General features: G+C 43.7%; 7 protein-coding genes and 2 long non-coding RNA genes across 21 annotated transcripts; 2 read left to right on the plus strand and 7 right to left on the minus strand.

Moving 5' to 3' along the window:
* Positions 1–1,232: 1,232 nt before the first annotated feature.
* LOC124479760 (protein SMG9-like) lies at positions 1,233–9,935 on the minus strand. 6 transcript variants are annotated; one of them, XM_047038660.1, is made up of 5 exons: positions 9,822–9,935; positions 7,772–7,884; positions 7,599–7,675; positions 7,168–7,413; positions 1,233–2,567 (listed from the first exon to the last, which is right to left on the minus strand). In XM_047038660.1, the coding sequence occupies exons 1-4, from the start codon at positions 9,911–9,913 to the stop codon at positions 7,207–7,209; spliced, it is 489 nt and encodes a 162-aa protein (XP_046894616.1). In that variant the 5' UTR covers positions 9,914–9,935; the 3' UTR covers positions 1,233–2,567; positions 7,168–7,206. The 6 variants fall into 6 exon arrangements, 3 of the variants coding, with proteins under 3 accessions (XP_046894616.1, XP_046894625.1, XP_046894607.1); XR_006957461.1 differs by lacking the exon at positions 7,168–7,413 and having other exon boundaries at positions 7,777–7,884; XM_047038669.1 differs by lacking the exon at positions 7,168–7,413.
* Positions 9,936–19,560: 9,625 nt separating this feature from the next.
* LOC124479733 lies at positions 19,561–21,609 on the minus strand. Its single transcript, XM_047038610.1, has 5 exons — positions 21,501–21,609; positions 21,155–21,271; positions 20,858–21,000; positions 20,412–20,528; positions 19,561–20,238 (listed from the first exon to the last, which is right to left on the minus strand). Exons 1-5 carry the CDS (start codon positions 21,518–21,520, stop codon positions 20,015–20,017), a joined length of 621 nt encoding a protein of 206 aa, XP_046894566.1. The 5' UTR covers positions 21,521–21,609; the 3' UTR covers positions 19,561–20,014.
* Positions 21,610–22,481: 872 nt separating this feature from the next.
* On the minus strand, positions 22,482–33,694 carry smg9 (SMG9 nonsense mediated mRNA decay factor). Its single transcript, XM_047038286.1, has 14 exons — positions 33,563–33,694; positions 33,235–33,375; positions 33,073–33,147; positions 32,726–32,966; positions 32,370–32,467; positions 31,283–31,395; positions 30,973–31,084; positions 30,787–30,882; positions 30,516–30,601; positions 27,655–27,761; positions 27,468–27,575; positions 24,078–24,203; positions 23,196–23,340; positions 22,482–22,960 (listed from the first exon to the last, which is right to left on the minus strand). The coding sequence occupies exons 2-14, from the start codon at positions 33,373–33,375 to the stop codon at positions 22,882–22,884; spliced, it is 1,527 nt and encodes a 508-aa protein (XP_046894242.1). The 5' UTR covers positions 33,563–33,694; the 3' UTR covers positions 22,482–22,881.
* A 5,122-nt stretch (positions 33,695–38,816) lies between these two features.
* kcnn4 (potassium intermediate/small conductance calcium-activated channel, subfamily N, member 4) lies at positions 38,817–55,826 on the minus strand. The gene is made up of 9 exons (XM_047038277.1): positions 54,805–55,826; positions 51,523–51,618; positions 48,753–49,222; positions 47,771–47,906; positions 44,871–44,981; positions 43,006–43,127; positions 41,675–41,744; positions 41,011–41,171; positions 38,817–40,293 (listed from the first exon to the last, which is right to left on the minus strand). Exons 1-9 carry the CDS (start codon positions 55,204–55,206, stop codon positions 40,290–40,292), a joined length of 1,572 nt encoding a protein of 523 aa, XP_046894233.1. The 5' UTR covers positions 55,207–55,826; the 3' UTR covers positions 38,817–40,289.
* A 6,241-nt stretch (positions 55,827–62,067) lies between these two features.
* LOC124479835 lies at positions 62,068–64,716 on the minus strand. Of its 4 annotated transcripts, none has more exons than XR_006957476.1 (5): positions 64,320–64,716; positions 63,950–64,073; positions 63,658–63,804; positions 63,229–63,339; positions 62,068–63,103 (listed from the first exon to the last, which is right to left on the minus strand). It is a non-coding gene; the product is annotated as an uncharacterized LOC124479835 (long non-coding RNA). The 4 variants fall into 4 exon arrangements; XR_006957475.1 differs by having other exon boundaries at positions 62,068–63,108; XR_006957474.1 differs by having other exon boundaries at positions 62,068–63,339.
* Positions 64,717–66,918: 2,202 nt separating this feature from the next.
* On the plus strand, positions 66,919–68,514 carry LOC124479855. The gene is made up of 3 exons (XR_006957483.1): positions 66,919–67,384; positions 67,490–67,617; positions 67,920–68,514. It is a non-coding gene; the product is annotated as an uncharacterized LOC124479855 (long non-coding RNA).
* Positions 68,515–80,028: 11,514 nt separating this feature from the next.
* Positions 80,029–86,388, minus strand: si:dkey-79d12.5 (maternal B9.15 protein). Of its 2 annotated transcripts, XM_047038523.1 has the most exons (6): positions 86,219–86,388; positions 83,795–83,962; positions 82,707–82,884; positions 82,230–82,370; positions 81,631–81,973; positions 80,029–81,406 (listed from the first exon to the last, which is right to left on the minus strand). In XM_047038523.1, exons 3-6 carry the CDS (start codon positions 82,877–82,879, stop codon positions 81,206–81,208), a joined length of 858 nt encoding a protein of 285 aa, XP_046894479.1. In that variant the 5' UTR covers positions 82,880–82,884; positions 83,795–83,962; positions 86,219–86,388; the 3' UTR covers positions 80,029–81,205. The 2 variants fall into 2 exon arrangements, with proteins under 2 accessions (XP_046894479.1, XP_046894471.1); XM_047038515.1 differs by lacking the exon at positions 83,795–83,962 and having other exon boundaries at positions 80,030–81,406.
* Positions 86,389–91,148: 4,760 nt separating this feature from the next.
* spaca6 (sperm acrosome associated 6) lies at positions 91,149–118,065 on the plus strand. Of its 4 annotated transcripts, XM_047038735.1 has the most exons (10): positions 111,007–111,497; positions 111,715–111,801; positions 112,360–112,431; positions 113,058–113,081; positions 113,313–113,390; positions 114,111–114,214; positions 114,464–114,620; positions 115,960–116,143; positions 116,576–116,653; positions 117,677–118,065. In XM_047038735.1, exons 1-10 carry the CDS (start codon positions 111,284–111,286, stop codon positions 117,774–117,776), a joined length of 1,098 nt encoding a protein of 365 aa, XP_046894691.1. In that variant the 5' UTR covers positions 111,007–111,283; the 3' UTR covers positions 117,777–118,065. The 4 variants fall into 4 exon arrangements, 1 of the variants encoding a protein (XP_046894691.1); XR_006957472.1 differs by lacking the exons at positions 111,007–111,497; positions 111,715–111,801; positions 113,313–113,390; ... (3 more) ...; positions 116,576–116,653; positions 117,677–118,065 and adding exons at positions 91,230–91,751; positions 95,063–95,109; positions 99,441–99,506; positions 107,882–107,984; positions 108,099–108,218 and having other exon boundaries at positions 113,058–113,302; XR_006957471.1 differs by lacking the exons at positions 111,007–111,497; positions 111,715–111,801; positions 113,313–113,390; ... (3 more) ...; positions 116,576–116,653; positions 117,677–118,065 and adding exons at positions 91,149–91,751; positions 99,441–99,506; positions 107,882–107,984; positions 108,099–108,218 and having other exon boundaries at positions 113,058–113,302.
* Positions 118,066–137,305: 19,240 nt separating this feature from the next.
* Positions 137,306–141,112, minus strand: LOC124475721 (hyaluronan synthase 1-like; the record flags this gene model as incomplete). Its single annotated transcript, XM_047032526.1, is given in 6 exon segments — positions 137,306–139,091; positions 139,334–139,466; positions 139,693–139,918; positions 140,092–140,212; positions 140,214–140,550; positions 141,028–141,112. Coding segments are annotated over 6 exon segments (1,578 nt in total), but the record flags the coding sequence as incomplete, so codon positions are not given.
* Positions 141,113–142,473: the final 1,361 nt, after the last annotated feature.

Consider the following 142,473-nt stretch of genomic DNA (forward strand, 5'->3'; position numbering starts at 1 on the left):
ACATACGATGAGTTCCTCTTCCATCTTGAAATTGTCAAACCTAGAAATGTTTACCATGACCAACAGTTGCTACGTTACAAGAAACAACAAACCAGCCCGATTGGCCATCGCTGGCGTTTTCACGCTCCTCATTACATAAAGCTGAGAAAATCCAACTTTCGCCGCCCCGCTCGCCTTCCCACAATGCCCTACGCGAGCGTCGACGCCACGACGCCCCGCCCCCGCTCCCCTTCCCACAATGCCCTACACGGGCGTCAAAGCCTGGTTTCATTGAAAATGAATTGGAAGCCGACGCCCCGCTCTGCCCGCCCTGCTGCAGTGTGAACGCACCGTTATGTTCTTCAATAGGCATCGATCTTTGTCCTCTCCTCCGCAGAGCTGGTGTCAAATCGCGGCTTTTCAAAACACAGAGACAATTGAAACATTGAAGTTGGGGCCTTTGAAAGCTCGAAACGTTTAGCCAGCAGTGACATCTGCTGGCAGCTACGAGCAGGGTCGGACTGGGATCGAAAAACAGCCCGGGACTTTGAAACAGAGACCGCCCCCCCCCCCCCCCCCCCCCCCCCCCCCCCCCCCCTTCACTTTCTCCCTCACTTTATTTTTCCATACTTGTCTCTGTTTCTGCATCTGCTATTTGATGTTGCAAAAGAACAATAATCAGTTAACTATATTCAATAATGACAATCAATTCAACAAACAAATGTCCATATAATAACCTTGTTAACAGACTGACTCTATATTGTGTACAGTTGCAGTGCTGCACCTGACGTCTCTCCACTGGACCCTGTCACCACAGCAGCCTCCATCTCTTGCCCTGTGTCACCTGTGGCTGCTTTATTACACAGAACAGAAAATCAAGACAATCACATTTGAGCCACATTGCACATTTATTATTGAAAGTCAAAAAACATGTTGTGCATATTTAGATGAGTGCCTTTTTCTGTTGGCCATTTCTTTTACTTCATTTAAAATGTATAGCCTATATATTGGCTAACAGTAGTACCAAATGTATAATGTTTTTAGAAAAATTAAAACAATATGGTTTGTATTAATGTTTGAATTTTCTAAATTTCTGCAAACTCTCCCCCGTCTTTTGACGGCCTAAACATTTATTCTATACTTCTACATTGTGCAGCATTTGCTTGCAGTGCCCGTTGTGTTTTTTTTATCTCAAGCTTTTTCAGCGCCACCTTTTTCTCCTTTTCTTTTCCTTTCCATTTCCTTTCCATTTCTTTGCTAAAGAACCAACGATGTTAGCTAAAATAGCTCCAACAAATTGGCTGTACCCGGAAAACGATAGATTTTTGAACAATCGTGATCTGTAACAAGTATGGCATAATAATAATTCCACATCCTGATCTTAAGGATCCTTGTGGTTGAACAGAATTATTGACGTCCTGCAATGCAGATAGCGTGGTATCGTATACGGTAGCGATGGTTTTCATCTAACAATAGGCTACAAACAAGCCATATGATTTTCGAACTGTTTGAGACGATAAACTCAGAGTAAAGTTGTTACATATTCATTTATATATATATATATATACATATCTATATATATAGGCTATATATTTTTTGTATACACACAACAGCACATAAACAGACAAATCAACAAACAGGATAGTAACTTTCTCTAATGTTCTCTAACTGTCTCAAACTCTCACAAACTCTCACAAATCTCACTTGTCTATATTTGATTGGCTTAGAGATGGTTTTGGGAGCGGTGATCCCGCCTCCTTCTACAGAGACACAAAACCTTTTTAGCAAGTACACAAATCATTTGCTACAGAGACACGAATCATTTTCTACAGAGACACAAATCTTTTTTCTAGTTACAAATCTTTTCTACAAGTACACAAATCTTTTTTACAGAGCTCCCAGTCCTGGCACTAATTTCACGCCATAGTCTCACGCATTCAAAACCTTTGTGGCTTTGCAGCCTCATTTTATACCCCGACACGTCTCAGAGTCTTTTGGCAAGTACCAGACAGGTTTCGTTCAAGATCACGTCACAAAACGGCTCTAAACACTTTGACACGTGACCAGAAGTGTTTTTAAAAACAGTCTCGAAAAGTTGTTCTGATGCAGTGAGTGTTGATGTAAGGTTGAAAAGACTGTTTACTTACCTGGGGGAATCGGGATTATGTTTTTGTTTAGTTTATTTGAACATATAAACAAACATATAACAAAAATATATATACATATGTACATACATGCATACATATATAACATTTTAATGACAGCTTAATAAGGTCATGTATTTCTCAAAATAATCTTCCAAAATAATTGTAAGTAATTCAAATTAGAAATTCCCATGTTCAGAAAGGAGTAGGAAGAAGTTCATAACAAGTTCAAACTTTTCAAGTCCTACCCCCTTTTTCTATTATCCTTTAGTTAAATACGAAACAATTTGATGCTTCTCCTATACAGACATCTTTACATACACCGTGAATCTACCTACCTACTGTTGACATAAACCCATGCATTCACATACAGAAGCAAACATGCATACACATTCATATTTTTTTCTTCTTTCTTTTCCATCTATCTTCTTCATTTCCGTCCATCTATAGCAAATCAAATAATAACACCTCCATATTAGACTTAATATGTACCCCAAAGAACCTGTATACAATACTATCACCTCGAGTCCTTTTCGTATCCATTTAATATATTCAGTTTAAATAGTCATTTAAAATTACTCATTGTTGTACATGATTTCATCTCTTCACTGCAGCTTTTCCATACATTAACTCCTTTGGTTGTGATGCAGTGATATTTAGAATTTGTTCTCATACGTTTCTTTTTAAATACAAATGTTCCTCTTAAGTGATGTTTGCTCTCTCTCATTTGAAACAATCCTTGCATACTGTTCGATAGCTGTTGATTAGTTATTTTGTACATAATTTGTGCAGTTTTGAAGTAAACAATATATCTGAATTTCAGTGCTTTAAATTTAATAAACAGTGGAGTAGTTGGTGCTCTACAAGTGGTTTTATTTACAATTTTTATGAAGGATGAATATAGGTTCAGCGTTGGTTTTGTAAGTGTTTCCCCATACTTCCAAACAGTAAGTAATGTATGGCAGTATGAAGGAACAATACAACATGTACAATGATTTTTTATTTAATAATTTTTATTTAGTAATTGGTTGTACAGATAGCAATAGATTTTGATATTTTGGCCTTGTGTATATGTGGCTTCCAACATGATTTTTCATCGATTATCTCTCCCAGAAATGTAAGTTATTTTACTCTTTCTATTTCAATATAATTTACCATAAGTATTTTATTGAAAGTTGTGGCACGATTTCCAAAAATTATAAATTTAGTTTTACTTAAGTTCAATGTTAGTTTATTTGCATCAAACCAGCTCTTCATCTTTTTTTATTCATTTCCCACTGTATCCAAGAGTTGTTCCAGATTTTCCCCAGAACAAATTAAATTAGTATCAGCAAATAAAATCAACACTGACCCCTGGGGGACCCCACAGGTAATTTTCTTTAACTTTGAATTATGGTTTTGCAATTCAACATAATGTTGACGATTATATAAGTAGCTATTTAACCAAGAAAATGCAGTCCGCCAAGAAGAGGCATTGTTTAAGTTTTTTCTGTTGAAGACCAACCTGAGCCTTAGTTACCCTTTTTTGTGTTTGGAAAACTGTTTATGTTAATTCCGAAGAACTTTAATAAAACCTTTGTTTATGTTTGAGCTTAGTGTCCTAGCACTACTTAAGCTGTCCCGCTGAGGGCTGTGTAGCCACTCGTGACTTCACACCAGAAAGGCAAGGCCTGGTAGGTATCCTTTTTCCTTGGCGCACTCCAGTTCCAGGAGGATATCACCGAGCTCTCTGAGTTTGGCGTTGTCTTTGTTATCTAGCTTTGGGAAATCTTCTATCTTTTTAAGCAGTGCATCTTCTACGGCTTCTGGTGTCCCATAGCATTGGCTTGCCTCAGTTGCACTCAAACAGTAGTTTGACGACGACTCTTCCCTTGCGCTACATCAGTGCTTGGCCCGGCATCTTCCGCATTAGCTAACGGATGCTTTGCGTTTAGGTGGTATTTGAGACTGGAAGAACTCATAAAGTAAACTAATTCCCCCTCCTCCTGAGCGACGCTCCGCTCTACACATTGTATAGACTGGCGGAGTGTCGGTGTTTTGGGGATTTAACTTGTTGCTTCCTGCCTTCTGTGATGCATGCTGCAGTGAAGGCAGGGAACACCTCCCCATGTACATCCATTCCGCCAATGTTTAACCATTTGTCATTTGTATGAATAAATGGTGAAATCAATCACGTGAGTGTCTTGACTGAACTAGCCACTAGGCTAACTTGCAGAGGAGCATGTGTGAACAGAAGAGAACTGGTCCAAAGTTACTTTAGCGATAAGAGCAAGTTTCTTTATTTGGGTAAAGTGGGAAACATTATGTATGGTGTCAAACTGGGGTAAAACTAAGCCCATGGTGCGTTAGTTCAGTGAAAGGTGGAGGCGGAAGTGTCATGGTTTGGGGGGATGTTTTCTGCAGCAGGAGTTGGCTCTCATACACATGGCAGGGTGAATGCAAATGTTTATCAGAACAGCCTTTGATAACAATCTGTTCCCTGTGAGCATTTCCCTATCAGGCAACAAATAAACAAATGTGACGTGTGGGTACATTTGGATCAACACACTTCAACATTATGTTCGGCGTCAAAATGGGGAAATGAAGAAGTCAATGAAAGGTAAAAGAGGAAGTGTCGTGGTTTAGCGGGTGTTTTCTGCAGAAGGAGTTGGATATCTTATACAGCTACAAAACAAGGTGAATGCCAATTTTACTAAAGTTGATCAGAACCTCCTTTGTCAACATGCGTTTCCTTCCCTGTGAGAATTTGAATCACCAAAACATGCAAAACAATGTCCCTTGTGACTATGAAAAACAGGTAAAGCAGTTCCTTCAAGCTAAGAACATTTAAATAATGAAAATGTCAGCCCAGTCCTGATCTTAACACTATTGAAAACTCTGGAAAATGTCATCAAAGTTATGGTTAAGAAACCCACTACAGTTACTGAACTGTGGAAGACACTGGAAGGAGAGGATCAAGATCACACCAGAGCGGTGTGAGAAACTAGTGATGGTGCTGGGGCTGCACATGTGCACTTCCTACACATTTCCTACAAGCAAGGGCGTAGGTTTGGTCTCAGCTTTGGTAGGGACACTGCTGATTCAGCAAATATACCAACCAGGTGCTAATGATCATAAATTCAACATGTAGGTTGAAATATAATCATTAACGGGAAAAGAAACAGCTGTGTAGGAATAATAAAATTGGGTGAGGAACAGCCAAATGTGGCTAACAAGGTGTGGTTGCTGAACACAGTTTACAGTGAAGTCATACACCATGGCAGGCCTGAGCACAGCAACAAGACACAAGGTAGTCGTATTGCATCAGCAAGGTCTCTCTCAGGCAGACATTTCAAGACAGAAAGCGGCTTCCAGATGTGCTGTCCAAGCTCTTTCAGGGCTAAATTCACAGAACATCCATGGCTAGTTCTCCAGGATGTTTGGGAAAATATTTGTTAGATTTTCTTGTTTGTTCACTTTTATTTAGGTCATCAATCAGCAATATTTCACTATTGTACTTCACTTGTCTTAGGTTAGTATAGGTTTATAAGGTTAGGATAAGGTTAGTATAGGTTATTATGTGTATTTAGAGGTTTAGTATACTGTATTGAATATTGTATATTATGAGGTTTACTATATTTCTGTTTATCATAGAGGGGCGAGCTCTCCCTCACGGCCCACATTGCTGCGGTCTCCCGGTCGTGTAGATTCACCCTCTACATCCGGAAGATCAGGAGATACCTGTCTGAGCACTCCACCCAGCTGCTTGTCCAAGCACTTGTCCTCTCCAAGTTGGACTACTGCAACTCGCTGCTCGCCGGTCTCCCAGCATGCGCAACCCGCCCTCTTCAGAGGATTCAGGACGCAGCGGCCTGGCTGGTCTACAATCTACCCAGACGCTCCCATGTTACCCCGCTCCTCATCTCCCTCCACTGGCTACCCGTCACGGCCCGCATCAGATTCAAGACCCTGGTACTGACCTTCCTAGCAGTGAACGGGACTGCACCCGACTACATCAAGTCTCTCCTGCACCCCCATCCGCCACCTACGGTCTTCTTCAGACAACCGCCTGGTGGTCCCACCGCTCAAGACCGCCCGGTCCCAACACAAGCTCTTCTCCTGTCTGGCCCCCCAGTGGTGGAATCAACTCCCCACCTCCATCAGAGACAGTGACTATCCCTCCACCTTCAAGAGAAGGCTCAAGAGGCGCTTGTTCCGGGAGTACAACGGTACTTAGGAATGGTTTGCTGAACCCAATGCTAGTTTCCTTAAGGATCACAATGACTCTTGCTTAGAGACTTGTTGCTCTTGTTGGTTAGTGGTAACTTGTTTTTCTACAGGTACACTTGCACTTAGAGATTCATGTTGTTTAATTGTAACTTGCTTAACTACATGCTCTTATGGTTCTTCCCTTTGGCACTTACTTTTTGGTTGTTCACAATGTGTGCTTCTTGTTTTGGCTATCCGCAATGCTTTGGGGCTATCTTGTTGTTATTATCAGTGACCTATGCACTTCGTTAAGCTCTCTCTTGGAAGTCGCTTTGGATAAAAGCGTCTGCTAAATGAATAAATGTAATGTAAATGTAATGTTACGCCATGTTAATTTGCATTGTCTTGTCCTAAGAATTTCAGTGCCCACTCTGACCCTGTGTTGTTCTGTAAATCTGACAATAAAAGAGGAACTTGAACTAATAAATATATATTAACATGTCTTTCTTGTTCTTCAACAAGGCCAAGGACACACACTGACTTTAACACTATCAGTACAATGACACCTTGCCATATTTGCACTGTTGCCCTATTTGTATATCATAGCGATTTCATTTTATTCAAAATTATGTATGTACTTTAGCCCCTTACTATTAGTTAGACTAGTACATTTTTAACAATTTACGTTTCCTATATGTTGGACGTATGCACCTTCCTGTCAAAGAAAATTCCGTGTCTGTGTAAACTTTGATTGCGAATAAAACCCTTTCTGACTCTGATTCTGAAAGATTTCTTACTTTACAGCATGGTCAGTAGGAGCACATTTTGTTGGTGTTATAAAATTCACTCTCCCTACCTGGCCTTGAATCCCTTCTTCTTATGACCATTAGTCACCTCAATTATTTAAAATATGGAAAGAATTAAAAAGCCCCACAATGTTCCAGACAATAGCCACGAATGGTGTGAGCACACATTTCATTTCCTTTGGCAGGCTATTGCTCATCTGCAGTTCCCTGTAAAGGTTGCTGTCAGTAAACCAGTCTTGAACAACAACAACAACCACATGGCAGATGGTGAACAGGAAGGCAGTGATCTGAAGAGACTGTCAGAGAAAAGAGGTTGGAAAATGAGTTGGACGTGCCACACGTGTATAAAAACACTTTTTGTCAGGATCAAGGACTCATCATCTCAGAAATGGAATGTCACATTTTGTTACACGTTCCTGCCCACGGTTTAAGTCGAGAAGATGTCTTGATGCTAACTGCCTCCTGCTGACCAACTCCTTACCTGCATATCAACGTATGTGTGAAGGAGGTTGTACTCTGGAGGCAACTTGCAATCGTTGTTGATCAGATGATCCAGGGCTGAAGGTTACAAAAGCAAGTGAAGCTCACTTAAAACCATAGCTAACATGTAAAAGGATAAATACAGTCCATTCATCAGTAATATCCAAAGCTGACCTGACCTGTCCAGGAAAATGACTCTCTCCTGGGTTATGAAGAAGTCAATCCCAGTGGTCTGGTTCCCTCCTCTCTCTTTGATTTCCTGAGATTGGGCTCTGAACACATATCCTCTACACACAACACACACTCACAATGAGCTGCAGGTGGCACAAACTCACTAGACTAACACACAACAGTCCAGCTCTGCAACAGAGAACCTTTATATCTATTTATCCTGTCTTATATTATTCATATATGATACGCGGGTCATATATGATACGCGGGTTTTCTATACGTGTGAGGTTGTCTCTTGCTGTGGTCAAGAGGTCACGCAGCAGGTCTCGGACAATACACATATAGATAGGAAAATGTGCACTTTAACCTTTGGAAAGAGCAACATGCAGAAAATAGTATAAACAATGAATGATGACTGAACCACCTGTGTGTTGTTCTTCCTATGCCTTAAGTTGTGGAATGTATACCGTTTAAGGACATGTTTTGGTGGTTACTATATTTGTATGGTCCAGCTCATGCAAATAATGTCCATCTGAGAGACATGTTTGTCAGTCATGCCAACCACTTTGTACGCTGGCCCTGAAGTGCAAACCACACCCCCTAATATGAGTACATCCCCCAAATGAAAATACTCCCCCCCCAATACGAGTCAACTCCCCCCAAATCGGATGACTTGTTCACCTTCCCCCAATACAAAAACGCGCTCCCCCAAATGGAAAACGACATTACATTAACTCAAAAACACATTACATTAACTCTGAACGGAAAGGGTAGGTAGGATACTACACTTTAGCGCTGATTGGATGCAGTAGGCTAACTAACAAGAAATAAGAAATTGATTGACAGAAGTACACAATGCAATAGCCTGGCAGAGTTAAGTGCACCAGAACATTTGTTTGGCTATCGAAGAATGTAGCAAATAGTAGGCTACTTAGGCAAAAGTATTTCGTGTTAAATGTATAAATCGATAGCCAAACAACTATCCTGGTCCACGTTACTCTGTCATTGTGGCATTTCATTCTTCTGTAGTGGACTAGTCTCTTCTGAAAAGTCCTGCTTCCTTCAACTGCGTTTTTAGCGTGCGCATAGGCTACTTGTATTGTGAAACGTTAACAGCAGATCTAGGATTATTTAATAGGAATGACCCTGATTAAAATAAAGAGTAGGCTAGGATAATGACTCTGAATTGTCAACATTAATGTTTCCTATTTCCTTCCAATCAAAACGATTAATTTCATGCTAATGACAGAGTTACGTGGACTAGTTGTTTGGCTATCGATGTTTACGTTTAACACTGCAATTTATGCTTTTGCATACGTAGCCTATATGCTACATGCTTCGATACCCAAATAAATGTCCTGGTGCACGTAACTCTATCAGGCTATTGCATTTTGTACTTCTGTCAATCAATTTCTTATTTCTTGTCAGTTAGCCTACTGCATCCAATCAGCGCTAAAGTGTAGTACCTACCCTTTCCGTTCAGAGTTAATGTAATGTGTTTTTGAGTTAATGTAATGTCGTTTTCCATTTGGGGGAGCGCTTTTTTTGTATTGGGGGGAGGTGAACAAGTCATCTGATTTGGGGGGAGTTGACTCGTATTGGGGGGGGAGCGCGTTTTTGTATTTTGAGTTAATGTAATGTCGTTTTCCATTTGGGGGAGCGCGTTTTTGTATTGGGGGAGGTGAACAAGTCATCCGATTTGGGGGGAGTTGACTCGTATTGGGGGGGGAGCGCGTTTTTGTATTGGGGGGAGGTGAACAAGTCATCCGATTTGGGGGGAGTTGACTCGTATTGGGGGGGAGTATTTTCATTTGGGGGATGTACTCATATTAAGGGGTGTCATTTGCACTTCAGGGCCACCGTAACTTTGCCTGTCGTGGTGACCTGATCCGAGCAGCTCCATTAATAAACAAAGTCAACTCTTTTTCATCGTGGTGCGTTCCTTGGCCCATCCTCCTATAGAAAATCATCTAACATGTTATGTTTTTATTTATCATCTGATTCACATGGTCTTATAGAGCACAGCAAAAGATACTGTTCATGTTCAACAGACCTTTGGTCTTCCTCAGGTGTGTTGGCTGACAGGAGAGACATGATGGTGGATTTTCCTGTTCCCTGCAAGCCAATGACTCCCACTACCAGCATATCTGTCTGGTCCCTAAGATACTGTAACACAACAGTGAACATTATCTCTAAACATAGTGGAATATGTGAAACATCTGTCACTTAGACTAAACATATTTATTAAATGTATTAAATGTAAACATGCACAAAGTACATTTGACATTAAATACACCTTAACATGTAATAAATGTAGAAAATACATGTACTTATTCTCCCAATAATCCAATATTTATTCCGATCCAGTGACACATGAGAACCCCTCGGTCTATCAGTGCAGATATGCCACTTAATCTGATGACTCACTCACCTCACATGATTATCATTTTTAATTGCTGAAGGGCACAGCATTTGTTCATCTAGAACAGGCCTGGCCAACCCGCGGCTCCCGAGCCGCATGCGGCTCTTTGCCTTGTGTTTGTGTTTTTTTTTTAATGTGTGTTCAATGTTCATGTTGAGTTCAATATTTTCATCCCAAGCAAATGCACGTCTAACGTGAATCTTACGTGAATGTCTGTATACATTAAATTTGTATCTAAAATAGACACGAGAAACGTGTTTGGTGTGGACCAACATAAAACTCCACGCTGAGCTTAGAGGGAGGGAAAACCTTGTTGTTGAGTAAACAATTGGTGTCAAGTTTGCTCTGAAAATGGCAGGGGGGAAATGCTCAGCAAAACGCAAATATGAAGATTAACACGTTTTTAACAGATTGTGAGTTTATATTTTTTGTTGAACGTAATGGCCATTCTGCCTTATGCCAGGCGTCATTAGCGCATTTCAAGGCTTCAAATCTTCAGCGCCACTTCAGCTCACTCCATGCTAACATTGACCAGGAATTTCCAAAAGGGACTTAATTTCGCAAGAACAAGGTAATCACTTTGAAAAGTCAGGCTGAAAAGCAGATACAGTTGTACAGTTGTTTGTTGTCACGTTAGTCTTATCTTCTCTTAAAGTAGGCTACACACTTTCCGCATTCTGACACCTCAGCCTCTGCATGGGTTGTACCATGTGAGGGAGTTCTCCCCTCCAAAATACAGTTGGTTGGGTCCATAGCCCGTCTTTTCCAAAAACTTATCTCAGATAGGCTACCGATAGCGGGGCGGGGGGCCCCTACCGTAACGATACGCGTCAGCGAGGATGGATGGGAGCAGGGCCGGAGTGATGGCATCCTAGACAAGGTTTTACCAATTGAAAAACGTCTATGTTTATTTTACATTTAGGTCAAAAAACTGTTTTGCGCTCAAATAATGGCCAAAAATGTTTGCTCGCGCGCTGTGCACGTTCGCATTAAGTGTGGAATTCCCCATCTTGCTTCACATCAAACCCATACGTCCTATGGGGCTAAGCCCAGAATGTGTACAACGTCTGGCTCCGCCTGATTAACACTGATCGTTAAGCAGTCTAAAAAATTGTATCAATATAAAAAATAATACGATCCCTTTCTGTAATCATGATACCCCCCAGAAAAGTTCACTGCACCCCCAGTCAAAGCAGACTGCATCCGGCTCTGTTTGGTATACAAAAAATGTGGGCCAGTCTTGGGCCTTAATCTCCTGGGCTGAAAAGTGGCCCCACTCCGGCCCTGGTGACATGTACAGTAAATCTGTCTGAGCAGAGGTCTGTGTCTCTCTGTCTGTCTCTGTGTGTGGTATGTGAGTGTGTGTGTGTGTGTGTGTGTGTGAGAGAGAGAGAGAGAGTGAGGAAGGGATGGGGCGATGTTCACGTGCGCCCGTGTGTAGGATATGGCTCTTTGCAGTAACAAGGTTAAAAAAATGGCTCTTAGTCTCTGACTGGTTGGCCACCCCTGATCTAGAAAGATTAATCATTACAAATCTGGAGGTTCTTAAAAACAATGGAAGGTGTAGGAGCCAAATTATAGCAAAATAATTTGGTTAAGAATTTATTCTGAACGAATATCGGATTAGTGATGTAAAGTCTGTAATTAATGTTAAATTGCTATTGGATAATGTAGATCCTGTGCTGCACATGTGACGTAAGTGATTAGAGAGACGTGTGTAGCTGTGGAAGCATACGGCTTTTGACCATCATCCGTCAACGAATATTGAAGTTTTGCAATTATTATTTTAGTTTGACATTGTATATATTTACAACTACTTCGCAAGCGTGAAGATTCTGTTCTTTGATGAAGAAGAAGACAATAAAATACATCAAAAGTCAGTCATCTGGGTCTTGTGAGTAGGAACTGTGGATCAAGAGCCACTATAGAAATTGCAAGCTAGCCACGGATATGAGTCAGAACAACCTTTCATCCTGCACACATGAATAAGTGTCAAAATTAACAACTAAAATGTAAACCCAAAATGTTGTCACTACAGAAGGGTTGAACACTTGAGACCCACTTGAGAACCACCGGTGTAGAACCTCCCCTGGCTGGCACTTCAGGCAATGTAACTTGATCTGTGACACACTCAATCCCTCTCATCCCTTACACACTCACTCCCTCTCCATCCCCTACACACTCCCCTCGCATCCCCTACACACTTACTCCCTCTCATCTGTTACACACTCCCCTCTCTGTACCCTACACACACATTGTCCCCTAAATGCATTTCCTTCACTTTCCTTGTCATCTTCATTGGTTTTGGTAGACTGGTCTAAATACTTGCTCTGTGCTGCCCTCTTCTGGTGAGGGAGGCGAATTTACCTTGAATAAAGTGTGTTAAGGTAGTAAAACAAACCCTGCCTCTCAATACCCAAATTACATACTATTTGGTATGCCACCACATAGAAAATATTTTTCTAGCATACCAAATAGTATGTCCCAATACATATAATTTCAAATGCTGTATGCCAAAAATACCAGGATGTCCTGCTGCATCCCTGGTTTCATGCTGGTTTGCAGTATGCAAGCCAGCCTGCTTTTCAAAGAGAACTGCTCTGTGTCTCAATACACATACTCCTGTAGCGAGGTGTGTGAAGAAGGCTGATTGTGGTTGTTCATGTATTCGGTGCTACATCATCACCCCCATCACCCCCACCACCCCCATCACCCCCACCACCCCCATCACCCCCACCACCCCCATCCCAGTGCTCCCTCCTCAGGCCCCTCTAAACCGGAACTCTCTCCTCAGGCCCCTGAAGCCGGAACTCTCTCCTCAGGCCCCTTTTTTCATGTGTATCCGAGGTATTAGCGCCACCGCTGGTCGGAGGATATTGTAGGCTATTTATATTAATAGGCTAACTTACATTGAACTTCTGTTTTAGCATAAGTCAATAGTGTTTAACATAGCGGAAATTATCATTGCGGCTAGCGTTACGTACAGGGTACTAAATTAACACCCGCCAACCCGCCAAATGCGGGCTAAATTTCATTTTCATAATAAAAACTCGTTAGCCAGTTTGGCCGGTGATACATGAGGCATTTCATGAACGATACATAAGGCTATGTTCTCGGCATGGTTATTGTTAATTTATCCCCCTGCAGTAGCCTAAGTTTCCCATGAACACTGTGCCGTAATCCTTCATTATTGGAATATGGAATATATGTTTAGTACTATTATTACACATCTTGATTGAGGTGGTAATTGATGAAGCAACATTTAACATAAATACAAGGATAGATATTGATTTCAGATTAAGAGAGTAGTGTTGTTTTTATTATCAACGTAAAAAAATTCATTATTTCAGAGCCGGCTCTTGTTGCCCTGGAAACAATAAACCATAACACGAGCCAGCTGTTGCTGCTGCAAATGACCAACGGAAAAATGTTGATATTATATAATGACCACTAGATGGCACTAAACTGCCAAACCTATTTTCTATACTTGACAGAGGCAGAACAGTGATCATGTTCGAAATGTTAGCAACACGTAATGCTAGCCGCAATGCTAATTTCTATGGAAGCAAATCGTGACCAAAATTCAAATGAAAATGCATTTCCAGAAATGCATTTTCATTTTAAGAATGTGGCTGCATTATTTGACTCATAAATGAAATTAGTAATCAATCATCCTATTTGCATTTTAATTTTCTTCCTTAAGACTGCTCATTCTTTCTAGATATCGTCGTTCTATACTATCTATTCTACTGACGTCACTCTACTGCGCCGCTCAGAATGCATTTTCGTTTTCGAATTATGGGCAGTTCTTTGCGGGCAGAACATGAAAATGAAAATGCAATGTCCGCTCAGTACTAATCAGTACTAATTTGATTTATAAGTCAAATAATGCAGCCACATTCTTAAAATGAAAATGCATTTCTGGAAATACATTTGAATTTGAATTGTGGTCACGATTTTGCAGCCACGTTCTTAAAATGAAAATGCATTTCTGGAAATGCATTTGAATTTGAATTGTGGTCACGATTTTGCAGCCACGTTCTTGAAAATGAAAATGCAATTCTGGAAATGCATTTGAATTTGAATTGTGGTCACGATTTTGCAGCCACGTTCTTAAAATGAAAATGCATTTCTGGAAATGCATTTTCAAATTTTACATTTCAAATTGAATTTTGGTATCTATTTGCTGGGGCATATTTTGAAAATTAAATTTCAAATGTCTTTTTCGTTTTCATTTTAATTAAGGGAAAGAATGAGCAGTCTTAAAGAAGAAAATGAAAATGCAAATAGGATGATTGAATACTAATTTGATTTATGAGTCAAATAATGCAGCCACATTCTTAAAATGAAAATGCATTTCTGGAAATGCATTTTCATTTGAATTTTGGTCACGATTTGCTTCCATACGCCTGCAGCCGGCTGCGGCGCCGCATGAAGTCGGGTCATGTCGAATGCACCTATTCTCTGCACGAACTCTCTTAATTCGAGTACGTCATTTCCTGATTTTCTATCCGGTGGTGTCCCAAGCATAGATGGTATCCACAGAGCCTGTTCCTGCCGGACCATTCAAATATGTACATTAAAATGCCCATGGTTCCCGCCTTAATAACTTTGCCATCCAATCACCGATTTTATTTTTGAAAACTGCCAGATACTCATGACAACTTAAGCTCAAAGCACATATCATTGGTTAAGGGGTTAGTGGGAGGGGGAAATAAATCTATCGTCTGCGACGGCAGCAATTGTTTTCCGAGGCGGAGCCAGAGCGGAGACCATGGGAGATTGCCTACAGTGTTAGATTTACAGCTTCGAATTGAAATCGGAGACGATATTATGAGTAAAGACAAGTTCCTTAATATGTGTTGTCAATATTGTCAATTAAAAGTCTCAACTTTTTACTTACGAAGAATTTGTTTGTGGGAGTGACGCAAGTTATTTCAGGAAAGAATGACGTGTCCGGCTTGGCCGTTTGTGACAGGCAGCTATGACGGTAGTAGCACTGTTTAGCTTCGATTTGAGCAGATTTCTAAAAAAACTTTGAAAAACAACATTAACTAGCTTGATTATGTATACTCTAAGCTAAATGCCTTGTTTGGCCAATTCGGTCGATTGTGGAAGAATCTCGAACGTTTTTTTGTTATCGAGAGGAGTATCCAGCCATAGTGCTAGCTACTTTTGGGACAGGATAATTCCGGTTTCCCCTATGTCTCCACTAGTCACTAGAATGGTCATAACTTTTAATCAAAATATGGTATTTCTAATCTGTCTTCTGTTCTACATTGCCCACAGACTTGTGGATATTCCACCCACTCAAAGTATTTCTCTATATTGTAATTAAAGTGGTTAAAAATTCAGTTGTCTGATGAGGAATGGTGGATGGAGAAGTTTTTGTAAAAGATGGCTGCCTGAAACCACTTTGATAAAATATGATTTGCCTGAAGTAATCATATATTTATTGACATGATAAAAATCCCCTAGTTCTCCTCTTCAAGATGGTATAAACAGTTGAGGTGTATGATTAAAAATGAAAATTCATAAAATATTAATATGAATATCATATTTCAACAGCATATGGAATGTTCGGGATTTTGGCCCAGGCAGTAAAGGGTTAAGGAGAGCTTTGCCACTCCCTATTGAACCCCATCCTACCGAATTTGGCAGAGTTCCACTAGGGGTGATCGCGAGCAAGTGCATGTTGAATAGAGTCTATGGAGCTAAACGGCTAAATTTGTCTCTTTTGCCTGATTGTCGTTATGAAATTTCCGATTTGATTGTAGTTTTTGCATGTTCAACATAGATTATAGGTCGAAAGTTGAATAAACGAGAACCTATGTCCTTTTGATTTCTTACAGGGTGAGTCGTTGTTGCCCATAACACGCTAGCATTCTGCTAATGAATGCTGATTGGTTAGTGAAGGACTGATACGACCAGAGCTTCCGCTTGATGGCATCCGAAGCGGAATCAGAATGTCAGAGCATTAGCAACATTAGCAACAACATTGGCAGGGAGAGCCTAACCTGTCAGCTGTGTAGTCGATGCCTTGAGAGAAAAAAGTAAGTGACCAGAGCTTGCCGTAAAGTAGTAGCTCTGGGCGTACGATGTGTATGACGTCAATGACATTTTCAAAGGCTTTTTAGAACAGAAAGGCGACTTTAAAACAATCTAACAGCCAGCAGTGTGTATTTTTTTTGCCTCCCCTTTCGAGTTCGGAATTCAAATTACTAGACAAAAAATTATATCCTGAGAAAAGTGGATTTTCAGCGGTATAGCTCCATAGACCTCCATTCATTCTGCACTCGCTCTTTAGCGCCCTCACATGGAACTGCTACCAGTTCAGAATCCGGAAGTTTCCCGAGAGTGGCAGTTCTCTCTATATTAGACATTCTCAGACATTCTCTGGTATCCACAAGTTTCCTGGGGTGGTTGCTGGGTAAACGTTTGTGGGAGATACTTCTGGTGGAGTACTTCCGGTGGAGGCTAATCACATCGCTGCTGTTGCTAACAAATTACTTATATTTCTTCTATACTCTTTGTTTCTAGTTAATATTATGTCTTTAAAAAGCTCGGGAACAACGTGTGCCGTTCGCGGGTGTACTTACAACCGGACAAAACTCAACACTTGGTTGAAATTGGAGTGTTTCGACCACAAGCCAAAGAATAAAAAGAGTGTTCATGCCCGAAATGGTACAGCTTCCATCCACTGCCTAGTGACGACGACGAGGCTAAAAGAAATTGGCTGAAACACCTAAACTTAAAATGTTACTCTCGTTAGCACTTTCATTACCAACCGTCCACAGTAAACCTGCTGCATGACTACAGGAGCGTCCTAGCCAGGGCCGGCCCAAGCCTTTATGGGGCCTTTAGCAGAATTTATTTGGGGGCCCCTCAGCGTTGCCAACTACTACCTAAGCTACTGTACAGCCTGTAAACTAGTTTAGCTTGCTAACGCAAGAGCTGCTGCTTCTTCTTTCAATTAATAATCTAGACAGGCATTAGCAATAGGCTAGACTGCTATTCGTTTTTTGGCTATTTTTCGTAAGCTTCCCTTCTAATGCAGCCTAACAGCTAGCCTCTAGCTAGCTAGAGTAATTTGCTACGTAAGGTATGTTGATGCAATATTAGAAACGTTTTTAATCAACAGTGGACCCCTAGTGCAAAAAAAGAGAATGTTCATTAATGACAGGACGCGGCCATCTTTCCACTTCCGTGTCTTCCGGTCTAGCTTTAAACAGTGGCTCTTTTTTCCCTCGCTCCGAGACCTCGTGCACGCTTGCAACTAGCTGTACACGTCATACTTTGCGACAACCAGTCGCGAGCATAGATTTATATGGTTACGAGCGTGTGAGCTAAGGCATTGCAGTGCAGAATCTATGGGCAGAATGGGGTACAAGTCCGATAAGAATCAGACACATGATGCCAACTTAACGGAAATGTATTCTGTCACTGTATAGTATTCCTTTCACTTGTTTTTTAGAAATAGGCTATAGGGCTAAATAGAGGGCTATTCTAGATGGAACTCGTCACATATGTTGCTTTTTTTCTTTGTGATATGAGTATGATTTCCAACGCATTGTATCGGATGAAATAAACTGTTAACATGAACAGCTTCTTCGTTGTTCTCGCCAAGCAAAGAAAGCTTAATAGTTATTTTGGTAACCGAAATCTTCCATAATGCAGACTTACCATAGCTTACTGTCAACTTTATATTCAAACGAAATGCCACGAAATTCACACTGCCTTCAATTTCACATCAGTGTCGAAATGTTCAACCAAGAAAACCAAACGTCTATTAATGGATATAACGTGATCTAACAAGAAGTGTTAATAATGTAATAAATAAAAGCTTGAGAAGTGTGTCTAAAATATACTTTATTGAACATTTGCCATTGAAAGGGGCTTATTCATAGAACCATATAGGCTACAAGGCGTTTCCATCAGATGTAAGTGGGGGTGAAACATATCACTAAGGACCTTCGTTGTCCCACAAAAGCAGTGATGACACGATCAAAAAAAGAATAATGGGTGTGTTTAACAAAAGCTTCTAAAGGCAAGACTAATAGTATTTAAACATATATTCCTATTGTGGTTAACAGTTAAAGTATTAATCTTCGTCTTTGCTCCAGATAGACATGTCAACAATCTATGCTCGTGCTTAACATAATATATTTGCCATCTTGTCATGAACGTTTTTACGAAAAATCTAATCTGTTTTAAAATAACGGGAATAAACTATATTGACAACATTTCATGTATGTGTGACAACGATTTGCTAAACTAGCTACAACAAGGCAGGCAACTCAAGCCATTTCTCCCTGTGCTCATTCAATATAAGTCTATGGCTCATTCAGCTCAATGTAAATCGGCTATCGGCCAATGTGAACTTTTGTGCTCGTGCCCTGTTAGTAGCCGCGAGCACATTTGCAAGCAACTTTTATTGACGTAGGCAAATAAATGGGGTGCTAGTTTACCCATTTCGGATTGGTTTCAAACTTAGCAAAAATCAAGAAAAATTATTCTATGAAAAAGCTAGTAGTATGAGCCAGGTTCGAGAATCCAACCAAAATTATTGGGGGAGATAGTTTTGTAAATGTTGACTGGAGTTAATAGAATAAAAACGACCTGAAGACACGGGAACCTAACCGTACATGCAATACCACCTACATCCACCGGGGCCGTTGCTTCAAGCCGAGGGGCGAGGGGTGGGGGCTTGGTGCAAATACTGGTAAGTTTCAGAGGTTTTTAGGTTCATCATTGACTGACCATCGCAAGACACAGACTCAAGAAAGTACGCAAAAATGCGGCTGTATGTTATCCTAGGCCATTTTTTTTTTCGTCCTCCCATCCAGTTACTGCGGAGGGCAAAGGTATATTTATATGACAGACGGCAATTGTTTACGTCGGTCTCGTAGCAACAGGAAGTGAAGCCCACAATTCGCGCAAAGCACTATGGGGCGCTGGAAACTTGTGGATAAAGGCCCAAGAACCGGGACCACATTATTCCTCAATATGCCTCCTATTCTTAAATGTTATTATATGTATGAATACTGCAAAAAAACAAAATTGCAATACAGTTGGGCTTCTATGTTTTGTTGCAAAAACAGGAATTATGGCTAGTAACTTCATCAAAACGTAGACAAACACATGAAAAATCGAGCAGGTTGTTTATGCTACTTACCAGGAAAGGGATAGGTCGCACTGAAAGTTAAAATAGCGTGGTAGATAGTAGCCATGGCAACCAGCCAGGTCGCGTTCCATTATGAATGACATTGACAGCTTCTATATTTCCTCGGATATTGCTTAAGTCCTTTCTTGGTTATAAATAGGAAGATTGGTTGAATACGGGTGGTAAAAGATACGTAAAAGCACGGATCAGTGGTTAAGTAGTAGGCTTTAATAGGTTAGGGTATTATTCGGATAAATATTTACAGTACATACTTAAACACAATTATAGTTAAGTATAGCTTATTAAGTCAACTTAAAACCTAACAGAATTGATGTGCTGTGTCCTGAATACAGTTTGTGTTAATTAGGTTTACGCACAAGTTTATTTCAAGCCCAGTATTTATCTAGAGAATATAGCCCTGTTTCTACAGCATACAGATACAACTGACAGAGCTGATCAAATATGTTAACTAAGGACTGGTGTTTAAGCTTACAATGTTAGCAGTACTAAAAATGATATAGGGTTTTTATGACTCTTCTGAATATTATTTGTAGTTTTACTATGTTACTGAATTGGTTATCCAATAGCTTTGTCGAGATTTCTGCCTTTTGCACAATTTGCAAGGACTTTTTGTTCTGACAAAACTGTCAATTTTGTCACACTATAACTCCTGTTTTTTTCTCATTGGCTTGTTTTCTTTAGAGGACAACAGAAATTTGCTGCTGGCCTGAGTGTCGAGGCTCCGTGCGTTGTTGCACAGGTTGCCTTCACAGCAGTCCAGCGTGAAGCTCATGCCTGGCAGCTGAATGAGCTGAGCTGAAATGGACCCACACATACTCTTGCTGGCACATCCCTTTAAGAAACTCTTCTGGCCTGAGATGTCAGCTACAAGCACAAGAAGAAGCACTGTTATTCTCTTGGTTTACCGTCCAATGTGCTGTGCACAGACAAAGATGCATTTTTCTGAACATCATTTGATATATAGAACAACAAGCACTGTCATGAGTGGAATTGGAAATATTTGGGAATAATAGAGAACCAATCATGTGAAACATTACCTATCATGGAGACACAGCTATTCTCGTCCCCCAGGCAGTTTATAGGGTTGAGGCAATCCTGGCCTTTGCATATGAAGCACTGTTTCCCATTTGAGGTAGAGTTACTATTGTTGGATTCTGTGGAGCAGAAAAAAAAGAAACACTGAAGTTACAATAGGCTATAGACATTTTATAACCAGTGGAAGTTCTCCCATTGCACGTTCACATTACAATATTTCCCCCTTGACTTGAATTTGTCAATAGAATGTCAGATTCCAATTTAGATGAAGACTGTTTATCATATAGGCGGTGCAATATAACAATCATAATATTGGTATACATGATAATAATCATAAAATATATAATACAAATACAATGAGTATTTATAGTAAATACTGTTATTATAAAAAATACATAATATAGATTTAACGTAATAACAATAATACTGGTTTACATGAAAGACTAACCTGGGACAGTCTGAGAGTTGCAGAGGTCCGTGGTGCAGAAGTTGCCATTTAGAAATGTCCTAAAGATTCCGAAGTTAAGTGACCCAGTCAGGCTCTCAGCAGCTCCACAGTCCTTCACGGTGACGTCAAATATTTTTAACCCTCCTTGATAGTTATTGAGAACAATTACAGTAATTCAAAACAGGATTTCATTACGTCTGTAATAAAAACAATTCTGCCAATAACCTGTATCATGATAAAGCCAATATAGGCTACATTATAATAAAATGAAATGAGTTTTACATTAAAGTATCTGACCCCCGTAAATTGTGACCCTCTGTGCTGCACATTGAGTGGAACTTGGACATGTCTTCTGGGTGTCCACGCATGAAAGATCTGCCCCGGGTGTGCACTCGTAACAGGTGAGTGTGAATGCTAAAATATGGGTGTATCAAAAAAGGTTATTTCGATCATTAGAAACTGCCAAGAAATTGACAATAGACCTGTTATAACGAAAATACAAAACAGTTGTATTAAGCTACTTTTATTTGGGAATCACATTACCAAAACCTTAGGCAATTAATCTGCAGACAAGCAGCCTAATATTTTTTAGCTGAAACTATGCAACCAGTCTAAGATAGGCTATAGTGTATTTGAGATTTACCTGTGGAAAACAGCACACATCCAACGAAAAGTATGACAAAATGCATTTTGATGCAAATTGATTAATCTATGAAAGTCTGACTGAGTCTGGGCAGGTTGAGTTGAAGTATTTAAAAGTGTTTTCTGGGAGTGGTTTATTGCGAGGTGAAAATAAAATTAAACAGGGAAAAGAAACTTAACTCATTGCCCACCGGGCATTTGCCCTGTATGCCAAATTACCAGTCCAGGCCTGGATGTGGGGTGTATGTTGGCTCGTTGCTGTTGTGTTTTGGGTGAAGATAGTGACGTTTACTGGGTTAATTGGAGGGAGATGATGATGTTGTGGATTTATGTTTAGCGATAGTGAAGATCATGTAATGTAGGGCTCCCGAGAGCACCCTGCAGTTAGTAGTACCCAGAAGAGCCCACTATAAAAGGCCTGCTCTTGGGTCAGATAAAGGAGACTGATCATGGTAGTAGGACGTTACTGCTGGGCTAAACAAATGTCTATGGACGTTATCAATAAATCCCCAGACTAACGGTTTGCTTTAACTAATGTCTCTGCCTGCTCACTGCTGTTCATGACCGCTACAAGGGTCAGGTTGACACAGTGTGTCACCACCAACATCATCGCAGGCACTTTGCCATATCTATAATTCCAGGAATCTGTGTGTGCCAGTAGTCTTATCACAGGCACTTTGCACCATCTGTAGTTCAAGTAATCTGTATTTGTGTGTTTCACTGGCATCTTAATCAATGACTGCATCATGGGCACTGTGCACTCGGAACCTTAATAATGATTCATCTTTTTCCTCCACCAAAAATACTATTCCAAATCCACCATTAGAATTAATTGAATAACCTGTAGCTAACTTCTGCACTGTGCAACACTATTTCGAGCTCCCTCTGAAGCTGTTCGTTCTTGAAAGGACCATTCTTGAAAATAATTAGAAAAGAGCCACTCACTTTTCCTAATGAGAACTTAATAACTCACAGCATTGTGAAAGCAATTCAGTTTTATTGTGAGAGGGGGAAAAAACTAGGAACTGCATTTCCACTATGCAGAGTCAATAAATGTATAAATCACTTATTTTATTCAATCTCCAAGTCAAGTTACTATTACAAACATGTCTGCCTCCGGCACAGCTGTGAAGCCAGACTTTCTCCTTACGTTGACACATATCATCCAATCTTGTACTGGATTTTTGTAACCAGATCTGCATTTTGTGTCTATTTCCAGACGACTGGGCACTCACAACACAAGGACTGAAGGAAAGCACTAACATCATTAGTCCCAAGGATAGAAACGTCACAAAAGTTTTTAGACACATGGACTTTGTGAGAAGGCTACTTCTCCTCTCGTGGCCCCTCGTTGCTTCCAGCCTAGTGCAGATGCAGTGGTGCTAGGAGAGCAGGCGGCTGTACTCTGACAGAGCAGATGACTTCTTCACCCCATCCCAGATACGAGCAGCATAGTGAAACCTGCAACCACAACAGCATTACTTCCACACGTTCCAAAGACACGTAATTTCATTGGATAGATTATCTTAATATCTTTTGTAAATGTACAGACTAGTAGTCAAATTACAACTTGTCTTTTTTGAGAAGTGCCGATCTTAAGGGATTCAAATCTTGCACTTATTGTACTTGCACATATATTGTAATTATTTTAGTAAATGCAGTGGAAACACATTGTACCACCCCTGCCTGACCTTACCAATTCTTCTCAGTGAGAATGGTGTGTGAGAGCTGAGAGCGAGACATGGCAAGTATTTGGCTGCGGAGCTTGGAGACCAGTGAGGAGAAGGCAGGGTGTCCTCGATAACCCGGGAGTAGGGAGAAGAGGGGGGGAGCACCGGATCCTAAAACAAACACACAGATCAGCAGGCAGGCAAGGAACATGACAACATTGTAGGGTGGATGCTAGCCCAACTGTAAACCTTTAACTTTATAATTATACTATATCACATTTATCCAATAGTTATAGTTATCCCAAATATAATGTGGACGGCCCTTCAGCCATGACTATGGGGGCTGTCGGTTCCTCTAAACCAGGGGTGCACAGTTGGCGGAGTGAAGGTTCTATCTGGACCGAGATACGTTTCTCATAAATCATTGTTGCATTAAATACTGATGAAGTAACCGTTATTTTCAATGTACAAATACTGGGCTGGCTTAGTGCAGCTGGGAAAGTCCAAGAGAGCGCTCCATACTACGACATGTTGTCCAATCACGTGCGTTATTTAAATCACTTCCCGAAACTCAGACAATCAAAGCGAAAGCTTATAATGCATGTTAGGAGAGGCAGCAAAAGAAGCAACAGCAGAAGCGAGAGGGGAAGTAGTTGAATGGCGTGAGCAAAAGTCAGGAACGTAGACACAGAAAATCCAGCTTTCAAAGAGGAGTGGACAGACAAATATGTCTTTATCCTTCCCGCAGCTTGTGTCAGTACTTTGCTTAATAGCTGTAGGGCCTACATATACAATAATTACACCACAAATCATCAAGAATGATAGACATTTTAATGGTTTGGACATTTTGGGGGGAGCTGTTGGTCAATGGACCTCTTTGAATTCAAATGATGCACCCCTGCTCTAACCTGTTTTCGTCAGGGAATCATCCCCCTCGTTCTCTTGCAGGGGGAGCAGGAACAGGTTGACCTCCGTCTCCAGGTAATTCCTCCCCAGGCCAGGAAAGATGTTACAGTCCAGCATGGACAATGTGCCTGCAACCAAACAAACCTAGATTGACCCACTGAACACTAAGCCCTCCAATGGAAAACTGTGAACTCTTTATTGCTGTGTGTGTGTCTCAGACTGAGAGTATAGAGTTATTTATATAGTATAGAGCGGCTGCTGCCTATAATGGCGGCCATAACCTTTATAATTAATTGGACAACTCTGGCAACCATGGTATTTGTGTGTATTATGTTGTGTGTATTGTGTGTATTATGTTTTTCTATTTAATATTTAGTTTGTGTTATATTAGAATAATTTGCAACCCCAATTCCAGAAAAGTTGGGACGTTGTGTAAAATTAAATAACAACAGAAAACAATGATTTACATATCTCTATTTACATAAGCCCATTATGTTATTCAGAATAGAACATATACAACATGTCAAATGTTTAAACTGATGAAATTTAAAATTTTAAGGAAAACATATGGTAATTGTTAAATTTGATGGCAGCAACACGCTTTAAAGTTGGGTGGGGGGCAATAAAAGGCTGTAAAAGTAAGTTTTACAAAAAATAACACAGCAGAACGAACATTTTGCAACTAACTAGGTAAATTGCAAACAGGTCAGTAACATGATTGGGTATAAAAAGAGTATCTTACTGCATCTACGTATTGTAGAACCATTTCAGAATAATGTTCCTCAACGTAAATTTGCAAAAAATTTGAACATATCATCATCTACAGTACATAATATAATACAATTATTCTGAGAATCTGGAGAAATCTCTGTGTGTAAGGGACAAGGGGAAAAATAAATTCGGCATGCATGTGATCTTCAGGCACCCAGACAGCACTTTATAAAAACAGGCATGATTCTGTAATGGAAATCATTGCATGGGCTCAGAAACACCTCCAGAACTCATTGTCTGTGAACATAAATTTGCGGTGCCATCCACATACGCAGGTTAAAGCTCTATCATGCAAAGAAGAAGCCACACGTGAACATGATCCAGAAACACTGCCACCTTCTCTGGGCTAAAGCTAATTTGAAATGGAGGCAAAGTGGGAAAACTGTAGCCTGGCTGCCAGCCCAACTTCTCCCCGCCCACAAAAAAATTTGGTCGGGAAGTTGGGTCTGGAGGGTCTCGTATTGGGGACAACTACAGAAAACCAGGATCTGGGTGGACCAATGAAATTGCCAGGGAGGGCTTTATACGATGATGGACAGATGATCAACAGTAACGTAATCAACAACGTCACCAAAGAACGCTTGGGTTGAATTCGTTTTCAACAAATAACATATTCCTTTGCTCTGATTGGTTGCAGGTCTATCCAATTGAGCGAAGAGGCATTTGTTTTACGAGCTTGGTTGACACACGCCCCATAGTCACAGCCCAACGGAGAGTTTTCAGACTCATATTCTGACTAGAATTATGAGTATGACGACGTCAGGCTAGGAAAACTGTTCTGTGGTCAAACAAATTGAAATCTTAAATTATTTTTTAAAACCTCGGACACTGCGTCCTCGGGACTAAAGAGGAGAGGGACCAAACCGCTTGTTATCAGCGCTCAGTTCAAAAGAATGCATTTCTGATGGTATGGGGGTGCATTACTGCTTATAGAATGGTCCGATTGCACATCTGGAGAGGCAATATCAATGCTGAAAGGTATAAACAGGTTTTAGAGCAACATTTGCTTGCATCCAGGCAACATTTTTTTCAGGGAAGACCTTGCATATTTTAGGAAGACAATGTTAAACCACATCCTGCTTCTGTTATAACGGCATGGCTTCATAATAGAAGAGTCCGGGTGCTGAACTGGCCTGCCTGCAGTCCAGACATTTCACCAGTTAAAAACATTTGGAGGATCATGAAACGAAAAATATGACAAAGAAGACCCAGGACCGTCGAGCAGCAAGAATCCTGTATCAGACACAAAAAGGACAACATTCCTCTCCCACAACTCCAGCAACTGGTCTCCTCAGTTCCCAGACAGATACAGACTGTTGTTAAAAGAAGAGGGGATGCTACACAGTGGTGAACATGGCCTTGTCCTAACTTTTTTGAGACGTGCTGCTGTCATCAAATTAAAAATTACCTTATTTTTTCCATAAAATGGTACATTTGATCAGTTTAAACATTTGACATTTTATATGTTCTATTGTAAATAACATAATGGGTGTATGACATTTGTAAATATTGTATTCTGTTTTTTATTTTACACAACGTCCCAACTTTTCTGGAATTGGGGTTGTACACTAGCCTGGCTCTGCCCTTCTATGTACTTCCGCTCAATTTTCATTTTGCTTCTGTACTCCGTCTGGGCTTTCAGTATATTAGTTAGTCCACCTCCCCACGGGGTTCGCGAAAAGTTAGATTTTCCAGCTAGCTCCGTTAGTGGTGAAGGAGTTGGCTAAAGCGAACGCTAGCTAATTGATTATGGCATATCCAGAGTGGCTCTTGGCAGACCCAATAGTTTTAAACTTCAACAGAGTACCCGCCTTCAAGGAAGTTAACGCTTGTCAATGGTGCAAGCCCAGACTCTCTGTACAAATCAAATGTATGAGAGTCTGGTTAGGACTCATGCTAGTTGTAGACTGCGTTTAGAATTATTTAGACTGTTGTACATTTTCTACTTTTTCCTACATTTTTATTGTATGAACCTTCCTGCCACAGTAAATTTCTTGTTTGTGTAAAACTCACATGTCGAATAAAGCTTATTCTGTTTCTGACATGGAATCCTCCCCCCCATTATGTTAGAGTCATATACAAATAAAATACCCCCCTGTGGAAACCAAATGCCCCTCCATTTGATTGGTTCTGGATCTGAGCGTGGTTAGGTGTCTAACCTTTGTATTTGAGGTGGGAGTGGGCGTGGTTAGGTGTCTAACCTTTGTATTTGAGGTGGGAGTGGGCGTGGTTAGGTGTCTAACCTTTGTATTTGAGGTGGGAGTGGGCGTGGTTAGGTGTCTAACCTTTGTATTTGAGGTGAAAGTGGGCGTGGTTAGGCGTCTAACCTTTGTATTTGAGGTGGGAGTGGGCGTGGTTAGGTGTCTAACCTTTGTATTTGAGGTGGGAGTGGGCGTGGTTTGGTGTCTAACCTTTGTATTTGAGGTGGGAGTGGGCGTGGTTAGGTGTCTAATCTTTGTATTTGAGGTGGGAGTGGGCGTGGTTAGGTGTCTAACCTTTGTATTTGAGGTGGGAGTGGGCGTGGTTAGGTGTCTAACCTTTGTATTTGAGGTGGGAGTGGGCGTGGTTAGGTGTCTAACCTTTGTATTTGAGGTGGGAGTGGGCGTGGTTAGGTGTCTAACCTTTGTATTTGAGGTGGGAGTGGGCCATCAGCTTGTCCACCGTCATGTGCATCTTCTTCAGGTTCAGGGGACAGAACTCGTCTCGTCGAGATTTATTCTGCAGGAAAACTACAAAGCGAATGGGTAAAACACAAGTATTCCGTGCGGTCTTTCCTGCATTGTGTGTGTGTGTACATGTGTGTGTCACCTATGTGGGGGTAGTATTCAGATCCTTCGTCATTTCCGGAAGCACTTGTGCTGTCGTGGTTGGCTGATGGTGTGGAAGGTTTTAACATCTCTGCAGTCTGAAGGAACCTGCTCAGAGCAGCACACAAAACAACATGATTACAACACAACAGCGCACACACAGCTCATTGAGTAACCTGACATTAATATATATATGATATTAGTGCATATACAGTGAGGGAAATTTATTTTTGATCCCTTGCTGATTTTGTACATTTGCCCACTGACAAAGAAATTCAGTCTATAATGTTAATGGTAGGTTCATTTGAACAGTGAGGGACAGAATAATAACTACAAATCTAGAAAAACGCATGTCAAAATTGTTATAAATTTAATTTTAATGAGTGAAATAAGTATTAACCCTAACCCTAGAAGATCTGCAGAGGAGTGGGACAAAATCCCTCCTGAGATGTGTGCAAACCTGGTGGCCTACTACTAGAAACGTCTGACCTCTGTGGTTGCCAACAAGGGTTTTGCAACCCAGTACTAAGTCATGTTTGCAGGGGTCAAATACATATTTCACTCATTAATATGTAAATCACTTTCAAACTATTTTGACATGCATTTTTCTGGATTTTTGTTTTGTTATTCTGTCTCTCACTGTTCAAATAAACCTACCATTAAAATTATAGACAGATCATTTCTTTGTCAGTGGGCAAATGTACAAAATCAGCAGTGGATCACAGAATGTTATTAGTGTGTATATATTATATTAGTGTATATATATTATATAAGTGTATATGAATATTATATTGGTTAACATATATATTATATCAGCCGCTCTAAAGTGACTGAATCGGTGCAACCGCAGGTTGTCCAGATGAAGGCCAGAGGGACGACCCTTAAAGTCATTGCAACATCAGTTGGTCGTTCCAAATCTGATTCTACAATATTGCAGCTCATTCATTCAAGTCCCCCCAAAAGGCTGGTTGTTTACATAAGACCAATGCACGAGAGCACAGGATAATGTGGAAAGCCTCAATGAGGAATCTGTTCAGCACTGCAGCTGGAATTGCTCGCCAGATGACTGCTGAACAGGTTAAGGATCTGTCTCAGCATACAGTGTCTCCCCGTTTAAGAGAATTCTGACTGAAAGCCCACTCTGCAGTGACAACGCCTATCATCAGCAGCAAGAATTAAAAGGCTAAAGTCTAGCCGCTATACTAACTTGCAGAGGAGCACGTTGTGTGAACAGAACTGGTCCAAAGTTGAACCTCCTTTGTCAACATGCGTTTCCTTCCCTGGAGCATTTCAATCAGCACACAATTTTCATTCAAAACAATGTCCCTTGTGACATTGCAAAAGGGGTAAAGCAGTTCCTTCAAGCTAAGAACATTGAAATAATGAAATGGCCAGCTCAGAGTCCTGATTTAAACCCTATTGAAAAATCTCTGGAAAATGTCATCAAAGTTATGGTTAAGAAACCCACTACAGTTACTGAACTGTGGAAGACACTGGAAGGAGAGGATCAAGATCACACCAGAGCGGTGTGAGAAACTAGTGATGGTGCTGGGGCTGCACATGTGCACTTCCTACACATTTCCTACAAGACAGCTGTAACCCTCAAACCTCTAGCTTTCGTGCCACAATGGATGTAGTTCTCTAATTTTGATCACTGTTTTTCCACAAAATAAAGGTTTTTGTTGAAATGCCTTGTTTATTCTGTAAAACATGCTAATAAAACAGTAGTACACCCACAGCTAATTTTCCTTCAAATTTTGAGTGATGAAGGTTAACAATATTTCAGAAGAAATCTGGTGTATAAATTGTTCTCTAATGTAATCTTGAGTGTGTGTGCATGAATAGTCATTTGAAAAAGAAAGTATCCCCTCCAGTCTTTCCTCCTTGGCATTGTGTTGGCTCACACCTGTAAGGCTGGGTGTCCCCCTGCCCCCACTTCTCATAAGCTAAAGTCAGGAGTTTCTGGACTCTTTACTTGATGGCTCTCACACCCCATTGTGTAAATATTTGGTCTGATTGGTTGGTCTTGAGTATAAAGGAAATTGTGTGTGCGTGAATAGTTATTTGAAAAATAAAGTACACCCTCCAGTCTTTCCTCCTTGGCATTGTGTTAGCACACACCTTCATGCTATAAAACTGTCTTTAAAAGAAGTAGTCACACTTGTTGATGATCAATTAATCAAGAGCATTTGATTAGAAGCACTGGCAACTACTCATCCTCTTTAATTCCTATGGAAGCAGTAAGGGTGTGCTTTGTTTGTCCACATATGGCTTCTCCATGTTGGTTTCATTTTTGTGAAATCAATCATGACTAATATGCCATGACTAATATGTCATGTGTTATTGTTAATCTGAGGTTTTATTTACCTCATTTTAAGATGATTTTGCATTATGTTTTGATACATTAAACCATACAATTAAAGGAGGGTGTACTATCTTTTTAACATGACTGTATATATGCAAAGGTTTTAGGCAGGTGTGAGAACATGCTGTAAAGTAAGAATGCTTTCAAAAACAGACATATTAATACATTGTATTTATCAAATAACTAAATAAAAAGTGAATGAACAAAAGAAAAATCTACATCAAATCAATATTTAGTGTGGCCAGTCTTTGCCTTCAAAACAGCATCAACTATTCTAGGTACTTCTGCACAAAGTCAGGGATTTTATTTATCAAATAACTAAATAAAAAGTGAATGAACAAAAGAAAAATCTACATCAAATCAATATTTAGTGTGGCCAGTCTTTGCCTTCAAAACAGCATCAACTATTCTAGGTCCTTCTGCACAAAGTCAGGGATTTTATAGGCATATAAACTGGTGTAATAATTTCACTTTGGATATTGCTCATCTGCAGTTACCTGTAAAGGTTGATGTCAGTAAACCAGTCTTGAACAACAACGACCACATGGCAGATGGTGAACAGGAAGGCAGTGATCTGAAGAGACTGTCAGAGAAAAGAGGGTGTAAAATCAGTTTGACATACCACACGTGTACAAAGACAGTTTTTGTCAGGATCAAGGATTAAACATCTCAGAAATGGAATGTTACATTTTGTTACACGTTCCTGCCCACGGTCTAAGTCAAGAAGATTTCTTGATGCTTACTGCCCCCTGCTGACCAACTCCTTACCTGCATCTCAACGTATGTGTGAGGGAGGTTGTACTCTGGAGGCAACTTGCGATCATTGTTGATCAGATGATCCAGGATAGAAGGACTGAGGATGGGCTGAAGGTTACAAAAGCAAGTGAAGCTCATTTAAACCCATGGCTAACATGTAAAAGGATAGATACTGTCCATTCTTCAGTAATCCCTAACCTGTGTGTCCAGGAAGATGACTCTCTCCTGGGTTATGAAGAAGTCAATCCCAGTGCTCTGGTTCCCTCCTCTCTCTTTGATTTCCTGAGATTGGGCTCTGAACACATATCCTCTACACACAACACACACTCACAATGAGCTGCAGGTGGCACAAACTCACTAGACTAACACACAAAAGTCCAGCTCTTCAGCAGAAAACCTTTAAATCTATTTATCCTGTCTTATATTATTCATGTTATGTTTTGATTTATCATCTGATTCACATGTTCTTATAGAGCACAGCAAAAGATACTGTTCATGTTCAACAGACCTTTGGTCTTCCTCAGGTGTGTTGGCTGACAGGAGAGACATGATGGTGGATTTTCCTGTTCCCTGCAAGCCAATGACTCCCACTACCAGCATATCTGTCTGGTCCCTAAGATACTGTAACACAACAGTGAACATTATCTCTGAACATAGTGGAAATGTGAAACATCTGTCACTTGGACTAAATATATTTATTAAATGTATACATAAACAAAGTACATTTTACATTAAATACACCTCAACATGTAATAAATAAAGAGAATACATCTGCTTATTCTCCCAATAATCCAAGATTCATTCCGATCCAGTGGCACATGAACACCCCTCGGCCCATCAGTGCAGATATGCCACTTCTCCATGATCTCCATGGCAACTAGACGCGGGGCGCTCCTATGTTTGAGCGACTCGTGATTGAAGGCTATAAATAATATATTGAATTATATTATACATCATTTACCGACACTACCAACAATGTCAATGGGTGTAGGAGATTTGGACAATTGCAAATCTGTGATGGCAGACGCTAAAACCCAATTTGCATCAAGTTATGAGAGTTTTGAAGGGACCATCTCAATCGAAAAATCACCGAGACGCATCTATGCCAGAGCGGACCTTCTGAAGCTACAAGCTCGCCAGTCAACAACAACAGGCCAACTGGATCGTATACCGAAATTCCTGTTGAGGAAAGGATACAGTGGAAACAAGGGTCGAGAGGAGGAATTAGGAACAGAAGACGAGGAAGCCCTGACAACAAACTTGCATCGGAGCGCATTTCAGAATACTACAACAATGCCGTCTCCAGGGCATCTGACCAGCCCATCTTTAGAAAGAAAATCCAACTACCTCGTCCAGGATGCCTCCCACCCCCTCCACCAAACCTTTGAGCTATTACCATCAGGAAGAAGGTTCAGAGTGCCTGTACCTAAAAAGTCATTATACAACAAATCCTTCCATCCCAATGCAATACATTTACAAAACTCATGCTTCTGACTCATCACACACACTCTGCCTTCAATCCAAAGAAACATTTCTAACATGCCAACATATTAGACAATAAAGCTTTTTGAATCTTAATCTGATATCTCACTCACCTCCATAGCACTGTCACACCAGTTCATCTGATCGTCTACCAGCTTAATGCTGTGTTTCATCTTTTCCGGAGGAAGGAGTTTGGTCTGGCCAATCACCGCTGTAAAGTTATAAGCTGCATATAACTGTTTGTGATCAACGATCAGGGCTCAAATGGATCAATGTTCTATGTTGCATGATTATAATTTTTTTATGCTGAAGGGCCCAGCTGTGCATATGTTCACCTAGAAAGATTAATCATTACAAATCTGGAGGTTCCTAAAAAACAATGGAAGGGTTTAACGCATCTTAGTTTCGAATAGTTAGTGAATGCACCTGAAGCCCTAGACCTTTGGGATACTGGGTTTGGTTGACTCACGGTCCACAGTGCTGCTTGATGCAGCAGCTGCAGCTGCCATGCCTCTGTTTTGGATCTGGTACACAGGCTGGGTTGGCCGCTGTCCCTCCCTCTCAAGCTTGGAGGGCCCTGAGCTGGATGCTAGTGGGGTCACCTCAGGAGGAGTACCCGGCTTCCCTCCGTCGTCTCTGGCCTTGAAGAGCACTATCGGTTTCTCCATGGCTGGCACCCCACTGATAGGGACACTCTGAGTTGGTTTAGACTGGGGGTGGGGGAGGAGGATAACCTGATCATAAGGCAGGCCTAATTATTACCAATAGCCATATGTATTAGCACAGTGACTGGGCTGTCCTGAATGACTGGCATACCCTTTCTCCAGGAGGTTTTGCCAGAATGATGGGGGTCTTCTGCAGGTGTGGTCCTGGAGCCTCCTCACTACCATCCTTCAGTAATTAACAGATAATACTGTTGCCTTTAGTAAACAATGAGTGTACCGCAATGCATAATTTAAAAAGATACGTCAGCCCTACCCTGCGTTCTCTTGGGACATATTCTCTGTCGCGACTGGGTCCGGATAGGTTTTGTCCTGGGGGTCCATCCCTGTCCCGACGTCGCCTTCTTCTCCTTCCTTGTCCATACATACCAGGTTGACTGTGACCAGATTCTGACATCTTGACCCAGACATCAAACAAAAGAAAATATTACATGTCGTTGACGTTGGTTTGTAGTGACTGTTTGGAATTTCGTTTTACAACACACATATAGTGTCTCCAAACAAACGTTTTCACCAGATACAAAGCTTGCAAACGTTTGAAACCTAGAACGCCATTTAGCTAGCTGACTGTCTAGCATACTTACTTTAATTTATGCCAAGATAGATTAATACACAAACGAGTTTAGTTTGAGTTGAGTCTCTGAAAAATATGCGTTTCTGTAGCTAGGTAGAACATACAAATGTACAAACAAACATTGGTGTGGCTGAAATAAACTCGTGCGGGAACAAAGCGAGTGACATAGGTTCCGGGCTAAAATATTACAGCAGATATTGTAGTAAGCTATCCAGTAGTTGAACTAAAATATGACAGCAGATAGTTTGAACCAGTCAATTCTCCCTTCTTTTGTAGGTGTTCTATTCCAATTTCAGATATCATTGTATCAGTGTATGTCCACCACTTTAAAAGAAATAGATTGACTGAGATTTAATAGGCTACATCCCAAAACTTTCACCGATATTTGAAATGTGAAATGTGAGTCTGAAGAATGCAATCAACTGAATGATCATATAGGAAGACGGGCTTTTAATTCAATACATTAATTTAACAATAGAATAACCACATTTACTTACATTATCATGGATTGTGTATAATTATGCTTGTAATAAATGTCCTGAAGCCCAATTCTAAGTAATATTTCCACAATTACTTAAATCAGGAAATCTATTAAACAACCTTAACATGGAAGAAAAAGGAAAGAATTTGGGGAATTGTATGATTGTAGTAGCAGGAACCTATGACACATACTTGACAAAAATGGCCTCTGTTGCATTCTGGGATCTTTAGCTCAAGCCTCCCCCCCCAGTGACGCATGTTCCTGTCATAACAGGATATTGAGGAAAATAATGGAAGCAATTGCAAGTAAACGGTTTTGAAAAGAACACAATTTTAATACAAAGAAGTTAGATAGCTACGAATATTAGCTAAGACAGTTCCGTCTAGACTAAACCAATTTAAGTGCGCACTTGAGGTATTTGACTTTAGAATTTACGTTTCGTGTGTTACCTGTTCCATCATCCTCATTACAGCAAGATCAACACAAAATTGTTGTGAGCGTGTTGGAGTGGCGAGCAAGTTACGCTATAGTATAGTCATTACAAACGATGTTACCCTGTTATTCAGCAAGTGAGCGTTCACTTTTAATTATATCACATTTTTGGGCTTTTGACCATTGGAGATGCATGTAGAATTCAAACGAACGTTCAAGTTAACAAACATGTAACATTTTTGCGTTAAGCTGCACTAGCCTACTTAACTTTCTCATTGAGATGTCTGCTGAAGACGGAATGCTGAAGACAGTCGTGGCAGACATGGAGCAAGAAAATATTGTCAGTTTGAGCCTGCATGAGAAGTGCGCAGCGGTGAGTTAGCTAAGTTTACAGTTAAACGTGGTCCCAATACTATGAGTTAGTGACACCGCCTAGCCTATTGCGTGATCATAATATTCTAACGCCTCCGTTGGTCTATCTATTTATTTACGGCGTGCCAATTCGTACTCCACTGAAATAACACCAGTTATGCCACCGAGTTTGCATGCCATCGTTTTGTAAAATTATTGTCTAAAGTATAATTGTGTATAATGCGTCCACGTTAACATTGTCAACTTTCAAGGTACCATTCTATTAAACTATTAATACGTTATTTAATATAATTGTCATGTGATTTGCAGGTCAATTCCATCAATTCTTTGTCCAACCTTACCTACTTGACCGATGATTCCAGTGATGAGGACTGGGGCGTTCCAGGAGCCAAGGCCTCAAATCTCTGTGTGTCACCGTCCCCTCTCCAGTGCTTGGAGTGCAACAAGAAATTCCTCTCCAGCAAGAGGCTAATCGAACACTCCAAGTTCCATGATGGCGAGGCCACCTGTAACATCTGCCAGGTGATCTTCAGTCGAGCAATTTCACTGTCCATCCATCTGCAGAATGCACACCATCCCTCTCTTCTCAGTTGCCAGACCTGCAAATTGACTTTTAGCAACTTGTGGCAGTTGAACAAACACATAGGAATACATAGGACCACAAGGATATCCCCCCAAAACCCAGACAACAACTTGAAAAATGGTTTTGATAGACTTGAAAAGGCCTTGCTGAATAAGCCTGACATTGTTGACATTAAAAAAGATCATGCATACAGTCGTTTGATTATTAGTGAGGACAAGATGGACCACTCGTACAACCGAAAGTATCCAAGCAACGGCAAACTTGACAGCGCTGCTTTGAACCCTGCAGTGAATGGCAAGCTCAAATGGGTGCGAGAAGAGTCGGATGTTACCGACTGGGATAAAGAACCAGGTTGTTTTGCGTCCAAATTAAAGACTCAAAGTACAGGGGAGACGGACAGTAGCATAACTAAGGTCACAGGGAAGCCCAGTCTGACCTCAAGCACAAGTGACAGCAGCTTGACTTCTGGCACAGAAGACTGTATTTTGAATTGCAGCACTTCAATTACTTCAAGTACTGGTAAGACAGAAACCACTGTGACCACGGAGACCGCGTCGGAGACTGAGAGCTGTCTAATGAAGAGCCCAAGGGAGAGAGAGAGGGGTAGACGCAAAAGATCTTGCCGAGTTTCCGACATCGTTGGGGAGGGCGAAGAGGAGGAGGAGGATCAGGATTATAACAACCAAGAAGAACAAAATGGAGATTCATCAGATTCAGACTTCAAACCAGATGACATTTCAAATTCTGAATCCGAGTCCAGCAGTGGTAGTACTTTTGGCAGGTCTCTCCTCTCCTCTATATGCACACAAAGCAAGAGCAACCAGTCCACCCCGGACAAACCTTCTGGCATTACTGATGCTAGGTTAAACCGATGTGTCCACTGTAATGGAGGCCCATTCATGGATATGGAATGTAATTTGGAGAGATGTACAAAAATGATGCATTTTCAATGCACTTTTTGTGTAGCCTATTTCCCTTCCCAGGAAGCCTTGATGCAGCATTCTGTTCAGTCACACCAAAAACGTATTCCACTCAGTGAGGACTGTGGCAATGTTTTGCCTACAAATGGCACCATGAGTGAACATTGCTGCCTCCAAAATCAATTTAGACAAACCCTGGTTCCAACAGTTCCAGCCCCAGTCATGCCCCCAGCATTGGCCCCTGCCCCAGCAAAGACCCCTCCCCAGCCTCTTTTCTTGACCCTAGTCCAGAAGCCAGCCCTGACCCCTCCCCCAGCCCTGCCCTTAGTCCAGAAGCCAGCCCTGACCCCTCCCCCAGCCCTGCCCTTAGTCCAGAAGCCAGCCCTGACCCCTCCCCCAGCCCTGCCCCTAGTCCAGAAGCCAGCCCTGACCCCTCCCCCAGCCCTGCCCCTAGTCCAGAAGCCAGCCCTGACCCCTCCCCCAGCCCTGCCCCTAGTCCAGAAGCCAGCCCTGACCCCTCCCCCAGCCCTGCCCCTAGTCCAGAAGCCAGCCCTGACCCCTCCCCCAGCCCTGACCCTAGTCCAGAAGCCAGCCCTCACCCCTCCCCCAGCCCTGACCCTAGTCCAGAAGCCAGCCCTCACCCCTCCCCCAGCCCTGACCCTAGTCCAGAAGCCAGCCCTCACCCCTCCCCCAGCCCTGACCCTAGTCCAGAAGCCAGCCCTCACCCCTCCCCCAGCCCTGACCCTAGTCCAGAAGCCAGCCCTGCTCCCTGCCGTGTCCCTAGTCCCAGCCCTGACCCCAGCCTTGCCCCAAGTCCAGAAGCCAGCCCTGCCCCCAGACCTGCCCCTAGTCCCAGCCCTGACCCCAGCCCTGCCCCAAGTCCAGAAGCCAGCCCTGCCCCCAGACCTGCCCCTAGTCCCAGCCCTGACCCTAGTCCCAGCCCAGAAGGTCAATAACTTAGGTACTCCTTTACAGTCCAATAAATGCCCCTACTGTGGTAACGGCCCGTTTTTCAGTATGGAACATCACATGCAGAATTGTGAAAAACGGATATCCTTCCAATGTTTCTTGTGCAAAGCTCTCTTTTCTACAAACACTTCCATTGTGGAACACTTAGTCAAAACTCACAATGCCAAGGTGGTTTCTGCAGGTGGCTCCTCTGACACCCTGCAGAACCCTGGCAACCAGGCCTCCACGTTGGTCTGTAAGAGTACTGCGGCTGTCCAGACCTCCATTTCTTCTTCCCAGGCCTCCACCAAGCCAGAACCTGTTTCAGCAATGGTCTCTGTGGTCCACAGCCACCCCAGTGGAGGGCAGATGACCATGGGCAAGAATGTTCTCCAAGGTGGTCAAGCAAAGGTGCAGCCAACCACCACTCAGGTGGCCACACCATCCAAACTCTCCCCCACCCAGGTGACACCTCCCGCCCTAACCGACACGTCAAGCGCGCCTGTGCTGCACACTGTGGGTAACCTCATCCAAGGCATCCTCCAGGTACGTCCATTAGGCCGAACCAACACCCAGGCCCCAGTCTATGCCCCAGCCTCTGCTACACCGCTCCCTCCCTCCTCAGACCCAGCGGCCAAGACAAGGAAACAATACAGCTTCTCAGGACCAGCCATTGCTCCAGCTCCAGCCACGGCCAAGCCGTCTGCTCCCAGCCCTGCCCCTCTGAAGATCTTAACCATGTTCAAGAATGAGAGCAGGGAGCTGGCTCTGTTGAAACGTATGAAGATGAGCTGGCGCTCGAAACGCGTCCACCGTTGCCGGCAGTGCGGCGTGGTCTCCCGGCAGCCCTCGCTGATCGTGCGTCACCGCTACCTTCACCGGGGCCCGCGGCCTCACCGATGCCACTGTGGCCGAGCCTTCCACTGCCAGCTCTACCTCCTGCGTCACTGCATCCAGCATGCCGAGGCCACCAGCTACATTTGTGTCACGTGCGGAGAGACGTTCGTTGGAGCGCGGGTTTTCGCTCGCCACAGGGCGGGTACCTTGAGGAAAGCTAGGGTTATGGGCGGGCGCAGACGCTGGAGGCCAAAGAAGAAGTGTCATGTGCCTTTCTCTTGTCACTGTGGAAAGACGTTTAAAAGGCCGTCCTCTTATCTCTGGCACCAACTCCGAAATCGACCCATGGCAAAACTTGGCTAAGTGGTTTGATATTGTGTGTGCGTGTATGTATGATTGAAACGGTGTTGAAAAGATTGAAGGTGCCATGTACTGTCTTCAAAAGGAAAGGGTTACCCTGTACCTCAGACCAAAAAGACAATTAAAAGGATATATTTTGTGTTAAATGGATCCATGTCTTTGCACCTTCCATTACTTGCTTTGCCATTATCATTGAAATGATTAGTGACGGTCGTGTTTGAGATGTGTAAATTGTAGTAGCAATTTTTTTTCTCACAAATCTTTACTTACCAATAACTTAAAATAAGTAAGCTCTGAAGTTTATTAAACAATACAATTCTTGGGATTTATTTTGTGCAAATGTGCTGTAAACGTCAATCTGAAATTCCATTTTAAATCTGATTTCACAATGTGACCTGTATCACTTAATTGACCAACTGCAGATATTTTCTAAAACTAACAGTTTAAATTATACATGGAAGGAACAGAAATCCAGTTTTAATGCAACTTTGGACATTTTCCTTTCACAAGATGCTCAGTTAAGGAATACTGTTAACATAGTTGCAGCACAACCATTGTGTCTGCTTAAAAGGGAATTGTGGGGGACCAATGAGAAGTGTATGTAGCGCAATTGGTATAACACAAGTAAAAATTGCTTTTCATTTAGGAGTATGGAAATGACTCAGCTAAAATGACCTTTTTACAATATAAAAATGAAAATCCAAAATCTGAACTTGGAGAGGCCAACTCACAATCAAAAGCAGTATACCTCAAAGTTTAAATAGACACCTACATTGGATTGCAAGAGAACTTTAATCTATTTCTATACATGGCAATGGAACTCATAACACCTCAATGACGTGACCAAACTTTATAAGTGATTCCATTTAATGTCCAGGAGGGGGTGCTGTTTTCTCTATAACAGAGTCCAAGGCAACTTACTGCATTCCTAGTGAATAAAGAGTCACAATGCAGACAACAATTATTTTCTTGAATCTTAGATAACAAAATATTGGATTTGAGGCAAAAGCCAAACACTGATAAAAACAATATAAAAACATGTCCAAGAGACCTTCATATGTAGCGGTAGACTGACGGCCATCTGAAGACCACTTATCGAGGACAACCTAATAACCCACTGAGGAATTAAAATGAGTAAAAGTGCTCATATAAAGGATGTGTGTGAATTCAACATGGATTGAAATAAGCAGTTCTTCAGTCATAAACCCACGGTAGGCCTATACGAGTCTCGGGGTTACACTTCCTGTTGATACTAAGCAGTTAGCGGTTAACAACCGTTGAGAGTGAAAGCCACTTTTGGAGAGGGTGCCTGACAATACTACGAGGGCATCAAACCTCACTTCGTAATGCCTCTGGTTCCACAGGAATAAGGCACAGGGGGGGGGGGGGGGGGGGGGGGGGTTCTCAGAGCCAGAAGAGAATGTGGATGAAGAGAAGCAGCATCTCCAAATCTCTTCCACAGACCACGGGGGGAATCGTGGTCCTCTACTGAGATTGTTATAGACTGTTATTAAGGCAGTGCTTTGTGCATATTAATCACTGTAACTGATACAAACACCTCCACTGTAATGAAAGCGAGTGTTTTCTAGTCTTGATACAAGTCAGTGTGCAGTCCATTCAACACTGGGTCAGACTGTCTCATGGTTGTGGCAGCCGTCCAAATGGTACAGCAGCAGCCAAATGTTAAGTGCAGCTTAGGAAGATGAGGCCTCCTCTCCAATGTCCCATGGACATGACAGACCACGACTGTAATATAATAATATCATATCCATCTCCAGTCTTAAGGAAACCAGACAGCCACATGTCACCTGAAGAAGAAAAGACAAGGGGACAGGAACGTAACGTTAGAGAAACACTGGTGGCTGAGGGAATAGTGTACGATGACCTTAGATGACATGCAGTTCTTCGTTGTAGCGGCACATCCAGGCAACTGTTTCTGGCATTTACGTTGATGCATCGAACAGATGCTTGTAGCTACATACATAGAGTGGATATATACACGCATAGTAAGTAGCAGATCATCCAGGACTAGGAGAGCAAAGGTCTAACAGTAGTACTTTAAAAACTGTAGTTTACAAGTAATGGTGCATCTATAGACTTATTTCCACTACACTATTGCATTAATTTAGCAGATAAGATAATGACTTGGCTCCAGAGATTTAGACTGTTGGGTTATATGTTTGAGTTACCTGTTCTCTGGGGGGAAGGGGGAGCGTTCAATTTATGACCCCTTGATTTTATGCTCTACCGTTAAGCTATCCCTATCCCCTATTGTTACTTCAGGGTGATTGATTGTGTCAGCTGTTTGCTCGGTGGTGCAAGGCTTGTGTTGCCTGTTCTGTGGGTGGTGCAAGGCTTGTGTTACCTGTTGTCTGGGTGGTGCACGGCTTGTGTTACCTGTTCTGTGGGTGGTGCAAGACTTATGTTACCTGTTCTGTGGGTGTTGCAAGGCTTGTGTTACCTGTTCTGTGGGTGGTGCAAGGCTTGTGTTACCTGTTCTGTGGGTGGTGCAAGGCTTGTGTTACCTGTTCTGTTGGTGGCGCAAGACTTGTGCCAGAAGCTCGGAGGTCTGTTGGAAGCAGCGCGTGAGCTCGTCCAGCTTCTGTTCCATGGAGATGATTCGCTGCTCCAGCTCGCGGTACGAGTTGTTCCAGTTGGCACTGAGGTCGCACATGATCATCTGCATCTGTTGACAATCAATCACATGATGTTAATAATGTAAATATACAGTTGATATTTATCAACCTACTATGCAGAATCCACACCAACCCTGGCATGGCATCAATGATCATTGCTAACCTTTATTAAAAAAAATTGTGTGCTCTTTTGCTAAGACTGCTAAGCAAGTATACACAGATTTGTTTTGTTGGAACAAATACATAATGTATGCACTGTACAGATGTACACTGTCACATTTGAGCCCTCTTCATAAGCCACCGAGGTCACGTACTATGAAATGAGATCCAACCTAAGCGCTGTGCTACACCTCACATTCAGTCTTTTTTTATGTGTCAATTACAGACGTTCTAAGTGTGGTCATCATCCTTGTCATGTGTCTGTGGCACCTTGTCATGATGCACTATAAGGTCTGTGTAAGTTGTGAGTGGGTTCATTGAGTTCATATGGTGTAAACCTGCTTTGTTACAGCCACTGAAATAGAGCAATAAAGGTGGATGTGGCTGTAGTTACCTTGGGGAGGTCAACCATCTCACTGGCGTAGTCTCTCAATTTTCTCTGCTTGAGACGCAAATGCCGAAATCTATATTACAGGAGGGAAAAAGATTTTAGGCAGGTTATGTCAATAACATGATTTCTACGGTGTATCAGAGTACTGTGTATAATCCTCTGAGAATGGCAGGGTACCAGGTAGCTTATTTGACACCATGCACAGAAGCAAGCATGAAATTATTGTGTTGAATAAAACGCCCTTACAATAACACCGCAAGCCCCCCCTTTTCATAAAGGCCTAGGAACACACAAGTTTTCCACCGGCAGAAAAATGATGGTCATTGCTGACATGATGGACTACATACAGTAGCTTGAGTTTACCTCTTGGCTTGTCAAGAACTCAACATACAAGAGCCATACTGTGTATTTTGAATGAGTAGTTTCAAGAAATATCCACTGCTGTAAAGTTCTTGACATTTATGGTTGGAAAAACCCCTAAATTTAGATTATAATTTGGGATGAAACCATAACTGCCCCGAGAAAGAAAAAACTAAAACCAATATTGCCAGAAACTTCCATTAAGAAGCCATGGGCACTGAGGTATACAGTCTTTAGGGCCTAACAAGGGTGCCAGAAAACTCCAAACTGATGCATAAAATGTGAAGTAAAAGTAAAAATGGTCTCCGAACTGTTTCACTATTCAGAGGATTCTGGAAGTGCTTTGTAATGCTGACTTTCCACAATGTATTTATAGTAAGTCTGCTAACTGTAACACAGGAAGCTAATTCCCTCCACCCTTACAAGTGTTATGTTTCTTAAAAAACAAAACAAAAAGGGATTTAAGGTCGGTTCTAAAGCCCCAGACTGCACCCTCCAGGTGTCCACTGATGGTTAGCCATGGTTACTTGTAAGGTGACTTATAAACTGGCACTGTGTTTTTGGATTAGTTTGTTTTCACCAATATATGTTTTTTTTTCTTTTTCTGAGACACAAACCATGGGTGATGTGATGGTAAATAGAATCCGGGCGCTCAGTCTGGTAGCTAAAGATGTTCTTTAACTACCAAACACTTCCGACTGATGACTAACATCTTTGACAAATTGAGTTAAGATGGGAGAGGAGTGCCCCAGTGGGAACACAGCAAATATGCTATGAGGGCTCCTCCTGATCCTAAAACGTTAACAAACTGTTTCTCACAGCAAACTGTTATTCACCTTATTGATAAAGACTGACTGACTCATAGAACCAGTACTAAATGTTAACGTCACACCCACCCACCCACTCACAAACACACACACACCCACCCACTCACACGCACACACAGCGTCTACAGGGTAGCGGTGATGACTCACGCTCTGATGGCCTCCAGCAGACACCTCTGGTGTCTCCGGTGCTCTCCGGTGCCGCCCTTGGCCAGGTTTGTGCGATGCAGCAGCCAGCACTCCCTCAGCACGTTGGCCGCAGCGTGGCGTATCTGGGACAGAAACGCCAGCTTTAAAACACGATCTATCAAGCTCCCTGACGCCAGCTTTCAGGCCTGGTCACCAACTGAGACGCCCTCAGGATCTCATCCACCCTCTCCACCCTCTCCACCCTCTTCTTCCTCAGCGTGTACTATTCCACTAAAGGCAGAGGTGAATTAAGGGTGCATAAGGTGAATAATACATGCCTACCATAGTCCTATAGGGTTTCCGTATTTACAGTAAATGTGAGATGAATGACATTGATCAAAACCATTATGTTGAAAAAGGAAGATGGTGAAAAACCACATTACTTTTACTTCAGCTGATCAAATAAGAGTGATATTGATGAGCTTCCTGTTCTGAACCTCAATGAATAAACTCAGCAATTTTAGATTATACAGAGCAGGGTCAGAGAGTAGGTTTGCCTAGTAGAGTTTACTGCATGGAGTCTAAAAACAGAAGCGGATGGCTGCGTAATCATCACACTGGGAATAACATTTGAGGATGAGAATAGTCATCAGTTGCCCATATGTGACTTACGGACATTCCATTTTTTATTTTTTTTTTCATCACCCATTTCTCTTTTCTCTTTGATTCTATTAATGTCTGTTGGCCTTCCTGTCCAGCACACCGTTGCTGGCTGGCTCCCTGGCTGTGATGATGTCACCACGGCCTGTTTTGAGGGGGTTATTATTAGGGTCTGTCAGGGGTTGTATCCAGATGTCTTCCCCTCTTTCCGTCAGTGTAAATCTGAACAGCGACAGACAACGAGCAGACACACACACTTAACAAAACAACCATAAGCAGAAGTAAGGATGCACCCATCCACAGGATGCGGCCGCAAGCAGAAAGGAAGTGGTTGTATCCTTTGCCAGTCCGACCTCCAGCCTCACCGTGACAACAGTGGAGATGCTGTGATGGCGCAACACAAGCAGCGTTGTAGCTTGTACACCAAACATACCGGTACTGTGGATGTAAGTGACTGCATTTTGAAATGCAGTATTACAGCGTAGTCACATCCAACTTTTTTTTTCTTCTTCTTAACCATAACAGAGATTTTTTGTTCAAGTATGTAACCATACCTACAAACACACACACACCGACCCACATAAGCACACACGGACACAGGACATAAACACCCACAGGACACACACGTTAGCACTTCCAGTTTCCTGTCGGTCCAAACGCCGTCCTGGACTGACACAAGTCTTTTTCCTGACAGGGACACGATTGTTTCCTCCTTTTGACGCCTTGTGGAGGCTATTAAGAGAAAGGCAAGCCCTGTCTCTCTGACTTTTTCCCACACTATTCTGCCCTCCTCTGTGCCCTATTTAGGGAAAAGATAATATTATATAAAGACTCAAAAACCATAATACGCGTGCAACATGGAAAATATCACTACTTCCACCCAAAAGGCCTCATCCGTTCAATATGAGTTCTTCTTGTGAAACCGCGAAAACCTCTGATGGTTGGAGTCGATAGTTGTTTTTTACGATAGTTGATACTGAACAACACTGGCAAAGAGAATGATATAGGATCCACTTTAGGGATCAAATTTTTTTGTTTTGTTTACGGAAATAGTGTACAAGATAACTTATTTTTTCCCTTTACCTATTCCAAAGGCAGCAGGAATCTAACCTGTGGATAAAGAACGCTTCGACAATGCCAACATTTATTTTCTCAACTTCAGATTGTTGATTCAAATCCTTTTTCACAAGCCTGGCGGTTTGAAACGGGTGAACTAAAGTCCTCACCCGTTTGGAGATCTGAATGTCCATCATGAAGAAGTGCACGTGCTTCTCTCCTTTGTTTAGAGCCAGTTTCTTGGTCATGACAGCCACTAGCATGGCGGTGCAGGCCACTCCCTGAAAACAAACACACACAGCCGTAGCCAAGGTTACCACATTGTCCTTGGGTCTTCCCCGGGGGGGGGGGGGGGGGGGGGGGATTGGGGGAATGGGGAGGGGGGTCACAACAGTACTATGTAAACACACAAGATGGATATCCTACTTGTTCAAGAACTTCATTTTAACAGTTCATGGTGTGGGTGAATTGTGGTCGGGCAATGAGAATGATGTGAGACCTTCTTATGTACAGTGCTATACCCCAAGGTTATGTTTTGAGAGTGAAATGGTTAAATGCAAGCCACAGTGGAACTGCTTGAATAAAGTGGGTTTCCTCTGAGAATAACTTTGAGCTATTACTGGACAGGGAACTACGGCATGCTGACTGAATTCAGATTCAGGCGAGCCACAGAGTGAATCAGAGAAACTCACACACTCACGGGAAACTTTCAGACATGGGAACAGTTCAAATAGATGTGAGAGACTTGAGATGACAGTAATTTACGACGAATGGTTTTCAAAGCAGATGCCTCTACTTTACCTTTTATTTCCTTTTTGGGATTGCATCAGTCAAATGGAAAAAGAAAGTGAGTGTGAGTCTTATCACGGTCTAGTAAACAAGAACACGTTCTTTAGGAACACAGCCTCATGTTTACATCGAAAAAATACAAGCAACTCATCAGAACACACGCATGATGTCGATGAATTCCTGGAACAGGATTCCATGTGGATCTGCCCCCATTCAATCTGGAAACAGGCACAACATCCTTCCCAGAATCTATCCACACCCACAGATGTGAGCTTCACCTCCCCAATCCAGCTGGAGGGGGAGTGAAAATGTGAGCAGGTTGGAGCGACAGGTCGTCACGGAGGGGCTCCTGCCCACGCTACAGGTGTGAGCACCGCTTCCCTCATTCGCTCAGCGAGCTGCACTGTTGGGAGTAGGAAACTCATTTTTTTTTCCATGTCACGGGCACAGGTTGGCACTCCCTCCTGTTCCAGTGGTGCCAAGGGCTATAAACCACCTAAAAATGGAAATGGTGGAAAGTTTTCCCTTAAAAAAAGGGGAGAGCTTATAAAAATAAGGGGCGCGAGGGAGCGAGAGGAGTGAAGGATTATTTTCCACTGTGTCAGGGAGGTGTCTCGGCATGGCTTCGCCGCTCTGGTGACTCGCAGCCGCTCTTATCTGCTCGGATCGGAAACCGACCGACTGGAGGTGAGGCGGGGAGCCAAGTCCTCCCAGTCCGGCACGTTGCCCCTGGCAACGCTCGACCACCGCACTCTGACTCCTTCTTCCTCTCGCCCGGACTCTTCTTCCCCTCGCTCCTCCTCTCTGCGCTTACTGTATATCACTTTTCCCACTCAGCCTTCTCCATGTCTCACTCAATCTGACTGTTGACCTTCCTCCGAACACACACCTCGCTATCACCCTTCCTCCAGACGCTAGTTGGAGATTTATTCCACTTTGACCTTTCACGTCAACAGTATTGATTTTCATATAAGCTAGAGCACTTGGGGGGAAAAAACATCAAAAGATACCATGCTGGGGGGGGGGGGGGGGGGGGGGGGGGGGGGGGGGGGGGGGGGGGTTGGCTTCTCTCTTTGCAATGGGCGTACAAAGTTGCTGTTAGTCTTGTAACACAACAAGGCGCTACGCACCTACAGACTGCACTTGGTCTAGGGCAAGCAAGCGTACCAATCAGCACTTTTCATATCCCCAGGAACTCTCCTTCCTGGGCCAGTAACATTACAACCAGTGGCCACACAGCAACCCTCCACATCTCCACCTGGGTTAAGTGGAAGGAAGCCATGGATTATGAAGAGGAAACCCCAGCCCTCTGCTCCACCTACAACTTGTGTTCACAGTGTGCCTTTGTATGAGAGATTCACAGTAGGCTCCAGCAACTCTAATGTAAATAAACAACTTAAATAAAATATGAAATACTCCCGGCAAGGAATAGGCAGGCAGATAGTAGTAAGGCTGATGTCAAGTTCTTCTGGGAGAAGTAGTGCCTGGTGGAGGAGGGGCCCTTTATAGAGACTTTTAACTCCTCAACTGTTATCTATCACACCAACACAACTGAGAGAAATGGTCTCTTAAAAACTGCACACCCTAGCTAGGCACGGTAGAGCTAAATTGAGTGGAAGTCAGAATGGAATAGAATAGAATCCTAGACTCTCCACTGCATTCTTCTAGTCAACTGCACTTCTAAACCAGGCATTTAAAAACACTGAGAACATGGAAAGACATACAGACACTAAGTCAAGAGATATAGATTAAAGTTGTGACAGGCAAACAATGAGGCTGGCAGACTCGCTACCGTGCTCCCTCAGTGCACTTAGTCATCAGAGCCGGACTGTTCCAGAATCAGATTTGTTATTTGGGTAGGGTGTTACACTCGGTGCCGTCATCCTGGGTATATGTTTTCTGATAAGAGCAGGCACTTCAAACGTGACAAACCCTTCCGCAACAAGCATCTGAGGGGCTCTGAATCGAGCTTCCTTCTATTCTTCTGCACTTATAGACACATTTAACAAAACATGTACAGTACCGTTAGTCAGCTAACGTGCTGTAACATGCTGTCGAGTACGGAGACTGAATTTGTTGATCTTGGTTGGCCATGATAATCTATCAAGCATTTCATTTCTATTATCTACATTTATTTAGGATTTCTTGAGATTCTGGGACTGTTACCTGAACACTCAATATGCAGGCTGGCATCATGAACTAACCCTGTGCATGAGAAAAACAACTCTACATTTAAATGTCATGCATCATAACAAACAGGTATCTCCCCCATTCTAGTTACCATGACTCCGGTGAACAGACACACCACTTTGCCACAGCTGGTGTTGGGTGCCACGTCGCCGTAGCCGACGGTGAGGAAGGTGATTGCGATGAGCCACAGTGCCGTGTCGATGCGGCCCGTCCCCGCCTGCGTCTGCCTACAGGGGGCCATAGAGAGCTGAGCATTAGCCAATGGGTTACGACTTCTCACACAGCTTCCTGTAAACAACAGTCAGGTATGTTATGGCATAATATCACATTATATCAAGGTCAGGGTCTCGGACCAGTGAGTCAAAGAAAGACTCGAGATGAACCGTAACAAGTCCAACCAACACACGTCCTGCTCTGGAATCGAATTAAGAACGGCAGAATTATTGTTGCAACATTAGAACGTTGATGTTTATCAGCTGTCAGTCATCAGTCTTGCAATCTTCCCATCAAGCTTGCGGGCCAGCTCCACTAATCAACGTGCAGGGGACTAATGTACATGCAATTGGGAAGGCTTTCCATCTATTGTTGGTTCAGTGTAAACAAATGAGCTCACACTGACCACACAGAGTGCAGAGTGCTGATGGTGGGTTGGCTCACAATGAAGAGCAATTTGTCAGAGTAACTGAGCAGAAAACGACTATCATCGAATCAGTTATTATTAGGCGTCCTCTCCAAATAGGAAACTCAAATTGACCATCAAGATCGAAAGCAGAGTGTACATTTCAAAGCCAGTCTGTTTTCACTAAACGTGTGTGTGTGTGGGGGCGAGGGACCTATCCTGTACATGTGTGTGTGTGTGTGGTGTGCGTGTGTGTGTGTGGTGTGTGTCTCTGTGCTTGTAGTCAGTCAGCCTTTCAGCTCACAATGCCAGGTTTCACTTCACCCTTCAATGTATAGTAGGCAACTCTGTCGCACTACTCAAGTAGGCCTGCAGATGTACTGTTAGACGGAAACTGTGGCTGTGGCTCTCATGTGAGCCTGTGGTCTGTCTGTATGGCAGCCTCACCACCGACCTCTCACACAGCGTGAGCATCCAGGAAGCGATGAGCCAGAAGAGGAGGATAAACACCAGCAGCGTGCGCCCAGGATACTTGTTCATCAGCACCTTGAGCACGAAGCGGAAGGTGAAGTTGATGTTGTTGAGGGAGCCGATGCTCCTGTAGGACGCGCTCAGGAGCACTTTGCTGTGCAGCAGGATGGCCCTGTGCACCAGGTAGAGACGCAGGAACATCAGCGCAGACAGCAACAGCTCCGTGTTCAACAGCGCCTCCCCGTGGCGGGAGGACACACAGAGAGACGCGGAGGAGGTGGAGGAAGAGTTGGCCTCAAGCTCGTCTCCGTCCTGGGTCAAGGGGACGGCCAGCTCCCAGTAGGTGCCCACTGGATGGATGGCACAGACGAGGAGCTCCAAGGAGATGCCAAACACTCTGTGGGTCGTCATGGCTATCCGCCAGTCCACTTGGTTGTGATCGATGATGAAAAGCTGTAGAAAAAGGGGGGTTGGGGGGGGGGGGTGGATAGAAAGAAACAGACAGAAAGAGAGAAAGAGGTGAAAGAGAGCAAAAAGGGGATAAGGAGAAATAACGAGAGAGAGAGAGAGAGAGAGAGAGAGAGAGAGAGAGAGAGAGAGAGAGAGAGAGAGAGAGAGAGAGAGAGGGGGGGGGGGGGAATAAATAAGATTTTTCTTTTAATTCAGGACTAAGTAAAGGTGGGACTGGGGAGAATTAAAACATGATACATTTTATTTCGAGATGAGGGCCAAACCAAACACAGTTCGGCCCAAGCAGATACGAAGACTAGTTAGGTCAAGAATGTAAGGGTTATAGTGGTCGAGCTCCTCTATAAATCTCCAGTCCATTCTCTGGTGCTACACTGAGATTGACAAAAACATACATTTATCCTATAGAAAACAGCATTGGATCACTGTTGGATAAAATGCACACAGACAATACTCTTTGTAGTCCTTACACTTACAGAATGTTCTTTGTTTTGTTGCTATGTCAGTATACAAAATACAGAGCAAACACTGGTTTGACTGTGAATTTGGGAGGACAACACAGTATATCAACACCCAGCATCACACGCTCACATACACAAAGTTACAAGGCTGTGGGGTCGCTTTGTTCAAGGCTCGGAAACTGATGTTTTGAAACTGAAGCTAGGTTCAACTTACCCTCTTGTGAATCTGTCCTGTTCCACAGTGAGTATTTACTTATTTAACTGCCTGAACAGAATGCAAAGATCTTCTTACCAGTGGATGCAAATGAGTAGCTGTACTGTACGTGCCTGAAAGGAGGCCTTCATGTATGCGAGTGTTCAAGCAAAGCAGGCATCTACTGACCAGTGAACCCTGGATACATGGATCGTGACACACAAACCATGGGAATCTAGTCAAGTAGTCAAGACCAGAATACAAGTGCCAAAATGTGTGTGGAGGAGGTGTGTGTGGGGGGGGGGGGGGGGGGGGGGGGGGGGGGGGGGGGAGGGGGGGGGGGGGGGGCGGGGGGGGGGGGGGGGAGGGGGTTGATGGGGTTGTGGATCACATTTTGACAGGTGATGGTGTTGGCAGTCCTCACTCCTGGGTACATGTGTTAAGCTTCTCAAGACCCTGTAGGACCCTGGCCAACACTCTCCCACTAAAATCACTTCACATGAGGACCAGGAGATGACCCACGAGGGAACACACTGTATTGGGAGTTTTTTTCTTTTTGGACTTTCAATGTTTAAATAACCTTTTCAATCCCATCATGTTCTTTGACCTACAATTGAAAGTCGTAGCCTTGAGAATGGAGCACTAATAATTACTTCCGGAGGTCTGAATGAACCAGTCACACACACAGTTTCCTGAAAGTGCACTGAGTTTACGATAGTACAACATGCTGAAAGTGTCTCACAACATTGGGCTACGGCTTCGATAAAGAAACGATAGCCTCTAGCTCCACCCTCACCTTCCTTATCTCCCTTAAGCACTTGCACCAACTCCCCCGTCCCCCATACCCCCCCTCCTCCCCCCACACTTCATTCAACCACACAGCTGAAGGGCTGCAAGTACTGTAGCAGCATTCGTGTTACACACATTCACCTGTCTCTCCTCTGGAAACAGGAAACGTTTCTAAGAATGTTCTTTTACAACAAGCTCGGCACCTGCTACCTGCCCTTCACGTCGCGGTTTGCTGGCTACTCCAAGGAAGGAGTGACCAGACAAGGAGGGACTGGATCTTTTACATATCCAGTTTCCGGATCTTCTACCAAAGCCCTGGCGAGATGTGTAATGAGTCAGGACAAGACGAAACCTCCATGTTGTACAAGTTCTGAGCTGTCATCTGGGCCGAGTTGGCATTATTAGCCTGTCAGCTATTGCTAGTATGGAGGATTTACAGTGTGGGTAAACACACAGTTCTGACTCCTGCTGATATCTTATGTATATGTTTACATGTGGCTCTTTTAATAGCACTGTAATATTCTTAGCAGACTGACAGAGAGTTGCTGATCAGAGGAGGCCGCCAAATGACCTGTGACAACTGTAGAGGTCAACGGTTCAGCTGGACAAAAGAGCCTACAAATGATGACAGATGTCTGATGATTAAACTCAATGCCATCCTCAAAAGGATAATATAAAATAATAGAAACTGCTGGATGTTTTTCTTTGGCAGTCAAGGCATGTTACACAAGTAACACATAGGCAACACATTTACACATGTATCCCATCCTACACATCCTCCTCAAGCCAACCTTGACTATTGACCCTCTCGCCGGTTGGGAACGAGGTGAAGGCACACTTACCCTGATGTCCTTATAGTGGAAGGCTAAAATGAGAACCAGAAGGCACCCTGTGGACATACTGATGGAGCAGTTGATGATAAAGGCGTAGCTGGAGCCCTGGAAAGGAAGGAGGAAGAGGAGGAGGGAGGAAAGAGAGAAGATAAAAACAATAAAAGGGAGGTTTATAGTTATTATAGTCAGACTCAGTTTCAGGTTCTTTTCCACTTGATTGTTTTCCAGTAGCTGCGTGTTAGCGGAATACCCTGACCTTGGCTTCGGTCTTAGCTTCCATACCGATTTGGTGACAACTTTATTGTCACACATGCACATGCATACATGCACTCACACTGCTGTAGAAAAAAATCAAGTTAATGTGGGCCTATTTGACTAATATAATCCCATGAATTAACTGCATAGAAAAGCATTGTAAACCAAATATCTGTAAGTCACTCTCACTGAGTATTAATGTTTAGAATTAATAATTAACATTTACGTAGACTGCATAGAATTTGCAACAGCGGAATGAAGATGGAAGAAAACAATCAAGGGTAAAATGATGCAGCCTTGCACCCCTCATAAAGGTCAACAGGCCCCAAACTGACCCTCTGTCAAACATCTGACTATGCACAGGTCGACATGCCCTAATGTAATAAAAAGATTGCTGTTTAGAGCCATGACGTCGACTGATGTAACCTCGATGGAAGTTTTAACGGGGAGTTAATTTAATGACGGGCGGTTTACAGTTTAAAAGATAATTGCAAATTTTCAGACAAAGTTGAGGAAACTTCCACGTGGAGAGGTAGGGAGCTGGATGGTGTGATGACGTTTGTTGGCAAATTCGATTGTTTTCCACAATTTCTCCTGTAGCATCTGCATCATGTCTAATTTTACCCTGGCTAATTGGAAAGCTTCATATGCGTGACGTTCATTTGAGTGCATTCTATCAAGTCCAAAACACGTTGCTTGCTCTAGGTGTTTGGATTTTGTTGTAATTTTTTTCCTTTGGAAACTCTTCTGAAACGACCTAACGTGGTTAACATTGTTGCCTAAAGACTTGGCCGGATAACGCACGAGCCACCCAAGACCACGGCTCATCCTCACTTTGTCCACGTTCAACAAAGTTTAATGTAAGGGTTACCTTGTAATAAAATGTGTCCATGAGGAGAATCTTTTAATATGCAAATTATAATCAAGAAGTCTCACGCTTAATGCGGTGTTTACCAAGCTAGCAGCAGTGACATCAGTAGGCCAAAGGCTATAATCAACGTCGTTTGTTTAGTTTCAGTCACAACATGCGGATGTTGTATCGGCTTTACTATAGAAACGCATCCTCTTGGCAAGCTGTTCGATGTGACAGGACTTAACTGCGGAAGAGAGAGGTGCAAAGAACAGGACGTGTACGCACTTCAGGATCCCGGGACGGCCTCTCAGCCCTAGGCTACTAGCATTTCCCCAGACCTTGAAATCAGCTGTGCGCCTCGAGGTGAACCTCTTGAATTATTCAAATAGTCTCTAATTATACACCAAATTATGTGGAAAGAGCCATACCGTGAGCAATTTCACCAAGGGAAGTACTGAAATGTGGAAAAACTGCTACAATAGCCCAATTTCCTGCATAATTTGGCGTCCAAGAAAAGACTTAATTGTCAGAGACAGGCGATCAGGCGTTACAGTAGATTTAACCATGTAGCCTAGTTTCATTATTCGTAACGGTTTTGCATTGGCATGTTGGTCATATACCGAAACCCCTAGGTCTTTTTCTCAAAGTTTACAGTTACTACGGTTTACTTAACCAAGTTCATATTCTGTTGGTATTTATTACAGAATTTGTTGAACTTGACATGAACTGGCCTGTGCATTCTCTATGGACGTTATTTACTTAGCCTAACTATAAGCAGCTTTATCCGCTGTGATCTGCATGCTAATATAATGCGGGCGCGCCGGTAATCATAGGGTCAGGGTTTAATCTCAGGTGTCGGTTGAACTATTTCACTTGCGTGCACGTTATGAGTGTCGAAGCAGTCATTAAATCAAGAAAAATGTTAAGATGATAAAGATAGGCTACGTGCAGTTGAATTGTGTGACTTGATCCGCGTGTCTATGCTCCGTTGATTTGCCAGGTGATTAGATAAATTGCACCAAATGTTACTCTCAGTTTCACCCACCAATTCAACGGATCTCATATGCATATTGAACCACGAGACTGAGTTCGGTTAACCAGTTCGAAAAACCTCTACATTAAATTAAGACAGAATAACCTACATAGCCTTATATATGACGTTCTGAAAACAGCAAACAGCCTAACTCTTGTCAGAACTATAAAGTTGCATACACATATTTGTATGATCATAACATAAAAGGTTAAGGTTTCACAAACACCTCATGTGAATAAAAAATGTTATATTTGGTATTTGGTTCTATTTTGAACCTATTTTAACCCAGGAAATGTTGTGACCTGCCACAAGTTTCTCTCCTGTGGAGCCTTGAAACACGCTGTTATGTAGGTTATCTCCATGACTGTTAAAAATCTAAGTGGTGTTAACAGCCAGCAGGTCCGCTGATTCACAAGGCCTTCAATGTCGTGATATGCTTGGGCTGGGCTGGCACTTGCATTTAATGTCTTGATCGAGACATTTATTAATTTAGCAGATCCAGAGCAGTAGCGCATATTATAGCCTGAGAAGAGCAGATCACAGTTTTAACAGGATTTTGGGGACAAGGTCAGCACTAGGCCTATATGGCTGAACATTTTGTATTTTCATATATTCTTTATAGTGTTTCTGTAGCCTACTATTTATAGTGAATCAGTTCATAAACACAGAGCGATTCTCACCTTGTTGTCTTTCCTTGTCCCCCCCCCCCCCCTGTCTCTCTCTCTTTTTCTCTCTCTCTATCTGACTCTGGCAGGTGACTGCTCAGGTCAACAGGTGTCTTTGACATGGCCTGGGTCTTTGTATTGATCCAGAAACGGAGCTGTCAGCACTTTAGTCCTCCATCAAGAATAGGCTTTAGCCTTCTTGTGTTTGATAAACATTCCATGTCATCTCTATTAAGCAAGGCCAGGTCATGAACAGTGAACCACGTCTCCTGCTGGCTGCCCTCTGTTTCAGTTCCCCTGATTTAAAGACGGATGACAGATTTGTTTTGAAACACGTTTTGCTTGTTTCACGTCAGTTAACCTAACTTTTGACAAAGAAATGAGACCCCCATTTATTTCCAATGTTTGCTATAGCCAAACGAAGTTATTATAGTATTTATTATCAGTTTATTTTGGAATTAGACTGTAAATGTAAATACACCTACCGGCTCATAAGCAAATGGACACAGCTCCGCGTGCAAAATCATGAGCAGTATTCCAAGCAGAGCTGTGCCCAAAGCACACGCGCACAGGCGCTTTTTGTCCTCCAGCAAAAACTTTCTGTCTCGCAGTCTGTATAGATTGTCCCCTTCAATAGGGGTCACCCGCTTCCCTGTGTGGGATAGTGGGACAGATATTTCCGTCGTGTCCCCGCCGTTTCGATTGATTAATCCATCGCAGTTCATACCGTCCACTTTTGAATCGTTGTTGATGTTGTGGGAGGTCATCTCCATAGCGCACTTGGCACGGCTGTTGCCGTTCTCCCTGTCGCCGTCCACTGCTGCCTCGTCCTCTCCTTGTCCAGCTTCCCCTTTGTCCGTGCTCTGCCCCCGAGTGCGATAAGACATAGATGGGCAAACCGTGAACCGGGTCCTCCTCCCCTCCGTCCCACATGTAAAGTTGAGGATTTAGGTGGAGTGATACGCGCTCACCTGGAGATTGCCACCACCCGCATGATTACGCGCGCCACTGGCTGTTGAGTTGGACTATGCGCTCATTTGCATGCGTTATTATCAGAGCACGCCAGTCTGACACTAGTGTGCCTGGTGTTTGTCTGTTGCGTCTATATTAACAATTTGCATAATGTAGGAAGTTCTACCAGCCGTGCTGTAAAGATTGGTCAGGCAAGATTTGAAGGCATTTGTCTGGCAATTCCCGTAGGCTTCAGTGAATATTTGAACGTTCTTTACCTTTTTTTACGAAAGTGTCATCCAATAATGTTAAGCAATATTTGGGGTTAGAGACTACTGATATGAAGTAGCTAACCCGTGCATTCCCATTTGTTAGATCCTTTGACACCCCCAACGAAATATTGAATAATAAACTCATCACGGGGACATGATATACTTAAATGAAGCTAAATGGTCTTAGAGTGCTTGATAAGGTTGTTTATGAAGTACCTGTCACGATACCTAAAAGCCAAAGCATATAGCAAGCAAGGCCGTAATCATAATACATATTGGGGGGGGCACTGACGCATCGATGCTTGTGTCGCAAAACCAATACGCACAGTTTCGAAAAAGTGTTTTGGAGCTTGTATCAAATTTCGAAACCACGTGACAGATGATGTTCAATGCTTCAAACGTCACGAACTGGTTCGAAGTTTTGCCGCTCTTCTGAACCAGAGCCATGGAAGGAACGAAGCCACCGCTTCTTGTTAAAGACAAATCTCACATTGTCAGAGAAGCAGCACCAGGCATCGCTAGAGTTTCTTCCATCAGTCATTATTATTTAGCCAAATCCGTATAGTAATAATTATAAATCCGTGCATTTGTGTTGTGTTATTTTATTGAAATGAAACGTAACATGATAGGACTAGGTAGGTCTATACAGTGCCCAGAAAACAAATGTTGATGATTCGTCAACATTGTCAACAGTAATAATAATTTGTAAAAATAAAGTTCCCCCAGTTCACAATAGAGTAGTAGCTAACCCGTGCATTCCCATTTGTTAGATCCTTTGACACCCCCAACGAAATATTGAATAATAAACTCATCACGGGGACATGATATACTTAAATGAAGCTAAATGGTCTTAGAGTGCTTGATAAGGTTGTTTATGAAGTACCTGTCACGATACCTAAAAGCCAAAGCATATAGCAAGCAAGGCCGTAGTCATAATACATATTGGGGGGGACACATCCCCCCCCAATATTCAAATCTGGTCAAAATGTCCCCCCCAACATATTGATCTAAAAATATAAATGTGCTACGCTACGACAGGCAACCACGCACGCTGTCCGAAATTATCAACAACATTTTTTTCGTCCCCCCCAATGTTGATTCCATGGCGGCCTTGAAGCAGACCAATAAATGATCAGTGTTCCAAAAATTAAGTGAGCCTACTCAATAAAATGGGAAGAGGGAGCCCTCTAGTGGCTAAATTAAGTTTCTAGTGAACAAAACAAAAGACAAAACACAATCATGGGAATACACGTCCCAATTACAGTTATTACATAATCACTCCCCACAAACCTTAGCCTTTAATTCAACAGAACAGTGTGGTGTATGCAAAAGATGAAACATATACACACACACACACACACACACACAACCTCTCACCCCAGTCTGTTGGCGCTTCACTTTTTCCACATTATGTTATGTTACAGCCATATTCCAAAATTGATTCATGGATCAAGTATTTTTGAGCATGATGCTACAAGCTTGGCACACAAATTATTGGGCAGTTTCTCCCATCTCTCAAGCTCCATCAGGTTGGATGGGAGCGTCGGGGCACAGCCATTTTCAGATCTCTCCAGAGATGCTAAATCGGTTTCCAGTCCGGCCGAAGCCATTCCTTGTTATCTTGGCTGTGTGTTTAGGGTCGTTGTCCTGTTGGAAGATGAACTTTCGCCCCAGTCGGAGGTCCAGAGCACTCTGGAGCAGGTTTTCATCAAAGATGTCTCTGTACATTGCAGCATTCATCTTTCGGCTGTTACATAACAACGTGTGGTAAAAGTGTAGCGCTGTGAATACTAAAAAATATATATTAGTAATTTCAACAATGTCACATACTATTGAATTTACAAGTAACGCAGTAAATAAAATAAACAAACTTAAACTTAAGAGTATACATGTATCAATATAAATTAAATTAACCAAAATTAACGCTAGGGGAAATAAAAGTTTATATAAATATATTTAAATTAGTACAGATTGTTACTGTTTTAATGATCTTTTGTTTAAAATATTTAAGTGCTGTGAATACTTTCTGGATGCAGTTTAGAAACAATGTCAGGACCTTTGGCCATGTGACACACTAACTGGAGTCAGGTGGCTGAGCGGTTAGGAAATCGGGCTCATAATCAAAAGGTTGCTGGTTCGATTCCTGGCTGTGAAAAATGACGTTGTGTCCATGGGCAAGGCACTTCACCCTACTTGCCTCGGGGAATGTCCCTGTACTTACTGTAAGTCGCTCTGGATAAACGTGTCTGCTTAATGACTAAATGTAAAATGTAACCCCCCGCAAATCCTTCCGCCAAAGCATCCTGTCCCAGCGCAAATATATTGTCATTAATTTGAGCACAAAATGCTGTTTTTTGGAGCTATGCAATACAAATATTTTAGACTCATCTCTCTAATAATGCCAGGAATTTCTGTGTGTGTATGTATGTATGTAGCCTATTTAAGTATCCTCTTATTAGAATCGTTTTTTAGGGCAGCGAGTTTCCCACGATTATCTCAAAAACTGGGCACTCTGCAAAGTTCATATTTTGCAGGTGTCATTTTTATAATCCAGTGGAGGACAGTGCAGCATTTCGACATTAAAAAAAACGTGACTGATAACATTATGTTTTCTATTTTTCCTGTCACCAGGTGTTGTGAAATAATGATCGAAATAATTCTAAGTACACTTTGTTTAGATAATCTTCAGGAACACAAGCAACCATTCAAACCATTTCTTATTTATTTGTTCTTGCAGCCCTTCAAAAATAACAAAAAGCATGTGTCCCTGTTTGCTCTGACAACTATGTACAAAAAAGCATGGGGGGAAGCATGTTGTTGGTTTTACGCATTTATAAAAATAACTTGTCACCACGCATGTGTGTCGTGTGTACAACAAAAGTAGAAAATACAAGTTTCCACCAGGAATGAATTTTATTCTTAGACCAGATACACTACGGGTAATAAAAGATTGCATTCGAAAAAACAGCCTCCATATCTCATTACCCGCTTACCTAGGCCACTTGAAGAGTTATGATAATGGAAGGCATCAGAATGGAGAGCTTGGATGTTTTTTTTTAATTGTTGACCATGTATTGAAGGTGTGCAAATACAAGTACCATGTATTTTAAACATCTCAGTCAATTGGTCTCAGCTGTTTTTGTCCTGGAGTCTATCCCCTATTAGGAAGTCAACAAGGCAGATGTCAAGCTTTTTGATTTTGTCATAAAATGTTATTTATGGAAAGACAGCCATGACTTTCAACGTGCATCTTCTCACTCACCATGCAAAGTTAGTTACTGTGGGGCCCACTGTGGGCACTCTCTTTCTTTTTGAAAGTGCAAATGGCAGCCTGTTCAAGTTGGTCCATGGAACCAAATGTGTTGCTGTTCAGATCATTAACAAGTTTCTGTTGCATTAAACCTTGGTGTGTTTCGCAACTTAACATGTGATCAGTGATCGTGTTTTAAACTTCTTATTCTGTCCTTAATGCGTGTGAGCCTACACAAATTTACAGATAATTAACAGATTTCCATTTGAATGATTTTATATTTTTAATTGTCATGGAAGGATTTATTTTGTAAAACTGAAATGATAGAAAAATACAGCAATTAATACCACATACAATAGCTGTACATACACTTCACCATCTTAAAAACAGCATCATAGTACTGCCATGATGCGGCAGGAAAGCTACAAAATAGCTACTGGGATCACGGTAACAAATCCACTGTCCAGGCAGAATATTAGGGTTGGGTTATGTTTATTTCCCGAGGAAGACAGAACAGTAGGGATGGGACGTATGGCACTGACGCATCGATGCTTGTGTCGCAAAACCAATACGCACAGTTTCGAAAAAGTGTTTTGGAGCTTGTATCAAATTTCGAAACCACGTGACAGATGATGTTCAATGCTTCAAACGTCACGAACTGGTTCGAAGTTTTGCCGCTCTTCTGAACCAGAGCCATGGAAGGAACGAAGCCACCGCTTCTTGTTAAAGACAAATCTCACATTGTCAGAGAAGCAGCACCAGGCATCGCTAGAGTTTCTTCCATCAGTCATTATTATTTAGCCAAATCCGTATAGTAATAATTATAAATCCGTGCATTTGTGTTGTGTTATTTTATTGAAATGAAACGTAACATGATAGGACTAGGTAGGTCTATACAGTGCCCAGAAAACAAATGTTGATGATTCGTCAACATTTTCAACAGTAATAATAATTTGTAAAAATAAAGTTCCCCCAGTTCACAATAGACCTACATATCACAAATGTTAAGAAAAAATCGGTGTTATCTAGTTTAATTGATATAAAGACCATATCGTATAAACTCCGTCCACCCGCAACAAAAAGTAATGATTTCTTCGGTGGTGTAGTTGGTTAAAGCATTGTACGATAACATATTGTTAATGCGAATCTGGAATCCTGAGTTCGCGCCCCAATGCAAGGACCCTCGTACGACGTTCTTTAACTTTTACTGTGAGAAAATGACATAATTCTAAAGGCCTACGGATGTATCACAACATTTTAATGTGTGAGAACTAATATCAGATCAAAATGAACACATGTAGCCTTAATTAAATATTGAATAACGTAGGGTAGTCTACCGTCGGAGACAACCACTACGCCTCATTCAGCCAGTTTAAGCGGCTGCTAGATGACGCTGTTCATTTTCAATGCGCCGATAGTTCGGCTCTTTGGGCCGGCACAATCCGGAAGAAACCACCAAAGCTTCACAAGGCATCGTTCGCCCATCCCTACAGAACAGTCCTTCTCCCAAGACCCGTGGCAAAATAAAACAAGTCATAAAAGAAAACCTCTTAGTAAGGGAACCAAATGTGGGGTGGATGGACAAAAAAAGAAAATAGTCCACACAACTTCCTCCACTCTAACAAATATATGTCCTGTCACTCCTCTTTCAGTCATCTCTCCCAACCAGAATCCTCTGGCATTCTATGGGTCTCAGCTAATTACCCAAACTTGCTTCAGGTGTGTATAATTGATCCTATCCACATTCTGATAGAAGACTGGAGCTCAGTAGGTCTGGGCTTTGCCTCCCCCTGCTGGGCACATAGCATTCCTCCAAGGTGACCCGGGACTATTTGTCACACTACCATTGATACTACTCATAGCTAGTTCAACATCGGCAGAATTCACAAGTAAATTAAAGCATTTTAATGTGACACATTACATGACTAACATATCAACTGTGATTTGAGCAGGAACTCTGAACTATGACCTGGCTGTGTCACAACAACCAAGGAAAACAACGGCAAGAACTAAAAAGATAATAATGAATTACCCAAAACTGACGATATTTGGTCAGACAATTTATGGTGAATGTATTTCTTCTGACAATATTTTAATCTGGTAGATTCTGGGCATGTTACAGATTTTCTGTTATCATTGATTTGTGCAACCAGTTTAATAATTTTGTTTTCGAATTTTCAGATATATTTTTGATTATTAACAACTGAAATAAGCATTTAAGCTATGCGACCCAGCCTGCCTGACTACCCTTGTAATTACCATTGTCAGTAGGAGCTATCTGATTAATTAGTATATAGGAAAAAATGAACATCAACTTGGCCAGGCTGGGAGACCATCTTAAACCAGTTAAATCCATCTTAAACCAGCACAGTGCCAACCAGCCTAGGCTAGTTTTAGCTGTTGTTTTTAGTGGGAAAACTGTCTTTTTCTTATCTGATGGCTAAATAAATGGCTCTTGGAATATTAGAAAGGCGGGTTGTGTTTGTTGTCATAAAATGCTATGTAGGATACTGTTCTGTAGCTGTATGACAATCAATAGTGAGTATAGCAGATATTTCAGCAAAGGTGCAGATGATTAAACTGTATCTTATGTCTGGGGTCAGATGGCTGAGTGGTTAGGGAGTCGGGCTATTGATAAGAAGGTTGTTGGTTTGATTCCTGGCTGTGCCAAATGACATTGTGTCATCCTACTTGCTTCGGGGAGAATGTCCCTGTACTTACTGTAAGTCGCTCTGGATAAGAGTGCCTGCTAACTGACTAAATGTCTGATGGGCTAATATAACTCAATTGCACTGTCTCTGATGCAAATGAAGCTCTACGGCTACAGTAGCAGATCATGTCATTGCCTTGTCCATCTGATCCAACTTTGGGTGTAATGTTTCAATTCACAAAAACACTAAATTGTCTCCTCTAGGCTATATATGAAGACAAACAGGAAACATCTACAGATGTTTTAATCCATAGTGCAGATCATTATCCTGTCTTAACCTATATCTTCATGCAACGTTTATATTTAAATTGACATAACCACTCAATGCGTCCACATTTATGTTAGGGACGGTTATGTAAGGCATAATGCACAACATGGTGTACAATATAATAAAATAATGGAGGCGTGAACTGTCCAACCATCCGTCCACCCAAACCATGGTTTAAAAATGTGTATGTTTCCAGCGTGGATTTTACGGGAAACCAGGTAAATAGGCAAACAGTCTTGTCTTATCAGAATTATAAATGACTTGACTACCCTAAAATATACAATTTATTTTGCGCTTTGGTTTACCCAACAAAGATTATACATTTAGCAGTCCTTCTTTGTGTCCCTCATAAACTTTTCCTCTCCCTATAGGACGCATCAGGAACAGCAGGGCCGTTTAACTGTCAGTGCTCCAGGGGTGCAGGCTCCCCATACAGGTCACTCAGCGCGGACCATCAGACCCACACCCCTTCAGACAGAGTTAGTCTGAGCTAGAGATGTTCACTGACATGCTAGACACAACATTTATTTTGACAGACTGTTACATCATGTTACAAAAACTCACACATCATCACACACATAGTTTCTTTTGTTCAGATATTAAAATTATATTCAGGGCTACACTCCAAAGGTTCGGGGCTGTAGCCCTGGCAAAAATGGATGTGTATGATAGAACAATAAATTCTCATTGTCATTATTAAACGACTCAAAATAGTCACAAATTGGAGATCTGGGTACAGTGCATAATGTGTTCAGTTGGCTTCAGTATATAACACTTTTTGGGGATGGTCATGTTATTGGGGAAGGGGGGGGGGAAGAGGAGGTTGGGGTGTGTTGTGCATTCCAAAGATGGGTGTAGATCACAAGACATGATGAACAGATTGAGTTCTGTAAAAAACACCCTAAAAATATGTCTAAGAAATATCCCCTAGACACCACATTATGTAAAAGGCACAAAATTAAGATGGCAAAGGGATGCGATCATGATGGGGAGGGGTGTTACAGGACAGAGGATGAGCAGATTGTGAGCACAGAGGAAAGCGGCAGAGAAAGATGGTTGGATGAGGTGAATCATCATTGGACTGTGCTTCTCAGTGGAAGAGGGTGACAGAGAGCAGGGGGGCCACCAGAAGCAGCAGGCTCGCGGCGAGGCTCTGTGCGTTGTTGCACAGGTTGCCGTCACAACAGTCCAGCTTGAAGCTTATGCCTGCCAGTTGAGCTGACATGGACCCTGCACATATACTCTTGCTGGCACATCCCTTCATGGAAACCTTCTGGCCTGAGACCTCAGCTACAAGCACAAGAACTGTTATTCCCTCGGTTTACCGTCACACCTATGCTGTGCACAGACAAAGACACATTTTCTGAACATCATTTGATATATAGAACAACAAGCACTGTCATGAGTGGAATTTGACATTTTTGGGAATAATAGAGAACCAATCATGTGAAACATTACTTATAGTGGAGATACAGCTATTCTCGTCCCCCAGGCAGTTTAGAGTGGTGAGGCAATCCTGGCCGTTGCATGTGAAGCACTATTTCCCATTTGGGGTACTACTGCTGGATTCTGTGGAGCAGAAAAAAAGAAGCACTGAAGTTACCATAGGCTATAGACATGGTATGACCAGTGAAAGTTTTCGTATTGCACGAATACATGACAATCTTTTTCTCCTTTACCTTAATTTGTTAATAGAATGTCAGATTCCAATTTAGATTAAGACGGTTTATCAGGTGGTGCAATATAACAATCATAATAACATTGGTTTACACGATAATAATGATAACATATATAATACAAATACTATGAGTATTTATAATAATTTTTTTTTTTTTATAGGCTACATCACATAGTTTTAACGTTTGGTTTGAACACGTAAAGACTAACCTGGGACAGTCTGAGAGTTGCAGAGGTCCGTTGTGCAGCACTTGCTATTTAGCAATTTCCTTGAGATTCCGAAGTTAACTGACCGTGTCAGACACTCAGCAGGTGCAGCACAGCTCTTCAGTGTCATATCTGCGATTGTTGCCCCTTCTTTACAGTCATGGAGAACAATTACAGTGATTCAAAAGGATTTAATTATATAATTCCTGATAACAATTCGGCCAATAACCCGTATCGTGTTAAAGCCAATATAGGCTACATCATAATAAAATGTAATGGGTTTCAAATATCTGACCCGCTTCAGATCGTGACCCTCATTGCTGCACATTGAGTGGAACTGGGACATGTCTTCACGCTCTGGGTGTCCACGCATGATCCCGATGCCTCGTGTATGCAATCATAACAGTTGAGTGTGAAGGCTACAATATGGGTGTATCAGAACAGGTTATTTCGATGATAAGAAACTGCAAATGAATTGACAATAGATCTGTTATAATGACAACAGAAGGCTTGCATCAATGATTCTAGTTGGATTAGGCTGCTTTTATTTGGAAATCACATAACCAAAACTTTAGGCTATTAATCTGCAGCATAGGCAGCCTGATATATTTCAGCCGAAACTATGCAACCAGCCTAGGATAGGCTATAGTGTATTTGAGACTTACCTGTGGAAAACAGCGCACATCCAACGAAAAGTATGACAAAATGCATTGTGATGAAAATTGGTTAATCTATGAAAGTCTGACTGATCCAGTTCAACTCAACGGGGCGCTTTTAAAGGTGTTTTCTGGGAGGGGTTTATTGCGGGGAAAAATAAACTTGACTCATTTCTGTGAAATGGATAGCCTACCTATTGTCACGGCCACAGCCTTGGCCCCGATTTTGGTTTTGCCCTGCTCTAGTGTTTCCGTGTCTGTTATTGTCTTCATCTGTGTCTCGTTCAGTGGTTTCAGTTCTCATTTGTCTTATCATATCCACCTATATATTGTTTGGTTCTGCGTATTTAGGTTCCTGTTGTGTCCAGTCTTTGTCTTGTCCCTCTGTTGCTGTGAGTACCTTGTCTGTTTTCCCGCTCTGATTAATAAACCTTTTTTTCAAATTGATGTGCAGTATGATTTGGTTTAATTTCTTCAGGTCGTGTATCAACATCGGCGTATTTTAAGTTTTGATTAGATTATGATCACCTGCGAAAACGTTGCTTAATGTTATGTCGCAGACTGAATTAAAGAAATATTAAATTTTCACCTTTGAAACCCATGTCTTACTTTGTCCCTGCCGAAGATACGTGATTTTACCATGAAGGCTTCAGGAAGTAAGGATAACACTAGAATTAGTTGGGCATGATGTGGACCATATTGTTTTTGTATGTATGCATCTGGCTCTTGGTAAGATTCTCATTTCCCAGTGTGGCCTTTGGTGAAATTGAGTTTGACACCCCTGTACTATGGCCAGGATTCATCTCTTCTCTCTAATAATGCAAGGAATCTGTTTGAGTGTCCGCATTAAGTCCCCACAATTATCTGGAGAACCGGGCACTCTGCAAAGTTCAACATTTCACAGGTGTCCTCTTTATAATCCAACGGAGTGCAGTGCAGTGATTTACATTGTTTGGATCAGCATTCCGATTTTTTTTTTTTAAACTATCCCAGTCTTTCATGTGCCTCCACGGAGAACTCCTGAGAACTCATCCCCGCCCCTGCACTCTGATTGGTCCTCTGGTCATCCCTCGCACCATACACGTCACTAGCGGGTGCACTAGGTTGTATAGGAAGCTGTGTGATAACTTCAGTAATTATATTTTGTTAATGAACCAATGCAGTCAGCTTTTGCAACCACCATGGCCTGCTTAGCGCTGACTGCTGGTGTAACGGTGTGAAAACCGTGAAAATCACTTCTAAGGTAAATAGTAGGCCACCCGTGTCAACTAATAGCTAGCTTTTCTTTGGCGCAGCTGTTAGTGGTCGCGCTTGGCAAGTCAGAGGTTGTGCGTTCGAGCCCAGCGAATCAGTAGCGGTTAGAACCGAAACTGTACTGTCCTGTAGCTAGTGGTCCAGGTCAGTGTAGCTAGTGGTCCAGGCCAGTGGTCCAGGCCAGTGGTCCAGGCCAGTGGTCCAGGCCAGTGGTCCAGGCCAGTGGTCCAGGCCAGTGGTCCAGGACAGTGGTCCAGGACAGCGGTACGTGACAGCGCCTCCACTGGTACATGACAGTTACTGTTCTGTTGATAGTGGTACGCAACTGTCTCGTAACAGTTGCATTGGTTGTCTTGCAGCATTTTTGTTGACTGTCGCATAACATTTTATAATGGGAGAACAGGCTATAAACTTTTATTTTCAAAATAAAAGTTAAACTGTCTCTAAACCATGCTTGACGTGTCGTTACAAGCTTACCATACAAAGTAGTCAATTTTTACATTGTGTGTGATGTAAAGCAGACTGTTACGTATTGACTTAGTAAAAACGTATTTTACTCAGAGTAACTGAATTTAGACGTCTATTTATTGTATATTACACATAAATCTGTTTATGTAAATATAAAAAAGTAGGCTACAATTGTTTCAGTATCCACTTAACAAAACACACAGGATTCAGGAAGATTTGTCTTATGTCTTATGAACTGTTTTGTTTAAAAAGTTAAAGCCTATGGCTATAATGTTAAAGAAGGCTATTTTAACTGTCTCGCAACACTCACATAGCGTATCCTGTTGTCTTGTGACAGTGTGTCTCTAAGTTAATTGGTTTAAACCAGAGCTGGTTTCAACCAGAGTTGGCCCTTACAGTTCTACAAGATTTTATTTTAGTGTTGGTGCAATCAATGGCGGGTAAGGCGACATATTCTGATTTCAGATTTTAACAATCAATTTGGTTTTGAAATAAGGTCAAAAGTCAGGCAAATTAGATAGGCTATTTGACTGTATGATATCGTTTTAACACAAATGGTATATTTGTCCATAGAAGTGTGGCGATTTGTAAGAGCACAAATCCCCGCTGTCCTGTTACCGTTGTCTCTGCAGACTGCCACTGCTGCGCGACACTCACATGCTATTAAGCCTATTTCATAAAATATATTTTTAGCACAAACTGTATATTAGTCTATTGTAGGCTATAGGCCTATGTATTTGGGTTCGGGTTAGAAGCGTCGATTACCGGTCGTATGTTTACATTTAAGAGTGAAAAATATTTGCACTCGACAAAATTTCAGGAGCCAGCTTTCTTGACTTTTCATAGATATGTGTTTTATCATCCAGTATTTTTAATTTTCAAAATCACACTGGGAAAAGCAGTAGGCAACATGAGTGTATGGCGGCTGACCTGAATGTCTTTGTTTTCCAGAAGCTGGGGACAGAGGGGTAGGAAATGTATTTACTGAGCATATGCCTGCATGAGGGAGTATGGGTTGGTTGTAGGTGTTATGATTTTCTTATATTTATTCCACCTGCAGTTCACTCTATTCAGAGGTAAAGACTCTCCTCTGGCTACAGTGTGAAGACTGCAAAGGATGGCTGCACACAGATTGTGCTGTTGTCGCAGAGCAATCCATCAGAGATCCCTACTGGTGTGGTTGCAAGAGACCTTTGCCTTTGATTGATGGGTATGTGGCTGGTTTGGTATACTTTCCTACTTTCACATTACAAATTAAATGGATGTCAATTACTTGTTTTTTTCATTGTAGGACACTAAGAGTTCTGCAGCAGGATGGAGTGCAGGGTCTCATTGGTGATGATGAGCTCCAGGTAAATCTGGTTCACTAAACAATAGTAATCAACAATAATAATAATAAACACACATTATTGTATTGGCTTGTGTGTCTTATGGTCTGCAAAAATATGTCCTCACAGAAACACATCAAGCACTGGTGTCTGATGAAATTAAGTCGAGCCGGATGTATCTTTGGAGAAATCCCGGAACCTCATTGAAACTGAAGCAGCTTTTAAGACCAAAGCGTTTCCTTTTCAATGAAGAAAATGTAAGTTTAATGCATTTGGTTATTAACAAAATATTCCACAAGTGCCTTGGATTAATTTATTAGTCATTGGATTCTGCTATGATCATTACATATCTTTGAACAAAAATATATACTGCATGTGTTTGCCAAAGTAGCCTATGTGGTCAAATAATGTACATGTCAAGAAGACAATTAATGATCCGGACATTACATTATAATCTTCACATATTAATATGAAAACTCATTGTGTGCTTTAGCAAGAAACATGCATTTTTATAATAGACTATTTCTCTCTTTTCTTAACATTTTGTATCCATCCCCAGAGTATCAAACTACTTGACAGAATAAAGGGTACTTTGGAGTTGGATGGTGACCTGGACACACTTGATTTTCTGTTTGATGTGATGATGCTTGAAGTAAGGAAATATCAAGTCAATTCATTTCACACCTTTTATGTAATGTATATGTCTAAATTGGCCCTGGTCAAAATAATTGTAATAATATATTCTGTTACCGTTGTTTTTGATGAGCATTTCAATTGTTGATGTCTTTGTTAAGGTCACCATCCACATCATCAGAAAGAACGACAGCGTTTGCCGGTACATGGCTGAGATGTGCCTTGCCTCAGGAACTGTGTTTGAGTGAATATATAGTGTACTACAGTGTTTTGTACATGTACAAAAAGTGTTTTGAATTGTATTATTTATGTTTTCAAATACATCTATTTTTATCGAAAATATTAATGGTATGTGTTGATTTTTATTTTATTGAGAGAAATGCTTGTAAACAAAGAAAACGAATGTAACCTGGCTGTGTTGACTGACAGGGAACTGCAATTTAACAGTGTATTGGAAAATGAAAATACTCAAACCTTGTTATTATAAACACATTCATATTTCATTTTGTCTTTAAAATAATAAAGAAAACAATTCTTCATTATTTCCATATGAAGAACAATGTCAATAAATGACACCCCTTGACTGCAAAATGTAGGTAACCTATAGCCTGTGTTGACTTTAATCATTAAAATTAATGATATACACGCCGTCACTAGGAGGCGCTGATAACAATAATGCAATAATAACGTCTCCGGCGGTGGCTCATGTGCATTCAGTTACTCTGAGTAAAATACGTTTTTACTCATTTCATTCATTTTCATTTTTCATTTAGCAGACGCTTTTGTCCAAAGCGACTTCCAAGAGAGAGCTTCACAAAGTGCATAGGTCACTGATAATAACAACAAGATAGCCCCACAGCATTGCGGGTAGTCAAAAACAAGAAGTACATATTGTGGACAACCAAAAAATAGTGCTAAAGGGAAGAAACCATAAGAGCATGTAGTTAAACAAGTTAAAATTACACAACATTGATCTCTAAGTGCAGGTGTACCTGTAGGAAAGCAATAAAAATAGGATTAACTAAAAAAAAAGAAGAATACAACAGTTTAAATCAGCTACCACTAACCAACAAGAGCAACAGTCTAAGCAAGAGTCATTGTGAACCTTGAGGAAACTAGCGTTGGATTCAGCAAACCATTCCTAAGTACCATTGTACTCCCGGAACAAGTGCGTCTTGAGCCTTCTCTTGAAGGTGGAGAGACAGTCCGTGTCTCTGATGGAGGTGGGGAGTTGATTCCACCACTGGGGTGCCAGGCAGGAGAAGAGCTTGTGCTGGGACCGGGCGGTCTTGAGAGGTGGGACCATCAGGCGGTTGTCTGAAGAAGACCGTAGGTGGCGGGTGGGGGTGTAAGGCTGCAGGAGAGACTTGATGTAGTCGGGCGCAGTTCCATTCACTGCTCGGAAGGTCAGTACCAGGGTCTTGAATCTGATGCGGGCCGTTATGGGTAGCCAGTGGAGGGAGATGAGGAGCGGGGTAACGTGGGAGCGTCTGGGTAGATTGTAGACCAGACGGGCCGCTGCGTTCTGAATTCTCTGAAGAGGGCGGGTTGCGCATGATGGGAGACCGGCGAGCAGCGAGTTGCAGTAGTCCAACTTGGAGAGGACAAGTGCTTGGACAAGCAGCTGGGTGGAGTGCTCAGACAGGTATCTCCTGATCTTCCGGATGTTGTAGAGGGTGAATCTACACGACCGGGAGACCGCAGCAATGTGGGCCGTGAGGGAGAGCTCGTTGTCCATGGTCACCCCAAGGTTCCTGGCAGAGGATGAGGGGGTCACCGTCGCAGATCCCAGGGTGATTGAGAAGTCATGGGAGATGGAGGGTTTGGCCGGGATGATGAGAAGTTCTGTTTTGGCAAGGTTCAGCTGGAGATGGTGCTCAGTCATCCAGGCGGAGATGTCTGCGAGGCAGGCCTCAATCCTAGCTGAGATCCCCGGATCGGTCGGAGGGAATGACAGGTACAGCTGCGTGTCGTCAGCGTAGCAGTGGTAGGAGAAGCCATGGGAGGTGATGATTGGTCCAAGTGAGGTGGTGTACAGAGAGAAGAGGAGGGGACCAAGGACGGAGCCCTGTGGGACACCAGTGGAGAGCTGGCGTGGGCCTGACAGTTTGCCTCCCCAGGAGACCTGGTAGGATCTTCCCGACAGGTAGGATGAGATCCACTGGAGTGCAGTGCCAGTGATGCCCATCTCAGAAAGTCTGGAGAGCAGGATCTGGTGGTTAACCGTATCAAACGCCGCAGAAAGGTCCAGCAGAATGATGACGGATGACCTGGAAGCCGCTCTGGCAGACTGGAGGGCAGTGGTGACTGAAAGGAGGGCAGTCTCTGTGGAGTGGCCGGTCTTGAAGCCCGATTGGTTGGGGTCGAGCAGTTTGTTCTGAGAAAGGAAGTTAGACAGTTGGTTAGATACAGCACGTTCAATTGTTTTAGAAAAGAAGGGCAACAATGATACCGGTCTGTAGTTCTGGAGGACGGCAGGGTTAAGGGAGGGTTTTTTGAGTAAAGGGGTAACTCTGGCCTGTTTGAAGGCAGAGGGGAAGGTGCCAGAGGTAAGAGAGGAGTTTAGAACATGGAGCAGAAAAGTTATGATAGAGGGGGAGATGGTTTGAAAGAGAGGGGAGGGGACAGGATCAAGGGGACAGGAGGTGGGGCGATGAGAGAGAATGAGGTCAGAGAGCTCTGCCTCGGACAGGGGAGAGAAGGAGTTTAGACATTTAGTTGGGTCAGAAATGGAGGGTGAGGGGGTAGGAAGGGTGGGTTTAGGGAACCGACTGCTAATGTCGGCGACTTTTTTCTCAAAGAAAGAGGAGAAGTCGTCTGCTGTCAGGGTGGAGGGAGGGGGTGGGGGAGGTGGGTTAAGAAGGGTGGAGAAGGTAGAAAAAAGTTTGTGGGGGTTTGAAGCGGAGTTAATTTTGTTAAGAAAGTAGAGGGTTTTGGCACCAGATATGTGAGAAGAGAAGGATTTGAGGAGGGAGTGATACTTATCAAGGTCCAGACCGTCTTTGGACTTGCGCCATCTCCTCTCAGCTGCTCGAAGGGTGGACCGTTCTTCACGAATAACATCCGTAAGCCACGGGCAGGGGGGAGAAGATCGTGCAGGCCTGGTAGACAGGGGACAGAGAGAGTCAAGTGCTGCAGTTAAAGTGGTTAGCAAGGTGTCGGTGGCAGTGTTAGTGGGGTGGGACGAGAACCCGTCAATAGGAGGGAGGGAGGATGTTACAATAGAGGAGAAGTGGGAGGGGGATAGCGAGCGGAGGTTGCGCCGGAAAGTTACAAGGGGAGGGGAGGTAGGAGGGGTTGGAGGGAGAGAGACAGTGAATTGGATAAAGTAGTGATCAGAGATGTGCAGTGGGGTTACAGAGGTTAAGTCGGTGATACAGTTGCGTGTCAGGACGAGGTCTAGCTGTTTGCCTGCCTTGTGGGTCGCCGGTGTGCTCAGCAGCGTCAGGTCGAAGGAGGTCAGGAGAGACAAGAAGTCGACAGCCTGCGTTCCTTGGAGGTGGATGTTGAAGTCCCCAAGGACTATCAGGGGGGTTCCATCATCCGGAAGGACGCTGAGGAGCATGTCCAGCTCCTCCACAAAGTCGGCAAGCGGTCCTGGTGGGCGATAAAGAACAATTAAGCATGCTTTAATAGGATTAGTTAGCATCACATAATGGTGTTCAAATGATTTGGCAGTAACAGAGAGTGGTGTGGATGTGTATTTAATATGAGGGGATAGAAGCAACCCTGTCCCACCACCCCGCCCGGTTGAGCGGGGTGAGTGAGTGAAGGAGTGTTTGACGGAGAGAGCAGCTGGAGTTGCAGTGTTCTCTGGGCGGATCCATGTCTCAGTCAGCGCAAGGGCATGAAGAGAAGCATGGGATGCAAATGCCGGGATGAAGTCTGCCTTGTTCACAGCAGACTGGCAGTTCCAGAGCCCTAAGGAAAGAGACAGGGCAGGTGGAGAAGAACTGGATATGTAGTGAAGGTTAGAAGTTGACCGAATATACTTTGTGACATATCTACGTCTACGGGTAGTGTAATGAACAGGAATGCTAAGGAAACACATGCTAGCTATGAATAAATTCTAGGTAGAATATAATCTAAATATGAATATAAATAGGTTGATGCTTATCAGAAGAGGTGATCCGCCTCGTCGGCCTTCCTCGGTGGACTCCGCAGGTAGACTCCTTGTCTTTGATCGACTGAGTCTTCGTGCGACGAGGCTGCCTCTGTAATGCTAACCGCCTTAAATATGCTAATGCGCAGATACAACGCCCCCAATTACTGCCAAACAAAAGAATATCCTGAGTACCCCTAAGTTACTAAGTCAATACGTAACAGTCTGCTTTACATTACACACAATGTAAAAATTGACTACTTTGTATGGTAAGCTTGTAGCGACACGTCAAGCATGGTTTAGAGACAGTTTAACTTATATTTTGAAAATAAAAGTTTATAGCCTGTTCTCCCATTCCAAAATGTTATGTGACAGTCAACAAAAATGCTGCAAGACAACCAATACAACTGTTACGAGACAGTTGCGTACCACTATCAACAGAACAGTAACTGTCATGTACCAGTGGAGGCGCTGTCACGTACCACTGTCCTGTGCCAGCGGAGGCGCTGTCCTGGACCACTAGCTACTGTCATGTACCAGTGGAGGCGCTGTCCTGGACCACTAGCTACTGTCCTGTGCAAGCGGAGGCGCTGTCCTGGACCACTAGCTACTGTCATGTACCAGTGGAGGCGCTGTCCTGGACCACTAGCTACTGTCCTGTGCCAGCGGAGGCGCTGTCCTGGACCACTAGCTACTGTCACGTACCAGTGGAGGCGCTGTCCTGGAACACTAGCTACTGTCCTGTGCCAGCGGAGGCACTGTCCTGGACCACTGGAGGCGCTGTCCTGGACCACTAGCTACTGTCCTGTGCCAGCGGAGGCACTGTCCTGGACCACTGGAGGCGCTGTCCTGGACCACTGGAGGCGCTGTCCTGGACCACTAGCTACACTGCCCTGGACCACTAGCTACACTGGTCTGGACCACTAGCTACACTGTTCTGGACCACTAGATACACTGCCCTGGACCACTAGCTACACTGTCCTGGACCACTAGCTACAGGACAGTACAGTTTCGGTTCTAACCGCCTCTCCAGCGAATGGCGAGAGATACTTTAAGATGGAGCATGACCACGTCTGTTACATACCGTCACATTAGTGCCGTGACCCGGATTATTGAGGTTAACCGCCGGAGTGAGTTTCAGAGGGGTGAATGTAACAGTGAGAAAACCGTGAAACTCACCCCTAGGTATGTAGCAGGCTACCCGCGTCAACAAATAGCTAGCTTTTCTTTAGCGTTGCTGGTAGGATTCGCACTTGGCAAGTCAGAGGTCATGCATTCGAGCCCAGCGAGTGGCAAACGACACCTTGACGGAGTGTGGCTACGTTTGTACCATACCGTCACACTGGCATAACATTGAATCTCTGCTTTCAAAGGAGTTTCTTTATGGATGAAATGCTGGCTAGCTAACAGAATGGCAATATAAAGTGGATATACTTTAAGTATAGATCAGTGAATTTTATAACATAAATTAGTACAGTGCAGTGGTCTGATTAAGATTGCGCTGCTGATGGCAGCCTCGGCCGGTTGGTGCCCTCCGTTTTGTCTTGTCTGTTAATTCAGTGTTCTGCCAGGATTTCCTGAGTTCTTTAACAAGAGAAGATCTGCAAAGAGTGGGACAAAATACCTCCTAAGATGTGTGGTGGCCTGGTGGCCAACTACAAGAAACGTATGACCTCTGTGATTGCCACCAGAGGGGTCAAATACTTCTTTCACTCATTAAAATGCAAATCTATTTATAACAATTTTGAAATGTGTTTTGCTGGATTTTTGTTTTCTGTTGAAAAAAACTACCATTAAAATTATAGACAGATCATTTCTGTCAGTGGGTAAATGTACAAAATCAGCGGTGGATCACAGAATGTTCCCCTCACTGTGTATGTCGCTATACTTTTGTGACTGAATACATCCAACAGCAGGTTGTCCAAATGAAGGCCAGAGGGATGACCCCTTCAGCATTGCAACATCAGCTGGTTGTTCCAAATCTGATTCTACAATAATTCAGCTTTACAAAAGACACTCATTCAAGTCCCCCCAAAAGCTTGACCGTTAACATAAGACCCAATGCACAAGAGCACAGGATAATGTGGAATCTATTCAGCAATGCAACTGGAATTGCATGCCAGTTCAGTGCTGAACAGGGTAATGCTGGAGCCCCCCCAAAAGTTTTATTAGCCCCCCCAATTAATTTAAATATAAAATACTACTTTTTTAATATTTTAAATCTAAATTTGTTAATTTCTCTTCCTACAACCCACTAGAGTACACTATTTAAAAGGATATTTTCAAAAATGTCTTCTGGGGGAACATGCCCCCAGACCCGTCTAGTTTTGCTGGCTCACAGGAAACATTTTAGGTTTTATCTAGGGGTTTAGCCCCCCCAAAAGTGGGAACCTAGATTCGCCCCAGGAGTGACCTCACCTGCTAGGAAGTACGTCGGAGCCACCCCGATTGCGAAATCCTAATATGTGGGGGGAACCCCGATGACAAACCCGCGCACGCTCTGGTGATTATCATGTGAAACAAAACAATATCCAATCAGAAAGCAAGCTGAGAGAAGACGGAAGCATAACAAATGGAGTCACGGTGCAGCACAAAGTTAAATGGACAGAACTCCTCAGCATGGACAGCCTCGGTGGTCTGGATGCTGGGCGGCTCAAGCTTGGTTGACTGGGCACTTGGTGGCACTAACTCGGGGCGAGGCTGGGACAGGGCGGGACTGGGGCTGGGCACAGGCGGGAGGTGGCCGAGACTCCCCGGCAGGAACAGCCTCTGTCAACTGGGCGGCTCAACCTTGGTTGACTGGGCGCTGGGCAGCACAACCTTGGGACGAGGCATGGACACAGGGCAGAAACGTGGCTGGAGTCTGGGTTCGGGCTGGGTCTGGAGCCGGTTCTTGGGGTGGGACTTCCGCCAGTGAGCAGTCCGGGGTCCCCCACAGGCCAGACAGGTGCCCTCGAAAGGTTGGGGTAACTATCCGCAGGATCCAATGATGGTCTTGTCCTTCTGTTACGGTTTGTGGTGGGGTAGGACCCAAAGAGTTTGCCAGGAAAATGGTCAAACAAGAGTTTATTCTTGATAATAAGGAAAGACAGGGTACTCGCAGTAACAAGATTAAGGACAAGACAAAGACTGGACACAAAACAGGAACTTAAATATGTAACATGTTACTTTTCATAAGACTGACAATGTGAATCTGACAACACAGAAAGTCTGCATTGTAGTATTTGAAGTGCTGTGGCTGTTTCATTACTCACCTACAGCACTTCAAATACTACAATGGCCATGGGTGTGGCCACGTGGGGGTCAGTGGCCCCCCCTGGCCAGAGAATGGCCACCCTGCCGGCCTCCCCAACCTCACGGCAAAATTAAATAAGATAAAAATACAAAAACCCTCCTGAACAGAAACGGCTAAAAACTTGATCAAGTCGTCTTATATTGTCATTTGTCACGCTACAATATAGACTTATATGTTAGTAGACACAGCTAGTTTTGTCTTCCAAGATGGTGTCCCCATTCATTTCTATGAAAAGTGCTTAGTGGAAAAGTTCTCATTCAGCTCAGGTAGGCTAAATCAGCCATTTCCTAATGTTCCCTTTTGTGCTCGTCCCCTGTTCGTATCCGCAAGCACGTTTCCAGGCAACTTTTCTTGACATAAGCAAATAATTGGGGTGCTAGTTCACCCATTTGGGATAGGTTTCAAATTGAGCAAAAATCCATTTAGAAAAAATGATTCAATGAAAAAGCTAGTAGTGTGAGCCAGATTTGAGAATGCAATACCACCTACATCCACCTGGGCCATTACCTCGCGGCAGCCCCCATCAACAGCGCAAGACACAAACCAACGTGTCTGCATTCTTACAGCGCTGTAGCAGCTAACCACTGGATACCACTGTAACTAACAGGTGAGTAAGTTGGTGATACTTGAACAAATCATTGAAACGATAAGATCATAAAGTTATCTTCACACTCAATTTAATGTGTAAGAATGTGTCGACATTGAGGATTTGTGAGTCGAGTTTGGCTGCTGCTGTTATTTTGGCAAACTTGCAAGATCATCTCTAGCTAGCGAGCGAGCGCTAGCTAGTTATCTTAAATCCATTGGGTGTCATTAGTCATAAATAACACACTGTCGCTAGTTTGCACTTGACATTGAAATAAAAGCATGGGGTGTTGAGCATAAAGGGCAGCGTATTTAAACTTAGATGAGTTTGTTGATCGATTTGCTAGAAATCATCACAACCGGAGAATACAGCTGCTGTAAACGGTCAAGTAACCAGCATCCGTTATACAGTTCTGGACCATAAACAACCTCAACAATAAAGAGGATGAGCTAGTGATTTTGTTCATTTTACATCTTTAGTTTTTCTAAACTCTAGGAAAAACTAAAGATGTAAGATGAACAACAGACAGACACTCATATGTTCTCAAGAATAACAAAAAGGCCTAAGCTAACAAACAATGTGCTACCCCAAATAAAAGACTGGCCAGAGCTGGCCCCCCCAGAAATAATGTCCTGGCTACGCCCCTGACAATGGCGCAACGATGCCACCCACGCCGAAGCGGGAGAGGCTTGGTTGCAGATAAGCAAGTTGAAAGCGCAGAAAGCGGCCCGACAATCAGGCATATAACTTACCACCGGGTCGACCCACGGATTATTATTATAAGGCTAAAACTCTACGGTGTGAAGAATTAACCTGGCGTGTGCCTGCATGCAACCAATATCTAGGGATGGGACGTATGGCACTGACGCATCGATGCTTGTGTCGCAAAACCAATACGCACAGTTTCGAAAAAGTGTTTTGGAGCTTGTAGCAAATTACGAAACCACGTGACAGATGACGTTCAATGCTTCAAACGTCACGAACTGGTTCGAAGTTTTGCCGCTCTTCTGAACCAGAGCCATGGAAGGAACGAAGCCACCGCTTCTTGTTAAAGACAAATCTCACATTGTCAGAGAAGCAGCACCAGGCATTGCTAGAGTTTCTTCCAGCAGTCATTATTATTCGGTGGTGTAGTTGGTTAAAGCATTGTACGACAACATATTGTTAATGCGAATCTGGAACCCTTCGTAGGATGTGCTTTAACTTTTACTGTGAGAAAATGACATAATTCTAAAGGCCTACGGATGTATCACAACATTTTAATGTGTGAGAACTAATATCAGATCAAAATGAACACATGTAGCCTTAATTAAATATTGAATAACGTAGGTTAGTCTACCGTCGGAGACAACCACTACGCCTCATTCAGCCAGTTTAAGCGGCTGCTAGATGACGCTGTTCATTTTCAATGCGCCGATAGTTCGGCTCCTTGGGCCGGCACAATCCGGAAGAAACCACCAAAGCTTCACAAGGCATCGTTCGCCCATCCCTACCAATATCTAGCTCGCCATAACCAAAATCCCAGATGTTAATGTAGGCAACAGCTCACCTGCAGATGGAAAAACCCCAATTAATATAAATCTGAAACACCTGCTCCGTTCAGGGACAGTATTCCGCTTGAGGGCGGGTTTTAGCCCTTTACAAATACACAGAACGAAACAAGACACAGGTGGGCAGGAAAACACTAACGAGAACTGAAACCACTCAACAAGACACAGGTGAAGACAATGACACAGGGAAACACTAGGACAGAGCAAAACCAAATTAACAAGAGGGCACGGCTGTGGCCGTGACAAGTTGGCTCTCATACACATGGCAGGGTGAATTCTAGTGTTTTCCAATGCAGCCAGAATGATGGGGATTTTCTGCAGGTGTGGTCCTGGAGCCTCCACTACCATCATTCAGTGATTAACAGATAATACCATTTTGTAAAACAATATGAGTGTACCGCAAATGCATAATAAAAACATGTTTTGTCACCCCGTTTTATTGAGACATATTCTCGGTCGTGACTGGACAGGACTCGAGACCTCTAGGTTTTGTCCTGGGGATCCATCCCTGTCCCAACGTCGCCTTATTCTCCTTCCTTGTCCTGAACTAGTATGATTGAAACCATGTACTGTATTTCATTTGCTGAATACTTTCATTTGTCTCCACAAATGTATTTGCTGTGTTTACATATAGCCTACTATACATTAGGCATATTCAATTAGAAATATGTTCTGAATTTCTGCGCAAAATGCAACCTTTACGTAGACAATGTACAGTACATATTCCTCAGTGTGTAGCAGTAGTCTTGTGTGTTGGTTTGGTCAACATATTCATGTACTTTACGTACTCTACTGTAAAAATGTCTCAGACAAAATCAGGCAGATTATATCATTAGAAAAGCATAGTTACTGTAAAGGTGTTTAGAATTGAGCACTACAGTGTGTAACTGGTTTAAACAGAATCATATTTGATGAACCATGTGTGTGGCATACGGTGATAGAATTAGGTTTTTAATAAATGATTGTATAGTTTAAATAAAGTGTTTCATTTTGAAATGTGTGGCATTTTACAAGGCATTGTCATGAAAAAGCAATTACCTAAGTGAGTCTTAAATTTCTGTGTCTAATGTAGAAAAGTATGTTTAGTGATTTGCAACACTGTGTGTTGTATTTTGCAAATAATGTGAGCATGAGAATGTACTTGTAGTTGTGCAGATATGGGCTGCTGTTTTGCTCCTTGAGTGTCAGATCTCACAGACTGTGTTATTTGACATTTTTGTAGCGAAGCAATCGGAAAACAACTGTTAACAGTAAGTGAGCTTACTCATAAAAATGGATAGAGGGAGACCTCCAGTGGCGAAATTAAGTTTCTAGTGAACAAAACAAAACACTGAAATGTATTTTGAAGTACACAACACAATCTTGGGAAAACACGTCCCAATTAAAGTTACAACATAATCACTCCCCACAAACCTTAGCCTTTATTTCCACAACAGGACAGTGTGGACTATGTAAAACATGAAAAATGTTCTCTCTCTCTCTCTCTCGCTCTCTCTCTCTCTCTCTCTCTCTCTCTCTCTCTCTCTCTCTCTCTCTCTCCGGGAGAGAGATGACCGAGTTCAGGGCCGATGTGAATGGATGACATGGCTCATTGACAGGCCGTGGAATCCATCCCACATTTGAGTTCTTAACGGCTTCCCTCGGCTGCCATCCTTTGAGCCTTTTCTCCCCCTCTCCCTCTCTTTCTTTTTCTCTCCCTCTCCTTCTCTCTCTCTCTCTCTCTCTCTCTCTCTCTCTCTCTCTCTCTCTCTCTCTCTCTCTCTCTCTCTCTCTCACACACACACACACACACACACACACACACACACACACACACACACACACACACACACACAGTCACACATCCACACACACACACACAGCCACTCACCCCTGTTAGGTCTGTGCTGATAGACACATCAGGACCTTGGGCCATGTGACGCACTAACCCCACACAAATCCTGTCCTAGCCTGCTTACGAAAGCAGATCAGCGCTCTCAGCCGGAACTGCTTTACTCTGAGCCAGGGGCGTCGCTAGACCCTTTTTATTGGGGCACGTGCAATCTGCTGTGCACCAGTAAAATCTCAAGTTTGAGGTTTAACAATTTACTTTATTTGTCAGTGCATTCATTTAGACTACCGATCATCTTATTTTGACTCAAACATAATAACAACATGAGTGGAACGAATTATTGCAAAAGAAATGGGCTCACTCGCATTAACTATTGATGTCCCTAACAAACCTGATATCAAACTTAAGCCCCTGAACTGTAGGTATAGTGGGTTAAGCAAGAGAGCATAGTGCATTATGTTGCACACTTATTGTACGCAGCAAGCTTGTAAGACAAAAAAGGTGATATGAGTAATTAGGGGCCTGTGCCCGTCTAGCAACGCTCCTGCTCTGAGCTAGAGTAATCTATCTCACACTTCAAATCGTACAGTATATTCACTGGATAAGAGCATCTGCTAAATGACTAAAACTATCTTTGCAGTTAAGGGACATGTATAAGAACAAAAAACACAGCAAAATGTTATGTCAGTTCTTGACAGATTTAATCAACTATTATATGAAAATTTAGGTGCAAGGTATAAAATGTGACTTAAAAAGCACAGTTTGAGAATAAACAGGTACATTTAAAAATAAATATGCACATGTCACTAGTGTGAAAACTACAAACAGTATTAAAGTCCAGGGTTCTCCTTTCCAGTGTAGAAAGCGATTTAAAGCTATATGTGTCCATGCAAGCAAATTACCATGAAAACCATTTAGGGCAAGGCCTACCCAAAAGGATTGTGCATGTCATTGAATTAACAGTATATACATGAGTGCCATTCAATGATGGACCAATAAATAAGTCAATTAATAACTAAACTTGAACTATACATGCAAGATGAATGTGGCAATTGATTGCAAAAGGCTGCAGCATTGTAGCTTAAACATTATTTAGTATAAAAATATATAGGTTATTATCAGTCAGGTGACAACAGTAATCCACACTAGATTAAAATATCAAAACTAATCTAATACACACTCAAGGATTTTGTGTCAAAAACTACATATTGCTATTCAGTCAATACACAGGATTTATAATTTCAGCATTGAGAGGCTGAGGTACAAGATTAAAGAGAATCACATCCAAGGATCAAATGTATTACAGACATTGTTGGCATTCAGCCTATTGCTGATTCAGCCTATTGCTGATTCAGCCTGTTGCTGATTCAGTCTGTTGCTGATTCCCTGAGATGCTGTCTGTAATGCAGATCAAAAAACAAAAATGACTTTTAAATAATTTTAACTGAAATGAGATTCACAGATTAATAATCACAGTTACACGGGGTAATATAACATTGTTATTTTGCCAGCCAAGTATTTGAACACATCAGAACAAGGATCTATACACTGTATACAGAACAGATAAGGTTACCTTGAAGACGTAACCTGCGGGTAAATCCTTTATACTGTAGGTAAGATCAGTAGTCCCTTTTTCCAAGATAAGATATTATTTGCCAAGAGTGTAATAAAGCTATTGCCTAGTTCTGAGTTGTATTTACCCTAGCAAGTCATTTATGACCTTAATGAGAACATTGTGCCTAACTTGAACTAGAAACCCGCCAAATCATAATTATTAACTACAAGCAAGATCGGCTCAAACATTCTGTTGTTTAACCCTTTTCTCACACCCCCGTCTTACGTTTTGGTTTAGCCCATAACAGCACCCCATGGCTGAAGGGTGGCATGGGGCAAGATGAACTGTGGAGAGGGCTGAGGCATAACATAGTAGCCAAATACTGGTGGTGGGGGTGGAGGTGCACACACTGTGGTGAGGAAGACAGGGCCCTTCTTCTTGTACTGAGGCCAAACAGGTCCCGGGTGATAGAAGTACTGCATAGTTGTGGGGGCCTACAGGTAGAGGAGAGAAGATGGAGGTTTAAGTGATAAACAAAGACACGATTATAGATACTTCTGCTTTAATGAATGTATGTAACACGTAATTTTTTTTTTTCATTTTGATAGCCTGGATATATTTAGTTTGATAGAGGTTAAAATCATTTCACGCAATCTTTTGAACCTCTTTCTTTTGGGATAGGAAGTAGACTCACAGCACAGTAGTAAAAGTCATTTACCATTTTTGGGGAGATCTTATGTTGATTCCGCAAGCGGTCCCGTGGTCTAGGTACCATGGTTATCGTACCAAACGTGCATTCCGTCTTCTCCGTCTTGTCCTTTGTCTTGTCTTTCTTGTCTGGTCTTCCCTCGGTCTCTCCGTCCTTCCCGTCCTCCTCTGTGTCGCTGGACATGGAGGACCCGCAATCAGACGAGGTGGCAGAGTGGTAGTCGGACGTGTCCAGATTCCCAGAGTCCAATGTTGCGGAGTCCTCACTCCGCTCTGTCTTCACATCCTCCACTTGATCCTCCTCCCCCTCGTTGAAACGGGCGACGGTGAAGTACCTGCTGTTGTCTCCTGACCTGTGGACACAGGAAGGGATGAAGTCAGTTCCTGTCAAACCACACAGTCACCACTGGATTATAGTTTTTTACAACTTGGGTTTCCCTACTACACTCGTTAGTCATGCGAACGGGCATGGCAACGCTTTCACATGGCCTGGCTGAAAGACAGCTGTGTCGTTTTCCCCCGAGGCTCTGTCGCTGTCTGAGGTGTGTCACCCCATCATGGCCGTGTCCTCCCGTTGTCTCCCCACATGTTGCGTCAGGTGTGACTCACCTTGCGCTCACCTCCAGAGGGTCGATCCACAAGGTGACTTCCCTCTGTAGACCCAGCTGGCTAAGTTGGAGGTCACTTCCCACACAAGCCGTCAGGACCTCCATGTCGCACTCCGCCATGTCCGCGCTCATCCTGACACACCTGAGGGAGGGAGGTCAGAAGTCACCCACACCACCTGGACATGAACTGAGATCAACTGTAACAAACGATACTGGTGTGTGTTGCATCGTGGTCATCCATATTGTGGTCATACTGTAGCAAACTGTATTCATACAGAGAGGATTTGTCAGCCTTAAGTTGTAACATTGCAGGCAATATCCTGTATTCTATATATCACTATATTCTACGATTGTAACCATTTCCTAAAAACTGATTATACATCATAATGTATTTTCATGGTTGGGTGAATATGCAGAGGGTGCCTTAGTATTATATAAACATTTTTTTTAATCAGTAGCAAGCCTTTATCTTTCCTACCTGAAAGCCTGTCCTTTGCTGGGGTTGTCGGGGTACCAATGCTCGTTGTATTTGTCACTCAGAAGCTCCTGTAGCTTCTCCGCAAACGCCTCTGCTTTCTGTTCGCCCAGCCCCCCTCGCTCCACGGCAAGGCGCTTCAGGAAGTTCACCCCTGCCTTGACCTCTCGTTTCATCCTCTCTGTGGAAACAAGAAACCCAAACAAACAAAAAAGGTCCGATGTTAAGGTTATTATATTCGTTTCAAAGACAAGCTTTAACTGTGTGATCTGCTATGCTGTCCATGACTGAATACAGGCTAAATAAGTGATACTGCCTACTCACAGACCCAGAGGATTGATCACAGTCTGAATATCACTTTCCTATCCCCGTACTGTAACAGCGCACGTTATGTTGTGTCATATGCACGTTATTATACACAATGCTCACATTTTTGAGACACGTGTTGTGATGCTGGTAAACAGTAGCCGGTCTCTTGATCAAGACATGCAGCATACAGAGAGATGGCGCTTGGTCGTGAATCAGGCCAATTTAGGCCTAGTTCTTGGTTTTACAAAAAGTGGCTTTCCCTAGTTTGTCTTGGCCCTTTGTCGACTTAAGATAAGATTCTGGGCAGAGGGCCAAAAAACTATAAATCTTGACTTCTAGCTTATGCCTTTGTTTAAGAAGGAAGACACCTGTTCCTGGGTAGCCCCCCCCCCTCCCCCTCGCTCCCCAGACACTGCTACACAGATCACACAAATAGGCTCAATATATTTTATCACTCATAATCAGTCAACAGTTTAATATATGTTTTCCATTAATATAGAACAATACTAAAGGGGTTTCAAGAGCTTCATTCTCGATCTGATGAATCAATAACCATAATCAATTTTCATCAATTCAACAGTATGGTATCAATTTCCACGTCAGTTACAAATGCACAGGCCATTATTGCTGATGATGCAATCAATCAATCACTTTATTTATAAAGCACAATTGAACACAGCTTCCATTGACCAATGTGCTATTAAGAGTGCTAAAATAGGACCACACTAGGACCATGTAGTTTGAACTTTGAGGAGAGTATAAAAAGAACTGTCTTTGCCTACCAGTTGGTGCCTTTGCGTCTGACGTTGGTTAACAGGAACTCAAGCTCTGCTGATAACAGCCCTTCCTGGTGTTGTCAGACCTTGAATTTTCTATGTTTGTTACCTTGGCATGGAGTTCTTTATTTTTTTAGAGAGACTGGTCCATATCGTAGCCTTGGGTCTGACATTCTGTTGTTTACATAAAGAGCACAAAGAACCGTGGGCAAATGAGATGCAAACTAAAAGCACAGCTTACATGACAGTGTGTGTTATTCTGGCAAAAGTACTGTATATTCTGTCCTGTAAGTGTCAGGGACTCTGATTGTGTAGCTGTATAAAACAGTGAAGGTATTAATCAGATAAAGGCACCAGATGTAATCGCTATAGTTTTTTAGTTTTGCCCCAGAGAAATATATATGTGCTCTGATTAAATAATAGCAGTGTGTGGGTGGTTTGTAAATGACACACCCTGGGGTTGACTTCCTCATTTTAAGGCTTCACGGTGTTGGTTGGTACTAATTTGGACTTTTGACAGAAAAACACCTTCTATAATGCAATGTGAGAGCATATTGATATTTTAATCAAATTAATTTGAGAAGCCAACCTAAGAACTTGGTTTTGTGTGAAGAACTTTGTTTTTGTACCATGCTGTAACCAAACTTTTTACAGTATTTTTATTAGAGCTATCGCTAACGCCAGAGAGTTTAGGACACAGTGTCCCCCCCTATGATGTGTTGTTGTCTCTCTCTCTCTCTCTCTCTCTACTCTCTCTCTCTCTCTCTCTCTCTCTCTCTCTCTCTACTCTCTCTCCCTCTCTCTCCCTCTCTCTCTCTCTCTCTCTCTCTCTCCCTCTCTCTCTACTCTCTCTCTCTCTCTCTCTCTACTCTCTCTCTCTCTCTCTCTCCCTCCTCTCTCTCTCTCTCTCTCTCTCTCCCTCTCTCTCTACTCTCTCTCACACACAGAAGCATCATCAACAACTTAATACACCCTGCATCTACCTATGTTCAGGGTAGGATTTTCTACTACAGATAGCTGTATAAAGGTTTGTATTATGATGATATTATGATGCCTGTGGTTCATGTTTCGTACAGAAGCATAAACTGCCTGTGAGTGAAGTTGCAGTGTTACAACTACAGTGTTACAACTTTGATCCCTTTATTATTAAATGACGTGGCTGAATTAGTCAGCCTTGTTAGAAACTCGATTTAAAAGGGCTGTATAAATCCATACAGGGAACCGAAATGACAACTAATAAATTAACTTAATATCATCCAATTCGCTTATCCAGGTGTTCAACCAGGAGTTGCCTATTATAGCAGGCACGCCCATCCATGTTTACCATTTTGTTAAACATGGGGAACCTGTCAGAGCATAGCCAGGGAAAAACTCAAAAACGTTGAGAATGAAGACTCCCTGAATGGATTTGTTTGTAGACATAGTCTAAATTCACTTCAATCATGTAGAGTAGACGAGCAACCACACAGTGGATCGAAACCATCAACCTGACCTGTGTCAGCATATCCACAACAGGTCAAGAGCATACTGCAAACTATTTGTGTCCGGAATGCAACTTAAAAGTTTTCCTTGTGAACTGTTGTTGTTGATGAATAAGTAGAACATTTTGCTGTATATGCTATGAAAGGGCTACATTATGTGTCACCTGAACATGGGGACCTGTGTCTTATTGACAGAAAATATGGATGAAGTATCAGCGCAGCTTGTGGTCTTGAATGTCAGTGTATAATCTCGCATGAAATCGAAGCGAACTGGAGTTCCAAGTTTACGCTTCACAAAGAAAGGAACCGTGTAAGCGTCCAGACACACGTGTCCTTGTGGATTTAGAAAGAGTTCTCCAAATGTCAAAATGTTCGATCAAGTTTTACTTTCTGTAACCTCTTTTAAATCAAATATTTACCAACAAGGCAACAATGTCAACAACTATTTGTCAACGAGGTCAACATGACACTGTTGACTTCAGACAATTTAGTTGCGCATTTTTTCTTCACAGGGAATTTTCGTTGGGTAAAAACCCTTTCGTCTTACGCGGAATGGGTTTTCGCAAAGTAAGTAATGTTAGAACTCGATCTGCTTTCACAAACTTGTATACTTGTATAACAACGATACAAATTCACTATGTAGCCAAATGTATGTTTTATTTATTGTGAACGACAGCTACTTTATCAAATCCTATACCGTAAGCTAGTCTATACTTAGACATAACTTAGGAAATTAAGGTAACCGACATAGGCCTATGTTTTAATGCGAAACTATAGTTATGTTTAGTATATTTTTGGTAACAGGGTTAAAAACGTAAGGACAATAATAGAAAATATATATATTTTTTTAAATATACAGTAAGTACCCTTATTTATTTCCTCGTATGAACAATAATGCACAATAAATCATCACACCCCACTGACAATAATACCAATAAAAAATACTTACCAAGTTTTTGTTTATTAACATCCACAATAGTAGACGGTCTGGTCGATATGTGCTCCCTCAGATAGTCTGCTACTGCTGAACATAAAACTTCAGGGTTATTGTCAGCACATGTCGCTTCCTTGTTCTCTGATCGGTACAGTCAACCCAGCCCACGTTTCACGTTTTGCATTGGCCTGTCTGTTGGGCTGGTGAAAGCGAGACGTAACATTATCGTCAACATGACTCACTTACTTGCTCACGTCTACGAGCAACTCTCCTTACTACACTGGGTAGGCTACTTGCTCTAGTCCAAATATGGGTAGGCCCGGTTGGTGGCTGTTTTAATTCTAAATGTACAAATCCCTTGAATTAAAGCAAGTCTGATTGGATGTTGCCAATGTACCTCGTTGGACTATTTCCTTGGCACGAGTTATGTACTTGAAATCGAGTTAAATGGAGAGACAGAGATTATGATCCTACATTTGAACTTCCCCGAGGTGGTTGATAAACATAGACCAAGTATCTGAATAATATTACTACGTGTGTGGAGAGTTTTGCTATGGTTACCATAAGTAAGATATTCAGCACCAGTTTTTATGACAGCAGTTTTCAGCATTGTCTACCACCCTGTGATAACACATTCAAACAACGTTCTTTGTGTCTGTGTCAGTTATTGAAGCTGACTCCTGCTGCAGCCATGTCTGCAGTAATGTCTCACTCTCAGGAGTTTCACACTATGACATCATATCCAGAGAGGTGTATCAGACTGCTGTGTGCAGTGCTCTCAATGGCCACTAGAGGGCAGACACACCTGATTAGTCAGGCTCATCTGTTATTCTCTTATTCTGTGTCTGTATGTCTCTTTCTGTCTCTCCCTCTGTCTCTTTCTGTGTCTCTCACTGTCCCACATTCTGTCTCTCTTTCTATCCCTTCCCCGCCTCCCACTTTCTCCCCCTTTCTCTTTTTTTTTGGGAGTCGGATGGCTGAGCGGTGAGGGAGTCGGGCTAGTAATCAGAAGGTTGCCGGATCGATTCCCCGCTGTGCCAAATGACGCTGTGTCCTTGGGCAAGGCACTTCACCCTACTTGCCTCGGGGGGAATGTCCCTGTACTTAATGTAAGTCGCTCTGGATAAGAGCGTCTGCTAAAAAAAATGACTAAATGTTTTTTTTCTCTCCCTCGCTGCTTCTTGTTTGGTGTTACGTGCACTGTCATAGTTAACCCTTTACTGTCATAGTTAAACGCTGGTTTCATGGCAGTCTGTGAGGTGAGGTCAGTTTTGTCAGAGCTGGCCAGAGTACAGTGTGTTAGATAGCTGTCTGTTCTCTCCCTCTTCTTCTCTCTCTCTCTCTTCCTCTCCTACCCCCATTCCTCTGTTTGATCATAGACTCTGCCCCAGATGCCAACTCAAGAGGAAGTGATTGCTGTGTGTGTGATAGAGAGAGGGAGAGAGAACGAGAAAGAGAGACAGAAATAAAGAGACAGAGAGACAGAAGGTGGGGTGGTTAGGAAGATAGAAGGATTAGGAGGTGACGGTGATGGGCGTAGGAATGCCATCATACAAGGTAGAAAAGACGAAAGTAGAGCTCACGAAAAATAAATAAATACGAAAGCCGTTACAGTTAAGCAGTAGTCTGTATTGATTGACCTCTCTCTCTCTCCCACCCCAACTCCATTTTCTTGGCCTCTGCCTCAGTCGGCCAATCCGGTCGTTGGCTGCTGGACTGATTGCGTTTTTTTCTTGATGTCTTTAAACAAGCAATTAATTTGTCGGGAGAGCCAAGGGTGGTTTGGCTTCCTGCTCGCCCCAGGAGGAATGCAGGGTGTTGGTCTAATCTGGCCCCTCTCAGACTGAGCCTCTACATGCCCCGAGAAATGGCTTCTTTATCGCTCTCTCATCTCCTCTGGCTGTAATCCTCAAGTTTGAGTCAGAGTTTCGTTGCATCATTTCCTTGAGATACCTCTGATTTATACGTTGTTGTTTTCTGAAGGAGTTTCTTTTTGAAGCCTCCCACACATTTGTCATAAGATCCTTGACCTGGAAGATAATGGTTGGGAATCTGATGACCTGAACTCAAATTCAGTTTTCCTGCCTCAGTTCCAGCCACTCTCTAAGTGCGCCTGGTATCAATGGAGCCCACACGCGCATGCCGCACGCAACCTGCTTCGCCTTTAAAAACATATTGATTTCTCTGTTTCGCAGGGAGATTAATGCGATCGATTGGCCAGGCCCTTTCAAGATCAGGCCCAGTATAAGCATCTCTTCCCCTAACGCACACGCTGCCGCTTTCCTCTCAGGTAATGATTGTCCTTGGGCCGGAGAATAGTTTGTCTGCATTAGGGGAGAAGTGTTTCTAATGGAATTGGGTCTCTCTCTCTTTCTATCTCCCTCCTTCACTCTCTCTGTCTCTCTCTCTTTCTCTATTTCTGTTTCTCCCTCCATTTCTCTCGATCTCTCCTTCCCTCTCTCTCTCTCTCTCTCGCCGCCCCACCCTGCCCCACTCCGTGGTCTCCTGTAACATGGTTATGAACGGATGGTATATTTGCGGCACCTTTAACAAAGGTGAGAGAGAATACAGCACACCTCTACTTTGACCTTGATCTGCTCCTCCCCATCCTCGTCCTACACCCTACTCCTTCTCCTCCTCATACACCCTCCTTCTCCTACACCCTCTTCCTCCTTCTCCTACACCCTCTTCCTCCTTCTCCTACACCCTCTTCCTCCTTCTCCTACACCCTCTTCCTCCTTCTCCTACACCCTCTTCCTCCTTCTCCTACACCCCTTCTCCTTCTCCTCCTCATACACCCTCCTTCTCCTACGCCCTCTTCCTCCTCCCACACCCTTGTCCCCATCCTCTGCCTCCCCCTTCACCCTGCTCCTTCTCCACCCTCCCCAGTCTCCTCCACCTCCTCTTCCACCCTCATCCCTCTCTTCCTTCTCCACCCTCACCCCTCTCTTCCTCCTCCACCCTCACACCTCTCTTCCTCTTCCACCCTCATCCCTCTCTTCCTCCTCCACCCTCCTCTGTCTCCTCCTATGCACCTCCCACACCCCTGTGCTCCTTGATGGGTCGATACGAGTTCGTATTTGCAATGCATTAGGGCTCAGCCTTCTTGCCAGATTGGAAAAGGAGGGAATGTCCGCCTGCTCATTTTGGAGCTTTGTGGTCAAATCACGCCAGTGAAATTTATTCAATTTTCAAGAGTTGTGAAGGTGGTACGTATTGTCCTACTAAATGGGCTCCAGATGATCAGATCTTTTTTTTCTTTTTTTTCTCATACCTCATTTGTGTTGCACTCATGTTTTTTTCCCTCCATTGCATCTGTTTGTCTTGTCAAGCATATTCTAGCTAGCTCAATAGGCAATGTTAAAGGTTGAAAGAACCATTCTGACTGACCATTTATTAGATATATGATTAGATACCATTTTTAGCCTACACCAAGCCGTGGTGTGTTGTGTGAAAGGCCTGCATGTGAACTGTTACCATGGTGATTTTTGTGCGCGTATCGAGAGGATTTCTTCTAATTGAGTGCTTAGACTTTCACTTTGCACTTGGCTGAGTCATGTGGTGCCATGTCTTTAAAATGTCATGGCCAGACCCAATCATGTTGCCTCAAAGAAACGAGTTTCTTCCACACAATCCAAATAGTGCCGGCCTTACCCTGAACCTCCTGATGCTCACTCATACATCCCCTCCCTACAGTTGGGGACCAACCATGACCTTACCCTAACCCTGCCGCCTTGGCTCCATAGAGAGAGGAGACAGTGCAGTGCCAGTTCTGAGTGTGTGACGCTTCCACATGCAAGCTGTCTGCGTGACCCCTATTGTCAAGGGTCGTCTCTCACCCGGCTGATCTATCTTCCCTGGCCAAGTGCAACGCAGCTTTTTCCTTTCAGTATTCACAAAGAAGCGTCTTCTTCTGTCATACCGAGATGCTCCAAGCAGCTCCGTTCAGACATTGATGCATCGTGTACGTGGATGTAGCCCTGAACACAATGACTTCAGTCGCGAGGTCCACTAAAACGAGAGTGTAGAACGGTGTTAGAGACAGCCTTATAACATTTACATTTTTCTTAACCTTTTTGTTCATATCATTTTTCTTACAGGTAGAGTGATTTGTGTTCATTAAAATACAATGTCGATTTCTAAAGATGAGTCTGTAGACTCCCAAAATGTTTTTTTGGGAGTCCATTTCAAAATCCTTTCATGTTCGTGAAACTGCAAAGATTTTTGAAACGTCCTCGTGGACTTCAAGTCCTGAAAGGGATTTTTGTGTCTCAGTCAAATTTAAAGTCCCTGTATGCTAATGAACTGGAATGTATATTGAAACTTCCTGAACTGTTGGCCGGATCTTTTGCCGTAGCCTTGAGCTAACGTTGACAAACCTTTCCCCTCCCCCTATCTGCTTTTCACCCAGCCCTTTTCTGCTTTTTTTCTCTCTCTCTCTCTCTCTCTCTTTCTCTTTCTCTCTCACTGCTTTGCTCGCTCCTGCCTGCTAGCTGTGTCTCATGCCTGTGTGCCTGTGTGCTGGGGGGCCAGCAAGGGGAGGTGCACTGAGTTCAAGTGCACAGGCTCAAAGACGTTCCTGCCTTTGACAAAGGGAAAGAGGAAAGAAAAGGGGAGTGGAAGGCAGCAGAGCTGCCGACTGACAAAGCAGCAAAGTACAGTGGGAGCACATGGAGATCATTTGAAAAAAGGGGGGAAATTTCACAAAAAAAATACTGGGAAACAAGAAAAGAAGAGAAAAAAATGTCCATCCCCTCTCTCCACTTACATACTCCTCCTCTTTCCCTCCCCCCTAAGATATTTCTTTCCGAACCACCCTTTCTCTCTCTCTCTCTCTCTCTCTCTCTCTCTCTCTCTCTCTCTCTCTCTCTCTCTCTCTCTCTCTCTCTCTCCCTCCCTCCGTCTCGCTCCCTCCTCCATTCCTTCCCTGCCTGCACATACACACACACACACATACATACACAATGACTGATGCCTTCTCTTTCTCCCTCCTTTTCTATCTCCCTCATTCTCTGTCTCTCTCTTTCTCTCTCTCTCTCCTTCTCTCCTTCTCCAAGCTCTCTCTCTGCTCCACCGCCAATACTTTTTTTTCCCCCTTCCGTGTGTTTGTTCTCTTGGTGGCGTACGGAGGAACCGGTTATGTGCAGCTCCAGCGCGTGCTGTCCCAGTGACTAGCCTAGCAGCAGCCCTGCCTCTCTCTCCAAAAAACAATTTCAACACGATGGCTGTTCTTTTTTTCCGAGTCATATCTTTTTTTAGGTATTTTTTTCCTCTTCAACCCTCTTCTCTTCCCGGAGTCCGGGCTACAAGCAGGCGAGTAAAAACTGTGAAGAAAGGTGACTGCGTGGAGGGAAGATGAGGAGGCAGAAAAGGAGAGCAAGAGAGAAGGGAGGACGGGAACAGGACCGGAGCAAAGACTGGTGCTGAGCTGAAAGCAGTAACGATAGAGCCAGGACGACAGGAGAGAAGGAACGGCCGACGATCGAATTGGAATCGGACGAAATCGCGGGAAACAGGGAAAAGGGCGAGAGGCATCGGATCACGGCTGGTATTGTCTAATTTGTTATTATTCATGTTTGCCTTTTCTTTCAATGATGTTAATTCCTGCTCTGATTCTTTCTCGGATCTCTCGGGGATATCTCTCTGTGTGTCCCTCCATAGTTCTTAGCTTTGCCCCTTTTTCCTCCTCGAAATTAAAAAGTGCCTCTGCACGTTTGTCTACTTTAATTCCTTTTCCTTCCTCCCACTCCCATTGGAAAAATGTTCCTCTGCCCTCGTGTTCCTCTCTCAGCGGATTGAAACGCAATGATTGCTTTTGTTTTACGGAACATTTATTTGTATTTCTTCTCATTGAAGACTCCTTGTGTGTAACCTAGGCGGTGGGCCAAAGGCTCAACTTCATTTTGGGGCCCAGTTTCGAGGGGAGGAAGGAGACACCAGTTTTCGATCGTTTTTATTGTGTGTGTGTTCGCTACTGTGCATCTTTTAAGTTGGCGTTTGACACAGCGTTCTGTTTACGTATGAAACAAGCGTTCTCCTGACAGTTTGGAGTCATTGTGAATAGTTTTAAGCAGATATTGAACTCGAAAAAGGTGCAACGTTGTATAGTTCGATTATCGAGGTGTCTCCCTCACCAATCTCTGGGACTGACTCCTCCCATCACCCCTTCACTTCCGTTCTCCGTCCACTCGTTTTGGACCTCCATATCTGACAAATGACACACATAAAAAAAATGGCCTCTGTATCTCCCTCTCTGCATGCGACGGCGCTCTACCTCGCAGCTCTGCGCGCGTGTATGTGCCTCGGGCCTCCACCTCGATGCGTTCAGCCCCGCGGCCGTCGTCTGAGCTGCGTCAGCCACAAGGTGCTCCTGCTCCCGGTGTCCGTGTGCGCGCACATGGACATGTGTCGTATCCTCATTCCATCCGTGCTCTTCCCTCGTCCGCCCATCTCCATGGAGACCCGCCGTGTGCCCCCCCCCCCCCCCCCCCGTAACTCTTGGCTACGTGCAAACTGCACAAAGACGCCCTGCCGGGCTGTGGGATCGAGGGAGTGCCAGGGAAAAGGGGGGCACTGTAATAGCGAGTCATCGGAGGGTGACGGTGAGGATGGCGGTGGTCTTGATAGCCGTGTCTGAGGAGCCTTTGTGTCTGAATGGAGCTTTATCCCCGGGACTTACTCACGGAGCTAAAGCCCAGACAGCCGCCATGGTGAGCCCTGGAAGGTGTCAGCCTATGGCAGGGCCTTAGACTCGAGACCGGCTGAAATGCACAGCTAGCCTGCTGCTCCTTTGTGTTATCAGGTGGACTAAATCCACGCTGGATTCTCTCTCTCCAGCCATTCCAGGGGAATGGCTGGAGGGGCTTGGGGATGAGAGTTCCTCGGACGGGGAGACCAAGCGCGTCCTGTAGGGCTCCACGCTCAAAGCAGCAAGCCGTTTCCTCGTCCGTTCTCATCGTCGTGTTTTTCCATATCAAGGGTGTGAAAGGACATTTCGCTCCGTGGAAATGGAAATGGCCTGTCGGCTGTTACAGCTCAGTGGCGGATCACGGCCACCTGCTGGGCTTTACATCTCCGACGCCGGGAGAGAGATGACCGAGTTCAGGGCCGATGTGAATGGATGACATGGCTCATTGACAGGCCGTGGAATCCATCCCACATTTGAGTTTTTAACGGCTTCCCTCGGCTGCCATCCTTTGAGCCTTTTCTCCCCCTCTCCCTCTCTTTCTTTTTCTCTCCCTCTCTTTCTCTCTCTCTCTCTCTCTCTCTCTCTCTCTCTCTCTCTCTCTCTCTCTCTCTCTCTCTCTCTCTCTCGCACGCCGTCTTCCTTGGGCCCCCCCAGCCGTCTGAACTTCAGAGCAAGTGGTGCATTAATGTGTTTCACTTGATGAAACATAACTCAGCGAGCCCTATCAATTATGGAGTGCTGGTGTGAGGGGGGCGGGAGGAAGGGGGTGGGGATGGAGGGGGGAGGGGGGAGGGGGCTGGGCCAGGCTCGACAGGCCTCAGAGTCCAGGATAAAGGGCGGGAGGGCGGACAGCATGTGACCTCCACAGTCGATGCTTTCACGCTCTTGTGGTCCGAGAGAGAGCTTCCGTATCCCCTCTGGAGTCAGTGATCCAGTTGCATCCGTGTTTTTCGGCTTCAGCTAGGATGCAGTCCAAAACCAGCTCAGACCAGCTATGGGGTTTTATAGCTATCCTAGTGTGACCGGATTCCCACTTGGCTCGGTCAGTAGTTACATCCAGAATAATGAGATACATCCCGTATTAATTTCTATATCTCTTGTCCTATTCTTGTTTCCAAACTCCACGTACAATACCTTGGCTGTGCCTTTTTAGCTGGACTCCAGTTATAATCAATTCACTTTAATGAACCCCCAGAGAAGCTCCAGGGTCCTATAGCACAGCTATAGCTGACCAGAGGCTCTGTGTGGTTGTTGTAATGATGAACATGAATGTGTGACCTCAAGCCTGCCTGGGAGACCTTGTAGGCTGAGCGTGGGAGTGGTTCATGGTCACGGTCTCTGACGTTCACTGTTCAGGTATTAGCTTTTTTCAAGTTTGAACCATTCTTTCTTTTACGTTATATCGTTTTCTCAAAGCAAGACGACGGTGAACTGGCTCGGGCCGGTTTAGTGTTGGAAAAAACCCAGAACAAGATTCATTTGAGTAGAATCCAGGGTTTGACTCGGGCCTGCAAGTCTCCATTATGGAGGAAAAACACCTCAAGCAGGTCCTGTAGTGCTGTTTCTATGTCGTACCAAAAATGGAGAAAAAGGTACAAACAGTTTTTTCTGGGGGGGAACAATCGAATGTCCCTGTTCCTGTCCTCCAGGGGAAGTGGGCAGAGTATTCCTGCAGACGGAGGCGGCGGTAGTTCAGGGGTTAATATCTGCAGGCCGTAGGAATGTGTTTGGAGTGAGCAGGGAGAATTCCTCAGTTCTGCATTACTAGGTCAAAGCCTTGCCTCTTACCTCGACAAACTCTCTCCTCTGTCCACATGTATGTCACTCTCCCCTCCTTCAATCTCTCTCTCTTCCTCACCCTTTGTTCACTTTTTCTCACTCTCTCTCTCTCTGCTACCCTTCTGTAGTTCTGAACCCCCCTCTTCTTGCAGACATCTAAAGGCTTTAGTGTTGGGGGTTGGGAAAAGGGAGGAGAGATATGAAGTGTTTGTGTGTCTGTGTGTGTCTGTGTGTACGTGTAGCGGTGTGTGCGTGTGTGTGTGTAAATGTACCACGGTGCGCACCCTCTTCTTCAGTGCTCCTGGTCATGTATGATTTATTGAGCCCTGTTTCGTTGATGGCATCGTTGATGGCATCCGACATGACCTATTCTTACCATCTCACATCCTCAGAAGTGTCCTGGTGGAACACCAGCAGCTCAACACACGCTACTCTGAGGGTAAGAGGCTGGAGTATGGCTGATTATCACATGCCAGCATGCTTTCTCACTTAGGCAAAGATTCCTGACTATCTTTGGTCTTGCATAAGAGTCCAATGGAGGACAGAGCTTTCAGCAGTCCTGCAAAATACCACCAAAAAATCATGCCCACGCAAAGTATTATATCGTACGTGTTAGTCACAATATTTGGATTCGGATTTGTCTGATAGAAATTGGTTGACTTTCATGCCGATACACCCAGCACACCGTCAACTGAGTCACCGTGACAAAGATAGCCCGTTTTGTCTGTTAACTAATACTGGGTGTCGTCGGTGTCATGTCTGGCCTGCTGGTTGGCTGTCTGTCTGCCATGTTGATGGCACGCACACCCCTAGTCTACCCTCACAATCTGACCCACTGTTATCCGCAGTGCTCTCAACGGCGGCATAGCTATGAGTGTGCCAGCCCTGTGCCAGACAGGAGGACGAGAGGGGCGGGGGGGGGGGGGGGATTGATGGAGGGAAGAGGTAGAAGGGGAACTGAGGAGAGGGGGTTGGGGAGAGGCAATGGAATGATGATGCAACAACCTTGTATGGTAGGACAAAACCGAATGGAAGACTGAGGTAGAGGAAGGGGGGGGGGTAGAGGGGGAGAGGAGAGGAAGAGGCGAGGACAAACGGACAGGGAGAGAGGCTGTGTTGTGTGGTTGTTGTCTGTGTACTCAGAGCACTGAGAGATGAGAATGTGGCCCGGGCAGAACGTACACTAAGCCCTCTGTTTGACAGAATAAAGGATCTCTTTAGACAAGACTGCTCCACAGCTGCTCTGTCAGAGGGAGACCGCTGCCCTGGCTGTTGTTTGTCTCCCAAGCCCCAAGAGATAACTGTCGGCCAACAGTCTTTTGCATACTAAGTCCACATCATTGTAGCTGCAAACCAACATACCATTAAGTTACGAGAGGCGTTAGGGACTGGGAATGTGTGGATGTGCAGGCGTCTGAATCCGGCTGTGCTTGGGACCATGTGGGGATGAAGGGGGGGGGGGCGGCAGAGTGGTGGTGGTGTATGTGTGTGTGTGAGGGGGGGGGGAGGGGGGGGGGCACATCTGTAAGATGAAAGAGTGGGGCAGTGTGGTTGTCTCTACAGAGAGTTGGAGAGAGGTCAGGAGGCGGCCGCAGCAACAGACACCAGGCTCATTGTTCCAAGTTCAAGGTAATGTTGAATGGCACTTTTCATTCGGCTCGCTGAGCATGGCCGCGCTGCCGCTACTCGTGGCTGCTTGAAAAAGGGTCATAATTGGGCAAAAACGTTGCTGTTGGCGATATGTGATGTTTGTGTTATGACAGCACGATTGACAAAGTAATTAGGCCAATAAATTACGATTCCATGTTTGCTATGTAGACAGTGGGAGTTTGCACTTGGAGAGTTAAGGTGTTTTGGTTTGGGGGGGGGGGGGGGGTATTTAAAATAGTTTTGTGTGCGTGTGTGTGTGTGTGTGCGAGGCAGAGGTGACCTGTTCTCAGCTGTGGCGTGTCTTTGTGCCCAAGGTCACAGCCAGAGGGTCAGACGTCTGAAAATCACTTCCCCTCCCCCTCCTCTCCTCAACTCACCTCCTTTCTTCCGCCCCTTTCCCTTCCTCTCCCGCCCTCCCCTTCATTCTGCGCCTCGCCCCTCTCTCTCTCTGTTGTGTCTGTTGGCTCACCAGGTCCTCTTTAGATAATCACAAGGGGATTTCCTGTTCACCTTATCCCCCCAACCCCCATCCTGGCCCCTAACCCTGCCCCCATCCCTGCCCCCATCCTGGCCCCCGTTCTGGCCCCCTGATGTCCTGGCCCCCTGATGTCCTGGCCCCCTGATGTCCTGGCCCCCTGACAGAACAAGCATCTCAGCCTCCAGAATCAGTTTTCGCAGCAGGTGTGCCATGTTGTCCATAGCAACAGATTAGGGGAGGGAAATATCCCGCCTATTCAAAGAGTATATAGACAGGGGGAAACTCCCCAAAAGTCTTGCTGGCTTCTGCCTGGTGCCAAAACTGTGGCAAGGCCAGCTACCCAGGGCAGTAATTGATGGTTTTGTACTTTCAGCAATAGTGGTGGAGTGAGCACACACATACAGGCACATAATTTTGAGTCTGAGTCACCCCTTTAACAGAAAGTCAATAACAATACTGGAATGATTAATAAGTCCCTCAGTCCCTCCCTCCTTCTCTAGTCCCCTTCCACTCTCTCCATCTCTCAGCTCCTCTCTCCATCTCCCCTCTCTCACCCTCTCTCACCCTCTCTCAGCTCAGTATTGATCTGAATACATTTGCCTCCCATTTATCTGTTAAACTCTCCTGCCCTCCCCCTCTCTCTCTCTCTCTCTCTCTCTCTCTCTCTCTCTCTCTTTCTCTCTCTCTCTCTCTCTCTCTCTCTCTCTCTCTCTCTCTCTCTCACACACACACGCACACACACACACACACACACTGCATTGAGCAGGCACAGGAGAGTACCTCACACACACACAAGGACACACACACACAGAGACACTGCGTAGGGCTGCTTTCATTTAGTTGAATTCTTTTCAGTACATTCTTTTTTTACTTAACTTATTTTACTGTGTCTAGTAATATTAAGTCTTAAAAACATGTTACATCATGGTTTTAAGTTGTCACATTTGAGATCAAATTGTATACATTTAATTGTGAAAATTATAAACAAATCAACAGGAATAAAAATAACACATTTAGGAATAAAAAAACGACATATATATATTTTTTTTACATACATGTATTACTTAATAGTACAATTAAAGTAGTTTCAATCTAACACACTGATATATAAACCCGTTATTTTTCCAGAGTGCAGGTGCAGCCTTGGCCTTATTGTGCATGTGCATTCATTCTTTGTAGACCTGAGCCAGGCTTGGAAAAAAATGGTTTGACTGACAGCTCATTTTACCCGCCCCCTTCAACCCCCTCCAACCCCCCCCCCCCCCCACACACACACACACTACCCATTCTGCTTGGTGGCAGTCAGGTTGCCATGACACCAGACTGTTTTGTCTGCCCTTTGACCTCTCTAGGGGGTGCTGTGGTCAATCAGGCATTACATATGAGGGGCGAATGGAAGGGGGGGGGGGCAAGGGGACTGAGGACAGAGATGGGGGTTTAGGAGGGAGGGAGGGAGAGAGAGAGAGAGAGGGAGGGATAGAGGTAAAGAGGGCGGGAGGGATAGAGGGAGGGACGGAGGTAAAGAGGGCGGGAGGAATAGAGGGGGCGCATTTCCTCTGTAAAAACGAGGTCCAAAAGGTTCCTCAATACATCCGCTGTGTACAGAGCAGGAGGTGGGAGCGGAGGAGGCTCACGGTGAAACAAAGACACATGTGCACACAGACCCTGGCTGTGAGCTGCCCAGCCAGGGTCAGTGAACTGGGCTGGAGTTCCTGGAGGGGGGGGGGGTGAAGGGGCTTGGGGATGGGCTTGGGGATAGGGGGTATTATGCTCATTGTGCAGACGGCCAGCTGAAGCTGTTTGGCTGCTTCTTTTGAAGTTATATTTATCAAACCGGAGCAGGAGGCTTAGTTCTCTCTGAGATGGCACATCCCTCTTTGTCCAGATTGTAGCGTGAGAGAGGAGCTCATGTGTGCTGTATTTATTGAGATGGCATTTAGATAGTAGGGATTAATCGTCTTCAGATGTTGATCGTGTGTTTTCCAGTGATTTCAGGGGGGAGTTGTAAAAGGACGGAAGATAAATGAAAGGGAATTTCCAGAAAAACTGCCTTTTGCCTTTTGGAAAATGTATAAAAAAATAGAAAAAACGGATTCAGTGCTTGTATTTTTATTTGGTAGTGTTAAATCAAACTGTCCTTTTGAAGTTGCAAGATTGATTAAGTCGTATCAGTATCTGCAGTAGAATGTTAAATATATTGTCCATTTAGTATTCTGTTATCTTTAGATTTTGAATTCTCCCCTTTATTCATTAATGTCATGTAAATTGATTGTGTAATTAAATCATCAGAATTTAGCAGCTGTGTTTGCCTGCATTAGTTTAGCTCATTAGGCATGGCCTTGGCTTGACCCAGAGAGAACAGAGAGCATAGCTTTCTAACTGATGACTGTGTGTTGGTATCAAAACATCAACATTAAATGTACACTCCATAAAAGAACACAATCCAAATGACTTTTTACCATCATGGCTCTTTTTACATCGGTTATACTGTGTGAAGTGTTTTATTCATTAAATGTATATATCAAAGCTATCTCAGTTATAGTACTTTCATAAAATATCTAGATATGTTTTGTTCTCAGTGAAGTTTGTTTCATTAATGACCTGTGTTTCTTGACTTCCGTAAATGTCCTTTTGTGTTGCAGATTGAAGGCCTATCTCTTGTTTGGGGCAGCTGCCTACCGCACTCGTTAAACAGAACCTGCTGTACAGTAAGTAACCTCTCCACCTCAGTCACTCCTCCTCCCAGCCAATCATCCATCCATTCATTCCCCTCTACTTGATCGTTGGAGCCTGTGGATCCTTCACCGGCACACTGATTTAGCTCTTTTTTACCTCCTTTCATCTGTGAACACTGTTTGTGGCCATGGTTTGAGCTGGATAGCCTTTACACTGTCCCTAGGTAGGGACAGTTATTTGGAGTGTGTGAGTTCTGTCTTCCGGGGAAACTGCAGATAAACGTATCATTCTGGAGTAGCAATTCAGAACAGAATTGTAGTCAGTGGAATCACTGTGGTGTCAAGTTGAGAAGTAGCACATTCTTACCTGTTTTACAAGGACTTTGTGGGCATAGTGCAGGAATTCCGTGGGATGACTTAGAGACTGCATTTTTCTGCATCATTTTTCTTTTCCATCTTTCAACACCACCAGATACCACACATCGCATTATCCTACGCACTGTTGTCCACGCACACAATCCCACTAACTATCATCCCTCAAAATGGATGTAATACCATTACCCATCATGCTTTGCACGCTACTGGAGACTACCGATTCGCCTGGCACCCCAGCCTGGCAGACATTGACAGCTGTGCCCTAGCAACAGTTTGGCTTGTTGCCAAGCCGTGGAAGTTGCCAGGCAAAAGGTTTCCATGGCAACATTCGTTTTGCCACCTTGGTGTACTAGGTTGGGGTGAAGCAGATTAGTGTAGGATACAGCTCTGCTCTGAGCTGGGGAAAACACGCTGATTCCAGCTCTGCCCTTTCTGCATGGCAATTTCACCACTGTGTAGCATTCAGACTACATTACATCGACCTGAAGTTGTTTTATATCAGAATCTTTTAACCGAATTCTCAGTTTTAGTATAGCAACCTGCTGATTGACTTTCAGTCAGGTTTGTCTGGGTTCCATCTCTTGTCTAATAACACACCCTCAGTTCTGTGTCTTTACCTCATCACGTTCTAGGAACTCTTTACTGTGTGGATGGTGTAGACTAGATGTTATGATTGTGGATGCTCTTGAACTCACATTCTGGTAATCTTGTGTTGTATTTTGAGTGTTTTTATTTTCAGGCATTTCTGCTTTATTGGGACAGAGACAGTGTACAATGACAGGAAATGTAAGGGGGAAAGAGGGGAGGACGTGCATAAAATATCCCAGGCTGGAATCGAACCGGGGCCCCTTGTGGTAATGCATTGGCCTACATGGTACACGTACTTAACTAGTTAGCCACTGGGGTGCCCTGTACAGGCTGGTCCAATGAATCAGTAATCGAATGAATTGAGAGAGGAGGGGAGTGGAGGACTATACAAGGACTTTTAGAAAGTACCCAGACAGACACCTTGAGTTACCCAGCTCTCACTGTGGAATAGCCTCAGGCTTTCCGCCAAGCAGACCAACTGTGGAAGGAGAGAGTCAGGGAGAGAGCGAGGGAGAGAGATGGAGAGAGAAAGTAAGGAGGAAGGATAGCTGACATTGGCACAATCTCACTGCATTTCTGCGTGATTTGACTGTGAAAAAGATTGCAGGCGGGAAGTCTAGGGGAGGAGGTTCAGGGGATAAAGGAAGGGTATGTAGAGAGGAGAGATGGAAGGGTGTTTAGAGACTGAGGGGGGTCGGGAGAGGGAGAGGAGGGGGTTTGTGGAGAGAGAGAGAGGAGCGTAGAGAAAGGGAGGTGGTGTAGAGAGAGAGAGGGAGGGGTGTAGAGAGAGGGAGGGAGGTGGAGAAAGAGGTAGGGGAGTAGAGCGAGGGAGGGGGTGTAGAGTTATGGAGGGGGGATAGTGGCGGGAGGGCGGGCGGGGGGTGTAGAGAGAGAGAGGCGGGGGGCAGAGAGAGACTGGTGAAAAGGTTTAGAGGTGGGAAGGAGGACTGATGAGGGCAGGAGCAGAGAAAAGGTTGGCTGAGTGGAGAATGGGTATGGGGGGGTGGGGTGCTTTGGCACAGGAGAGAGGACCAGCAGAAGGGAGGGAGAGGCAGACAGGGGGATTAGGAATTTGAGCACAGTCCAAAAAGAGGGGGATGGGGGTAAAGAAGGGAGAGGTGGGAAGAAAAAATCAAATTCACCTGGCAACGTTTGTAATGGTTCCTCAGGCTTAGCTACGGTAACTGGCAAATCTGAGGCAGACTTTCTATCTGTCTGTCTGTTCCTCCCTGTCTCTCTTTCTCTTTTATTCTCTACTCTCAAGCGTGTACCAGGGAGAGGTGCTGCACAGTTCAGGAAAAAGGCTGCAGAAAGATAGGTGGGGCCAAACATGGCCACTGATCTTCATTCATTTCCTGTTTGGGAAAAAAAAAATGTTCTGTCATCCCTCCTGCAGGCAGCCTTGCAGCTGTCTTAAATCTCCACTCGACACACACATTTCCATTTCAGAGACATACCACAGGGTTATCGTGAAGTTTGAATTACCATACAGCGCAATCACAGAGCTCTGGCTGAGTTCTGTAATCCCTCACAACACAAACTTGCTTTTCCTTCGCTTTCGTCTCCGTCTGTCTGCTAAACATGCATCCAGCGCGCCGGGGGGCGCCCGCCGTCTGCAGGCAGACGGGAGAGAAGCACAAGGAACTGTCGTCTATTCTGCCGTGTCATCGTAGGCCCAAACCACCTCGGATGCAGATATCCTCCGGACAACCTTTGCAGTGTAAATCCGTTTAGCGTCATTAAAAACACGTAATTTGGTTTAAAAGCCTGCAGCGTCCCTCGCCCCCAGCAGCCTGACAAGAAGCGAGGACAAAGTCTAGGAGTCTGTCCAAAGACATGCCTCAACCTTGCTCCTAACTTCCTTTGTCTTCCTGCACCTGTACACGCAGAACACATAGTTGACAGTGCAGTTAAGGACAATTAAAATGTGGGTTTTTTGATCGGCGTAGATTCTTCTACCGTGAGAAAAGTGGTTGCATTGTTGCAGTGACTTTCGGCTATTTGGCTAATTACAATGGAGAGCAGACGAAGACAGAGAGGCTATTTGTGGTTGTGGCATCCTAACGATGGGTTTTCTACCTTCTAGAATTGAGTACAAATAGAACTGTGTAGTCTGCGATAGTAGTGTGTGTGATACTAAGAGGGAATGAGTGCATGGCTTTGTTGTCTGATATCGGAGGCCAACTCTGATGGCTTTTCTGCTGCAGTGGCCAGGTTCTGGGAATGGCGCTGAGAAAAGGAGGGAGGCGAGGAGAATTGCAGGGGACAACGCAAGGTCAGTCACCACTAGAGGGCAACAGCGCCTCAGAAATGGAGGCCGAAGTTGGTGCACAGATCTCATTGATAGGTTTAACAGTGGATGTGCATGTATTTCCGTGAATGTGTGTAATAAGAAAACTAAGTCAGACAGACCCTCAGACAGACCTTCAGACAGACAGACAGACAGACGGACAGACCAGAAGGAATTTAGATAGGAAGACTGACAGATAGGCCAATGAACAAGCAGACAGACAGACAGATAGATAAGCCGACAGACAGACAGACAGGATGGCCAATGGGAAGACAGACAGGCGAACAAACAAACCGACAGACAGACAGATAAGCCAACAAACAGACAGATAGACTGACAGACAGACAGGCCAACGAACAAGTCGACAGGCAGACAGACAGACAGATGGACAGACTGGCCAGCGGGGCAGACAAACAGGCCAATGGACGGGCAGACAGACAGACCTGCCGGTGAAGAGGGCCCCCAGAGAAGCATGGCTCCAGAAGCTGTGCTGCGGTGTGAGGTAGTTGGTTGTATGGTTTCGCATAATAAACAGCACGGAGATAACTGTACAACCTTCTAGCTTTCCCTGCGGCGCTGCTCATCGACACAGCCAAACATCCCCTCGCACCACGGTAAGAACCCGGGTCTGTCTGCCAGGGAAAAGCTCCACATGACCTTCGTTAGGAGAGACAGTCCAGGTGACAGGCTCACTGTTAATTCATTAGTGAAGGTTGGGGACTGAAAAAGCAGCCAGACATTGTCTGGACCCCATGGATTCATGGGATTGATATGTGCTACGATGCTGTGTTCGTCTGTGCGGTCTGTGACAGTTTGTTACGCAACTCCCAATTTACTTGAGGGGCGAATTGGATATTTGTCGACACACGCGGCCATGCACACACACACACAATCTCAAACACACACACTAACTCATCCCTCCTGCCATCCCCCTCCCTCCTTCCTCACCCTTCCCTCCCCTCCTGTGTGTCTGGCAAGTGGCTGAGACAGCAGGCATCTGCAGTGAATTGCAGCCGGCCCTCCTCCTCCTCCTCCGGCAGGAGAGAAAGGAAGCATACATCACGATTCTGCTGATTCAGCGCTGTTGTAGCGTTCTCTTTATCATCGTCCCCCAACACGACGCAGTCCTGCGGCCGGCTCGCCCCGCTCGAGCGCTGTCGTCGTCCCCGCGTCTAGGGGAGGGTGGGTGGGGGGGGGTGGAGACCAGCCGAGCGGCCAGCGGGGCTGGGCTCAGCGGGGCTCCCTGCTGCAGCCTCGTGGCCCAGTCAGGTCCGGTTCTTGGAGGCTGTTCTCTGCTGCCGATGGTATCGGAAGGCAGGTTACTCACACGGCTGATGTAAGCGCATTCGCGAGCCAGACAGGCGGAAGGCGAGGCTGCCTGCTCACACTCATGCACGCGCACACACTCGCATGCACTCTTTCACTCACACACACACGCATGCACACACACACCAAACACATACAAATACACACACTCGAAACACATACACATGCAAACACACTTAACACATTCAAGTACACATATAGACTCAAACGCATCGACGCGCAGGGCTTCCGCTCCCAAAAATCAAACTGCACCGCTGACACTCTCAGCATCTGTTCTATCATGTATAAGGCAGATACATGCTAAATATAGAAGGTAGAACCAGCCTGATAAAGAAGGTGACCAAGCCTGGCAGTGACAGTTTGGATGTGCATGTAGGTCATTTATCCAGGCTCAGAGAGGATAGATAACCAAGCAGACACACTAGACGAGAGAGACCCTCCCAGACTGATGATGTCATGGCTCTGGAACAGTCCCGGTGCTTTGTCTGACGCCGTGGCACTGCGGAGTGGAGCCGCGGGCTGGCACACCTGTCTAGGACAGCCTGCGCTCGTCACTCAGCGCTCTGGCCTGATGTCGACAGGGAGGGAGGGGGGGGGAGGGAGGGAGAGGGGGGGGTAGGGAAAGAGGTAGATTGAGAGAGAGAGAGAGAGAGAGGGAGGAGGGGGGGAGAGAGGGGGAGAGGGAAAGAGTTATCTTTCTTTTCTGAGTGCAAATGGGTCCCCATGAAGCCTCTGGCTGGGAGACTGGTTTAGGAGAGAGCCGAGGTGAATCTGCACTCTACGAGGCAGGCAGGCTGACAGGTAGACAGACATGCAGGGAGGCAGGCAGACATGCTGACTGGCAGGAAGGGAGGTAGAAAGCCTGGCAGACAGACAAGCAGAGAGACAGACAGGCAAGGTGGCAGGTGAGAATGCAGGCAGACAGGCAAGGCTTAAAAATAAATCTATCCCCTTTAATGTTTTCCCTTTGCATTTCTAACTCTACATTATGAAAACATTAGACTTGCTTGGCAAATGCATGGATCTGTCATATTTTATGCAAATCTCCATCTGACACAGGATTTACAGTCTCAGTGTTCTCTACCGTAGTCTCAGTCTCATCTGACTCTCACACTTTCTTAAGTGTCTCAAGCCGTCCCCCAGGGAGAGATGTTGATATCTCTCTACTGTGGAACACGGTTAGAATACTAAGGGACAGCCATTCGGCTTCAACACGTCCTAGCGTTTCTGCTCCATTTCACAGAACAGACAACCTACGTCTAAATTAGATTCCGTCTCCATCTTAAACTTCCCCTAAGGGGTTGTGTGATTCTGTTACGCAATAGACACGTACGTAGCAATGAGGTCACACGGTGTCCTCTGTGAGGAACAGCCGACGCGCCATCGACAACGAGGTCACAAGGCTGACATCTGGCTTCGGACGATCTTCCACTTTTTGAACGATGGTTTTCATGGCTGTAAGTAAATCAAGGTACTCGAGACACCCTTTGTGTGTGGCGTATCCAATTCCGTGATCAGTTTGACCTCCCCACGTGGCAGGCTCTAGTCGGTGTTTCACCCCGTTTTTCCAGAAACGTTGATCACACTGTAGGGGCGACCAGATGATCGTGCCGTTTGATGATGGTGTGATTCCAGTCGACATGGAGAACGGCGCTAATGTCAGGCTCTCAGGTTCAGGAGACGCCTGAGCTTCATGGCCACTCTCCTCCTCCTGTTAGAGAGACTGACCCTCCCCCTCTCTCTGCTCCCTCCGCCTCCTACCCTCACCGCCACCCTCCCCGCTCCCTGTCTCTCACACACTGATTCTCCCAGACACACACATGCACCACGAGCATGCGCTGATACAACCGTATTTACGCACACGCTCACTCACTCACACACACGCACGCGCGGACGCGCCACGAGCATGCGCTGACACACACAGCCGTTCTCACGTACGCATGCACAAACGCACACGCGCACAGGCAGACACACACGAGTAGCGCACCGACTGCAAAGAGGGAGGGGTGGGGGGGGGGGCAGAGGGGTTAGCGGAGACGTGATGCTTGAGAAAACGTGAGAAATAAAAAGAACGAGATGGGAGGAAGGGAGGAGAGAAGGAGAGCAGTTAGAGGGATAGACAAAGGGAGAATCTGGAGAGAGGAGAGTTTGAGATTGAAGACAGGGCATGTTTGAGGATGCTGTGAGCAGAAAGAAGAAGACTGGAGAAATAAAGAAGGACGGGGTAAATTGCTGTGTGCATGCACCATGCCACAATATTATTTGTTTTGATCATGTATTTGTTGAAGAGTGTTGCGTGTAAATGTTTTGCCCTGTTTGCGTGCGCGCGTATGTAAGTCTTGTATTTGTGCAGAACATGTGTGTCCCTGTGTGTGTGTGTGTATTTTCTGGTGACAGCCTGAGAAGACGAAGGGGGAGGTGTCTGTGCTGGTGGCAGTGGGGGGAGGTAGGTAGAGAGCAGAGTAATGGAATCAATACTATTGTCTGTAACCTACCTGCCGCTAGGCTCGCTGTCTGGCCCCGCCAGCCAACCATCAGAGGGAGCTACTGGAACAGTGAGAGAGCCTGGAGCAAACACACACACAGACCGACAGACAGAGGCTGAGGCTGTGGCTGGAACTGGGAGAGAGAGAGAGATAGAGACAGAGAGAGAGAGAGAGAGCAGAGAGAGAAGAGAGAGAGAGATGAGAGAGAGAGAGGAGAGAGAGAGAGAGAGAGAGGGAGAGAGAGAGAGAGAGAGAGAGAGAGAGGAGAGAGAGAGAGAGAGAGAGAGAGAGAAGAGAGAGAGAGAGAGAAAGAGAGAGAGAAAGAGAGAGATAGGAGGAAAGGGCAGACTGCGGCTTCTTTGTATTTGCAGTCTCAAAGTGATCGTAATGAAGAAGAGAGGGACGAAGAAGGCTAAGTTTGATCCTCTTTTCTTATCTGATCCGTTTCATTTCACCAATAGTTCACCCATTTAGCGTCCGTCTTTGCAGAACAGACTTTGTGCCGGCATCTTTTTGTACGTGCATGCGTTCATGTGGGTCTTCCGTAGCTTCTTTGTATGTGTTTGCATGAGTGCGTTTTAATGTAAAAATAAGAAAATAAGAAAGATTCAAAGCTCATGTCGAGGGTGGGATTGAAGATACGTCTGCCCTCAGTTGGTTTTCTCCTCAACGTGTTTCTTTCCCAGGTCTCCATCCCAGATTTCATGCATCCCTCCGTGGCTGTCTGTGCATCCGCAAACGCTCCATCCATCTTCTTCCTGTTCTGTCGGGGCGTTCAACAAGGCTTCTGGAAGGAGCAGTAGGGCTTGTTAAATGATACGAAAATAAACCGTATGGTTTCACGGAATACGATGAAAAGTAGAGTTTTTTTATTTATTTATGCCGCGTGGTCTCATGTACTTTATGACAGTCCTGACTAACGGACAGTATCTGAACGCACGGCACTGTTTAGTTCAACTGAAGTGTAACTTCTTCCGCAGACAAATCCATAATTCATTGCTATGTGAAGTTCTGATCAATGTCTTTGCTGTGCTGCTCCACAAGTATGGCCTTTAAACCGTACATTTTTATATACACAAAATCAGATCTATGGCTCATTAGAACATAAATGCCTGGAGAGTATTCGTTATTCATTTTAAAGGCTTTTGCTTCAGAATATCCATGAATGATTTCTGATGTGTGCCGGATGAAGCATGATCATTGTATGATATATGACCAGTAGGGACACAACCTAGTCAGGCACATCAGAAACCTGGCCTCAAAATACTGCATGATGCAATATAGTATCTCCAAGTGCTACAAGTGAGAAAACATTTTTTAACTTTGTGTATAATTTCTTTCAGTTGTCTTTGTTAGAAAAGGAGTCATGCTCTCTGTCTACCAAGAGGTGGCGCTGCCCTGCGGTATCTTCCCTTTGCAGAACTTTCCCTGTCGAGGATCATCAAGGTATTTTTCCATGGCATTTCAATCAAACGAAGATGGGAGATTGCTGCTTCATTGACGAGTGTGTGTGTTGCAGAGAGTTTGTTGCTTAGACTGTGTTCTCCTTTCACTTTCCAGGGGGAAAGGCGGATGTGGTGGAGACGGTACTCGATGACTTGACAAAATGGATCCAGGGCTTCTCCTTCTTCCCAGCACGCCATTTTCGCCATGGCACAGTTACGCCATCTGTTTGAGCAGGTGGGTGACAACGCATCTCCTGCCATTGCTGTTATTTAAACTGCCGGTCGTCAAAAAGTTTCTAAGTTTATAAGTCAGAGAGTCGGAGGCTTCACAACTAAAACTCACCAGGTGCAGGGAATCACAAAGGATCTGATTATTGCCAAGTGGGGAATTATCTCTGTGGCAATTTAATGAATATGACTGATCCTGACACAGTCATCCTTCAGGTAGCTTGTTTCAAGGCTCCAGTTAACACCATTATTAATGCCCATTAACGCTAAATACACATTTAACAGGTACTATTTACTGACATGCAGTGCATGCTATTAAAGGTGTGTTCAACAGGTGGTTAATAATATCAGCATTGCGTTTACAAGTGCTGCTCTTCTACCGCCTTGGTGATTTTGGACATAACAGTGTATTTCATCTTGATAATGTACTGTATCCAAGGAACATAGTAACACAAATATGTTTTGGTGTGTAATCTTGTGTGATGATGTTGTGTTGTCTTGAAGTGATGAGCTGTGCTGCGTCTCTGACCGGCAGACTGGAGAAGAAGCACTGTGATGCAGCAGAATGCAAATGTCAGATGAGGTCATGTCTCATGCTGAGACTGCGGGCCGATGATAATAATAATAAAAAAAAACTAAAAAAAAATAGTTTCTCACACAAAATGTCTGTTGAAGTCCATTTCCCAGTATGCCCCTCTGTCCCTGAGACCCTTAACCTGTGAGGTCATAGTAGGTCACAGGTGAGGTCCTCGGGAACAGGGCTGCATTCAGTGTCATCGTCTGAGCCTAAAATCTCCTTTAAAGTGATGTTGGATGACTTGCTAGACTTGTTGGTTTGCTTTCACCATTATCACAGTGGGCACTGCGTCAACACTCATGGCCCAAAGCCAAATCCCAAACAGATAAGTGTTTGGAAGTTAGCTTGTTTCATCCAGTTTCCATCTGGCTGTTTCTGTGTTGACCGATGTGATGTGGACCTCTCAAGATGCAAACAAAGCCTGTCGTGTCAAACAACATAAGCAAATCCTGCTTGAAGGATTTCTCGGGAATGGATTCCTGGACAAGAGGACATTTAATCCTCCCGCTGCAGAGGAAATATTAGGGGGCTGACCCTATTGGCTGGCTTCGTGTCTCTCCAGTGGGACCCAATAAGAAGGCAGTCTAGGGTTGAGACCCCGTCATAGTCATCGTCTTCAGAAAACATCTGTAAACTTCAAGATTTAAAGCCCACTTGTGCTGAATTAGCATGTATTTCTTGTTACGTGTCGCATTTGATGTTTATTAAATAAAGATGTGTATTAAATTTGGTTTGACACCCCGTGTGAATGTGTGAAGAAAGCAGGATGCAAGTCTGACAGGGCGGTGTGCGAGAAGCTCTCGAGGTGTTGAGCGTTCAGTAATCTCATGAAGCACAATTTCCCCTACCATCGTCATTGTCTAGCCCCCACACAGCGCTGAGAAATGGGGACACACAGGGCAGCGAGCACAATCTTTGCCAGACAGACCAAGGATGCGCTAGCAAACACTTCCCGCAGACACGTTTGACCACACACACTCGTCTTCATTACGTCCCATCGTACGCCCATTCCAGAAAATGATCGTCTTCTAGCTACACTAGGAAGACATGAGCAGAGTGCTTGGATGTGAAAATATTGCAGTCCCGCACGACGGAGGGGGGGGGGGGGGGGGTGGGAGGGTGTTTGCTCTTGCAGTGCCCTCACTGTCTGGACACACAAAAGACACACACATTAGAGTGTGGCCCTTTGCTGGGGAGGTTGACTGACTAGCTGTCTGACTTTGGCAGTCCTGTGGCAGACTCTTGGCCAGTATTGATTAGCTTGTCTGTGTAGGAGACAGATGAATGCATTAGTACCCAGCTCACCCCCCCCCCCCCCCCCCCGCCACTGGAAATATATTAACTTCGTGTATTAGGCACCCTGTCTGGTTACCATGGAGACGCTCCGGGAGAGAGGGGCTAGGGGATGGTGGGGGGAGGGTTGGGGATATGGGATACGATGAGGCAGTGGGTTTGTAGTCCCGCTTTCTATCTCTCTCCCTGTTTCTCATTCTCCTTTTTTCTCTCATTTATCCTCTCCGCCTTAAACCTTTTTATCTCTCTCTCTCTTGCTGTCTCCCTCTCACTCTCTCTTTCCTTCTTACTCTTTCATTACTGTATCTCGCCTGCTTTGTCTTGCTTAGTGTTTGTATGTTTGTGTCTGAATGCATGTGTGTGTGTATGCGTATGTATTTATACGTGTGTGTGTGTGATGCCTGACTACAGTATCCTCTCCTTTCTCTCCAGTGCCCCCCCCACCCCCTCCCTCTCCCCGCCTTTCCTAGTCTCCCTATGTCTGCATGTTTAGCTCTGTAATTGGGGATTGGCACTTTCTTCATTGCTCATGGTGCTATTGATTACAATGTCCTCTGCTGCTCCAGGTCCTCTGCTGCTCCATCACTCTTGTTGGTACTTTTCTCTCCTTCTCTCCCCTGTTCTCCATCTCTGCAGCTAGACGCTTTCCTTTGTTTTCTCTTTTGGCTCTTTCCTGCACGCAGACTTCTCACTTTCCCGTTCGCAGACATGAGCAATTTACCCTCTCAAAAAACGTCCCCTCTCTAGTTTTTCCTACCCCTCCTCCCTCCCTCTCTCCTTCCCTCCCTCCCTCCCTCCTTCCCTCCCTCCCTCCCTCCCTCCCTCCCTCCCTCTCTCTCTCTCTCTCTCTCTCTCTCTCTCTCTCTCTCCATCTCCGTGCTCTGCAGTAAAACTGGTGCATTGAGGCAGCAGGGAACAGGGACTAGAGACAATAGAATGGAGGCGAGGAAGGGAGAGAGGAGAACTGTTACACTGCTCCTAGCCTATCATCCTCAAATAGGAGGTGGGAGAAGATGAGCATCCTTATTAAAAAAATATATAAATAATATTTTTTACGGAATCCCAATAGTTGATTTGATCCATCAAATTAAATGGCAGATCAAAATTGGCAGAGTAGAATGTTCTTTTATGACATCACACATTGTTGAAAAATTCCAGTAAAGTTTCCAAACGATGGTGCATCACACATTTAAGGTGTGACCATGTGGAAGTCAATTCTGTGGCTCCTTCATGCTGGCTTGTTACTGGACCCGTCCATAGGCTGCTATCACTGCCTGGTAGACATGGATATCAGTGTCAAGCTGTGTTGGGGTCATGTTATCACTGAAAGCTACACTCGCAACATGGATGAATGCTTTGAGAAGGTGGACCGCCTAATGACTAATGCGACGAAAGTAATAGAGGCTGGTAGAGTTGGTGAGAGACCTGAACACACCAGGAAAGGGTTTCTTACATGACACCTGAACTTATATGACCAAACTCTAATTCAAATAATAAAACTATCAAATGATTATCTAGTGATAATAGTTTAGATAATTGTTACCGATATAATTGAGACGTCTTGATGAGTGACTTGTCTGTGATGTGTAAGTGACTGGCTGGTGAAATGTGTGTCTGTCTATCCATGCGTCAGGTCCAGGGTATGACCAGCAGTTGAGAGAGATCATGTTGTCTCAGATCATACCCCTGTTGGAGGAGTTTGACCAGAAACTCAATGACGGTAATAAAGTTAACAGGAGACATTACATATTGCCATGGGACAGAAGACCATTTAGAGGAATATTTAGAGATAGAGGGTAGGGCGAGGCGGCTGTGGAAAGGGGGTGTGGGGGAGTGTGGAATAGAAATGAGGGTAAAAATGTTAAGGGGAGGAAAAGATAAAAGTTCGAGAGGGGGAGAGCGAGAGGTGAGAGTTGAAGTGAAATCAGTACAAGAGAGAATCTTCTTATCCGACAGTGCTTATTACATCCGCGAGTGGTTATCCTCCAACAGCTCATCTTCTGCCAACACTCAGCACTCAGCACTCACTCCTTAGCAGCATGGTTCTAGTACATAACTATGTGTCACGAGTACCACGCTTCGCCTCTGGAAGCAGATGGATGTGGCACCACTAGACCATTCCACCCCCCGCAGATGTCAGGGGATGGGCAGAATGAGAGCGGAGGTGAAGATGAGGGCTTCGGAGAGCCCACACGCACGTTCCGCTATGACATATATTGAGACGGTCTCTGTCCTCTTTCTATCTCCTCTTCCCCTCCTCCTACTCTCTGTCTCTCAGACACCGTGTATGAGAAGAGGTTGCAGACAGTAGCAGACAATTTTATTGCTGCTGCCTCCAAACTGCCTAGAGGTGAGACATGACCCCCCCCCCCCCCCCCTTCTCTCTTCTTTTATCTCCACCCGCGCTGGCACACAGTATCACACATCATTTGTTTGTAACATCTTTCTCTCTCTTTCTGATTCTCTCTCCCTCTCTCTCTCTCTCTCTCCCCTCTCTCTCTCTTTCTCTGTCTTTTTGTCTCACTCTCTCGTCTCTGTCTTGTTCCCTCTCTCTCTCTCTCTCTCTCTCTCTCTCTCTCTCTCTCTCTCTCTCATCTTTCTCTGTCTCTTTCTCAATCTCTTCTCTGTCCCCCCTCTCTTTTTCTCCCCCCACCCTCTCCTTTTCCATTGATACTCTTAGTCCCATGAGAACATATCATTTCTTACATTTCCTAGCAAGTCACTCAATTTGCAATCTACCAGACGTGCCGACTGGTTAATCATCGATGTTGATGTTTTACTCTGCTTTGTTTGCTCTTGTTTTCTGCTTGATTCTCTATTAAGGTCAATATAATGAATATATTTAATGTATTCTTTTCATAAATTCAATCAAAATCAATAATTATCATTAGTATTGTTAATATCGCTATTATTATAATTGTAGTATTACTATGCTGTAGTTATCTGTGTCAAGAAAATCTGATCTTCTTTTCACAGCTTCAGGATGCATTCCTCCATGTGGTATGTAACTGGATTCCTTCTCCACAGCCAGTCACACCTCAAGGACTTGACGCACTGCCAATTACTAGACCACTGTACTGGTTGTTACTCTAACTCAGTTTGAGTTATTGAAATGCAGATCAAAGGATATCGTTGCAAGCCATGTCTTTATATCCTGAGTATAATGTATTGTGTTACTTAATTCCTGGTTTCTACTCAGTCATATATGTGCCTGTTGTGGTTTCTTTATAGGTTTCCAGGCAAAAGGTGCACTGTACAACTGCATAACATGCAAGTATGACACCTGTGAGCTGCCTCTGGACTGCCCTGGTTAGTGATCCCTGCTGCTACACAGTGATGTTGGTTTCAAATTTGGTTTCCCTTCTAGTGCCTCCATTTCTCCCCCGAAAAAGGGAACACTAATTCTGACTTGACACAGTTTGTGTTACGTAAGCGTATTTCCCCCCACAAACATCCACTCTGTGCTTTTCATCCTTGAAATGTTCTTAGCGGAAAGTCAGGATTGTCAAAAACCCGACCATGGCCTGTGTTTGTTTTCACACATAATATCTTTTGCACACAAAAAGCCTTCAAGGTACCCTTTAAGGCCTTGGCCTCTTTATGGGAGGTGACAGTTGCCTCCTACACTGCCTGGTATTCATATCCACCCAGCACAGTACAATTACTGTTCAGCATATCATCCTTTTCTACTGCACTCCCTTGAGACTAGGCTTAAATATAATCATTAGAAAAGCTCAGACTGTTAGTGCTGCCCCCCGAAGAAACATCTTCACCTTGTATGATGTGTGTGTGTGTGTGTGTTTAGTTTGGTTTCATCCTCACATGGATGAGAAACTAAGAAAACATTTACAAACGGAAATGTGGGGGGTGTGAGGGGGTTAGGCAGTTTAGGGTTCAAATTTACATTATTGTTTGAATTAAATTGAGGGTTAGGGTTTGGGGTTAGGGTTAACACTATTTTGAAGGGGAGTGAATTGTTGGTACTCACTAGAATAGTAAAACGAAACCTTTGTGTATGTGTGTGAGCAGTTGAAGAAATCACCGTTGTGGAAAACAACCGAACCAGGATGTGGTGTGATGTTTCCTTTCCCTTGCCGATCGACCTGGAGGTGATCTGGAGGTTTGCTGAAGAGGTACGTTTTACTGGCAGTCAGTGGAGCTCCGAAGAGACATTGGGGTCTGTACCTCAAATCCCTTCCCATCCAGCTTGTCACTCCCTATATCTACAACTGCTCCACGACTGATAAGTCTGTGACCCCTGAGGAAGAGTCTGTTTCAGACTTACCCTCTGGAAAGTTGTCCTCAGTGAGTCCAGAGGAAGAGGAAAGAAGTCAGCAAATGTGGCAGTCCAGACGCACAATACCACGCGGGTTGTTTTACAGGTAAAGAGCCAGCAGGTGGATCTGTTTAAGGAGGTGACTGCAGGGGTGGACCGCCTCTACTCCATCCCCTCTGCCAACCTGCAGCACACAGGAACCTACCAGTGTGAGATCTTGTCCAACCAGCGCTCCATAGTGAGACTCTACTTTTACCTCAGAGGTAACTACAGTCTCACAGGTAACTAAACACTCACAGGTAACTATAGTCTCACAGGTAACGAAACCCTCACAAGTAACTACACCCTTCAGGTAATCACACCCTCACAGGTAACAGTGCCAGGTTGGCACTCAGGCCAACGAAGGCCTGAGTGCTCACAAAACATGCAAATGACAAGTCTTCCATGAATATTTTTACTTAAATAGTGTTTTTCCAGTCATGGCATTCTTGCTTCATGCTTTTGTACTCGGTACTTTTGTATCTCGTTCTTTGTCATTAAACCTAACTATCTGGTTTCATCTCCCCCTTCCAACCTTTTCTATCACCTTCTCTCCCCCACCTCCCCTTCTTCCCTTCTCCTTCAACCTTCTCTCCCCACCTCCACCTTCCCCCCTTCTCCTTCAACCTTCTCTCCCCATCTCCCCCTTCCCCCCCTTTTCCTTCAACCTTCTCTTCCCCACCTCCCCTTTCCTCCCTTCCTCCCTTCTCTCCCCCACCTCCCCCCCTTCTCCTTCAACCTTCTCTCCCCACCTCCCCCTTCCTCCTTTCTCCTTCAACCTTCTCTCCCCCACCTCCCCCCCTCCCCCTTCCTCCCTTCTCTCCCCCACCTCCCCGCCTTCTCCTTCAACCTTCTCTCCCCCACCTCCCCCCTTCTCCTTCAATCTTCTCTCCCCCACCTCCCCCTTCCCCCCTTCTCCTTCAACCTTCTCTCCCCCACCTCCCCCTTCCTCCCTTCTCCTTCAACCTTCTCTCCCCCACCTCCCCCTTCCCCCCTTCTCCTTCAACCTTCTCTCCCCCACGTCGCCCTCCCCCCCCTTCTCCTTCAACCTGCTCTCCCCCACCTCCCCCTTCCTCCCTTCTCCTTCAACCTTCTCTCCCCCACCTCCCCTTTCCCCCCTTCTCCTTCAACCTTCTCTCCCCACCTCCCCCTTCCTCCCTTCCCTCCCCCACCTCCCCCCCTTCTCCTTCAACCGTCTCTCCCCTTTCCCCCCTTCTCCTTCAACCTTCTCTCCCCACCTCCCCCTTCCTCCCTTCTCTCCCCCACCTTCACCCCCTTCTCCTTCAACCTTCTCTCCCCCACCTACCCCTCCCCCCCTTCTCCTTTTCTCCTTCAACCTTCTCTCCCCCACCTTCACCCCCTTCTCCTTCAACCTTCTCTCCCCCACCTCCCCCTTCCCCCCCTTCTCCTTCAACCTTCTCTCCCCCACCTCCCCCTTCCCCCCCTTCTCCTTCAACCTTCTCTCCCCCACCTCCCCCTTCCTCCCTTCTCCTTCAACCTTCTCTCCCCCACCTTCACCCCCTTCTCCTTCAACCTTCTCTCCCCCACCTCCTCCTCTCCCAGTGAAGCCGCAGGTTGTGGTGGGGTACACTGATCTGCAGGAGATATTTGACCTGTCTCTGCTCCCCGGGGGTCGGATAGTCTCCAGCCCTGGTGGTCCCCCCCCGGCCCTCCAGCTCCTCCCCCAGCCTGCTCTCCTCACCGCCTGCCTGACGACCCTGCTGCTGCTCCTCTTCCTGTCCCTGGGGTAACGCCACACAGCTGGACCACACTGAAGAGATAATACCCTCCTCCACCCGTTACCTCGTCACTCTGCTTGCGCACAGCTGCAAAGATGGGGGAGATACCGCACACCCTCCACGTTTCTCTCCTGCCGGGAGCTCATTTTGATTCGCTTTCTTTTTTCCTGAACGAGGAAACCTTGCTGAGTTAAAATGGAGTCTGGAAATGAGATAGCTTGGGGTGCTCTCACACGATCCCTGTTGAGCTATTGTCATCAAGCTCATCTTTTTATTCATGTAATATGCAGAATAGAGATTGGTGTATGTGCCTAGGTCCCCCCCCCCCCCCACACACACACACACACACACACAATACGTCCTAGGCAATAATGTTCAGGACAGATGGCACTGCTCATCATTTGAGCTGTACACCAACTCATCTCTCACTATGTGTCCAGGATTCTGTACTGGAAGTCTGCTCAGAGATACCGGAGAGATGGACAACAAGCTCAGGAAGATCAAGTTTCAAGAGAGATGTATGTCCTGCATTAAAAGTATCAATAGCCAAACAACTATCTGGTCCACGTAACTCTGTCATTATCATGAACTTGATCGTTTTGGTTGGAAGGAAAGAAGAAACATTTGTGTTAACAATTCAGAGTCATGACTTGCACTAGGCTAGTCTTTATTTTAATCTGGGTCATTGAAATAATCTTAGATATGCTGTTAACGTTTCAAAATATAAAAATAAGTAGCCTATGCGCACGCTAAAACGCACTTGAGGGAAGCAAGACTTTTCAGAAGAAAAAACGAATAGTCCACGACAGAAGAACGAAATGCCACAATGACAGAGTTAATTACCTAGACCAGGATAGTTGTTTTGCTATCGATTTTTATGTTTAACACAAATTTATGCTTTATGCTTTAGCATAAGTAGCCTATTTGCTAAATGCTTCGATACCCAAATAAATGTGCCAGTGCCTGTAACTCTGTCAGGCTATTGCATTTTGTACTTCTGTCGATCAATTTATTATTTTTGTTAGTTACTGCATCCATTCAGCGACGAGGTGTAGTACCAGCAACCATTTCCGTTTTGAGTTCATGTAAGTGTTTTTGAGTTCATGTAATGTCATTTCCCATTTGGGGGACCGTGTCTTCGTATTGGGGGGAGGTGAGCAAGTCATCTTATTAGGGAGGAGTTGACTCGTATTTGGGGGGAGTGTTTTCATTTGGGGGATGTACTCATATTAGGGGGTGTGGTTTGCACTTCAGGGCCACCATAGTGTCGCTCAATCTTCTGCCGACATTAGTAGTAAAACAAATTATAAGGCAAGCGACCCTCCAGCCCCGAACTGTTTTGGCCCATCGGGAATTTTCCCGGTGCTCGCGATGGCAAGTCCGCTACTGCTTTTTTCCCTTATGTTTTGATGGTGTCTAAGTCTGCACACTATGCTATTATGTAATATTAGGCTCTCATGCAAACATCATGTCATCATATTTTACTTTATCATGATAACGTCTTACAGTACGGTCAAGTGTTAAGATTCTTTCTTACCCAGGGGCCCGCTGATGCAGGAGACGCAGTTGGAGAAGGATTGGCAGGCCCTCTCGATGTTGAAGGCCATCCAGTACCTGAGGCTGCTCATGAAGCTGATGTAGGACTCCTTCAGGTTCAGGATCATCACGTCTCCTCCCACCGCACCGTAGCTGGGGTCGCTCTCCAGCACTTTGCACAGCTCCAGTGTGGCCAGAGTATCCAGCTTGGTGTCAGAATCACACACCTGGGGGGAGCGGGGAGAGAGACACTGGTGAGGAGGAGGAACAATGAGAGAGAGTCTGGATTCTATCGTGTGGTTTCGATTGGTTTGAAATGTGCCAGTGTTCTATTTGCTCTGACACTATCAATCTTAGGCAAAGACGAATTTGGACAGATTCTCCGAAAGCAGAATCTCACCTGTATGTAGTCTACAGAGGATCCCAGGGCCTTGAATGCTGTGTACATGACCTCCCTCTTCCCGCCCCACTTCTGCATGATGCACACACATCTCCTGCTGTTTATCAGGTCCTCCACCTCCCTCCTCTGAGGGTCCTATCCCATAACCAGCATCTCCCCCTGGGCCGTTCGCTCCGGCCACACCCCCTTCTCTGGTGGGGTCCCAAGTGTGGTAGTTGTTCTTCCACACATAGCAGCCAGGGTCCTGGTCGGCAAACACCTCCCGGAACATCTCCAGCATGTACAGGTCGTCCTCTGAGTTTCCATCCACCACCATGATGACCCGTAGCAGCTCCGGGGGGTAATTGAGACCCCGGATGGAGTGGAGGCACTCCCGGAGGTAGGCCGGGTCCTCCTGGTAGGCGGAGATGGTGAGGCCGATGGTCTTGGTGAAGGTGCAGGGCTGTGTCTATGCACAAAATACCTAATGCGTTACGGGGAGTGCATAATGTGCCAAACTAAAGACAACAGCAACAACAACAATGTGTTCAATCACAAATTCAAGCTTTTGAAAACCATGTAATAATATCGTTATAATACAATATTCATATTAATAATAATAATACAGTCCCAAACACATTATTACCAGCAATCACAGTGATGATAGTTGTCTAAAGAATGGCTAGTCTTGTTTTCAATGAAGTTGTAAAAAAAATTGTCAACTTTGGTACAAATCTAGAGCAGTAAAAATCCTGCCAGAAAAACTTAAATAAATAAGTCTTAAATAAATAAATCTCGAAAAGATAGCAAGTTTGCTTTGTTTTCTTTATGACGTTGGCTAAATGAGTATTTATGAATTTATCCTCCACAGATGAGAGAATGATATAACTAAATGTTGAGAAAATAACTGTGTGGGTAGCGTATATGTGTGGGTATGTGTAATTACCTTCTATGCATCCAATGTTCCTTTGTTCCTGAAGTTTTCGAGGGTTCCCCTCTTTGTAACTTCCTCTTTGGTCTGGCAATCTGTGTGAGGATCATTGCTCTATAAACTTGAAGACACTTGAGAATCACAGTGAAGCCCATAGTACATCGTCAGAGCAATCACACGTCAGGTGCAAACATTTGCCTACGAGTAGACACGCTCAACATTTTTTGATGAGCTGAGTATCAGCGTTATCGTGGATGGTCCAGTCATTTGCTGCTCTCTGTTGGCAAGAAATAACAGCATACGCGCAACAACAAATATTCCTGACAATAACAAATTATTAATAACTTGTTTTAGTTGACAAAACAGACATCATCAAGAATATAATTGAGTATACATATAAATATAATCGTTCAAAATACCTGAATTAAAAATAAAGCTATAACGTTAAAAACAAGCTTTTTAACGAGACCCTATGTTTAGACAGGTTTAAGAACTCATCAGTCTAATTGAATATGCTTACTTCACATGTCACAGTACGCATAACACAATAACCATTTCTGGTTCAACCATCACTGGGAGACAGCATAAATCATCACATGGTTTCAGTTGCCCCTGATAGCCTTTCTGTGCTTTAACTGTCCACTGGTTCGGGTCCACACCCCTAACCACAGCTTTGAACGATCCCCATTCCCCTAGTCCTGGTGACCTAAATAGCAGTCACAGAGAGAACGGGTTGGGGGGGGGGGGGGGGTTAATTGATCACTGTCCGTAATTTGATGAATACAGCTGAACGTAAGAATGACGAACTCATTCAGTTTACATTAACTCAAAAACACATTACATTATCTCAAAACGGAAATGGTTGGTACTGGTACTACACTTCGTCGCTAAAGGAATGCAGTTACTAACAAGACAAAAAATGGATCGACAGAAGTACAAAATGCAATAGCCTGACATATTACATGCACCAGGACATTTATTTAACTTTTTCACAATTGCTAAAACACTAAACCCCATTCTCTGAATCAATGTCCAATTGGTCAAATCAGACACTCTTTTGGCAAAACTCTAAACACATTCTCACTCACTAAACACATTTTGCACTGTGATGCACTTGTGCTACAAAATGGTAAACACAGGCGGCAAACAATAAACACAACTTCAACACAGTTGTCATCTGTAAAACACAATGACTAAAACATCTGTATACGAGAATAGTTCAACATCAACCAGCATTTTTTACTGTAAATGTTTGCCTTCCACCATTAGCCCTTTTCTCAACCCAATTTAAGAAATTTTCTCTGCATGGCGGTGGAAGGTTTACCAGCGTAAATTTCCTACAGGCAATTGAATTGGCCTGTGGTGACATGGGTGTGGAGTGTTTTCAAGGCTGGATCCAGCACACCAGAGGGTTTTAACCTGTTTTTTCTTTGATCTTTGTTGAGAGTACTAAGTTGTGATGGTTGTAATATTTTCAAATCAAATTTACAGTATTTGTATAGCCCTTTTTGCAAGCAATGTCACAGAGGGCTTCACACACGCCCATAGAACTGCCCCTCGCCAACCTCAAGCTTCAAGGAAGACAAGGAAAAAACTCCCAGAAAAACTCACTTGAGGAGAAAAAATTGAAGAAACCTTGGGATGAGACGGTTGGCGAAAAAGAGGTGCAGAACACAGGCTAAACATAGTCATACATCAGGAAAGTGTCAATGGGTGTTGAAACAACAAAATCCAGTGTTTCGAAATCCAAAATCAATTTTGTTTATTGCTACAGTAAATGAATTTACTGTGTAAACATAAACAAATTATTCTTTACATGTAACTACATGCCCTGGATGCTGTGTTCTCCATTTTTTGGTGTTATGTCTAATTATTACTCCATTGAGTTTATATATTGATTGGTTGTGTTTACGTAATTGTACAGCCTACACAGTCGGATGTTGTGCTAACTGTGTTACAGTTTTTCTCAATTGCTAAAACACTAAAACCCATTGGCTGAACAAAGTTCTCAGTTGCCTGAACTCATGTAGCTAATTGTGCCTGTCTGTTGTCAATACCTTAAACCATTTCACATGGTAAAACACAATTTACAGATCTCACTTTGAATTTTCAGCAAAACTCTGAACACATTCTTATTTTTAAAACAGATTTCTGCACTCTAATGCACATGTTATCCATACTGGTAAACACAAATGGCAACTATCAAATACAAATAGAGAAAACATGTCATTGACTAAACACAACCACTCAAAATTAATTTCACTTGTTTCAAATGATGTGACGCAACCAACATAGGCCAGTTCAGAGAGCAAACAGGTTGTTGAAGATAAGAAACTATTGCTTGTGGTGTCGACAAAGTGCTCTGGCCTAACCCAGCCCAAGGACAAGAAGCACATTGATCACGTTTACTCCTTTGATTTTTGTCCCTTTTACTGTGGTATTGTATACTGTAGTACAGTGCATTGTAGGCTGTAACCTGTACAATTAACAAATTGTATGGCCCTGAACATTGTGCTATCCATTTGTTACAGTAATAGTACTGACTGCTCAATAGATTTCGACTGGTTGCAGGTTCATATCAACAAAGAACAAGAGTGAGTTGTGAGTAGTGAGATGCAGGGTACAGTTATAGGGGTACAATGAGAATAGCAAAACAATTGCAAAGAGCAAAGCAGAGTTGTAATTTCTGATCAATTTTAAGCTATTTTGATAGAACCTGTTTTTGTTCATCAAAAGACTGACGGATAAATATGACATTTGTTTTGGGATTACGATGTGCTTCTCCCAGAGGACTATATGTTTTGAACAATGTGTTTTCAATTTTTGTTGTATTGTCTACTGACTGCTTGATAGTGTTTATCATTTTGATCACTTTGTTTATGATTTGAGAGCAGTCTTTGATTTTGAGCACAGGTAAATCTGTTTTGAGGCAAAAGTTTCATTTTGCAAAAGGATTCAGAGGTTTTGTAAATATTGCTTGAAGATGAGATTTTGTGTTTACACTTGAGAAAGTGGGTGACTGTTTCAATACATTTGTTTTAGCAATTGTAAAAAACTATAAATGCCTGACGTGCCGCATTCTCTTACATAGCTTTCCACAAGCTCTTTCATGAATGGGTACTACCAGTCTGTTTCAATATTTTTTATGGTTCTTCTCTTACTTTCATGAGCAGGTCCATGTGCTTGTGCCATCAGTATTGCCAGTAGTTTTGCTGGTGCCACTACTCTTCCGTTGTGTGCCCTCCATAGGCCATCTTTTCCTGTAGCTCCTTTGTGTATCCTCTGGCTCTGTTCGTACACTCCTGCTTCCTTCTGTATCTCCACTAGGTTTGGAGTGGTCAAGGATGGCCTGATTGGTTCGGCCAGACACATCATTTGCTTCTAGTATCCTCCTGCCAGCTTGGCTGCTCTGTCTGCCGCATCATTTCCTTGTGCTACATGGGAGTCGCCTCTTTGGTGTCCTTGACATTTCATGATGGCTACCTTTGTGGGCAGCAGTACTGCCTCTAGTCGTCTTTTTAGAGCTGTGGAGTGTCTGACAGATGTTCCTTTGGTCGTAAGGAATCCTCTCTTTATCCATTGTGGCCCATCTACATGCACTGTTCCATGAGCGTAGGCTGAATCAGTGTAGATGTTAACTGATTTTCCTTTGCTTAGTTCCAATGCTCTAGTGCTTGGATTTCTTTTAGCTGTGCCGAGGCCAGTTGAGGGATGATTTCTGCTTCCCAGGTGGTGTGGTCGTTCCATTTGTCGAATCCTTCCTGCTGTGGTATGCATATTCCCCCACTTGGTTGACCTCTTCCCCCTCCTCTCTTGTTGTAGCCAAATCTCCCTCTTGGTTTATTGTTGTAGCCGTTACTGTTGTAGCCAGAGCCATGGTCCATCTGGCCTTGAGGGCAGTCTCTGGCCCAATGACGTTAATCCCCACAGGTGAAACATCCAGGCTGGCCATTTATGTATCGTGCTTTGGGTGAGCCTCCTCTTCAACTTCCTCTTGGATGGCCTTGTTGGTAGGGCCTATAGGTTCCAGCTGGGGGATAGTTCTGTGGAACTTGTGGGTGTGGATATTGAGGCTGTGGACATTGAGGCTGTGGATATTGAGGCTGTGGACATTGAGGCCGTGGTTTTGCTTGTGGTGGCCGCTCCATTGGCCGCTTGTGCTCCATTGTTGACTCGTCCTGTCACTTCTATCATCATTTTTGCTTTCTCCATTATCATCTGTGTTTTGTTAGCCTTCTTATTATTATTGGCCTGGTGGTTTTTCTCAGAGACCAGGGGTCTCATTTATAAACGTGACGTACGCACAAAATGGGGCTGAAAATGTGCGTACGCGTGCTAAATGATTAAATAAGTTAAAATGTTTTGGGGCATACGCCATTTAGGCTTTTTATAAATGAGACCTCTGGAGTTTCAGTAGATGTTTTGTCAGTGTCTTCAGTGTCTCACTCACATCGCCTTCTTCTGCTTTGTTTCTCTGGTGATGATGTATGAGGGGTCCTGGAGGTTCTGGGCCAGCTGGAAGCTCCGGTGGTCCAATACCTGTTTTGCCTGTTTCCACTTTATTCTCAATGTCCAAGTTATCTTCTCTCACATTTTCCACTTCCATGTCACGCTGTCTTTTTCCTTTGCGTTGTACTTGTAGATACTTCAGATACAGTAAAAGGGAACCACTAAGGCCTATAAAAGCATCCAAAAACAGCATACCATGTGACCTTTAAGGAAACAGTGGTGGCTGAAATGTTTGGCACAGACATGCAAAACTTTGAGAGGTTGTGTCTGCGCATTTCCAGCGAAAATAAAATTAATATACTGGTTGTGCAGAGGCTCCTTGTGACGTCACAAGAAGCAGATTTTCGAACAGAGCGTTTGAGCCTTCATTTTCTCAAAGGCGGAGAAGAACACCCAGGGCTTGGTTTACACCTATCAAAAATTCTAGCCACTGGGGGACCAAAGGCAGGCTAGGGGAACTCATATTCATGTTAAATAACCTCCTAAAGTGATGTTTTCATGTCGTGTGACCTTTAAAACCTGTAGTGCTCCTGAAAACACAATTTTGTATTCATCTTCAGTTAATAGAGCCTTTTTACCGTTTATGGGGTCTATATGATCACTGCCTGACTTCATGTCTTAAAACAATTTGCATTTGGCACTACATAACAATACTGTCTCTGTACCATTTGTATCTCCTGTAATATTTGAATTTTATATTGTAAATTACGGCAACTTATATTTTATTTTATTGTATATTTTATTTTAATTCTATTCCAATTAGTTTTGCCAGTTTATGTACCCTTAGTATAGTTAGACCACATATTTAAAGTTAAGATTCCTGTATGTTTATTGTATGCACCTTCCTGCCAAAGCAAATTCCTTGTCTGTGCAAACTTTTATGGCGAATAAATCCCTTTCTGAATCTGATTCTTCCTGTAGCCCTGTAATGAGGTTTATTGTACGTCTGCCTTCCCACCAATGAAGGTAAACGTTACCTGTCCTCAATTCAACACGAGACGGACTCCACACTCCTATTGGTTCTCCCCCTGAGTACATACAATCATGCACTCACTAAGCACTCAGTCCCTGTTATCGCTCTGTCACTCTCTCCCTCTTCAGTACAAGAAAACTCAAGGTCACGTCTGACCTGGGCCTGTCTTTACACAATTTCACTAGTCGGTCACTATTCATATTATTCAGGAATATGCAGAATAGAGATTGGTGTATGTGCATAGGTTCCCCCCCCCCCCCACACACACACACACACGCAATATGTCCGAGGCAATAATGTTCATGTATGTCCTATTTAATAATGTTAATGTAATAATCTACAGATGGCACTGGTTACCATTTGAGCTGTACACCAACTCATCTCTCACTGTGTGTCCAGGATTCTGTACTGAAAGTCTGCTCAGAGATACCGGAGAGATCGACAACAAGCTCAGGAAGATCAAGTTTCAAGACAGATATATGTCCTGCATTAACACTATTAAAATCGAACCAGTGGGTTTGTTACAGTTTTTCTCGATTGGTTACACACATTTTCTGAAAGCCTGCCTCATACTCTCAGAACTCTACACACAAATTAAAAACACACACACACAATGGGCAAAACTCCTGACTTTTCCTGCAAAATTCAACTTTACATTCAAAACAATGTTATTTCTTCTCAAAATTGTGTTTTGTTTTCAAATGACACACACAAACCATCATATGAATAAACATTTATAAGAACTATTTGAACACTGATGTGCTCAATGTAAAGCACTATGATGAATGGAAAACACGAGTTCTTCATTCATCGTGATATGGGCCTTTTTTTGTTCAGTGTTACACTTACTACAAACAGTACATACATAAGTGTGTTGTAAAATATTTTGGGAATATTGTTTTTATACTCAGAACACACAAATACACGGTAACAAATATATACATTTTTTCTCACAAAAACAATGTACACAGTGCACATCCCAACCAACACAAAGTTGCACATACAGTGGTCTACATACAAAACATACATGTTACATGACGTATTATAATTTGTATTTGTATTTGCCGTAATGTTATGGCGTTATTTTCTAGGACCATGTTCATGATTTTAGTTTCCTGTTCAGGAGACAGAAGACATTCCCAACCACCTTGTGTTGGTAATATTTCCGTTCTGACAAACAAAAAGTAATATACTGTAAATACTGTGTAGGAATACAAAGTAGGAATACATTTCCCAAATACTTGAAATATACTTTATTTTTACAGTCCTACAGAACAGTCCACAGGCAATACTGTACTTCAGTACTCATTGAGTACTGTATTGATGTGCAGTTGGCCAACTGCAATTTTGTAGTGAGAGTATTTTTCTTACCTATTCTCATTTGGAAATTCCGGGTGATGGATGCCACAGTGTACCTGCTCAAATTTGGCTGTAGTCTTTGCCCAGCCTCCCTCATTGTTAGACCATGGTTGACCACATGGTCAACTAAAGTGGCTCTCTCATCAGATATTATGGTCCTTGGCCTTCCTCGTCCTCCTCGTCCTCCCCGTCCTCCTCCTCTTGCTCTCACTCCTCTGGCTCCAATGTTGGCATCCATTGCTCCAAAACAGAAGAGGTCACCTGTTGCCCTTTTATTGTAAAGCTCTGATTGCTAATTGCAAAACTGTGTGACAGGTGTTTGCCCATGCGATGAGTCAGTGTGCGTATTTGAAAGGCAGTGTGTTCCTTGTGAGAACAAGAGATTGTCTTCATGAAAATTGTGCCAAATGCAGAGAATTGTGTGTAGTGTTTGGAAAAAAGTATGTTTTAGAACTGCAATTTGAGTGTAAAGCAGGAATTTTGCTTGTAATTTAGCAGAAGTGGTTCAGGGGGTTGGTGCATGAGTTACATGTTGTGGTCATTGTGTCTCAAGTACCAGTATTTGTGTGTAAACAATTGAGAACAACTGTAACCTGTGACAGAGCCGGGTGTTTTTGTCTACTTCTACCACCAGAGAGCGGTAGACACATTCTGAAGCCCAATTTCAGTTCTTCTGAATTGCTAAAACACTAAACCTCATTCTCTGAATGAAATGTTCAGTGGCCTAAACCCATTTGTTGAATCAGACACTCTTTTGCCAGAACTCTAAACACATTCTCATTCACTCAAAACATTTGTCACTTGTACTGCAAAATTGTAAACACTCATTTGGTTTTCACAATGCATGCTTCATGTTTTGGCTGCTCGCAATATTTGGGGCTAGCTTGTTGTTATGATCAGTGACCTATGCACTTTTGTAAAGCTTTCTCTTGGAAGTTGCTTTGGATAAAAGCGTCTGCTAAATGCATAAATGTAAATGTAAACACAGGCAGCAAACAGTAAACACGACTACAACACACTTGTCATCTGTAAAACACCATGACTCAAAATTGTTCACACTTGTTTCTAATGGTGGTTTGGGACAGTGTCAGATTTTACCGTGGTGTCCTTATATGAGAATGGTTCAACATCAACCATCAATTTTTACTGTAAATGTTTGCCTTCCACCATACAGCCCTTTTCTCAACCCAATTGAAGAGTTTTTCTCTGAGTGGCGGTGGAAGGTCTATGACCAAAACCCACATACAGTACCAGGGTAAATCTCCTACGGGAATTGGCCTGTTGTCAAGCCTAGATCCAGCACACCAGAGAGTTTTTACCCCGTTTTTTCTTTGTTTTTTGTTGACAGTATTACTGTAAATTGTGATGGTTACTGTAATATTTTATTTATTGATAAATGTATTTACGGTATATACATAAACACATTTTTCTTTACATGTAACTACATGCCCTGGATGCTGTGCTCTCCATTTTTCCAGAGTCAGAGGTTTTGGAAATGTAGTTTGAAGAGTTGGGTTTGTTTTTTTGACTTGATAGTTTATGGCCTCAAGGATGTGATCATAATCAGTGACCAAATGAAGCCTGAGTAAACCAGCACTCTTTAACACACTGAAGCACATTCTGCTTCACACACACAAACACACACAGGACTCAACCACTGGGTAATAAGTCATGGACACACTTAAAGTGCAAACTACTGTGCAATATTTATATTGATTTATTTATATTTGGTCGCAATATGCAACTGGTGTCATCTTTTTTATAACTTTTTTATAATATCTCGTACTTACTTAAAAAATTGTAAATGTACCTATGTCCACTTTGCTTCTGCAATGCCTGAATTTCCCCATTGTGGGACGAATAAAGGTTTATCTTATCTTGACACCTAAAATATGTATTTGTGAATAGTATGGATCCATACGGGATTCAGCATAGCATTGGGGATTATTCTAAGTAAAATTCCTTCTAAACCTATCCATGCCCTTATACGTACACCTACAGTATCACTGACTATACTGAGTTGAACTTACTCTTTTAAGTTCATATAATAACACAAGAAATGTTGAGATTACTATGGGAAAGGAGAAACTTCCAATATGCTGTTAAGTGATGTTTACCATGGTTATTTTCAGTGAACCGTTCTCTATTCATAACTTGAAAGTGAAAAAAAGGTTTGGTGATTTGTAGTGCGTCTGCCTGGGTTGGGGTCTGCTTGGTTTGTGAGTGGACCAGGGTGGAGAGAGAATGTGTTCTGAGGACAGGCAAAGGGTTATAAAGCCTGCGTATCGCGTCTAAATATATTCAGACATGACTCATCATCTAAAACAGCCATTTTACGGGCTCAACATTTGTATTTTTTTACCCAATGGTTTATTTAGTTGCCAAGGCAACTGATGAAGCATGAGGAGGGCTCCTAGCAGGAAGTGTTTTTGGAAAACAGAATGAAAGTTTCCACTATGAGACATTGTAGTGGGTGCTAAACCAAACATGGGAGAGGGACACATAGGAATTGCCTTCTGTGTGTATACATACCTAACACTATTTGTGTAATCTGTATTGCTCAACTAACATTAAATTAAGTAAGTAATCTAAGTTGTGATTCAAATTGTTTATTTAATTTGATTGTTTTTGCAATACCACAGTAAATATACAGTGATACAATAATTGTATTACTATAATAGGCATAATAGCTTGATGAAAGAAGTGAGCACTTTCACTATCTTGTTAAAGCATTTTTCTTTCTTTCGTTTGTTTTTTGGCCTATCTTCGTTTGATTTATTAGCCTATCTAGCTATTAGCTTATGACACAGTCACTATCTTTCCTCTTGAGTCTTTAATGGACTGACACTGTTGTTGAGCTCAACCTCACTATGATTAGATTTTTTATTTGAACCTTACTATGATGTCCTCAGATGGATTAGGTTGGATTCTTGGAAAGTAGGCCTACATGGGCTTCAAGTATGTTTTGCTATCTGGGTCTGTAAGCACAGCCATGACTGTTGTTGAGTCCCTCAGCCTTAGAAGAGGAGTCTGCATAACCCCTGTAGAAACCAATAACTCAAATATGAAGTCCTTTTCCACTTCCAGTAATTTTTTGTAGCCCAACCATTATGAGCAAACTGGCAGCCTAGCCCAGTAAACACGGTGGGGTTACATACTGAGTCTGTCAGCCAGTCAGCTCTAGGCGTTGGGTTATAGTGCGCCAAAAATAACTTCTCACAAAACCGGTGATCTAACAGGATATTCCATCCACAACGTAGAGGTCCTCTCAGTTCTTGGGAGCGGCCTGGGGAATAAGTAACACCCAGCGGTGTTACAGTGTATTGTTTCTATGGCAATTGTTTTGATTTCTGTTATGCTACTGCCTGTGTTCTGTGGTGTTTCTCCTCAAACATTTGTAGAGACATTACCACATATTTGTTGATCTGTATGCTTGACTAAATGGGGGGAGTCAGGGGAGTCAGATGGCTGAGCGGTGAGGGAGTCGGGCTAGTACTCAGAAGGTTACCGGATCGATTCCCCGTTGTGTCAAAATGATGTTGTGTCCTTGGGCAAGGCACTTCACCCTACTTGTCTCGGGGGGAATGTCCCTGTACTTACTGTAAGTCGCTCTGGATAGGAGCGTCTGCTAAATGACTAAATGTAAATGTTTAGCACATACTTATCTGAACACTTTCTTACTTCTCATGCGATTATGGCGTAGTTGCAGCTGTAATGACGTGTATCAAAGTGGTGACTGCGTGTTGCATTTTGAAAGGCCTCCAAACAACTTTACAGTAATTGGATAAATAAGCCGTTCAATAAATCAGACTGGCTGAAATCAAAGGTTGAGATGGAATCGAGTCTACGACCAAAAGGGGAAATTTAAAGACTTATGCATAACTTGAGCCCAGCTGGACACTGGCCGTGAGGACTGGCTATTGGCTGGACCCTGGCTGTGATGCCTGGCTATTGGCTGGATCCTGGCCGTGAGGCCTGGCTATTGGCTGGACCCTGGCTGTGAGGCCTGGCTATTGGCTGGACCCTGGCTGTGAGGCCTGGCTATTGGCTGGACCCTGGCTATTGGCTATTGATTTATGTCCTGCTCTTGTTCCAGCTGCTATGCTACAGTCTCTGAAGGTTGATCTGCCATACATAGCCTATTTAGCCTATCTATCCTACTCAATCCTGTGTCAGCGTCCAAAGGTCCAAGTTATGGTCAAAGAGAAATTCATATTTGGAAAGAACAGTTAGTGAGAAGGCTATCTGATCAATTAATGTCATAAATACGCAAATTAACAGTATGACTGTAATGTCTCTTTATCAGTCACTTACGTGGCAAATGTTTGACAGAAGGGAACATGAGGAGAGGGAAGACAGAGGCGATAATAGGGTAAAGCAGACAGGAGAGGATTAAGGGAGGAGTACCGTATTTTTCTGAAATAAAGCCACGGCTTGTACCCCAAAAAAGCAAAAATAACACTACCTTTATCAATTATTAATAATCTCATTCACGTCTCACTATACTAAACCTAGCAGTCACGTGAAAGTGAATGAGGTAAACAAATCCTTTCTGTTTCCTCTTGTGAGCCAATGCAGGTCACATGAAAAATTGTCCAAAGACAAGAAATTAATGGGGACGCTGTCTTAAAAGAGCAGGCTTGCTGTGTCTACTGCATAAGTCTATGCTACCAGTACTGAGCCTATGCAGGTCAGGTGAAAAATGATCCAAAGACTCGTACCCAAACACACGGTTGACAGAAGAACGAAACACTGATCCGAAGACACGGTCGGGAGGTGAACGAATCGTTCCTTCTTTCGGGTACCAGTCTTAGGATCATTTTTCACGTGACCTGCATAGGCTTGGTAGCCTACTGGTAAGCTGGAGGAAACATAAATGATTTGTTAACTTCCCGACTGGGTCTTTGGGTACGAGTCTTTGGATAATTTTTCATAATGCTGGGGACACACTATACGATTTTTTTAATCTTATAAGATTTTCAACCTGTGAGAGACCACAAACATGAGTACAAAAAATCCTAGATTTAGCCGTTTTGCTCCTACAGTGTGCGGTCACTCTTAACACACCTCACATCAAGGGAACATCTGATAAAATCTGCAGAACCATCTAGATAATCGGGACATATGTTACCTAGGATTGTCGGAAGGGCCGAAATCGGCCCGATTATCCTGTGGTGTGTCCCCAGCATTAGTTGATTTAGAAATAAGTGTCACTCCAACTCAGCTGCCAATTAGACGGCAGCATTCATAGTGTCCGGAGTATTGAGATAATTATTGTCAACTGTGTTTCATTTGGCTAATTGCATTGCACCTCCACCTGTGTGGTTAGTATGGGCGCTTCATTTCCTACCTTTCATTTCCCTGCACTCCTTTCAAAGACTTGTCCTATCTTCATTCCCAATTACCACTGTCAAAACATTCTCATTGTCATGATTAAACAACTCAAAATTAAAAAAATAATAGTTATGAATTGGAGATCTAGGTACAGTGCATAGCGTGTTCAGATTGCTTCAGTATAAAGTATATAGTAAGAGGGCGACAGAGAGCAGGGGGGCCACCAGGAGCAGCAGACTCACGGTGAGGCTCTGTGCGTTGTTGCACAGGTTGCCATCACAACAGTCCAGCTTGAAGCTCATGCCTGGCAGTTCAGAGGACATGGACCCTGCACACATACTCTTGCTGGCACATCCCTTCATGGAAACCTTCTGGCCTGAGACGTCAGCTGCAACAAGCACAAGAAGCACTGTTATTCCCTCATAAGTGAAATGTGAATTATTTGGGAGTATAATGGAGAGCCAATCAGGCAAAACAGTAGTCAAAGTTGCGATACAGCTATTCTAGGGTGTTGAGGTAATCCTGGCCGTTGCATGTGAAGGACTGTTTCCCATTAAGGGTACCACTGCTGGATTCTGTGGAGCAGAAATAAAGAAGCACTGAAGTTACCATAGGCTATAGACATTGTATAACCGGGGGAGAGTTTTCTCATTGCACATTAACATGACAATCTTTTTTGAATTTGTCAATAGAATGTCAGATTCCTATTTAGACGAATACAGTTTATCATAGGCTGTTCTGTGTGTGTCTGAAGAGTGAAAAATAAAATTACTCCATCAAATTCCTTTTCTTTCTTACTGTAAAACAAACTTTCACAAGAAGAGGTTGCTTGGAGGTGAAGGAAATCCTTTCCTCAGATCAATGATCTGCACGCAGCTTTCTGCTTAGTCACATTAGAATACTTCCTCATTGTTAATGGGAGCAGCATGTCTCCCATGTGTTGGCAGCTGGCTGAGAGGGCTCCTCCCTGCACTGACGCAGGCCAGCGAAGGCCAGACTGGGTGGGGGAGCCCGCCAGCCTAATGGAAAACAGCCATGAGGGGAAGTGATGTCTGGCTTTGTCATAGACCCTCGTGGTGGTACGACCCCCCTTGCCTCCCTGTACTCACACACACACACATCCTATTGAATGCCCTTGTTCACTCCCTCACCCAAGATTCACACCAGGCATGTTTTTATGTGGAAAATGATGATAATCTGTGGTGAAACTCTCCTATAGACTCCCATGCTTTCCGATGAAGATGCAAGCTTTAAGGTGGTTTAAGATGAAACGTAGAGAATCTTTCACAAAAGAGAAATACAAGCAGAAAAACCTCTGCCAAACCTTGAAACGAAGATAGCCTAATTTTGTTATCAATTCCTCAAATTAACATGCTGTAGTTGTATTTATTGAGTAAGATGTAATTACATTTAACTAAACTGAATGGGAATGTTCTTATTTATTGAAACAAAAATTGTATCAAAAACAAGCACTCCAAACCACTTTACATGAATGGGCAGCCGTTCTAGAATTAAGACCAGCGGATATCAAAGATGACTTGGAGTGGGATCTACAACCAAAAGCCATGCAACAACTGGTGACTGACTCTATAATGACTAGATTTCATGCAGTGTCACAGCCAAGAAAAATACACATCACCACATCAGTCAGTCTCTCAGTCACAGAGAGAGAGAGCATGGCTGTGGTGTAGATGTTGGTGTGGGTTCAGCAGGATTCATTCTCAGCCCTGTCTCATGAGCCACAGTGACGCTGACCTCCTGGGCATCCCCGTCATGAGTGTGTGAGAAACTATCCCACTTGGACCGTCTGGAGTATTTAACAAACACAGTACCAGTAAATTGCCTGATATCGATCCAAGTTTTGTTCTCTGGTGCTGGCTGTCAGCAAACAAAGAACAGTCTCTGGTTCTGTAGAATCTGGGATTGGGCCTGTGGTTTGAATTAGGGTTTAGAATCCAGTCTCTAAGGAGATGAGTAGTACCACCTCGGCATGACTCTGAAATTAGTGAAACTTTATTTAAAAAGGTAAGTTATCCATATTCTATTGAACCTGGAAGTTTATCGATAGGGCCTTACACAATATTTTAACACCATTGTGATCATACTGTCCTAATCATTACTGATTATTATTATTATTATTTTTGAAACATGCCAAGTTCATTCTGGTCACAAAAGACAAGTGAGTAAAGAGTCTGTTTTGGAGCTCATTGCATTTCAGGGTGTTGTCAGTCTCCCAGTTCATGTATAATTGATTGTATTTTGAAGTTTTCCTTCTCTTTAAAAAGATTCCAACCGACATCACACCCACTGAACTGTCATAAAAACATTTGTATGAAGAATAAAACAAACACATGGCAACCGACACAGTCCCTCCCTTCATCGGTTAGATTGTGTATGAAAACCAGACAAACTGTTGAGTGGCTGGGGGTATGTTGATCTATATTCTTCCAACAACTCACACAATGTCACACAACCTTTTTCAGCTCAATCAAGATAAATCAGAGGTTTTGGTCATCGGTGAAAAGGATGATAGAGGAATCCCAATACTCCCCCTTACCCCTTCCCCTTAGTTTTGCGCGTTCCCGTGAGAGCTAGGGGTGTCCCAATACTCTTTTGGAGCTAGGGGTAGGGCTAATGCACATTTAACAACATTGGCACTTATGTAACACAAAGTGCCAGGCTAAAAACCTAGGTGTCTTATCGCTAAGCTGCAACCTTTTCTCTCTCAGGCTGACACTGAAAGACTGATGCATGCCTTTATCACAAGCAAGTTGGGCCACTGTAGCACTCTCTTCTCTGGTCTTCCAAAGAAAGCTATTTGTTTGTTTGTTTGTTTGTTTTTATGCTCCCCGCCTTTGGAATACTCACCAGAGAACCTAAGAAAGGCTAAAACCGTAGAAAGATCTTGATATTGTAGGTGGTGAATTGAAAGGCCAGAGACGCTTCGTGTTTGTCCCTGGCTTGGGAACCACAATTCACTTTTGGTTGGATTCTCAGGGAGATAATTGACTCGTTAATAGCTGAATCCAATTTTAGAAATGTGCACAAATGCATTACCTGTGAGCTTGAGCGCTAAACAGCTAATGACATGAAAGTGACGTAGGTAAAAATGGCCTGCTTGATCAGAGCACCAACCTTAAAGTATGCATTCTCACTAATCAGTAGTTTATCTCTACTATAATATAGATTTAACCACTGACCTAGTAGAAATTGTAATCGATCATTCAGGGGCTCCGGTAACTTCCTTCGGAGCGTGGAGATCCACTGTAAGTGACTCAGAGGCCTTAAGTTAAAACCTACTTCAAAAGTCTATGTTTATAAACAGTATTAGCCGCATCAACCAGACTAGATCACAGTTTTCACCGCCCTGACGTGATAGATACGTTTCAAGGAGAACAAGTTAAAATGCAAAATAATAGTTTATTATCTAAAAAGTAAGATTATCAATACAATGATAATGAAATATCATCAAATACAAAATATACCTTCAGAGCAATGGTTTACAAAGGTATTCACAATGAAGACTTGACGCCTAACGCACTGGAGCTGTATTGTAAACAGAACTCAAAGTGATTGGTAAAAACTTCTCCCTATATACACCCACATCTGACTAAAATGGGGACCGACCATATGACAGAAAAGTTATCTGACGTATACAAATTCAAATTGGAGCATTAATCAAGGCTGCAGTAGACCAAGTGGAGCCCTTGCAAGACAGGTTAATATGTTAAACACATGTTGGTTTGCTGCAGGCACAAACTCTGTAAACCCTGTACATGTACATGTTACAGTATTAAAATTATTACTAAAATGTAATACATAAAATAAGAAACAAAAGCATATCAAACATGACATTAAAAGCTGCTAAGAACGATATTTACAAGAACACAACTTTTAATGAGAATTTCAGAGTCTTCCTCTGTCCACCTTCCTCTTCAACTGTTGAGATCACCTCTCCAGAGGTGTGTCATTAAGGTGTGATTGTCATTTTAGCATTCATGCAAATCAACAACTGTCCCAGACGAGTGTCTGGGTGACCAGTGACAAAGGAGCTGCCAAAACAGCCCTGCAATATGTATTGTAGTCCCCCAAAAAACGTCATGGATAGGGACGTCGTAGTCTGCAGCGTCTCTTCACCATTCTCCTAAGCGGGATTTAAAATCCAGCAGCACAGATAGATACTTCATGGTCTGTACTGTCCCTTGATCAAATCAAACCACATTTTATTTGTTATAGTCACAGAGGGCTTCACATACACCCATAGAACGGCCCCTCAACCTCACTAGAAAAAACTCACCAAAGGAGAGAAAATGGAAGAAACCTTGGAAATGAGATTCAGTGAGGGATCCACTCCTCCAGAGACGGTTGATGAAAAAGAGGTGCAGAACACAGGCTAAACATAATCATACAACAGTGAAGTGTGGGTGTAGAAAATGTTTTGACGTTGAAGTAAAAATTGCTGGTTGATGTTGAACTATTCTCGGATACGGACACTACGGTGAAAGCTGACATTATCCCAAACCACCATTAGAAACAAGTGTGAACAATTTCGAGTCATTGTGTTTTACAGATAACAACTGTGTTGTAGTTGTGTTTGTTGTTTGCAGCATGTGTTTACCATTTATCACAGTGAAAAACTATTTTTGTGAACGAGAATGTATTTAGAGCTTTGCCAAAAGAGTATCTGATTTCACAAATTGGTTGAGATCACTGAACATTTGATTCAGAGAATGGGGTTCATTGTTTACAACTGGCCTATTTATTTGCCTGACAGATTTGGCTGGTACACTCAGGACCTCTTGAAATCACTGATTTTGGTCAGCTGAGTTAGGAGACTCAGGTGAGGTAGTATTTGAGCATGATTTGTTCAGTGTTCAGACAAATCATCTTGGCTGAATGGTTCTGCTTCGTGACAGCTCTCTGCCTGAGACACGCAACTTGACAATCCGTCTCAACCTCAGTGACAGAGAGCTTGGATATCCATAGTTCCTCCCTGATAGATTGAGCTAACACAGGGCCAGGGGTGGAGGCTGGGTGGGGAGAGATCCAAGGAAATATGAGCGTTTGTTAACAAACGCCCTGTAAACATTGGTCAGGATGACTGGATGTGTGTAGTATGACAGTGATGTTGTAAACTGATGAAGCAGCCCACTTGGAAACTCCTGTCTGAAGTTAGATAGTTCAAGTTTAAGTTCAAGTCTTTTATTTGTCAGGTACACAGAACAACACAAGGTCAGAATGGGCACTGAAATTCTTAAGACAAGACAACGCAAGCACCTGGCATAACATAACATAAGTACACGGAACACAATTTACATCTATGCTGAGCTTAAATAAGAGAAACTTCCTAAATATACAGAGAGCAGTAAATATCGACTATACTAACCCTAATAGTAAAACTTCCTCAATTACAGATAACAATAGATAGTACACTATACTAACCCTAAATGCACAAAAAAACTGTTTCAACCCTATAACCTATTCTAACCTAAGTGGAGTACAGTACAATAGTGCAAATTTGCAGATCAGTGACTATGTCAATGACCATACAGGAGCCTGTTGGCGAGGTACAGTAGTGCAAGTTACTGATAGTGCAACCAGTAGCTGAAAGTGACAGTGTATAAGTGACTAGTGTGCAGAAAAATAATGTCCATATCAGTGTCCATTCAGAAGCCTGATGGCCCTTGGGTAGAAACTGTTGTCCAGTCTGCGTGTGCGCGACCGGATGCTGCGGTAACGCCTGCCAGAAGGCAACAGGGTAAAGAGACTGAAGGATGGGTGGGAACAGTCTCTTAGAATCCTGCCGGCTTTCCTTAGGCAACGTGTGTGGTAGGTGTCCTGTAGGGCTTGGAGCTTCCTGCCGATGATGAACTCAGCAGAACGGACCACACTTCTTAGGGCCTTGCGGTCCCAGTCTGTGCAGCTCCCATACCACACTGTAATACAACCAGTCAGAATGCTCTCTATAGTATATCTGTAAAAGTTAGTGAGGATGACTGAGTCCATACCAAACTTCTTCTCTCCTCGGGAAGAAGAGGCGCTTACGGGCCGCTTTGACCACCTTGTCCGTGTGAACAGACGTAAGTGCAGGTCAAAGCAACTGATGATGAATGAAACAAAAATCACTTCTCTTTATCGTCTGTAGAAAACGTTTATTTGTTCATCGCTTGAGTCCCAAAGAAATGATCAATTCACATTAACATTTTCCAAAATACATTATCAAATACAATAGAAAGTGCTTTAAAACATATTCAAAAACATATACAATAATATAAAAAAAACAAGCAAAGAGTCTCCATACTTCACATGCCCCAAGAATCGTTGGCTGTGACATGCATGATGATGAATAATACAGTTCTACCTCTATTGTCTGGATTGTCTTTCTGCTGGCACTGTAAACATGATGAAACAGCAGTCCATATTTCCAGACTAATCTGAGGGTCTAGGGCACCCAACTGGTCCTGCTCTCTGCTGCTTCTCTCTCCTCTATCATTATCTCCATGCTTCATCTCACACATCACATCCAGCTCTCCTGCTGAGCAAAGGTTCCCTCACATAGGGGACGCTGTTAATACTTCATTTGTCTCGGTGGGGGATTCAAGGAGGAGGAGGAGAACATCCGCTTTCCAGTGCTTGTTTTGTAAAGAGCGTCTTTTTCAGAGACAAGGACCATCTATCCATGTGCAGCGATTAGATGCAAAGGTTAAAACACATTATTTCTTCAATATCATGAGGTTTCCAAACGGCGCTTCACGACACATTCTGCAGTGAACTCTGAGCTGTCTCTGAGTCAGAGTCCTTGTCATTACAATCTACAGTATCAATGGCTCCAAACACATCATTACATGAGGAAACACCATCATTGAATAGTTTTGTTCCATACAACTGAGTTTTAGTGCAGACTGTTCTGTGATCTCCTGAGAAGTACAGTACGTGGGCTTCAAGCTCATTTTCATTTAGTTGTGCTAACACAGCTGTAAAAACTCCTGGTTCTGCAGCACATAGCAACATGGCACAAGGTACAACTACACTGTAAACTGTTAATGCACAGATGGTGTAGCTGTCAATCAGGAACTGATCTTTTCGGTGAATGCTACAGCAGCTGCATAAAAGCCATGTGTCCGATAAATTATAATACCAACAAAACAAAACAAGCAAGAAAATAAATTAAACACACAAATACTTAACAATTGTATTGTTAAAAAAAATAAAAAGTGAATGCGTTTAAGTCTGTTTCACCCCTCAAGGGAACGCAACCTCTACACACTGACATTGTAACTCTGGGAGCGTTTCCGGCAGACCCTGCGGAACCACACCCAGTAGAGGATGACCATGAAGAGCCAGTAACACACATAGGCAACAGAACCGAATATCAGAAACTTGGTTTCCTCAATCTTAGCTGCACTGTTCCAGTCCTTCTGGGTCTCCTTGTAGATGGTGAAGGACAGCCCACTCAACAAGATGGCCGCCCACACCGACAGGGGGAGCAGGGGCATGTAGTTCCCCGCCTTCTTGAGTCTGCCGGAGGTCCCCCAGCTGCTCTTGTTCATGGTGAGGATGGCAAAGTACTTGGCAGGCAGCAGGCTGGTCATGTAAAGGGCGGAGTACAGGGACATGAACACCATCACCAGGTCTTTTCGCAGCAGGCAGGCGTACGCTGCCTTCACCAGACCAATCAGCTGGATGCAGCACAGGACCCAGAGGATGTCCCACAAGGTGCCCGTCCAGAATAACTGGATGATGGTCGCCGTGACGAAGAAGGGGAAGATGCCAGAGACGATGGCCTCGTAGGTCATCCAGAGGTGGTGCTTGTGCCACCACATGGCATTGTACAGCCATTCCCTAAAGTAGGACTTGGTCCAGCGTGTCTGCTGGCTGAGCCAGCGTAAGAACTGAGCAGGAGTCTCCGTGTAGCACTTGGAGTGTGCGGTGTACCTGACAAGAGAAGGCGTGGAGAGGTAATCAATGAGCATCAAAATAGTAAACGAGCACAGCGTGACATGCGCTTTCTTTCAGTTTTTCAGCCCTGCAATTTTTCGCAAATGGGTATAATTGGCCAAAGTGGATTTAGGGAAATTGACTCTGAGTTCAATTTAAAAGAGAGATGATGAAAATAACAGCCTGTGAACAATGCGGGTAAGCTACATCACTCGTAGCTTGTCAAGCGCTGTACTCACTTAGTGGCGTAGCCCATACTGAGCATTCGGTTGGTGAGGTGCCTGTCATCCCCGAATGTGCAGTGAGTTCCCAGGAACATCTGATTGTACCAGGACTCTAGAAACTGCTGGAGAAGGTCATTCCTGTACAGTCCTAAGGTAAACAAACAATTAGAAAAATCAGGAAAAATAGGATGAAGAGTAATTGGGAATCTGTTTATGACCCGAGTCACTTTTATTCCTTAGGTTTTGAGAGTGTCCAAGTCTGCACACTTTACTAGCATGTAGTATTAGGCTCTCATGCAAACATCGTGTCATCATATTTTACTTTATCATGATAACGTCTTACAGTATGGTCAAGTATTAAGATTCTTTCTTACCCAGGGGCCCGCTGATGCAGGAGACGCAGTTGAAGAAGGATTGGCAGGCCCTCTCGATGTTGAAGGCCATCCAGTACCTGAGGCTGCTCATGAAGCTGATGTAGGACTCCTTCAGGTTCAGGATCATCACGTCTCCTCCCACCGCACCGTAGCTGGGGTCGCTCTCCAGCACTTTGCACAGCTCTAGTGTGGCCAGAGTATCCAGCTTGGTGTCAGAATCACACACCTGGGGGGAGCGGGGAGAGAGACACTGGTGAGGAGGAGGAACAATGAGAGAGAGTCTGGATTCTATCGTGTGGTTTCAATTGGTTTGAAATGTGCCATTGTTCTACTTGCTTTGACACTATGAATCTTAGGCAAAGACAGATTTGGACGGATTCTCCGAAAGCGGAATCTCACCTGTATGTAGTCTACCGAGGACCCCAAGGCCTTGAATACTGTGTACATGACCTCCCTCTTCCCGCCCCACTTCTGCATGATGCACACAAATCTCCTGCTGTTGATCAGGACCTCCACCTCCCTCCTCTGAGGGTCCTATCCCATAACCAGCATCTCCCCCTGGGCCGTTCGCTCCGGCCACACCCCCTTCTCTGGTGGGGTCCCAAGTGTGGTAGTTGTTCTTCCACACATAGCAGCCAGGGTCCTGGTCGGCAAACACCTCCCGGAACATCTCCAGCATGTACAGGTCGTCCTCTGAGTTTCCATCCACCACCATGATGACCCGTAGCAGCTCCGGGGGGTAATTGAGACCCCGGATGGAGTGGAGGCACTCCCGGAGGTAGGCCGGGTCCTCCTGGTAGGCGGAGATGGTGAGGCCGATGGTCTTGGTGAAGGTGCAGGCTGCCTTAGGGGCTGTGTCTATGCACAAAATACCTAATGCGTTACGGGGAGTGCATAATGTGCCAAACTAAAGACAACAGCAACAACAACAATGTGTTCAATCACAAATTCAAGCTTTTGAAAACCATGTAATAATATCGTTATAATACAATATTCATATTAATAATAATAATACAGTCCCAAACACATTATTACCAGCAATCACAGTGATGATAGTTGTCTAAAGAATGGCTAGTCTTGTTTTCAATGAAGTTGTAAAAAAAATTGTCAACTTTGGTACAAATCTAGAGCAGTAAAAATCCTGCCAGAAAAACTTAAATAAATAAGTCTTAAATAAATAAATCTCGAAAAGATAGCAAGTTTGCTTTGTTTTCTTTATGACGTTGGCTAAATGAGTATTTATGAATTTATCCTCCACAGATGAGAGAATGATATAACTAAATGTTGAGAAAATAACTGTGTGGGTAGCGTATATGTGTGGGTATGTGTAATTACCTTCTATGCATCCAATGTTCCTTTGTTCCTGAAGTTTTCGAGGGTTCCCCTCTTTGTAACTTCCTCTTTGGTCTGGCAATCTGTGTGAGGATCATTGCTCTATAAACTTGAAGACACTTGAGAATCACAGTGAAGCCCATAGTACATCGTCAGAGCAATCACACGTCAGGTGCAAACATTTGCCTACGAGTAGACACGCTCAACATTTTTTGATGAGCTGAGTATCAGCGTTATCGTGGATGGTCCAGTCATTTGCTGCTCTCTGTTGGCAAGAAATAACAGCATACGCGCAACAACAAATATTCCTGACAATAACAAATTATTAATAACTTGTTTTAGTTGACAAAACAGACATCATCAAGAATATAATTGAGTATACATATAAATATAATCGTTCAAAATACCTGAATTAAAAATAAAGCTATAACGTTAAAAACAAGCTTTTTAACGAGACCCTATGTTTAGACAGGTTTAAGAACTCATCAGTCTAATTGAATATGCTTACTTCACATGTCACAGTACGCATAACACAATAACCATTTCTGGTTCAACCATCACTGGGAGACAGCATAAATCATCACATGGTTTCAGTTGCCCCTGATAGCCTTTCTGTGCTTTAACTGTCCACTGGTTCGGGTCCACACCCCTAACCACAGCTTTGAACGATCCCCATTCCCCTAGTCCTGGTGACCTAAATAGCAGTCACAGAGAGAACGGGTTGGGGGGGGGGGGGGGGGTTAATTGATCACTGTCCGTAATTTGATGAATACAGCTGAACGTAAGAATGACGAACTCATTCAGTTTACATTAACTCAAAAACACATTACATTATCTCAAAACGGAAATGGTTGGTACTGGTACTACACTTCGTCGCTAAAGGAATGCAGTTACTAACAAGACAAAAAATGGATCGACAGAAGTACAAAATGCAATAGCCTGACATATTACATGCACCAGGACATTTATTTAACTTTTTCACAATTGCTAAAACACTAAACCCCATTCTCTGAATCAATGTCCAATTGGTCAAATCAGACACTCTTTTGGCAAAACTCTAAACACATTCTCACTCACTAAACACATTTTGCACTGTGATGCACTTGTGCTACAAAATGGTAAACACAGGCGGCAAACAATAAACACAACTTCAACACAGTTGTCATCTGTAAAACACAATGACTAAAACATCTGTATACGAGAATAGTTCAACATCAACCAGCATTTTTTACTGTAAATGTTTGCCTTCCACCATTAGCCCTTTTCTCAACCCAATTTAAGAAATTTTCTCTGCATGGCGGTGGAAGGTTTACCAGCGTAAATTTCCTACAGGCAATTGAATTGGCCTGTGGTGACATGGGTGTGGAGTGTTTTCAAGGCTGGATCCAGCACACCAGAGGGTTTTAACCTGTTTTTTCTTTGATCTTTGTTGAGAGTACTAAGTTGTGA

This window comes from Hypomesus transpacificus, chromosome 2, assembly GCF_021917145.1.
Source record: "Hypomesus transpacificus isolate Combined female chromosome 2, fHypTra1, whole genome shotgun sequence".
Lineage (NCBI taxonomy): Eukaryota > Metazoa > Chordata > Actinopteri > Osmeriformes > Osmeridae > Hypomesus > Hypomesus transpacificus.

Coding starts and splice junctions, on each gene's coding strand:
- smg9 (XM_047038286.1), bottom strand. CDS start 33,375: ATGTCAGAATCTGGTCACAGTCAACCTGGTATGTATGGACAAGGAAGG. Junction 27,576..27,654: donor TGAATACTACCCCCACATAG/GTGACACACACA, acceptor TTCGCTTTGTAG/TTTTCCTGCAGAATAAATCT. Junction 23,341..24,077: donor TGATTCCCTGACGAAAACAG/GTTAGAGCAGGG, acceptor TGTTTGTTTTAG/GATCCGGTGCTCCCCCCCTC.
- spaca6 (XM_047038735.1), top strand. CDS start 111,284: ATGTGGAAGTCAATTCTGTGGCTCCTTCATGCTGGCTTGTTACTGGAC. Junction 111,498..111,714: donor AATAGAGGCTGGTAGAGTTG/GTGAGAGACCTG, acceptor TCCATGCGTCAG/GTCCAGGGTATGACCAGCAG. Junction 114,215..114,463: donor TCTGGAGGTTTGCTGAAGAG/GTACGTTTTACT, acceptor GTTGTTTTACAG/GTAAAGAGCCAGCAGGTGGA.
- LOC124479760 (XM_047038660.1), bottom strand. CDS start 9,913: ATGCTGGTAGTGGGAGTCATTGGCTTGCAGGGAACAGGAAAATCCACC. Junction 7,885..9,821: donor ACACCTGAGGAAGACCAAAG/GTCTGTTGAACA, acceptor TGTTGTGTGTAG/AGGATATGTGTTCAGAGCCC. Junction 7,676..7,771: donor CATTTTCCTGGACAGGTCAG/GTCAGCTTTGGA, acceptor TGTAACCTTCAG/CCCTGGATCATCTGATCAAC.
- kcnn4 (XM_047038277.1), bottom strand. CDS start 55,206: ATGTCTTATCGCACTCGGGGGCAGAGCACGGACAAAGGGGAAGCTGGA. Junction 44,982..47,770: donor GTCTGTTCACCGGAGTCATG/GTAACTAGAATG, acceptor GTTTGTTTTCAG/GGAGTGGCCTGCACCGCCAT. Junction 41,172..41,674: donor AGATGGTTGACCTCCCCAAG/GTAACTACAGCC, acceptor GATTGTCAACAG/ATGCAGATGATCATGTGCGA.
- LOC124479733 (XM_047038610.1), bottom strand. CDS start 21,520: ATGTGTGCTGTTTTCCACAG. Junction 21,001..21,154: donor GAGGGTCACAATTTACGGGG/GTCAGATACTTT, acceptor TAACTATCAAGG/AGGGTTAAAAATATTTGACG. Junction 20,529..20,857: donor CAACTCTCAGACTGTCCCAG/GTTAGTCTTTCA, acceptor TCTGCTCCACAG/AATCCAACAATAGTAACTCT.
- si:dkey-79d12.5 (XM_047038523.1), bottom strand. CDS start 82,879: ATGAAACGAGAGGTCAAGGCAGGGGTGAACTTCCTGAAGCGCCTTGCC. Junction 82,371..82,706: donor AGCAAAGGACAGGCTTTCAG/GTAGGAAAGATA, acceptor TCCCTCCCTCAG/GTGTGTCAGGATGAGCGCGG. Junction 81,974..82,229: donor CCTCTGGAGGTGAGCGCAAG/GTGAGTCACACC, acceptor CTGTGTCCACAG/GTCAGGAGACAACAGCAGGT.